This window comes from Patiria miniata, unplaced genomic scaffold, assembly GCF_015706575.1.
Source record: "Patiria miniata isolate m_02_andy unplaced genomic scaffold, ASM1570657v1 HiC_scaffold_7, whole genome shotgun sequence".
In the NCBI taxonomy this organism is placed as follows: domain Eukaryota; kingdom Metazoa; phylum Echinodermata; class Asteroidea; order Valvatida; family Asterinidae; genus Patiria; species Patiria miniata.
In genome coordinates, this window is record NW_024037074.1 from 6,832,254 (window position 1) to 6,974,980 (window position 142,727).

The 142,727-nt window shown below is 40.5% G+C and overlaps 8 protein-coding genes and 1 non-coding gene across 12 annotated transcripts; 5 read left to right on the plus strand and 4 right to left on the minus strand.

Moving 5' to 3' along the window:
• The first annotated feature begins 7,578 nt into the window (after positions 1 to 7,578).
• Positions 7,579 to 29,069, plus strand: LOC119745953 (beta,beta-carotene 15,15'-dioxygenase-like). Its single transcript, XM_038222672.1, has 8 exons — positions 7,579 to 8,009; positions 22,768 to 23,168; positions 23,364 to 23,505; positions 23,912 to 24,375; positions 24,818 to 24,929; positions 25,320 to 25,417; positions 25,703 to 25,814; positions 26,098 to 29,069. The coding sequence occupies exons 1-8, from the start codon at positions 7,919 to 7,921 to the stop codon at positions 26,244 to 26,246; spliced, it is 1,569 nt and encodes a 522-aa protein (XP_038078600.1). The 5' UTR covers positions 7,579 to 7,918; the 3' UTR covers positions 26,247 to 29,069.
• A 5,482-nt stretch (positions 29,070 to 34,551) lies between these two features.
• LOC119744538 (DNA damage-binding protein 2-like) lies at positions 34,552 to 41,992 on the minus strand. 2 transcript variants are annotated; one of them, XM_038220510.1, is made up of 11 exons: positions 41,830 to 41,992; positions 41,502 to 41,635; positions 40,963 to 41,163; positions 40,316 to 40,507; positions 39,809 to 39,957; positions 38,686 to 38,785; positions 37,384 to 37,564; positions 37,109 to 37,251; positions 36,194 to 36,358; positions 35,614 to 35,659; positions 34,552 to 35,191 (listed from the first exon to the last, which is right to left on the minus strand). In XM_038220510.1, exons 2-11 carry the CDS (start codon positions 41,625 to 41,627, stop codon positions 34,971 to 34,973), a joined length of 1,524 nt encoding a protein of 507 aa, XP_038076438.1. In that variant the 5' UTR covers positions 41,628 to 41,635; positions 41,830 to 41,992; the 3' UTR covers positions 34,552 to 34,970. The 2 variants fall into 2 exon arrangements, with proteins under 2 accessions (XP_038076438.1, XP_038076437.1); XM_038220509.1 differs by lacking the exon at positions 39,809 to 39,957 and adding an exon at positions 40,038 to 40,189 and having other exon boundaries at positions 34,553 to 35,191; positions 41,830 to 41,989.
• Positions 41,993 to 42,424: 432 nt separating this feature from the next.
• On the plus strand, positions 42,425 to 50,247 carry LOC119744539 (triosephosphate isomerase-like). Its single transcript, XM_038220511.1, has 6 exons — positions 42,425 to 42,664; positions 45,886 to 46,094; positions 46,470 to 46,602; positions 47,566 to 47,651; positions 48,844 to 48,931; positions 49,966 to 50,247. The coding sequence occupies exons 1-6, from the start codon at positions 42,550 to 42,552 to the stop codon at positions 50,082 to 50,084; spliced, it is 750 nt and encodes a 249-aa protein (XP_038076439.1). The 5' UTR covers positions 42,425 to 42,549; the 3' UTR covers positions 50,085 to 50,247.
• A 6,502-nt stretch (positions 50,248 to 56,749) lies between these two features.
• On the minus strand, positions 56,750 to 67,264 carry LOC119744541 (solute carrier family 35 member F6-like). Its single transcript, XM_038220512.1, has 8 exons — positions 66,930 to 67,264; positions 66,148 to 66,172; positions 62,913 to 63,029; positions 61,873 to 61,972; positions 60,117 to 60,288; positions 58,482 to 58,694; positions 57,985 to 58,095; positions 56,750 to 57,271 (listed from the first exon to the last, which is right to left on the minus strand). The coding sequence occupies exons 3-8, from the start codon at positions 62,987 to 62,989 to the stop codon at positions 56,754 to 56,756; spliced, it is 1,191 nt and encodes a 396-aa protein (XP_038076440.1). The 5' UTR covers positions 62,990 to 63,029; positions 66,148 to 66,172; positions 66,930 to 67,264; the 3' UTR covers positions 56,750 to 56,753.
• A 246-nt stretch (positions 67,265 to 67,510) lies between these two features.
• On the plus strand, positions 67,511 to 67,582 carry Trnap-agg. Its single transcript has one exon. It is a non-coding gene; the product is annotated as a tRNA-Pro (tRNA).
• Positions 67,583 to 70,633: 3,051 nt separating this feature from the next.
• LOC119744698 (protein RER1-like) lies at positions 70,634 to 78,359 on the minus strand. Of its 2 annotated transcripts, none has more exons than XM_038220768.1 (7): positions 78,192 to 78,359; positions 75,266 to 75,387; positions 74,694 to 74,798; positions 72,827 to 72,926; positions 72,629 to 72,707; positions 71,991 to 72,126; positions 70,634 to 71,272 (listed from the first exon to the last, which is right to left on the minus strand). In XM_038220768.1, the coding sequence occupies exons 2-7, from the start codon at positions 75,350 to 75,352 to the stop codon at positions 71,186 to 71,188; spliced, it is 594 nt and encodes a 197-aa protein (XP_038076696.1). In that variant the 5' UTR covers positions 75,353 to 75,387; positions 78,192 to 78,359; the 3' UTR covers positions 70,634 to 71,185. The 2 variants fall into 2 exon arrangements, with proteins under 2 accessions (XP_038076696.1, XP_038076695.1); XM_038220767.1 differs by having other exon boundaries at positions 72,629 to 72,710.
• Positions 78,360 to 78,546: 187 nt separating this feature from the next.
• LOC119744700 (enolase-like) lies at positions 78,547 to 92,363 on the plus strand. Of its 2 annotated transcripts, none has more exons than XM_038220771.1 (13): positions 78,547 to 78,668; positions 80,601 to 80,706; positions 81,480 to 81,634; positions 82,782 to 82,851; positions 83,125 to 83,258; positions 83,874 to 83,949; positions 85,099 to 85,188; positions 85,786 to 85,842; positions 86,685 to 86,830; positions 87,745 to 87,799; positions 88,309 to 88,510; positions 89,590 to 89,757; positions 90,280 to 92,363. In XM_038220771.1, the coding sequence occupies exons 2-13, from the start codon at positions 80,622 to 80,624 to the stop codon at positions 90,344 to 90,346; spliced, it is 1,305 nt and encodes a 434-aa protein (XP_038076699.1). In that variant the 5' UTR covers positions 78,547 to 78,668; positions 80,601 to 80,621; the 3' UTR covers positions 90,347 to 92,363. The 2 variants fall into 2 exon arrangements, with proteins under 2 accessions (XP_038076699.1, XP_038076698.1); XM_038220770.1 differs by having other exon boundaries at positions 78,547 to 78,646.
• A 158-nt stretch (positions 92,364 to 92,521) lies between these two features.
• On the minus strand, positions 92,522 to 114,668 carry LOC119744699. The gene is made up of 5 exons (XM_038220769.1): positions 113,348 to 114,668; positions 103,438 to 103,519; positions 102,989 to 103,049; positions 96,225 to 96,371; positions 92,522 to 95,841 (listed from the first exon to the last, which is right to left on the minus strand). The coding sequence occupies exons 1-5, from the start codon at positions 113,778 to 113,780 to the stop codon at positions 94,534 to 94,536; spliced, it is 2,031 nt and encodes a 676-aa protein (XP_038076697.1). The 5' UTR covers positions 113,781 to 114,668; the 3' UTR covers positions 92,522 to 94,533.
• Positions 114,669 to 127,658: 12,990 nt separating this feature from the next.
• Positions 127,659 to 135,915, plus strand: LOC119744701 (somatostatin receptor type 4-like). The gene is made up of 3 exons (XM_038220772.1): positions 127,659 to 128,032; positions 132,868 to 133,160; positions 133,788 to 135,915. The coding sequence occupies exons 1-3, from the start codon at positions 127,825 to 127,827 to the stop codon at positions 134,508 to 134,510; spliced, it is 1,224 nt and encodes a 407-aa protein (XP_038076700.1). The 5' UTR covers positions 127,659 to 127,824; the 3' UTR covers positions 134,511 to 135,915.
• The last annotated feature ends 6,812 nt before the right edge of the window (positions 135,916 to 142,727 follow it).

Genomic DNA, 142,727 nt, shown 5'->3' on the forward strand with positions numbered 1-142,727 from the left:
GACAAACCATCTGAACGAGCTGTGAACTGGTTAAAAGATCGGTTGAAATATCGATTGATTAATTTGCAAAATGAGCTAACAAACCATTTTCCGACTGACAGATATTCCCCATCCCCCGCTGCGCAACTAAAACAACCGTAGCCCCGCCCACTGCGCACTGGGCAAATGAACACGTGCTTCTCTCCAATGCCACACTGCATTTTCCTGCCGCGCGCATCATACGCGCGTGCACGCATGTCGGACTTTTGTGCACGCACGTCGAACATAAATCACGGCTGTGATTGGTCAGAACACCATGGGGCGGTGCTTACTGGATCGGTCCATTGACCTATCGCCATTTGCGAGTTAGCCACGCCCCATAGACAACCCAATCGAGTTTTTGTACACTTGTTGTTTGTCTCAGATTTTGCGCGTTCCGCGTCCATTTGTATATCATGTAATTGGACAATATTCCACAAACTGCTCAGACTCGATTCTAACGCTATTCTGCCGCGATAGGTCAATCAGCTAACCCACTTCACAACCAACCAACACACCGACCAACTGACAAGCCAATCTACCACCATCCAACGCTCCAACCAACCAACAAATGGACCATGAAGATACTGGCGTCTTGTGAACTTGAACCAAAGCCAAGCCATTGTTTTTCAAGTCCTAGCCTGTCAACAAACAGGTGCTGGCTTTCGTGACGTCATCAGCTTGCCTGTCCGACCCATTGATACATTGTCGGGATTAACAACCGGCATTGAGTGGAGCATTCCAACGATTATGCAAGCCTTAAAAACTCGTAGTTTGGCACCTTGAAAGTTTCAGCATAATAAAACAAAATCCTTCTCAATGGATAAAATAAAACAGCTTCCGGTTGGGCCCAGCAAGGTTCCCCGGATCAAAACAAACTCGTCCTTGTTTTAAGGTCGTTCAGTAACTTTTTACGCATTCGAAATTAAATAACACCAAGTCAGACGGCTGTTTCATTTAAATAAAACCACTGTGTTTACACTGTTATGGTGCATACGGCCGAGTGTAAGTGACGTAACAGTGGTATTACAAATTCGTTTCACAATAAGTATTTTGTATCGACAAGGACGGAGATCCGTTAGCAAGCCTTGGGCCAGATTTGATCTCTGAAACGGGAAAGAGGGTTAGGTTGTACGACCTTACAAATGAAAAACAACGTAAGAGCACAAAATAAGAAGCATAATGGCATCCGTTGACCAAGTATTAAAAACTTTAATGCTTTAGATCATTGCTTTAGTATGCATTTTATTCGTTTCCAATAAAAAAAACACCAATCAAAATCTAAAGGATAATGTTCAAAACCTAACCTGTTGAAGTTTCAGATCTGTGGATTTAACACTTTTCGAGAAAAAAAACAACGCACAACCTTTTGATCATGAAACACGATTTCGTGGATAGCACTCTTTATTCCAAAAAAAAATCTGTCAATTGACTGATAGTTGGAATGTTCTTGATTTCTTCTAAAATGACAGCAAGCCAGACGGAATAATTGCACGGGTGTTTAGTACCAGTACTACCTTTAATCAAAGTAAGCTTTTTGATAATAATATCGGTAGGCTATACTTTGGGGATAAATGCAAATGATCAAACGTTCCATATTTCAATTGATATGTGCATATGGGAATCTTGTTCTACACAATTACCCATGATTATTTTCTCACCAGTGGTCCTATACATAGACACCAACGGTGTTAAATTTACACCACAGCTTTTGCAGTGTAGTTAAGAAAAATTAAGTCGGGTGCATACCTTTATGTTTCCCAATACCTATGTTCCCAAATAACTATGTTCCCTAACCCTAACCCTAACCATCTAACCCTAACCCTAAGGATTTTGGGGAACATAATGTATTAGAACATTAAAGAACATTAGAACTTTAAAGGTGCACTTTGAACGGTTATGCACAACGATAGAAAAAATATATCATTAATGTTTTGTCCTTTATTTGAATTTTCATTGGATTGAGCTTACATTTCCACTATGTCATTTAATTTCAATTTTTTTTTGGAAATGTGACAGTTATGTTTGTAACATGCTAAATTTATATATCTTTTAAACCGAATCGATTTCCAAAGCACAGTTGTAGGCCTACATAAATGAAATTCAAATGAATGAATAAAACCAATTTTTTTTATCAGTTTTATCACTGGAACTATTTCTACACATACTTTCCAGTATTACGCCACTTCGTATTTTACTATCCCGCATATTAAAAATTAAAATACTAGCGGAAACGCCTAAAAAGAGAGACTGCGATTAAACACGTAGAATTTGATCAAACATTAAATAGTACTGGTATCTATAGACTGTTTGCGTTTCATTGACGGTTTCAAAGTACACAATGTTATCGTTGGTTCGTAATCAATTACTTATTTTTACCATTATTGAAAGTGTTCGCCACTGTCGTCAAAGGCATACGTAAGCAGGAATAATGGGGATGATTTTTTGTTGTAACAATGGAGGCTTTATAAAGAATTGCGTAATTATTGTAATTAAAAGAGAAAGGAAGGAAAATGATGGACTGGTTTTGCAATGTTAAGGCGTGGTGTGTTTACTTTACCGATAACCTTTAATTATTTGCCACAGTTGTGGAAAAAGGTAAATTTCCATTGCAATATCAATAACTACTATCAATAATTTGAATAAATTTGTGAGAATGTCGCCAACGCGAAATTACTTATATTTGTATAATAATATGCCGGTCGAATTTGTCTTTTGTATACCTAACAATTTCTTCCGAGTAGGAGTTTGCGTGTACTATTAACTTCCCGCGAATTTACCGGTAGGCAGTATATACTGTTTGAGATGACTCAATAATAAAGAAAACATTCATAAGTTTAGAAACTTGTCTTGTGAAGTAAACCTTTCGTACCGGGAGAAATTGATTGAATCTCAACCGGTTTTTATTAAGAAAATAACTACGCGGAGTTTGTAGTCGGAACTGCCATAGACTACTTCCTAGTCATAAAACAAACATTCTGTCATTTTATAGGAAATGCTTTACTTCGAAATGTTAGCGTGCAGTTGTTTTTAAAATCTAATCACCCACTTGTCTGTACTCTCATCTTCGTTAGCCCTTCCTTAACCAGAGCGCCAACCCCGGCCGTGTGGGCTTGAATGCCCCACCCCCGGAAAAAAACTAGCAAAAACTGTAATGAGTCTTTACGGCGAGTACAATTTCCGTTCCGCACCTGCAACGTGCTGTTTTCCTAACCCACTAAACCCGGAGAAATCGTATGTCATAAAGTTGCCTTCCCTCGGTCGATCCTCGTTAAACATAAACTTCTTGATAATGGGTCCGTCTGATGTATTTGTTGTGCTTGGCCTTGAGTCAATACACAGACACCTTCGCAGCCTGTGGGTTTTACCTCTCTATTAATAGTTACATTCAATGAATACCGTCCCAGCCGGAAGCTTTCACGTGTGTGTGTTATTTTGTTTTGTCTCTCGCGATAACGAAGTCATGTTGAAGTTTATTGAACCAGATACCAATCTTTTGATGACGTAAGGTGTGTGACGTAATTACGAACTTGGCCCATCAACGTTACGTAGGCATAAAGGGCACCAGCGTAGAAGTAACGGGGTGCCAGTCTGAATCGTACGTGTAGTGATGCCTGTACAAATTTGGCTGGAAAATCACGCATTTGCAGACTTGTGTAACCGATTCAAAAAAAAAGGGGGGAAAAAGGCTCCCTGCGTGCGAACAAAATGGCCTCATCGGATGATTTGGTAAGATTGAGACTACTCATTAATTTCCATAGCAACCGATTCGAACTGGAAGTTATTGACACAGGAACTTTTTGCCAGATTTTCTTGGTTTTCTCTGTATCTTTTCCCCCAGTGCATGTAGGCTAGAACGCCAAAGAGGTCTCTGAGAAGCATTTTAGTTTCGTCTCGTACGGAAGATATTCGATAACTCTTGATGGGGGGTGGGATGTAGGTAATAGGTATATATATTTTTTTCTGAAGCAAGACGTTTGCATTAGAATACAATTTCGACTCCATGGAAAATGTCCTGCTAACCAAAAACGAACAGTTTTTGCGAGGGGGCTTACACAAAGAGTCCAAATCCATGCCTGTAGTCTGATAACCATTCTCCCTTTTAGTCAGGCCAAATTGAAACTGATTATTTGTACTTGAGGGGCGCTGTAACAGATTGCGTGTCACGCCCAATTGCATTGACGAAAGCAGACTGTCGGATCGCCGCGAAGTTTAGTCTACCACATCTGCTCCGAGCTTTTTATAGCTTTTATAACAGCTGAACTTGAGACTTACAAAAGAAAAACCCGTCTTCAACAAATAAACGGTCGAGGCCGACCTATCCCTCCCGCCTTTCCAACCCGCCGATCGCGCGCTCCAAATCCACGGTCAACGACATCGCTTGTTCCGGGCGCGTTGGAAAAAAAACGCGGCCAACTGAAACACTGCACACATAACGGTCCTTGCTTTAGACATTGACCTATATTTCTTTACCGCACTGTTTATCTTTGCAGAAAGCCACTCTTTTCTTTGCCGTGACTTTGACCGGCGATGAGATCGGTGCGCCAAGTGGGAACGGAAGTGGCCTGTCGTAACCTAATCGTAAACCTCACCGTTCGTAGGTATTCTGTGACAGCAAGTGACAAAAGGACTTGTATTGCGAATAAAAGAATCCAGACGCCATTATGTTCCCAATCGCCACTTGGTATACGGTGTACTGACTCAGTCGTTACACAAATAAAAAGAAATCTTCAACAACCGCCATTCTTTTCTTGTTTTCCCGCCTAAAACACGATCCATCTCAGGTATAACGACTTCTTTCTTCTCGATTTTAATCATCGTCTGAACTGTTGGAAATTCAAACCAATATATAGGAGTCTCATAATGACTGCCTTGTGACTAAGCACTGTTGCACAAATCGAATCTTATTTTTAACCATTTTTGGGGGGCCGGAGGGGGGAGGGGGCTGTCACCGACCGCAGTTAAAGTTAAGATGTATGTCTGTAACTGGATTGTGCACGGCTTGAGGTCTGAAGATATTTATTCACTAAAACAAAACCGATGAATCAGACTATTAAATGCCGCGACAAATCCAAGATAACCTGCTATTTTCCCCTCCAGGCAGAGTGACGAAACTCGGATATTCGAGATTTCCGTCTTTTGGTCGAGCAAGTGGCAATCCAAATCCTCTCCAAGCTGATCCATCTGTGTTCTCTTACGCGAGAAAGAAGTAGGTTATTGAGTACAGTCATTACAACGCATGCCGGTATTGCCGGTACTTATTTAAGCGGCATCAAATCAAGAGATTATATTTGGAACCGAGTTAAGACCGATTAGCAACTTCGGAAAGAGACTTGATTTGTGTCACTCACATCTGTTACTATTTTTGGTCTTGTCTTTCCTCAAATCCTATTCAGGTTTTGGTCTCTGCCATTCTTTTCCTATCGCTGAGATTCAGATTGTATCTTTACAGGCCCAGGACCACCGATATTAATGTTTACATCAATGGGCGACATAGAAACAACTGGTCTTAGATTTACAAAGAGTTTTTTGCAGTGTGAGAGAAAAAAATGAGACTTCATAGAAGTTGAATTTGACAATTTAGGCGGCTTAGACTAACCTATACTTACCACCAAAGTTAAACTGAGCCCAAATAGACCCTATGCGTATCGGCCATCTTAGATGTAACAATCAATGCACAAAGGTTCTTTCATGCATCAGCAAAACGAAGGCATTGCCCTCTAAGATGGCTGCTGCGCAAGGTCTACAGAATAATGTTAAAACAGTAATACACCGTATAGTGTCACACACACACATTTAACTTTGTCGTTGCATTCACCCGCAATCTCTACGGCTGCGGCTCACTCTTTTACCATTGCCATATCGTCACGGCAATCTAGCCATAGGCGACAAAAACCCAAGAATTGGGATACGACTAACATTATACTTTTAATACTTTTTACCATTCACGAAGCTAAGCATTAAATAATGCAGTTTAAAACATGATTTTTGACTACAGTTAAACCAAATCAAAGGTCCCGAAGTAGAACACAGCTGATACTGCTTATCAGTGGATTACTTGAACCAATTTAGGGGAACTAGCCAAAAATTCTGGCGACACAAGTAGAAAATTCCAGCTTATACGAAAAGGGTTGGGTGTAGTAGCTTCCACGGGGTATTAGATAAAGTCTTAACCGTCCACTCAAGGGGATTGAGTGGGGTCAGATTTGGTATTGAGGAGTGGCAGGAGAGGTGGAGTTAAGATACTCTCAGGTCCTCAGCGAGCATTGAGTGATGTCTTGGTCAGTGACCGTTGTCAGTTTCAAATTTAAGCGGAGGACAACTGAACCACGCCCTCTGTAGACTCAACTTAAAGAGTCGCAGGCGCCGAATGCATGATATCATTTCAATGAAAAGCTTATCATTTGCCTTGATGGGTCTTTTGTTTATGTATTACAAAGACCGTCACTTTAATGACTTCACGGTGTTTAACACATTTTACAGGTGTCACGGCCCCGTCACGGAACTTAAATTCAAAAATGTTAAATGTTGCAAGTTTTTAAGGTAAAATTGCCTTATTATCGATCACATCAGTAATGGTAAAGTCTATGAGATAACTCTCCATCATCATTTACCAGCGGCAGCTTAAATGGCTTGGACATTGTGCTGAGGAAACCAAAAGACAATCTGGTCAGCCTCTATGCCCTCTAGCAACCTGTCCACGGGATCTGGCTTATACGGGAACGCAGTAACTTTGTTGTACCCACAATACATTGGCAGAATACTCTCGAAAGATGTAACGCTTACATCATAGTGAGGCTGCCCAAGATAGAGCAATTTGGAGAAACATGTGACTGGCTGCGCAGCCGCTTTTGCCTGTAAACGTTTCAAAAGTGGGTTAGGCTACTTCCAAGGCGTCCCATATTTGGGGTTTACATTTTCCCGCCTTGCACAGGACGTGTGTACCCTTTTCTGCAACCAAAATTGAAGGCCCTTTATCAAATTTTACAATATTAATTCGTGGTGATACTATTTTTCCACAAAGAAATAAAATTGACGGGTAGGCCTTGTAGAGACTTGTTAGTCTTTACGATCGAGCAAACGTCAATGTTTTGCCCGCGCACTCATGTTCGCTGGCCTACCTGTAAAAACAGAAGTACAACTGTTTGAAATCTGCTGGGTGCGTGATGATATCACGATGACATCACTAGGTGTGTGCAGTGGGTACTTTCCCGCGCGGACTTTGATGTTTGAAGAGAGATATATGGTGGAGGTATTCTTATGTTAGGCAATCCCTAACACTCTTGCCTTTTTGGCGGTTCTTTTTGTATTAAAGAAGAAAGAAGACAGTTTGTCGCATGCTCAATGCTGCAAGGTCATCAAACTCAGACCCGCTTGAATTGAATGGAGCAACAGAGCGATAAGCACACACAATACTCCTATTGTGATTGGATATGTACGGTACAACTCGTGCTACGGCCCACGTCTACGCACCGACGTCGGGCTCGTCAGCCAATCAGCGCGCTCTGTTCGGACCACGGGACCGCTTGTACACGCGCGTCAGACTCGTCATCATGGTGAATCACATTGTCAACTGTGTAATGCGGGGCCCGGTACGTGCATTGTCAATGCGTATAGTCTACAGCTAGCTGGGGTATCCCGCCTGGCCGGGCCGGGCTAACCCACGTGCGATCGGCTGGGTGTGTGACGAGTCACCCGTCCGTGTATAAATAGCCTCACTAACTCGTACCGGCTGTCAGTAGGCCTTGCAAGCAGCCCAACGTTAGCGCCGGCACACCACATAATCACACCACTCACCCCATCAAGATCAGCACTCCATTACCTCACACCGGCCTCATCGTGAAAACTCGTTTTCTCGTCGGATATTAGATAATATTTTTTGTAGTTTAAGTAACCCAATATGGCCGGGATGAGCGACGATCCGAACATTGCGAAACTCTTCCAATCCGTACAGAGGGAGTATCCAGATCCCGTCAAAGCAAGAGTCCAAGGTAGGCATCGGTCCTCTGTCATTATTTTAAAACTAAAAGAAATGATGTTTTTAAACAAATTATTCTTGCCCTAGCCCCTAGCTTGAAAATTAAAACTCAGAGTTCTATTTATGGTTGCATATCGATCATCAGAATTTTTAAACAGTTCTTTGTCCTCCAAATAACGGTTCTCTTCTTTAGTCCTCATGCTTTGATGGCTATAGAATTATGCATGCTTTTTGCCTCTACAGTCTAGTCTGATTGTGGATGCATTCATTGTGGCAGCATCCGGAGGGCTTACACTGCGGTTGAAAGCCACTTTCCACAAAAACACCAAACCACAAAATGGGCAAAAATCAATACAAGAACAGTTGCCCATTTTCCCCACCGTCCGCGCTTTGGACACAGTCGTAGGATTTTGTTTGTTTCTTTAAATGTCTGCCTCTCCTGAATGGAAATTGTTCATGCGGTCGCTCCCTTTGTGTTCTATGCATAAAAGAATCGTAGGTTGTGTAATTTTTTCTTTTCAGAAACTGAGGCAATTTAGCATGTTTTATGTACGTGCCGCTGCACGCCTTATGTTTCCGGCTCCAAACTTCATAAAACAACGTTTAACGACAAATTAATTTACCCACGCATAGTGCCGTATGGACGCCTACAAAATACATGGTATACATTGTTCAATGTAATGTTAGGCTCTTATTTTCTATCGGCCCTTAATTTGTGGATTTAGAATTTGTTTCAAACAGTTTCTTGAAGAATACTTTCATTTGTTGGTGGCCTACTTCGAATTGACCGTTATGTATGTAATCAATTATCAACCCGTCAAAAGCCGTGGTCATTAAATATAACTTGGAGCGTTTATCTTAGACCGGTTAACCTTGACCGCGAATAAACCATGGAACTAGGCCCCGGGCGGATTATACAAAGGCTTCATCATAATTATCCTTTGCCCTCGACCTTCTTTGGGGGAAAAAGTGATCTTGGACTTCGGTCCAAGTACAATAAAGCTAATCTATTTTAGGCATAAAGTTAACAAACACTGCTGAATCTGAAGGTTTTTTACGCGTAGCAGGTGTGCGCGTTAATTAATGACATCGAAGTGGGATAAAGCGATTGTGAAGTTTATGTGTTTTGTGGATCGATGGCATTTTTGTATGTTAAGAACTGAGCTTTGGTCGGCAGCACCTTTAGAACTTGGGTAAGGGGGAGAGCCACATTATACATTACCACATTTTGTCACGCTATTCCCAACTGGCAAACCACAGTACCTTGAAATGAAATGATAATGAGGAACGAGGATGGTTTAAATTCAAATTGTATTTTTTGAAATAAACTACAATTGTTATTTGGTTAATGCTCTTACAGATTTATAGGTATGAGAATTCATCCTAAAGACCATTATGCTATTGCGGCCATCTTGATTTTTTTAAATTTCAAATCAACGTAACCAAAGCGAGGCTGGAATGAAAAATAGTCTGGTTCCTGTTTGCACAAAAACATACAGGGAACATGACTGAAATGGTGGCAGCATGATAAAGGTCTATAAGGCTATGTAAGCTGCTTGTAGAGCTGGTCTCAGAGTACAGAACATTCTATTCAATGATTTAGAATGGCTATTCACTGAAAATCTTTTCATGTATCTGGTCTACGCAATGGGCCATATTTAGCACATTCATTGACGATACGGGGTAATCCTATATGAAAGCACTGCCCGACTCACAAGTGACAGTCAGTTAGTGGGTCTATCAGTGAATCAGACCATAGGGGGATCGATGCAAAGAGGACATTATGCTGGTCCGCTGGGAGCAGCAAAGTTACCCATGAGACTTTGTAGGTCGCTTGCCTGACCCACCGAGACTCTCCCGTGATTTATCGGGGGAGGGAGTAGATTAACCTTTTACATAACGACTGAAAGAATTCAAGGTGATGAGACCGCACAGCTGACCTTAACTAAGGTTAGACTTGGCTAACCGTCGCGCTAGTCTCGGGCGGATCTGAAACCTAGAGAAGTGAGAATTTACGACCCATGGTCGCCAAACACACGTCTCGGGGCCCCGGGAATATCACACGAAAACCACAGCAAAAACCCAAAAGAACAAGACCCCATGTTGAGATTGTAGGATTATGCACCGCGAAGCCAGGAACAGTTTGTGGGAACTATAAATTAACTCCACTCAAAAAAGCTCCAAGCAAGTATTCTTTTCGAAACTAGTGTAAATGTTAACAGGTGTTGGAACCAAAAACCTGCTCTGTGCGGCTAGCTCCTGTTATTTAACACCGTCGTACGTAGAAACGAACATGGTTGGTACCTGCTTAATGCGGACACGGATGTCCATGAGTTATAAAACAAGGACAGATGGTCACTTCCATTCAAATGTTCTGCCTCGTACTTGACACTGTTATAAAACTTACGTCAAAATTACTGTTTGCATAAAGTACACGTGCTAGGCATGCCGCATTTATATAAACATGAATTCCATAACACCCACACGGCACTGGTCCTGAAAAGCGAGGAATGCTACTTGGGTTTTGTCCAACGCGAGACTTAAAAAAGTGATGTTCCGTTAACTGAAGACTTAGAGATGCAGTTCAGTTTAAAATACATTTGAACATAATCCTGGTCATTAGTAGATGTGTAACATTCATTATTCTCATTTAGGGTTGTCAAGGTATTAAGGTGCCGATTTAAGGTTGCCGATTTAAGCCAATATTGTTATACCTGTACTGCCGCTTCAAGAGTAAGTTTTTGGATTGAGTCCAAGAATGTGATTGGTGAACTTGAACCTGACATGCCTGGGTGTGCTAGGAACACAAGTACCTGTCAAATGTCCATTCATGAAACACGTCGGTATCCAGGTGGGTTTGGTCGCCAGTAGCACCGCCCATCGGCAGAGGCCCTTAAAGGGATACTGCGTCAACTTTAGGTTGATTATTCTGGAGTATATTCAGTACAATCTTCATCACTAATAAAAGTTCTTAAACGAACACAGTTTTACCACTAATCCTTTAAACACACAGAAGCTGATATATTTAAACAGTAACTTGTTTTCCACACTAAATACAAATGCCATAAAAATGTATTATGTTTGTAGAGATTTGATATCAAAAAGTCGGTTCTACCCATTAAAGCCTCGTTTTTGGAACGATGAAACTGTATAGTATCCTTCCGGTTTTCCACGCCGACCAATCATTGATTATCCTTAAAATAAACGACTTCAAAATTTACCCATTCCGTTCTGGCTTTTTAATTTGTTTTAATTGTGTTATCGATGGGCCATACATTACCTCGACAATAATAGGATGTTGTACAAGTCGCTGTGACATTTGCTTTTACGGTGATTATTTGAACAAGTGTGTCCCGTATCGAAAAAAACCCGGTGATATTTAATGTCAGTGTACACAATCAGACAGAACTGTGTAGGCGTGTGCAATTCGATAGTGTCAATCTACTCCACGTTTTTTTGCCACGTTATCTGATTTCTATTATTCGTTCATTCATCGAAACGCGTCACGGATCTCCACTGTCAATTCATAAAGAGAGTGTCGTTAAGCTAGCCTGGGGGTTCGTCTGTTTGTTTACCAACTCAAACATTAATAAGTTGAACCTACTGAAAAATGTGTAATTTTGCCTCATTTGGAAGTGTGCTCTATGTGGTTGACCATAAGAACACCAAGTTCATTGTTAATGTCAGGGGAGGAAAGCCCCTAAAAAATTCCCCAACGTCCTTAAGATAACGATGCCCCTTTTTCATAGAAATTGAACAACGCAACCGTGTCACAAAGATAAAAGGAGGCGTGGGTGTAATCTTTTTAAAGTTGTATTGGAAGGAATCGTGCCGCTTGATATCTAAGTGATGAAGTGCAACATTTCAAGATACCGAATTGTATGGCGTGCCAATTTAGAATTCAAACGCAAAATAGCGATTTCAACAGAGATACATTGCTTAGAAATAGAAATGTCAATAGGAATAGTGATTTCTTCATTTCGTGATTAAAATGTAACGTCTGGAAATAGAGAGACAATGTCTACTATAAAATAGAGAATTCTGTATGCATGGCCCACTCCAGGATGTTAAATTTGCACGCCAATGCGTCGCCCCTGCTTTTAACCATTCGTTATGTCTCTTTACTCATACCGTATGCAGGTGTAATCCGACGCATGAATGTTAATCGGTTCTGTTGCATAGAGCTGTGCATTGAGCGTGTCGATATACGATTGCAAACGATGAGTGATCGGAATTCCGCTTAAAGTTCGATCACTCACAGACAGACTAACGATGAGACATAAAAAAGGACGTTATCTCATGCACCCCCCCCCCCAAAAAAAAGGTAGTCACAAAATTCACAATGGTTTGAAGCTCTAACTGCTCATTGGATAACAGCAAAAATCGTATATGTTTAACCACGATAACGTAAAATAATTATGTACTTTTCCGTTCCTCTTGATACTGATAGCATTAACCTCTAGTTTTATGAACTTTTGTTTCGTCCCAAACAAAAAACAACTTGCACCCCTTCGTGCCCGTCTGTACCCCCATCCAGGACAGTCATGATTTGCCCTTGAAGAAATTTCCCAAAAATCAAAGGAAAGGTAAAAAAGTTTGACTGAAATGAAGGGGTGGGAATTAGACTGAGGTTTTTCCGTGGGCGTATTGTGTAGGATCCCGCTAGGGTGATAACCAACGCAGATAAAAGTGGGAATACGCGCGTGTTCGTCCAATCAGCGTTGAGTATATAAGAGCGCACACCCTCTCAGTTCTTGTTCATTGTGTTAAAGGGACTGTCATGCCGAAGACTTTTTTTTCTTCATTTGACCGACAGCACAGTGAGCCCTCTTGCGTTTTTTCTTCCATAACACTGGATGAACTTTTGAGTTGTTTGGGGCGAAGTGGTAGTAACAAGATTGGAGTAAACTTCTAAGCATCAATTTATTGTAAATTTGCAAGTTGAGAGGAAATTTTTCCAAATCTTTAAGTTAACTTCCCTACAATCGGAACGAGAAACAATCGATCAAAATTAACAATGATGTTTTAAAAGGGCAACGCTTAGTTTGCAAATTGGTTTGATCTGTTCAGCACTTTATCGACTTTTTTGATAAAAAAAGTTCAGCTTTTACTCATCATTCCATCGGCATCACCTTTAAGAATCAAGCCGGTCTTCTGTCTCCGAACAAAAAAAAAGATGTCCAAAGCTAAGGTCTTTGCTCTCTCCCGATCCCCTGCTAGTCTCCAGCGAAATGGTGTCAGCGGGCCCGCGAGCACAGCGCCAAACGATTGGGGTCTTTCAGGTTCAATTTGACGGCAACCGGTGAAACGAGAACGCCTGGGTTTGGCGGTGGATGGAGGGCGGGTGGAGGGAACGGAGAGTTTAATCCTTACTCCTTGCTCTCTGTTTCTTCGTTTCGATTTCATTGCAGAGGTTTCTTTATGGAAAACGCACAAGTTTTGTACTATTCTTAGAATTGTTTAGAAGAGATAGTGGTTAGTGTTTGATGGAGCGCATGCTTTGGCTTTAAGGAGAAAGCACCTTGCTGAAAAAAATTGTTTTGAAACCTGTAGGCCTAAGTTACTAAGTGTAATGATTGAATTGTTTTGCACGTGTACAAAACCAAGTAAAGTGAGTTCCCACATTACAATGTCAAGTTCCCTGACGTCTACATGGGGCAACCCGTAGAATAATGTATTACTCTTTGATCTGGACGAAGTCAAAAGAAATTCACTTGGAGGTTTTGGTATGGAAAAGGTTTGGAGTTTCCCCCAGTTTTTGGCGCGATGTGTGGTCGCATTGGTGGTACAACCAGACAGGGTCCGATAACGCTACAGGGCTCCTGGTCTGATCTGGGCCATGCCTGGCCCTCGGTGCAACATGAGTCGAAAGGGATTAGCCAGGGGTATGTCGCGGCGAAGCAGCTCGTATAAAAGTATGCCAAATCCTCGGCAAAAAGGGGCTTGGTCATAAGCCAGCTCCTAAGATTCCCCAGGGAACTCCGAAGGAAACACAGAAAAAAATAGCACAATCTACAAAAACCACAAGAGGTCTGCCGCAAAAACCAGAACAAATTTGAAGTTGTTCCTTTGCGCAATCTAGCAAAATGACTGCAAGTGACCCCTAGTTGGTAAGTGAGTGTGTATATATAGACTGTGGCCTATATGCATGTACCACACGTAGGACCCAATCCCAATACCATTTGGTTCTTATGGAGTTTTGCATGCATAACGCCATTTGGGACGCGCCCACTGGGATTAATATCTGTCACATACAATTCGCGCTTTATCAGTATTGTGGGAAAAAGTGGGATCGGTTTTTTGCCTGCGGCAACGGAGGAGCCCAGGATTTTCGATAATTTTGACACTGGTGAGATTTTCGTTTATGTTGTCGAGACACAGCATAACGCAGCATTTTCTTCACACCTATAAAACACCCCTTCCGTTTTTCTCATGCATTTTGAAATGTGTGCACATCTGCGATGGAAGTTAACACACAAACGCTGCAAAGGTTTTGGCAGTTAAAACCTTGCCCCGCTGCTCAATTGAAATATACATCCGCCATTCCCAGAGCACGCCAGATTGCTGCTCGCCATTGCAACGTTGTCATTTCGGCGAGAGTTAAACTTTACGATGATATATTTCGTCGCTGAGAATTTCATAAAAGTAAAACTGATGTTGTCTGAGCCCTTTTTTTTTTTTACCACCCAGCGCGGGTTTATTGGGCGCCCGATGTGACCTTAAGATCAAACTCTCAGACGGTTGGATCCCCTTAAATCCGTTTTTTTTTTCCTCTTTGAATATTTTTATAGTTGGTTCATCACATTTTGTTTGGTGCGATTGTAATCATTTATTCCTGTAAGGGAGCTAAGGATTAATCCGACATCTGCATCAACTACCAAGACATCGAATGGCAACTTTTCTATTTGTATATTTCAGTGACAAAGTTCTTTTCGTATATTCCTTTTAGTAAAAAAATAGCACAACGAGATTACTGATGAAGGAGCAAGTATAAGAGTAATGATAAAAATGCAGTTACAAGAAAGTCCTCTCAAGTTTCTTATCAACACGACTTAAAAGTGACTTATAACGAAAACAAATTTCCCTTTCTTAAATATGAAATGATAAAATTTTCTTCGATAAAATTGCAGCGTCGAGTTGTAACGGTTTATTACCTTTTTGAGTTTCACGTTGAACTTTTCGTATGTAGGCCAACATCAAGATAGCGCCGGAAAAGTAATACCAAAATTTAGGGCGACACCCACACCACGTGGTACAGATATGAAATCAGTTTATCGATATTAAACTTCAAATAGAAGAATTCCATTGTTGACCTTTTATACTCGCCCTGCCAAGCTTCATTGCATAAAAATGTTCAGTATAACGACAAGCATAAAGAAATGTCTCCAATCCTTGTCCCACATTTTCAGATAAGTATTGAAATTCTACACTTGTATGACCTTGATTCACATCGTAATAAAAATACAACATCTGGCAGAAGTGTATTGGACGCGAGGGTGGGAGTCGCGGTTAGAATTGAGAAAACAATCAGTTTATTGCATTTTCTCTTGCTTTGAAAAGTGCATTCACTTTTCCCGACTTACGAACAATTGAAGACATTATACTTTTACGGTTTTTGCAATGTTTGTGAAGAATGAAGTGTAGAATGGACAATATTTAGAACTTGTCGATTACACCAGCAATCTTACCCTTTGCAGTACATGCTGAAAAGTCTAGCTGTATCATGAGGATGTGATTTACATTCTCGCGAGAAATGAGAAAGAAAATCCCAGGTACCAGCACGGAAAGCCCAGTTTTGATTCCCCCTTGCTAATAGTTGGCACCTCGCAGACTAGGTAGCTCCGGGGAGTGAAGAGACGCCGTCAAATTGCCCACTGATTCGGCGCAGAGTTAGGCCATTTCGCGCTCCGCGGGGAGAGATTACGAAGCAGAGAGGGGCAAAATGGACGCCGCAATTATTATGCTGTACCGCACAGGGGAAAAAAGTTTTAAAAAGTGCCTTTTTAAAACCACATTTTATCGGTTTTTGATCACGGAGTTGCTTGGCTTTAGGGCAGAATTTTAACTGCATCAACTATAAGTTATCGCTAATAAATCAGTCGCTAAGGGAATGGAACTTGATTTGACGTCATCGTGAATCGAATCACGTGATGTTTCTGGCGGTCTGGTTACAGAATTGATAATCAATCGAAGCTGTTGCTGAATTGTTGAAAATCAGATCTTGGCCCAGTCAAAGGATTTCAACGAAAGGATTAACTTTCCTTATAACTGATCAACGCATAATCCAAACTTCATGCTTAACTTCAGATATTGTAGATTGGCTGTCAGATTAATGACAAGGACAGGAATTTTAAGGAACTTAGAGGTAATCCAAATTTGGAATCTCGTATATTTCTAAGATACAGAACCTGAGGAAATAACTTAATCTTCAAGATTGTTCTTCTCTTAGTCTCTCCAATCTTCAAAAACTTTCTCAAAAAGCGAACGTGCCTGCGACAAAAATAAATCACTTCCGGTATTTGTTTTGTTTTGCTTTCTCCTTGCCTAATACCAAATTCAGTGATTTACGTGCGTATGTGCTCTGACTGAAATGACAAGGCTAGAGAGCGGCCCGTATGCCCATGCAACCTTCTATCGGCAAGGAATTGTGTATTTTGACAAAGCGTGTAAGACGGGGGGTATACAGCACAAAAGCCTTGTTGTTTAATGGCTTTTTACGCCGATGAGCTTGAGTAGGCCTAGACGATTGAAGGACGCTGGTCTTGAGGACAAACGGGCTCTCCTGCACGTTTTTGTCCTAATTTTTAGCCGCGAAGGTCCTCCCTTTTGTCCGAGGCGAAAAATTGTAAACAAATGCCTGAAGTACGCTCGGGTTACCAAATAGTTAAATCGGGCTTGAAATTTCAATAAACATTTAGTCTTTTACGATATCTCTTGTACTGTTTTAAGCGGGAGGCTTTGGTTGTACAATGACCAAATGCTTTGTGTAGTTTTGAAAATCGGTCAATAAACAGGAGAAATAGTAAATGCACATAATTGCGATGCAGAGTATGAACAAAATAACAGTCCTATTCTCACAGCTGTCACAATGGTTCTGATGACTGTGGTGACAGTATGCGGGGGAGAGGAGGAAAGACCGGTAACTGACCAATTAAGGGGCGGGGCTAAGATTTTGCGCGGGGGAAGTCGCCCGGACTGAGCATATGAAGCAAACAGGTAGGGACTTAATGGAGTAGGCCTCCATTCATCACCGAATAACCCACATGTGCAACATGAAGACCTACTTAGTCTGCGCTACAAACATTGTTTTTTCCACCAAAATGTCTGGAACTCGAAAAAAATGGAGACTTCCTTTCAGTGTCTGACCGCACGGTCATTGCGCGCAGACCTCGAAGCAAAAAAGAAGCAGGATTTTTTTGACGGACGGCGATTGTTAGAGTTCCAGTTTTGCGGTATTTTTTTGCAGTTTACCTGAGGTTTACTGTTTCCAGCGGCGACAGTTAAAAATATCATCGACAAACAATGTGGTACCGGGTTGTGTTTTCAGGCCTGGGGTATTCGAAATGCAAAACGCACTTTCTTTGATGTGGAGTTAGGCCTAGTTTTTGAATGGTTTTGGACTATACTCTCAAACACAGCTCTTGTTCCAAAAGATGGCGTGATTTTTCTGCTCCACCTCCACCCCTCTCCCAAAAAAAGAAGTCGCAGGACGTTTTTAGTTTTTCCGCCATATTGTCGGGAAAGCACAACTGTCACGAAACACGAAACTTCAATTAACCCCCCAAAATCCGCAGTCATAAAAGTCAAAGATTGAGATCTGTCGCCCACACAATCATTCACAGCCTTCTTGAAAGAACCCCTCACCCCTTCTTGACACAATTAAGGAAAGATGGAGTGGGAGACTTCAACTTCCAGGATGTATAAACTTTTAACGGCTGATTTGAAGATATAATGGTGACAATACTGCCTGATTTATAGAGGCACTTCTTTGAAAAGCTATGGCTTTTTAATTAAGATCGTCTAGATTTATTCGTAGTCCGAATTGAACCCCCCCCCCCTTCCCGCGGGCATGCGCACCGCCCGCTCGACTTTTATTTCTGTCATTGCCTGTTACAGCACCAAAAATGGTACTGAAGTTCAGACTCGACAGGCCGTGCATAATCATTCGCATCACCCATGTAGAACTGAGCTCTCAGACAAACACAAAATGTTCGAAATAGTGGGAACAGTATAACGGACCACCTTGATTGATTACATGAGAATTCAGCCTGTTTCTTCGCATTACTAGTAGCCTCAAGGTCGCCAGAGTTTTCAGTGAATTTGGAGACCTTGTTTCTTGTTCAAGTTGGCGTGAATTTGGAGACCTTGTTTCTTGTTCAAGTTGGCGTCTCAGAACCATCACTTTACGCTTGCTGTTGGATTTATAATAAGAGCAATTATTTTTTGGTGAAACGGTGAATGATTTTCTCGAAGGGAAGGAAATTACAAAATCTTGAGCTTCTTCGGCATGTCTTTTCATCTTTCTTAATTGTTCTGGCGTTGGTTCAGATGTGAACTTGTGAAGTCCAAAGTGCTCTTTTGGGTGCATATTTCAGAACGGCCAACAACGAGCCGGTTGCTGGCCGTCACTTGTCAGCAATCAATCTTCTCGTTCAGGAAGCAGACGGGGAGAAATTTCAACCCTGAGCGGTGACCTAGACCTTGCGGATTAAGTCCGCTAGTCAGCTCACGGCAGCCGTGTAGACCCAGGAATGTCTAACATTAATCTCGAAAATTCTCACATTTAACCGCGAGATTTCATGTTTTTGTAGGCCAGGCCCTATGATTGAGACTTGTCGTGAGAGTTCGCGTTCGCAGAATTGGAATGTTGACTTCCGCTGGTGATCCGTGTTTCTTGTAAAAAAGATTTAAAGTTGACTAACAGCTGACTTTGTTACATCACCGACTGCGCAATCCCTTGGCAAAGATGCATCAAAACGCGTGGGCCTAGCTTCATGGCTCCGAGAAACATTTACTATAGAATAACCTTCAATTTTAAGGTTCGCAGAATACGTGGGCAGAGAGACACACGCGATGTGCTTGTATTTTTGGCGCACTTTTCTTATATAAAGACACAGGTGATTCATGTACAACCAATCAGTGCACATGCGACGCCCTTTGTCGTACGCCGCGTGGTACCTGAAGGGCTTTTGTGCTGCCAAAAAGACCGCCCGGTGTGTATTTGTTGCGAGGTACAAAGCTGCCCCGCCGAGGTCCCACCGGCGTGGTTTCCGGCCAGGTTTGAGGGTGTACCACCCCGCGGTCCCCCGCCGCAGATTCAGGCCTTTCCCCGCTGTCCTCGCTCGACCTTCGCAAGTGTAACACTGTTCTGTGTTCGTGGGATCTATATTAAGACTGCGAAATTTGTTGGGCGTTTCGACTAATTTGGTGATCATTTTTTGGTGAACAAACGTCCTGTGAGCTATTGTGGGACCACCATATTAAGCAGGCAATTGTGAACAGTTACCAGACTTTGTTACTGATCGTCTGGTGGTCATTCATAATATTATTTTGTACTGTTGAGATTGTGTAACGTGAATCTTGCCCATTTCAGTTGGGTACCCGAAATCGCAGCGTTTCCTTTGCAAGACCAAGGCGTCATCTTGATTTTAAATATAAGTAAGTTTGTAAATGAGCAAGAGTATTAATAATCTCCCTGCAGACACCGTTTCCTTGCTTCTGAAGCACCTGTCCGGTTGCAGACAACGGTATGCATGCGACACTGAATCACGCTCTAAGTCTGTCACAGATTTTTTTTTTGTTGCTTTATCCGTTCTTCGATCGGAAGTAGGTTTTACAATTGTTCAGCCGCCTCTAAAAATCAACCAGTGGCAAAATACAATGCATTTGAGGAATTGATACACCCATCCTGTTACTGTTAGTTGAGTTAAAATTCAAGCCTTGTGTTGCTGTAATGCGGTTCTGTTAACACAAGAAAATCAGCCGTTCGCGTTAAGGAAGTGTACGATTACACAAGAAGCCTAGCGTCATCAATTTGCAACCAGGAAAACTTGAACTTGTACGGGGACTGAAAATGAGTCAAGAGCATGTTGAGCTGAGCGAATTCAAGGCCACCTCGCGCGGTGCCTGTCCGCGTTAATAGGCCCGTTGAGACCTCAGTCTGCCTAAGTCCCGTAGACGCCAGTCAGTAATAGGTTACCATGCGAGCACGCTGGGGGACGACCGGGGGACTCGGCAAGTGCTATTGACCCCTGGCAGACATCTCCCTGCCCGAGTGCCCGATTTGTCTCAGTGACGAATTTGAAATCAGTAACGCTCGGGGTGGCTCCTGTGCATGCGCGAACCGCTCGAGAGTAATTTGATCACGGGGGAAGTCTCAGCACGATACGAGGTTTAGGCGGCAGCAGACTTGTCATGGTTATGATTAAAGGATTTGTTTGGTAACGCCCCCAGTTTTTGGTTCGATTTCAATCACTTGGCTGGGGTGGGAATAGATAAGCCTGGAGTAGTTTATTTTATGAAGGGAATATTCCCCGGTTGTTTTTTTGGTGGAGTGATGTAAGGCTGGCTGATTTTAGGTTCGTGTTTAGTCAGAGTGAATCTTCCTGTGGGTCTAATTGTGCCATGTTTTATTTCCCTTATCCCACGAAAATGATATTAAGCCAATTCCGATTCATCATTTACTGTCTCATGGCCAACAAGAACTATCGGAAAGGCCCTATCGCCACATGCTGTATTTACATATTGCGCAGCATTTTCCCCACAGAGTTATCCATAATTATAAGCAGGTGAAACAGTTTTAGCAATTTATGCATTAATCCCCCCAAAGGTCCTTTAACACGGCAAAAAATTGATGGGTGACTTAGGCCTACTTTATAATATGAAGTACGGAATTACTTGTTAGTGCTAAAATCTTCGGTGTTTGCCCCTTTAAGGAAAGTGAAAACTGATATTGAAATATAACTTCACACACCCTCTTTGATGAGCGTTGGACACCAGACTTTTCACCAACCCTGGATGGGTCGACATGTGAGGTCTCCCAACCCCATCAGAAACCAGACTTGTAGAGCGATTAAGGGGTCGCGGCGTTCAGTTTTGATATTATGTGATAATCAAATGCCACTTAAGCCCCACATGGTTACTGGGTTTTTTTCTTGCCATTTTTTTCTTCTTCTCGTTTTACCGGGGATGGCGGGAGTCGGTGAGCGGAGTCTGAAACGCTATCTGAGGGGAGACGAGGGGCTTGGGAAGCGGGCTAATGAAGTTAAGGCCTCCGCTGCTGGAATCTTACAATTTGGGTCAATGCACTCGGTGTCTAGGTTCAGTTGGTGGCTTCTAATCCCAGGGCCATCTTTCTTTTTATTGCCTAAATGAAGATGCACTTTTTGGAGGGGTGGGGGTGGGGGGAATTTGCTGGCAATCACAAAAATGTTTAATTTGAATTATGGGGAGGCGTGGCGTTGAAATTAACTTTGGTTGCATGATGAATTAGTAGACGTGGTCGTTCCGGAGATTTGCGATTGAGGTTGGGGCTGACAGTGATCATAAATAACTGTTTGAGAAGGAACATTGTGGGACACATTTTAGAGGAGGGTTAAGACCAAAGTTTCTACCACAGCTTCATATTTTCCACTAAGAAAAACAACAGTCGCTTTTCTCTAAATCTTCAACCAAACAATCCAGATGTGCAAAAAACCGTTTATTGAACATGACAGCTTGGACAGACACGGACGATGACGAATGTATTCCCAAAGAAGTCTGATTAATAACGTCTTGAATTTCTCTCTCTCTTTTTGTTGGCTCCAAAAGTAGATGTTCCTGTTTGTACCAGAGTTGATAATTTCTGGCGTAGAACCATGTGACGAAGACCTTTGCATGTTGGCCTACAAAATGGCTAAAGGCCGGGTGCATTGACACACCGCGTCTATAACTCTAAGCCCCAATTCTGAGCTCAGTCACCAGGCCTATAATATAGGCCATACCCGCAGGGCTCACGGTATATAACGGACCCTTAATACCAGTCCCTAGATACGAGGGGAAAAAACAGCAAATTTAGACCCTCTTGAGCAGCTAGGGCCTATCCCTTCGGTGTCTTAATCTCCCCAAGAGTCGAGTCCAGAGGGTTTGCCTAGTCTAGTTAGGGGCACCGGCTTCGTTACCTAGTTTTGCAGAGGCAGCCGGGCCGTCTGCGCCAGACATTTTTACCGGAGGGTTTCTGGGGCTATGCACGGTGATTGTCCCCTCTCTTGGTCTTGTTGTCTGGACGGATTGATAGCTTTAACGTCTGAGGTGTAGCCCTGTCACAGTAACCCGAAAAAACAAGTTTGAAATCTGGGTGCGAGTGGCCGCCATCGGAAACGAGGTTTTCATGTCAGCTTTGGCGTTTATTAACCCACTGCAGTGAATTAATCAAATTCCCGCCAGATCTTTGAAAAGGATGTATCACTTTACGATGCATTGATTAATTGTAACATGTCGATTCAAACCTTTGTGGCTTTAATTGAAAGTCTGAGAGGTAAAAGCTATCGTCAAACATGATTGTATAGACTTGTGTTTTACTATAGTTTCAGAAGACAGACATTCCTGTTTTCTCGAAGAACATAAGTGCAATAAATTTATTTCAACAGCGTAGCCTAAACAACATTATTGTGGTCAACACCCAAGGCGAGACCAGGGTGTGAGGTTCATGTAGACGTCAATTCAATCCTTAAAAGGTTATGGAATCCCCTTCATGATATCTTTTCTATTTTACGTATTCCTCCTCGATCCAGGCAAGCTACCGGAATGGCTAGAAGGAAGCTTGATCAGGAACGGGCCCGGGCTCTTCGAGGTCGGCGAGACCTCGTACCAGCACTGGTTCGATGGCCTCTCCCTCCTCCACCGATTCAGCTTCCAGAAGGGCAAAGTCACATACCAGAACCGATTCCTCCGTAGCGACGCCTACACCAAAGCCAAGAAGTACAACAAGATCATCTACGGAGAGTTTGGTACCATGGGCATCCCGGACCCTTGCAAGAACATCCTGGAGAGGTTCGTCAGTCACTTCGTTCCCGTTAGTACTACCGATAATAACCTGATCAACTTCTACAAGATTGGAGATGAGGTATATACGTCGTCCGAGACCAACACGCCCATCAGAATCAACGTGAATGATCTAAGTACAGGACCAAAGGTGAGAAAAGATAACCAGACGTTGTAAAATGTCTTCTGAAATTTTGTATAAAATAACAGTATTTGCTTATGAATTTCATAGAGCTTGCGTTGACCAGTGCACATTTTCCTTTTACCATTTTGTCGACAGTCGTGATTTCATTTTAACCGAGACATCTTCGTTTTTCCCCCTTCACTTTTTGCGTTTTTGCTACAGATTGATTTGTTTGGCGCCTTTTGGACAATGACCGCTACTGCGCATGGGCAAGTCGATCACGATGGCACCACGTACAACGTAGGCACGTCGTACTTCACCGGGTGTAATTATAATATCATCAAGTTCAATCATAAATGTAAAGGTAAGATGGAGTTCTTAAAGTGCGCAGTTGCAAATTCTCCGCCTAAGCTCTGTCTCAAATCTTTAATATTAATGTTAATGTTATTCCACATTGAAGATGCATTTCTTTAAGTTTTGATTAAAAGTAACCATTCATAATAATGACTGATTTCCATCAATCCCGTCTAACGGGTCATGAGTTTGTGATTGGTTAAAAGGTTTTTACACAATGCATTATTCATGACCCATTTCCACCAATCCCGTCCAAAGGATGCATTTCTGATTGGTTGAAGGTTTAACACAATGCATTATTCATGACTCACTTCCGCCAATCCCGTCGAAAGGATGTATTTCTGATTGGCTACATGTCTACACATGCATGATTCATGACCTATTTCTACCAATCCCGTTTCCCCTTCCGCGCACAGAAGACCCCACCAAGTCCGCCAAGATTGTTTGCACCATCCCGGCCCGCTACAAGACCCGTCCCTCCTACTACCACAGCTTCGGTATGACGGAGAACTACTTCGTCTTCCTGGAGCAGACGCTCTTCATCAACGTTCCCAAACTGGCCACCTCTGTCCTCCGTAAGATTCCCGTGTGTCAAACCTTGGAATACGACCGTACGGACACTTCTCTCTTCCACGTCATCCGGAAGACCACGGGGGAGATTCTCCCGGTCAAATTCGCGGCTGGTCCGCTCTTCGGCATGCACATCGTCAACTCGTACGAGCAGGACGGACAGATCGTCTTTGACATCTGCTGTTTCCCTGACGACTCTCTCATCAAGAAGTTCTACCTGGAGTATCTGAGACACGGGGACCAACAAGGAAAGAGGAACTTTCCTCGTGCCCAGGTGCGGCGGTTCGTCTTGCCCATAAACGTGGACCAGGTGAGAGCTAGCGAGGTTTAAAAGCTGACGCTTGGTTCGGCCAATTTCAAATTCAGCGAGTTACATTCATACCTCCCCATGCTATAGGTCGTTAGCAATGTCGTGGTCTCCATTTTCATAATCCGTTAAAATGGCGATCGGTGAGAATCTTAAATCTTCCTGGACGTCTTCCACACGTTTGGATTGTCGCTAGAATGGAGGCAGTATAAGACTATAATAACAGATAAATCAAGATGGCGATTGCGCTGTGAAAATGATTCATTTGACTTTGTTTAGATTTGGGTTTTGTGGTTTAGTTTTACTTCCGTTCGGTTGAATTTCAAGAGTTCTAAATTGTGTTGGTTTGGCATTAAACGAAAATGATAAGGGCCGCTTCGGTTTAAAGCAAGAACCATTTTCCCCTTCAAATTATTTATAAAGGATTGTTTGCTTGTGTTTACAGAAAACAGCACCCCCTGGCGTCAACCTCGTGACCCTCCCAGACACATCAGCAACAGCAGTACTGCAAGATGATGGCGTCATCTTCTTGAAACACGAAATCATCTCTCCCATAGGTTAGTAGTCAGTCCTCTCTCTGTCTTCCACACCTGAACCAGACTAAAGTGTCCAAATATCTTAGCTATTGTCTAAGTCTTTGGCAATCACAGCTTCGTGAGAACATGCTGACAACAGGCCAACTTTATTAGGAAGTTACCATGACGTTGTATAGTGTTTCTATAAGCCCGTGACATAACTTTGCTGAGTCCACGATTTTAAGGTTCGGAGCCTGAAATTATATTTTGAAGTTATTTGGTAGAAAGTGTACAGATAAACAATACTCAAATTAAAAACCACGACTATAAGCTTACCCTTCCACCTCCAAGGAAACCAAACTCCACTTAAGACGATGTATTGTTTCTTAAAGACGCTCAACAGAACTTCCCACCTTTTTATTTCTTGTACAGGTTTTGACATGCCCAACATAAACCAACGCGTCAACGGACGACCCTACAGATACGCCTACGGAAACTGCAACAGAGAACTTGGGGAATTCGTGAACACTGTAAGTACAGTCTATTTTTAATATCTTATTAACATAATTGTAGATTTTCATAAAGATATTTATGTTTGGTCACTGATAAGTGAGGGAAAAAAAGATAGGCATTTTAAGGTACAATTTTGTTTTAGTGATATACATGTACTGGGGTAACTGAATAATGGAAAAGTCATGCTTACTAAAGATTTGAAATTGATATAGGTCTATTCTAAAAATAAGTCTCTCTTTTAGTCAGCTATAATGAAAGTTAAGACATCGGTTTCAAAATGATTTTATGTTTGCTGTTTTCAGATTGTCAAGGCAGATGTCAAAACGAGAAAGTGCGTGGTGTGGCATGAGGAGTATTGCTATCCGTCCGAACCCGTGTTCGTCGAAGCCCCGAATGCGGTCAATGAAGATGATGGTAAATATTGTTATTTTTAATTCTGAGAAACAAAGATCAACAAAACTCGAAAAAGCACTTGCTTCTTGAAAAAGCCTTTTGCGACAGTAAATCTTTTCGATTTCCATCTTTCAAGATTATCAACTTGCTTCTTTTCATTTAAAAGGCAGATTTCAGAATTTAAGTTGTTACTGCTTCTATTTCAGCCTTAATTCGTAAACTTCCTTTTTCATCCGCTGTTTGTTTCCCATTTACGGACGCATCCCATTTGAGAATTACCCTCTACTCTCTATTTCTGTTTCAGGTGTCATTCTTTCAAGTGTCCTCAATTCGCAGACGGGCAGAGCCTTCCTACTCGTCCTCGACGCCAAAAACTTAAAGGAACTCTCCCGTGCCCACCTTCCGGCTGATGTCGAATGCCCTCTATCATTCCACGGACAGTTCGTGCACTGACGAGCCCCTTTAATTACCATCTTGGTATACAGCCTCAACTGATATGATTCCATCTTCAGAGGGTCCAACTTTTCTTCTTCGTTTTTTGGTACCACTTGGCTGTCCATACGTGTTTCTATTTATCAACTTCTGACTGATGGAATGCCACGTGGTACTTTGTACAAAACAGACTACCCGAGGACAACTACTGACATTTGAATTAAGATAATTTTGAACAAAAAAACACTTTAGTTCCAAAATCATTATGACTGATTTAAGCTACTTTGTGCGAGTCTACCCAACTTCACTTGCTTAGAACATGGCAGCTAGGCAAGTTAGGTAAACATTTTTCGAAGCCGTAACATCACCCTGTCGTCTGAACAAATAGCTGCTGAAATAGGTCTACTGACCACACAAATATATGACTTTCACTGAAATAGTCGGTGTCCGCGGAGTGGACACCGGTAAGCGGCCGCGCCACTGACTTGGCTGCCGTTGGAGGCCCACCAGTCCCATACCTGCACGCTGCTCGTCACTCACGGTGGGCTTCGGACTCCAAACATTTTACCTCAACCAAACCAGGCTGTGGTTCCCTTTCCTCTTGCATACTCTCTAGTTCGGTCTAGTTCCCGTGCTCACCGTGAAAACCACCAAGATACATGACAATCATTCCAACAAAGTAGCAACCAAACTACATGTGTGTATTAATCTCGTGCATGGTACGCGGCAAATTGCTTCAAACCTGTGATTTGAAGCTGAGTATAGTTTTTTTTTCAGATTCTGCAAAACTGAAAAAAAAATACAGTGCTCTGAAGGATATTTTTTTCGGACACCTTTTTTCCATACCTCAAAAGCAATGGGTGAAACTCAATAATGTGGGAATTTCAAACGGAGGAAATAACATCAATGTTTTTTATTTGTGCTGCTTAAGAACGAAAGATAGGCCTATTGGTTATGTGCAATATTAACTTAAATTAATGATTATTTAAAAAAAGAAAAAAAACACTGCCAAAATAGAAGGATTAACTTTTAACTAGTAATTGATAAATGGCGACGTCGCTGGTGATCCGGCGATGCTATATTAGAAATGGAACGTGTTGAGCAGGGTACCAGGTTTTATGATACTTGATAAACTAGGTAGATGAGCTGTGTGGTTTCTTTCATAAGCTGTATGTGCGTTCTAATCGTGTTCCCAGAAGAAGCGGTAAATTTCAAAGGCGAGGTTCGGCATTTCATCACAGGTATCGGTCTATTTTTGGCCTCGGTACCTCGTTCAGGTGTGGTTCTCAACTAAGTTGTTTTACAGAGGCCAAGATGATATGCCGGGGGGCTTACACATTCCTTCCCATCTCAGAACTGTACCTGTTTGTCTACGAATCTCGTATTAGTCTCTCATATGATTTAAGACCTTTTGCCAAGACGGAGATATTAATTAAACAATTAATTTAAAGTACTTAAAGCATAAATTTAAGATATTTTATTCTTTGCTAGCGTCTCTTTAAGTTGCGACCAGGGTATCGAAAAGTAGTTCAATATTTGAATGATATTTTCGGTTGTGTATTCTCTATTGTCCTTATCAATATTGATAAGAAAATAGTGTTTACTGATAAGGCAAAGTTTAGAAGCACGAACAAGGCAAACTTCAGAAACTACCGGTTCATTGTCACCTTGCTGGTGGATTGTTTCTGCAAACTTTGTGGGACCTGGAAGTTGTAACGTTGACTTTCATCCAGCGTCACCAGCGAAACATTAGTGTCAAGTAGTGGGCCTATGACTGGGCCCCTGTTGGCAAAGCACAAACTTTTTCTAAGCAATAGGTGCCTACTTTTTGACTATAAGCTCTATGAATTTTTACCACTGTTTGTGTTCATTGAATGTTTTTTGGTGTCATTCCGTGTTTGATGAAATTTCCACTCCGTATATTAGTTGCAGTTATACGGAGAAAAAGATTATTTATTAGCTTTCAAAGCCATACTGCAAAATGCTCAGTGTGGTTTTCGTTAAGTATGACACTATTACTTATTAGATGCTATGCTGCAAATAGAAAACAAAAAGTTGTGACATGAATGTTTGAAATTGAATTTTGGTACATGTCTTCGAATTAATTAACTATAATGCTGCATTTATCATTATTGGTTAAACGTTAGGCGACTTCAAGTTTTCATGTCTTAACAAAAAGTATATTGTTAACCAACTGTACGTTTGTTTGCCTGTGCCTTGTATTTGCAACTCAATTGGACACGCTCGATATTTTGCCAAACTTAAGATGAAGTTATATATTATTTATGGAAATAGGTTTGTTAAAAGCTGTGATGTAGCGACATTGTATTATTAGAGCAGGTTTATTTTGTTTATTTATGAATGTAGCAACTCAAAGTTATAGAGAACTAGCCTTTTTTTGGTCTATTTAATTCGTTAGAGATATAAATAGGTAAAAAATAATACAATGTGAAGTCATTGAATGAACTTTATATCGAAATTTTCATTTTATGCAACATATATTGTTTGTTCTCTGCAAAATGCGACTGATTGTCATTGATGGTGACTTTCGATCGATAAAACTTTTTTTTAAACTCTAATGATAATTTATTCATTATTGTTTTCTGGAAGTTTATTAGAGCAAAGTTCAAGTTCAAGGCTCCGATGTACCAGGAACAGACAATGCTTAAAATCAATGTTCAATTGATAAAGGACTGAACTTTGGATATGAACGTTTAATATGGATGACAAAGCTATATTAATAAAAGGAATTGCTAACCATGCGAAAATTATCAGCGCACGAATGTCAGATTTAAAAACAAATATTGTAATTTTTCAAATTCAATTTACTTTGTAACGAAACAAAAATGACGGTGGGGAAGGAATGTCTCAAATCTCGAGATACATTTATTATTATGCATTGTAAGTATAACAGCTACGTGCCTGATACACTTGAACAATTTATAAGTAAATAATTAGAAATATGTATTTTTCTGAAATATTATCACTGCCTCGTGTGTCCAAAGTAAGAATTGGACACCTTTATTTTGTAACGATACCATCTTAGCAGTTGGACGATTTTTCTCGGATTTTGTGAAGTATTATGTTTAGGTTTTGATTCTCAAAATCGACTCTAATATGCAAAATTCGATTATACCGATGAACAAAACCGTTTGTATTCGGCAGAGTCGGCATTCGAATAGGAGTCTTGAATGTATCTTGTATATAAAAACCTTAAATTATTTATATGCTTATTTTGATGATGTGGTATCGATAATAAAATTTGTATCGAAACCGAATACTCGACCGTCGTCTGCTTCTTTGCATAAGTTCCATTACACATCGCGCCATGAGCCAAAGTTTTTTGGCATGTAGAATAATAAACGCCTGCGAGTGATTTACCGTAATAACACCTGCAGTCAATTTGAGTGTAGACAGTGACATTGCTCAAAGTCTGCAGTTTCCCCTCCTCAAAGAAAACCACAAATTTATCTTAACATCAACTTCAAGAGTTTTACTTTTTCCCACCCCAAATTCTACCGGTGTGCCGACGGCTCCCACCACTACACACTACATGTGATTAACGTCACAGACAGTTGTCAAGGCCACCCACGTGTCAAAGGTCAAGTTCAAGACGACAGAGGGCGGGGCCCGGGTAGCTATTAGATTTCAAGGTTGGGTGATGGTGTAAATCTCTTTGATTCGCAGATGGCGGGAAGATTTACGGCCTTTGTGAGTGAAATCGCCAAATTTCAGCGGCTTTTCGGCCCTAAACTTGTGTACCAGTCCTCCAAAGAAGAGTTTTTTTACACCACTTTTTTGCTCTCTTTTATTTTTTAATTCAATGCTACACTCGTACATCATTATTCTGAATGGTTGCCAATTCAAAGAAACTTGCCATGTGCAATTTTGTCTAAATTTCTAATCCATTTTCGCCCATAAACACCAAAATGGCTCTTTGTCGTTCCTCACTTTTACAAACTCCCGTGTTATTTTGACGTCAACTTCCCCATGTTTGCTTAATTGACGATTTCGCCGCACACGATTTTAGGCACAAAAAATACAAGCGAAATTATCGGGGAAAAGCCTCTTTTCTTTGCCGTGCAGATGCGTAATAACAAGCCAAATTTTGAATCAGCCACTATTTTTGTTCAGGCTTGTCTTGCATTGGCCGGTTTATCGACAGAGCACGTATCGTACGTGGTGTGTGATCAGGTTGCAGACCAGTAAATAAACTTCCATAGACCCCAATGGTAAATGCTCCCACTTCAGAAATTCGGGGAAAATACTCACAACTCTCCAAGGTGTTCGAGACACACATCAAACTAAAGCGTATTTCATCATCTTTCATTTTCTTTTAAATTTTTGTGGGGTCAACTGCTGACTTTTAGGAGAAATTTCCATCCGAAGATGATCACCCATGAAAATAGTCCTGAAGCCCATCGCCATTTTGAAAAACGATGCCTACACTCCATTGCAAAATAGAGCGCTTTAAGGGCCCTAATTTCATACAAACTTGAATGAAACTACAAGTTCATAGTCCTGTGCACGGCTTCCACCCATATTTTTTACAAACCCTCAAGTTCATGGCCCACAGCATGCTCAAGCAAATCGTGATTTGGCCGGCGTAGGCAATTTTGGACCGATTTACTGGTCTGCAAACATCATAGCGCTTAGTCTGGTGACTAACTCTTTATACACAGTCTAACTGTACCACAACGACTTACATATGCCTGGGTACGATACCAGTGAGCGCGCCATTTTGAAAGTTGACGGCACATCGTGCAATTCGCAAGAGAGTCTTCAGAAACGTGAAGGAAGTGCTCTGGTTGCAGTGTTCAGTTCTCCACTATATGGAGGAATATTAAGAACATTAATTCTTCAGACGTGATCTTCATTTTTGATAAGCACAACATCGCTTCATCCCAATGGCAAAATAAGGTAAACTTTTTAAAGGGCTATTTGGTAACAATGAATTCACAAACTATTTACTCATGGTTATCCAGGCCTGCATAACGCGTAAAGTCTATGGGGCCCAGACACAGACATATTACAAGTAGTCTTTTGGGGAAAAATGTTGCAACCTGACGCCACTCTTTGCTTCATATATCATCTCAATGAAGGTCATTCATTGCAAAAATGATGATAAGACATGAATCTCGGGGACTGGGACACATTTCCAATTTTGTTAGGAAATACTTAGAAAGTTTTCTTGACTCTCCATAGATTTTGTACACTACCACGGAAGTGGCGTCAGGTTGCAACATTTTGTTTCTGTATTTTGGCCTAATTTACGGGGATACATGTATATCAAATTTACACTCGAGAAAGTGTGGAGAGGACTAGCAGAAGTCTAGTGTCTGGTCGGCAAAAAAATCCGAACCCATGGGATAGTCCAGATGTGAGATTTTTTAGGGTGGTCACAGGGAGGGTGGGGGGGGGGGGGGTGGATTCCACAAAATGACAAAATACATGTGAGATTTATTGGGGAATGTGTAAACTATCAAACAAGCACTATGCATCCTCTTACATGAATCATGTGATGGTATTTAGAACAGCGGAATAACGGTGTGTTTGAATGCAGGTTGTTTATGGGAAGTGGGTACCGAGTTTGACTGCTGTTGCGTCAATGGGCAAACAGCTGTTCACGCGCTTTCCGATGCGTGTGGGCTTTTCTTTCTTGAGATTTTCTTCCCCAGTTGTTGGGGAGAAATCCAGGGTAGCGAAAAGGGGTAGCACAAGGGTGAGGGCGTGAACAAATTCCTAACATCGTGAATTTGCAATTTCCTAAACACATAATGAATTTTGAGATGGGCATTTTTCCGATACAGGGTTGTCTTTTTGCCGGTCCCAGCAGTGGCACACCCCCCGGGTGGGGAGGGGGGGGGCAGGTTCCCCCCCCCCCCCCCTCTGGATACGCCACTGTTTGGGAGGACTAACTACAAGCCCAGAACGTTATGTTACTTACATTGAACTGTCGACTGTCATCGGCGGAAACAATGCTCGACTTGGTCTCACTGATCTACTGGCAAAATCGGAAAGTCGGGATAGGCCTATTGACTAATTTCACGGTATCGTTCATCTCACTCTAAGCATTTGAATTTCTTTCAATACGATAAATTGTCATCTGTGAGGCCCAATACTAGAAATAATCATTAAAGAGTTAAAAGGAAGAAATCAAAATATGTTCACTCAGTACCGTACGAAATGTTCCGCTATCTCGAGATCTCATCTATCATAGAAGCACCGTGAGAAACTCGGATTCTTAAAAGTGCAACGATCCAGCTGATAAGACGGGTCGCATCATCAACTATCGATGGAACTAGAACTAAACCAGATCTTGAAGGGAACAAACATGGAAGATTGGAAAGTCGTTTCGAAACAACTTTTGCTTATCATCCTGACAGATAACTCGTTAATGCAAATACAAAAATTGGGGAAAAAAACCTGTTGAGATCCAACATCTAGGCCAAGAATAGATAAAGCTTTATCAGTCGTTCGACTGGAAAGGTATTTATAACTTGAGTCACGTCATTGCATTTCAAATATCGATATTTGACGCTCAATTCGTTCTTATCTTAATCCCTATTCATTTCCGATTGTGCTTATTTCAAGGTTAGCTGTCAGTAAAATCTGGCTAGATGATGAAACATTTCCGTCATTTCATGTCACAAAACTGAAAGGAATATATTTGGTAAAGATTCAGGACAAACTGATAAGAAGTCGGGTTGATATGCCCAGGTGCCAGCGCGTGATGTAGGCGGCTGGCCAGGTTTTAACCAATTGTTCTTCGGTTCTGCTTTTTCCCATCCACGTCTGAAATTATTACGAAACTTTTTTCTGCTATGAAAAATGACACGTACAGTAAATGATTGATGGGGTTTAGGCCCCCCCCAAAAAATATTCGGTCGCTGGTCAGACCAAAGTTCCGGAATTGACGCGGCCACGCGGCTTTTTTTCTTTTTTTTGGTTCAAGCCTGGATTGTACAGACAAGGTAGGTACTATTTTGCTTTTTTGGTGTCCTCATGTACATTGGTGTCCTCCATAATTTGCCTTGGTGCTGTCGATCATTTGCCTTGGTGCAATTTCCCATTCCTTGGTGCTCTTTGGTAAAAAAAAATTGAGGAGGTGCGGAAATAGAGGGCGCTGTTGGAGCTACCGCGGAACATTTTGGGGAAAAAAAAGATCGACGCGCATGATTAAAATCGACGCGCGCGCTGACCAGAGACCGACTTTTTTTTTTTTTTTGGCCTTACATGCATATGGTTCAGATATGGGAGCGAACGTTCACGTATAGGCCTAATAGATCAATTTTGAGTTTGAAATTCGTCGAATATACGTCAATTGTCAACCAGACGTCTTGATTGAACATAAGTGACACAAAAACGTAGTTATTTCAGCCAGTGTTCAACGTAAAGATCATCTTATTTTGTTGCCTTATTTTCAAAAGACAAACTTGCGAAAGTCATAAAAAAAGAAATTATAGGCCTATGTTGTCTCTGCGATCGGTTGAATCAAGTACACATTTTTAATGCGAGGCAATTTGGTTCATAAACAAAACTACAGAAACACCTTAAAATAGTACCTGTGAACTCGCATTGAAACACACACATACATCTGCCAGTTCATTTCTTCTGGTCCTTTGGTATTTTTGGCATTTTGCACTATTTATTTTTGTTACAAAACTACAAAAAGTCACTTTTTTTGTACTACAAGAAAATCTTTCACACTTTTTGATGAATGATAAGACATTATGGTTTCGCTTACTTTAAACGATTTAAGACTGTTTCGTATACACATTAAAAACTTGATCAATGTAGAAAAAATAAACAGTGACCTCAAAGTCACCATGTATAGGAATTATAGTTTTTGAAATCTCTTTTTTTTTTAGAATACATTTTGCATAATTGATGAACCGCAATATGCCGACATATGAAATCCATGGTTTAAAAGCACTTAACAATTTGGTCTTGGATAAGTCACTAATGGTAAAAACAGCCAATGGATTATCTGCATTCTACGATGTAGTTTATACTGAATAAAAGTTTTCTTAAAGATTTGGTGACCATTTAGGTAACTATCGGGTAGAAGCCCCAACTAAAAATAAACATGACCAAAAACTAGCAGGAACCTTCCCATTACCAAATGTCTTAAGTTTACCGAATACATTTCACTGAAACTCAGATATGTGATGCGATCAAGCTAAATGAGTCGTTTGTCGACCCTGGTCAATTTTTTTTTTTTTTTACAGATTTGAAAAGAGCAGAATCTCAGCATTACTGCTGTGGAAACCGCATGCTGGTACCATCTTTAGTTCAAAAATTATGGAAGTTGGAACACTAAGAAATGTGATGAAGTGATGTGATGAAGTGGTCCTATTTTGGCCTGAATCTCCAAATGAAAATTCCCGACAAACGACTCATTTAGCCTGATCGCATCACATATGTTGAAAATAGTTTGGGTATATCGGGATATAAAATAGTTTTTATTTACCAAAAAAAATACCAGTCAGGCTTCTTCTCTGTTTTAACATTTTGAGATGAATGCATTGGTTGCATTTAGAAATTTCAATGTCAGGTGTATTTATACCCAGTATCTGTATTAAATGTCAAATGTAGGGTCTCAAGTAATGCATACATATGAGGGGCAGGCTTGCTACGTCGTGTTCTGTTTTTTTAAGGTGACGGCTACCTGACCTAAGATCTACCGGAATAGTCAGAATCTTTTGGTCTGGGAACCAGACTAACCCCTGATCTCAGTTCTGACTATCTTTTGCCCAGTTTCCCTTTCAGTCTCTTCTTCATAGCACCGATGTCATCATCATCGTCGTTGTTTCTCCTCCTTCGTCTCCGGGGGGCTGGGCCTGGGATGCGCGGTTGGGGAGCCCTGCTGTCCTCACTGTTATCGTCATCATGATTTCTCCTCGATTTCTCGCTGAGGATTTGTTGAAGCTTGACAATATCCTTCCAGATGAGTATATTGTAACCTAAAAAAAAATATTACAATGGCAAAAGTTGAGTTTTTTGTTTAAAGTAACCGAAAATTTTTAACACCAAGAGAAATAATTTTATATTTGAATAGATAGTACATGCCAAAATTATTTCAAAATGTACTCACAGTGATACTACTGTTATATTTTTATGAATGAATGCTGTTGAAAATATTCAAATGCAGAGTTCATTTTCCTCTACTTGTAAGCAAGGTCAATAACTTCCATTGGGCAATATAGACATTTTAGATTTTTTTCCCCTGTGAGAGCAAAATGTATAATTTTTTGGGTTCCCAGGTTTAGCTTGAATCTTTGAGGGTTGAATCTTTTGAGGGTTGACAGAGTATCAACAACGACAGCACAAAGGGCATTTGGAAGATAACAAATAAAAAAATCACTTAAAAAAGAATCGTTCTTACCCATTCCTGATGCCAAACTGTCTCCGGATGGACTGAACTTATTCAGCTAGAGAGGGGAAAAAAGAAGACGAAAAGCCTGATGTAATCTTTCCAATTCATGAGGTCACTATGATCTGTTGAATGCAAACATGATTGGTTAAGATCATGTCACATGATCATTTAAACGCATATAGGATCTTTTGCTTTTCATGCATTTTGTTCGTTTCCAATAAAAACACCACTTAAAATCCAAAGAAGAATGTTCAAAACTTTACCTGTTGAAATTTCAGTTCATTACATTTGTCGAGAAACTTGTGAAAAACCATGCATAACTTTTTGATCATGAATATCATTTCGTCCACGACACTCTTTATTTCCAAAAGACAGTCAATTGACTGATCGTTGGAACTCGCCTACATTTCTTGATTTCTTCTAAATGACAGCAAGCCAGACGGAATAATTTCACGGGGTGTTTAGTACCAGTACGATCTTTAATCCAAGTGAGCTTTTTGATAATAATTCAGTGGGCTACGTTTGGGATAAATGCAAATGATCATTTACGTCTTTAAACTACACTTAATGAAAAGATTTATTCACTCACCGATGCGATTCCAGAGACACTAGGATCCAGCAACTGGCAAACCATCTCACCAGTGTTTGCGTCAAAGACATCAATGCTTCTCTTTTCCCCTTCGCGGTAACCAGGAAAGTTTTCGTCAGGGTAACGGCCTACGACCACCAGGTCATGAAGCGGATGCCATGTTGCCTACAGGAATGGCATGGAAACAGGACTGATTGAGGTCATTTCAACTGCAGTTATGGATAGTTAAATCAACGTGTCAATACCTAACCTGAAGCCAAAGTATTGCGATTTGAACATAGACATACATACAGTCTGTGTAGCTTTCCTGATGATTACGTTTTCTACTGTGTTTGAAAGAAGATTTGTTCAACGTTGGAATAATTTGGAATATGCAAGAGTGGGTTACTGCAAAGTCTTGGATACTGAAAGATTCAGGAAGGTAGTTATAGCAATATACCATTGTCATGTTGCGGCCATCTTGATTTTTTTCCCCATTCAAATCAACGGAACCAAAGCGAGGCTGGAAGGAAAAATAGTCTGGTTCCTTTTTGCACAAAAACATTATCATTCAGCACTGTTATTGGATACAGGGAACATGATTGAAATGGTGGCAGCATGATAAAGGTCTATACCATGAGTGCTAGGGCTGACCGATGACCTGACACCAGGCAACCCCTTCAGAATAAAGAAACAAAGAAAAGTTCTTTCAGAACTTAAAGCAGGACTGTTCTTATCAGAACTAAAAACTTCTTAGCAAAAGTTGATAATTAGCAGGACAAGTTCTTATCAGAACTAAACATCTACTGAGCGGCAGTATTATTACCACATGGTGTTCTCGCAAACCGAAACGATACAGAATAAAGAATGATTACAGATATCATTGGATCATCCTTTCAGATTTTAAATTTTTTTCTGCATTTTATTTTTGTTTACCTTAATAGGTGTCAAGTGCTGGAAGAATCGGTGAGGATGGGCAATGGAACGTTCCATTCTGTCCCACAGGGGTGCTGCGTAGATCCTCAGTTCTCCATTCTGGTCTGTGGTGAGTAATCTTGTACTGTCAGGGCTGAAGTATGCTGCAAAAAGAGAACACAAATTTTGCAGGGGTTTTCATTGTGTTTGATGCGTTATACTTGAACATTTGAGGATTATAATGTAAGCATCTTTCTGATCATCTTATTTGACAATTTTTGTTTGGCTTTACTTACCTGAGTTGATGGGTTTCTTGTGGTTAAGTACAAAGAGGGCGCTCTTTCGATCTGTCATCATTCTCAGATCCCAAATTTTGACTGTGTTGTCAGTGGAGGCCGTTGCTAGGAGCCAGTCACACCTGCTGTTGAATTCGCAGTGGGTGGCTTTGCTCTTGTGTAGTCTACGCGTCCACAGAGCCTGCAGAGGAAGGACAGAAGTCGGCTGCTTTGTCAATCGAAAACTTTGTATCCAGAATGCCGGTCCAGATATTCTGTGGACATCGGAGTTTCAATTTATCTCATCGAAGGTAACAAGTTGCAGAGTCATCATACATCATCAAAAGTCATCACAAGTCATCACGACTCATCACAAGTCATCACAAGTCATTACAAGTCATCACAAGTCATCACAAGTCATCACAAGTCATCACAAGTCATCACAAGTCTCACAAGTCACCACAAGTCATTACAAGTCATCACAAGTCATCACAAGTCATCACAAGTCATCACGACTCATCACAAGTCATCACAAGTAATCACAAGTCATAAAAAGTCATCACAAGTCTTTACAAGTCATCACGACTCATCACAAGTCATCACAAGTCATCACAAGTCATCACAAGTCATCACGACTCATCACAAGTCATCACAAGTCATCACAAGTCATCACAAGTCATCACAAGTCATCACAAGTCATCACAAGTCATTATAAGTCATACCAAGTTATCACAAGTCATCACAAGTCATCACAAGTCATCACAAGTACAAGTCCTCACAAGTCATCACAAGTCATCACAAGTCATCACAAGTCATAACAAGTCAGTACAAATCCATACAGTCTGAAGTGAAGTAACAAACTATTCAAATGAACTATCAAAACCGATTTCTGTTTGTCATCCCGTACACATCGACACAACCTTGACACATCGTCTTGTGCAGCTCCTAAAGAATTTCTTTACATAACATGTCTTTTTCAACTCTGTACGACGGCCCTCTTTCCATGCTTGCTCATAATTACTGACAGCTACATTAGATTTTCATATACTGCATATACTGCAACTCCTTTCCTTTTCCCAAAAGGCAGGCTCAACTTTATTTCAACAGCTTGTGGAAATTGTCTCAAGACATCTTGTAAGTCATTGCAAGTTCTACAACATTTCCTGAAATTATTTTTATCATGTCGCAAGTACCCACAAAAGAACATATAGAATGTTCGCAATTCCCTTGCTTTAATCCACAGACTCTGCAGTATAAATTAGAAACATTGTCAGCTTTAATTCAATTCACTTGTTAAACCAGACTGTTTCAAAATCATTTTACCTTTCCATCTTTTCTGTCCAGCATGGTAAGATTTCCAGAGTTATCGCCAGCTATGAGCAGATTCCGTGCATAGTTGACACTCAAGCTGCAGTACCAGTGTCTGGAAACAAGAGATGGAAAAAAGAAAACAGGGTTACTCCCAGGATTGAAGCTACCGATGAAAATTGGGATATTGCTTCAAGAATTACATGAAATAAAATAGGGCAGGAATATAAACTGTAAGCCTCTATGAGCTGGTGAGGAAATTGAGTTAACTCAATCTTATTATGTCATAAAAAAAACTTTATTGAAATTCTTTCTTGACCTTGAAAACCTTCCTTAGGAGCCTAGGCTCAATATAAGACTTTGAAAATGCCCCCCCCCCCAAAAATAAAGGGTTTATTCAGTGGCAATTACATTTCAGTGAGTATAATGAAGCAATGGCATGTGCAAGGGCTGAATCTTGTCTTAGTAATGTGGATGTTCCTTAAAACTACACAGTGTTTTAGTACTCGTACTCTGTACTCGTACTCGAGTACTACTCGAGTACTTTTTTTGGAGTACTCGTACTTGTACTCGAATGTCAAAGTACTCGTACTCAAAATGACGGTACTCGTACTCGGGCAGCAAAGTACTCGTACTCGACACGTCGAAATTGTACTTGATCTTTAAAGTACTCGTACTCGAATAGCAGTACTCGGGGGGAAAAATGTTACAGCTTACCATGGCCTTATTTTATCAATACTTTCTGTTTGAAATGGTTGATCGGCTTGTGGAGAAATTGAGATATGCCGATTTTCCTTTGAGCATGTCCGGACAAACACATTTAATAGCTAGCCGTGAGTGGGTCGGTATATCGGTCTGACTTGGCATGGGCCAATTACGCCGCATGAGCCATTTGCCATATGGCCGTTTTCTGAATTACTCGTACTCGTACTCGTACTTGTACTCGGAAGTACAAATACTCGTACTCGTACTCGTACTCGGAAGTACAAGTACTCGAACTCGGAGACCCGTTCTTGTACTCGGAAGGCAAGTACTCGTACTCGTACTCGGCAACCACTACAACACTGAAACTACATTCACAGGAAATATCTCAGGTCATGAGAATGGGTTTTATGTTCAATCCTTCGCAGCTACTTACTCCATATTATGGGTATTAAGAAAAACCTGCCGGTTGCCATCTTGGCCCAAACAGTGTCTGCAAACTGTCCCCTCATTGGACGATGTGTAGACCCCACTTGGCTCCATGAGGTCAAAGGTCATGTTGGTGATGGCTCCCCCTTTCCCAACCTGGTGAGTTTTGGTGGTCAAATAGGTTGAACAAAAAAATCTTTAGCAAAAAGTGAAAGACTAAGGATTTGTTAGCCTACCTGTAGTCATCTGTGTTCAGAAAGACGCGATGCGCATTTTGGGATTCACCGAAACACTGTCTGCTGAAGGTACCGTTGATGGAGGTGGAGTAGATGCCACTGGGGTCATCCAGGTCAAAGGTCATGGCAGTCACCGATCCACCCTTGCCTACCTGATTAGTGGTGAAAGTCATTCCATGAAACTCCATTCGAAATACAACTGAGACGCACTTTCATTTAAAGGGCAAATTTTGTCAAGTTTAAAGATTCAAGATTTTTTTTCTGATTTTTCCACTTACTCCCTTGTTGAAGTCAAACTTTGCTGCATTTTTATAGTTCCACATCACCATATCGCCACTCTTTGACGCCACCGCTAGTGTCTTTGGAAGAGTTGGGTGCCACTCGAGGGCTGTCACCCGCCGATCAAATGGACTTGCCGTGCTGTGGATCCGGAAGTTAACAAGTTGCTGAATGTAGGGCTGTACCACTGCCTGTAATAGGGTTTAGAGGTATGGTGCTGAGCAATACAATCACAAATTTTGGCTACAGATAGTCAGGACATGATTTGGTGAAGCTTTTTGATCACATCAATAAAAACTGTTATTTTAAGAAGGGTAAAGTTTTGGGCACAAGGACCATTCTGTGAGTATGAGTAAGGCCTAATTCCAAGTATTATTTTTTGGTTCTACTGATGGAATTTTTGTTACTTTTTTGTGTGTAATTTTTCGAACAAAATTTACATGTAGTATCCGGATGCCACTTTGATTGTTGTGTACAAAGTTTATGGGGAATTGTGAAAAGTATTTTGTGATAGGAAAGGTTCCTCAGTCGGAAATTCATTTTTCTTTAAATTATTTTGAATAACTGACATGCACTGAGGTTATTTATGATGAAAACATGACATCAAGATACTACATTCTACCCTAACTTTGTCAAGACTGTATACCTGCTTCAGTCTGTTGCCTTGAGAAATGCTGAGGGATGCGTGGTGCAGCCTGTGTACCATGTTACAACTGTTCAGACCGAATGGATTAACGGCCGGAATGTTTGGGGGTTTAAACCCTTCTGGCGTCTTCCAAGTGTTTTCATTGATGTCCGTGGCTGATTTCTGCAAACTTCGCTTGGTAGATGAGGCTGTTGGTTTTGGCTGGTGGGAAATTAAAATTTTCAAATAAAATTCAAAACACATAATGTGTTATCAGTTTGTTGTTGATACCGTTACCATGTTACAAAAAAAGTATAATCTATACGTAAACTACAAGGTATGCACTGAAATTGCTTTGCAATATTTCACTGGCATTTTCGTTAGCGTTGGCATTTCTAAAAATGTGGTTTACAACATTAATGATGATCCTTATAGTGTTTATTGGAATCAGTACTAAGATATGATCCTAAAAATCAAAGAAACACATCATGAAGTATAAACTTTTACGAAACAATCCTATTGTAAAAATCCATGTTTTAGAAATACAAATTTTGATCCACCTTCTCATCTGGCAATTTTTCTGTTGGCACTTTTTCATTGAAGTTCTGAGTTGAAGACAGTGCAGCTGTTCGAGACCGTAGCACACGCCTGGACAAAAGGTTCTCCTTTTGTCTTTTTTCTTTCATGATTAACACTGGGGAAAAAAGGTAGAAGGACACAAATTCAATTATTAGGAACTGAGTGTAGTTATCTAGGAAAGATTCCCACATCTGGCCATCACTGACCCTGTGCACAAACCGTATGTATTATATGAGACTGGTCTGAAAATTAAGTTAAATTAAGTTAAAAGTGAACAGACACATGACAGATAAAACATTTGCGACTTACCGTTTGTTTCTGAGTGAAATAGTTTGTTTTTATTTCAAGTTTGTATTAAAAGGAATGTCGTTGTTCATTATTTCGATGAAAATGAGAATAATCCATGCGATCGCTGGCACTAGCTGTCAATGATTGACGATGTTTTGCTTTAGTTATGTAAAACCTGCCCTGAACAAGCAGGGAATCTGGACTTCTCATGCGTTATGCACAAGCTTTTATTGATCAAAGACAGAGGTAGCTGACTAATGTTTTGCACGTTTCCCGCGGTGCCGCGAAGGTCGCACATGGATGGCGCGCGGGTTGGCATTTAAATAACCTCTGACCTACGGAAACAACGACTGTTTTAGTATGAGATATTACGATTATGCTCATTTCTCTATGAATCATGCCTGATAACATTTCTGACTTAAGGGTTGGGGAAGGTTCATACTTATTATTCACGTGAAGTTCGCAAAAAATATTTGGTGATCTTTTTTGCAATTCATATGTTCACCAAAAGTCAAATTTGAAAAAAAAACATGCATAAAAGAGTCGTGTACATGGTGCGGCTTTTAGTCTGGCACCTTGCAAAGGGGAAAATACTGTAAAAATAAGCTCACCTTGTGTTGGGTATAAGACCACATTTTCGCCGGCGTTAAACGATTACGAGTGGGACGTGACAAAAAAGGACGGCGTTTTGTGCCAAATTTGCAGAAATTTTCCAGGCCAAATCAGCTACGCAGTCCAACCATGGCAAGCGGAAGGGATTTCTTCGTCGGCGGGAACTGGAAGATGAACGGGAGCAAGAGTAGCATCAATGAAATCTTGCATTTCTTGAAAGAAGCCGAGGTCCCTGAAAATACGGGTACGTACCCCCGGCCCCCTGCGCATGAGGCTGGGGAAAAGGGCTCAAGCTGCCGGGCAGCGAGCTCGACTTGGTACGGTCAGCGCGTAGTGCAGGACTAGGGAAGTTGTTGGGGCTGCATGTAGCCTATATTTCTGGTCCGCAGAGCTAGAGGCAGAGGGAAGGTGTTGAACATTTGTTGTAGCTCGAAGGAGCTTAATAATGTTGATGTTATGTTATTTGTTTTATTTATTTAATTCATGTTAATTTGTTATTGATAATAATCGTGTGCGAATTAATTAATAGTACTTAGCTGGAGTTACCCAGCCCTGAGTTTTATCATTGGGTTGTCTATTAGGGCTGGAGCAAATTTTTCTCAAAACTTGTAGTATTTGCAAAAAAAATTTGAAAAATGTTCAATTTTGTCCCCATTACACACTAATTGCAACTGCAACTCACCCCAAACTTGCCTGGAATAACCATTACACAGGTCCTTGAAGTAAAAAACGATCCACGATGAAGATTCAGCCTCCAATTGCAGTGAAAACAGGAGGAATAACCGCTAACTTGACAACCTTGCTGGATTGGCCAGGACCGCTATTGGTTTGTGCACAAAAAAAATTGTGTACAATGAATGGCGGTCGATTACCATGCACGTACAGCTCGCTGGTACTAGGCGTTTTTGCGGTCGGTGCATGACGTGACGCGGAAGCGTAATACCCGATGACTGTTTCATGCATTAATAAGAGGTTCACTCGCATCACAGTGCGGTACTGGAACGGCAGTAACACTGCACTATGAATGCACGATAGCCGGCCAACTCGACGGTTGCCGTTCCAGTACCGCACTGTGATGCGAGTGAACCTCTTATTAATGCATGAAACAGTCATCGGGTATTACGCTTCCGCGTCACGTCATGCACCGACCGCAAAAACGCCTAGTACCAGCGAGCTGTACGTGCATGGTAATCGACCGCCATTCATTGTACACAATTTTTTTTGTGCACAAACCAATAGCGGTCCTGGCCAATCCAGCAAGGTTGTCAAGTTAGCGGTTATTCCTCCTGTTTTCACTGCAATTGGAGGCTGAATCTTCATCGTGGATCGTTTTTTACTTCAATGACCTGTGTAATGGTTATTCCAGGCAAGTTTGGGGTGAGTTGCAGTTGCAATTAGTGTGTAATGGGGACAAAATTGAACATTTTTCAAATTTTTTTTGCAAATACTACAAGTTTTGAGAAAAATTTGCTCCAGCCCTAATAGACAACCCAATGATAAAACTCAGGGCTGGGTAACTCCAGCTAAATAGTACTCATGTAATTATTAATCAGGTGAATGCTGCCTCCTAGTATTATTTGTTGACACTGGTTTGACCATAGAGCAAGGCCGTTGACGCTTGTTGATGCTAGCTGACGCGTGACGCTTGTTGTTGATGCAGTTTACTAGGGAAAAAATGTTGCAACCTGACACATCACTTCCACGATTGTGTACAAAGTCTATGGACTGTCAAAAAAATTTGTAAGTCTTTCCTAACAAAATTGGAAATGTTTCTCAGTCCCAGATTCATGTCTAATCATCATTTTGCAATAAATGGCCTTCATTGAGATGATAATATGAAGAAAAAAGTGTCGTTACAGTCCTTCTGTTTTGAGGCGTGCGATCACACCCCCACGCCATCACACGCCTAAAAGCTTCCCGAGAAGTGCGAATAATCGCACGCCTGAATCCCTCAGTACCGCACACCTCGGCATACATTTACGGAATAATTACACTTCATAATTTGTGAAAAATAAAGTATGTCGGTGAAGAGAAAACGGCTTTATTGTAAACCAAGATGAATATTATGAAAAACAATACCAGATTGTTCAGTCCCAGCTTGGACCACAGAATCACACGCCTAGAAAAATCACACGCCTAGAAAAATCACACGCCTAGAAAAATCACATGCCTAGAAAAATCACACGCCTAGAAAATTCAAGGTGTGCGTTTCTCCACATACCTGCGATTTTCAAATCAGAAGGACTGGCGTAATAGGTTGCAACATTTTGTTCCTTTACTAGGACCGCGTTTACAGTCACACTCACAGCCAAGATGATTTTTCTTAATATTAAAAAATGTAGAAAAATGATTCATTTTTGGTAGCAGCAATGTAGATACGCCGTGGCTTAATGTTATGGCACCTGTAACATGATTTTCAACTTTTGTTACAGCATTGTCTGGTTCCTTGACCCGACAATATTCAATGTCGGGATCCTTGGCTTTAGTTTTAGAACCAGACTCGACCAAATGGTTCTCAGACTTTATTTCCCTTTTTAAAAAAATCCTCCAGAGCCATGGATTACGAAGAAGAAAAAGAAGTCTACTTGAACTTCAATAAGAAGTACAATTTGATTAAAAACATAAAAGTAAATGAAACTAGGCCTATTAAGAGGAAAAAGAAAGAAAGAAAAATCACCCAGTGGGGTTTTGATCCCGGTACCTTCGGCATGCATAGTTGAGCTTTTAACCCTAAAAGGGCAGGGGGGGGGGGGATCCCCTCAACTTTTTCCTCGATAGCTTTGAACTTTTTTCTTTCGCGACCTGAGCTGTTATGACTTTATAGCCTCGAGCATCTTTTGATACCAAAAACATAAAAATCAGACCATGGGTTGCCGCGCAGCGAAAAATTTTCCCATGCGTCGTGTACACAGAGCATAATTACCATTCGTACATATGAATAATTAATTAGCCATAATTCCAAAACCCTTTGACCTACAGTCATGATATTTCTTGGGCATGTTTATGATGAGTTGCTATATGCATGTACCGAGTTTCAAAAATTTTCGTCACTTGAAGTTGATGGCCGAGATCTTAGGGCCCCCCCCCCCCTCGGCTGAGAGATGTTCAAAATAACCCGGCCCTTCTAGGGTTAACCAATCGAGCTACCAAAACACTCTGGTCGGAAGGGCGGTTATAAATGTGATAAAGATGCACAATTGTGTTTTTTTCAATGCCGTAACAACAGCAGTCGAAAATTGTGTTTCGGCTGTTGTAACGATGGCCACTACGCTTTAGATACATGTGTATTGACATTGCTTGGCACAAAATAAATTTTAAAAAACTAAAATTCTATAATTTAGGCCACATACAGAGCCGCAAAATGTCCTCGTAGATTTTATTACTTGAAGCCAAATTTTATGAACATCATCAAAATATTTCCAATACAAATACTGATAAATTATAACTCTATGATATTTTTTTCAGATGTGGTTGTTTCACCTCCCGCCGTGTACCTCAGCTACGTCCAAGAACGCCTCCCTGCAAAAATCTCAACGGCAGCTCAGAACTGCTACAAAGTGGACAAGGGCGCATTCACCGGTGAGATCAGTCCAGCCATGCTGCTTGACCTGGGGTTAAGCTGGGTCATCCTGGGTCACTCGGAGAGACGGCATGTTTTTGGAGAGAAGGATCAGGTTAGGAAAACTTTGTAACTTTTTTTTTTCCGAGATACATAAAATTAGTAGTACTGGTAACTTACATCTTTTCAATTTCGGATAGTGAATTACAGGATGTGGTTGTCGTGCTGTAAGAGTCTAAAGACAAAGAAATTGCTGCATGCTTTTTTATAATATAATTTGGAAAATAAGTTTATGAAAAAAGAAATTGTTTTTCTAGTAGCCATGTGTATGTTTCCACACCAACAAAAACATTTCCATGGACGAACATGTGACTGAATTTGAAGCTTCAGCTCTTTCAAACACTGAATACCATAAACTAAGAGTTTGGTCCAAACATATTCATGGTTTAACTTAAAACTTAATGATAAAAATAACATCTTTTTACGGCAGCTTATTGGAGAAAAGGTACAACACGCTCTGAGTAAAGGGTTAAAGGTCATCGCGTGCATCGGCGAAACCCTTGAACAAAGACAGCAAGGGCAGACTCAGGAAATTGTGTTCCATCAGACCAAGGCTATCGCAGGTACAACCTCCTCTGTGCAACTCTCCAGGGTTGTACATCAGTCAGTCACAAGTTAATCACAGATAAGGTCTCAAGTATTAAACCAGTTTGCGCCGGAGGACGTATATATACACGCAAAGGTTTTGCGGTATTCGGAACGGATGACAGATAAACACGCAGGGAGCGAGGCCGGAAATATCCGTCAGCGACCCGCTCGCAGCAAGCGAGGCCGGAAATATGAGGGTGCTGCCTGAGGGTGATGGCTTCAACCCGCCTGGCTTGAGGTTGAGTGAAAAGTAAACTTGCGCCTTGTTCCATTCATGTCAAAATAATCCTGGCGCCAACTGGTTATTTAATAATCATTGACCCCCTGTTTAACCGTTAAACAGGGGGTCAATGATGCCTTGTAACTGTTCTTTTGAATAGGCTGTCACTTTGAAATTTGAAGACTTGACTTTTGATGATTGACTTCTAACTCAGCCCTTATCTCTCATCCATTCAGTACTCGCTACTGACTTGTCACACAAGTAACCCTTTACCATTAGAAGTGAGGAATATCTCTCGAGTTGAAGCTTTTCCATAATAAGACTGTTCCAGTGTAAAACTAGAGATCAATAATAGGTCTCGTTCAAATGACGTCATTTCCTACAGACCATTCTCGTGCATCAGCATTTTGAGCATCAACTTGCATAACGCGCATCGGCTGCGTCGTATTTCGAACACATTTCGAGCAATAAGCGCGTGTTTGGAACATTTTCAACACTGCGCAATGCGTGCTTGATTGCGTAAAATACGCAGTTGCAGTTCTCCTACAGAGATGGCCGTCATTGAGCGAACCCTATTGTTTCACATGATGTGTGATCAGGTGATCCCAGCTTTAACAAATTAAAAGCATCTTTAAGTTACACAAAGACAAAACGACAAAACAAAACATGCTGTTTTGAGTATTGATGTACACTTACTTTTCCCCTATTTTCTCTCTAGATAACGTGACTGATTGGGATCAAGTAGTGATTGCATATGAGCCAGTGTGGGCCATTGGAACAGGAGTCACTGCAACTCCAGACCAGGTAACTAGAGTGTCCTGGTTTTCTTCAAACCTTTCCATTTCTATATTTTTTACCCCAGTCTTCCCTAATCCTTCAAAATCCTCTTTGCAAAATGGAGGATTCCGCAGGATTGAGGCTATATATGTCAATAATGTGTGGCTGAGTTTGCAGGATGCACTGTGTCAAGGTCTTGGGTCGGACATTGTGTTGTTTTAATCCTCAGCCGTGCATAAATTTAGGCCCAGATTATACTTTTAATCCTCCGCATTGCTCCAGGATGTCACTGGCTCTGCCTCAACATATTTTGCAGGATTGAGGCAGTCATCACCCCTCCAAGGACCACATTCAAGAAATAACGGAGGATTTTGCAGGATTTGGATTGTATTCAGTTTTTACATGGAGGTAGTTGGATTTTGCAGGATTGAGGGTGCATCCAAGCAAAATTGCAGAGCGAGTTAAGGTTAATGGTAATTTCAGTCTTGCGGTGACGTGTATGACGAACATGTATTTCGTACATCTCAAGTGTATTTTCAGGTTCTGGTGCTGAATGGTAAGGCCAAAAAAAAAAAAATATTCGGTCTCTGGTCAGACCAAAGTTCCGGAATTGACGCGGCCACGCGGCTTTTTTTTTTTTTTTTTTTGCTTTTTTTTCTTTTTCTTCAAGCTTGGATTGTACAGACAAGGTGGGGTACTATTTTTTTTTTTTAGTGTCCTCATGTACATTGGTGTCCTCCATAATTTGCCTTGGTGCTTTCGATCATTTGCCTTGGTGCAATTTCCCATTCCTTGGTGCTCTTTGGTAAAAAAAATTGGGGAGGTGCGGAAATAGAGGGCGCTGTTGGAGCTACCGCGAAACATTTTGGAAAAAAAAAAGATCGATGCGTATGATTAAAATCGACGCGCGCGCTGACCAGAGACCCACTTATTTTTTTTTTTTGGCCTAACACAGCAACTGGTGAAAATGCTAAGACGTTTTCACTGACCGACGTAATCCCTCGCTGCCCTTTATATACACGCGCTGCTCACTGCATTCTGAAATATATTTAGAACCCCATCAAGGTTTCCAAACAAGACCTTTATTACAATGCTCAGTATGCTTTCATACTTTTCCATTTTTTTTGGCAAACATGAATGCCATTTTTAAAGAATAACCAGAAAAAAGTATTGGAATTGATGGCTTGTATCTAATTTTTTTCCTTTTTAAAAAATGTAGGCACAAGAGGTGCATTTACAGCTCCGGGGTTGGCTGGCAGAAAACGTCTCTGCAGCTGTGGCTAAAAAGACGAGGATCATCTATGGAGGTCAGTACAGTTTGATAGACATTTGTGATGCGATCAAGCTATTAAATGAGTCGTTTTTCAGGAAGTTTATGTGGAGATTCAGGCCAGAATAGGGCCACTTCATCACATCACTTCATCACATCTCTTGGTGTTCCGACTTCCATAATTTCTGAACTAAAGATGGTATCAGCATGCAGTTTTCACAGCAGTAATGCCTAGATTGTGCTTTTTTGAAATCTGTAATAAATTTCTTTTTGACCACGGTCAACAAACTACTCATTCAGCTTGATCGCATCACATTTGATGTTTCTGCCAAATATTGTTGTCTTTTTAAGTCAGTTGAACCTTGACCTTAAATTTCAGGCTTTGTTACTACTTTGAAAATGGCTTGTACATGTGGTAGGGCCTATCTCAATTCATACCCGGGACGATTTGCGGACAAGATGTGGACATTGTAGCGGGTAATTATAATAATTTGGTGCTTATATAGCGCTTTACACCAGGCTCTCAAAGCGCTTCACAATACTTACCCTGTTCATCAGGCCATGAGACCAGTTTTTGCAGCAGCTAAGCATCCTGGTATCTACCTTCACAGGTAACCCGTTTATACTCCTGGATAGAGAGAGGCAATTGTAGTAAAGTGTCTTGCCCAAGAACACAAGGAACATATTCCCCATCAGGATTCGAACCCACGTACCACGGCATACGAGTCAAACACCGTAACCATTGGACCCACAGCTTTCCACGAGTTATAAGTTGCAGGATTCTGAACAACTTCCCCGCAGTCTTCCGCAATGAAGTTATCACTGAGTCAAGCAGTTGCTGATGAAAATTTCCCCGGAACATGTTCGGGACAAATGCAGAGCTTCTTCCAGACAAAGTGAATGATTCTACCCGCAACTTGTCTGGAACTCGTCCCAGGTATGAATTGAGACGGGCCTCCCATAAATACATTTATACTTTTTTCCTGCAATGTGACTGTAACTTCTGTTGAGGTTTTCATTCAAATAAATATTAATAAGTTTGAATTTTCAATATTCACCTTTGACCTGTAGGCTCTGTCAATGCTGGTAACTGCCAGGAATTGGCCACCAAGCCTGACGTGGATGGCTTTCTGGTGGGCGGGGCCTCGCTGAAACCCGATTTTGTCAAGATCATTAATGCCAGGAATTGAAGCTATAAAACAAAATGCCCACCGATTGTTGGAGCTGTGAGATGCATGTTGCGAGTGGTATTTATGTGGATAGAATCCGCAGAGCTTAGGACAAGTTATAATTGATATAGGTCTAACCTTAGTGTGATAGAAACCCATTTGGACGTTTGTGAGTGGCGCCCCCGTAAAATTGTGAGAGTTTTGAAGTAGAATCATGATATGTGTGATGGAAACATGTATTTTATTAATCACTAAAAGTTGAGCATTGGAAAGTATAAGGGCAGCCTTTTTTTATTGCTTTTGGGGAAGAGCTTTGCAGCAGTACCGGTAGGTTTGCAAGTTAACGACTACACATAATTGGAGAAGATTGAGAAAACACCATTTCCTTAACAAGCCACTTTAGTATTTCAAAACTTTCTTGACTGTGAGTGTGATATATAATTAGGCATGGATCATCCCTGCTGCCTGTCAGAATTCAAATATAAAGGGCCTGTTACATTATATGCGATCTCATAGGAGACCTTACGGCGACCAAAAATATTTTATAAATTTAACAATCGCAGCGAGGACGCAAGAAAATGACAACTTTCTGTCTCAAAGAAACTCAAGCTACGCTCATACTGTGCTCTTTCTGCGCTTACGATGCGCTCAACTCGCTCCCTATACGCCCCTGTCAAGCTCAATTACTCGATCTAGTCGCTGCGCTGTCACTGCGCTCACACTACGCTCTGCTCGCTGTTGATACGTCCTAGTAGCTCGCGTCGCGCTCTCTATTCGACCAAAATACGCTCATGTGACGTCACTTGCGCTGTATAAATACCACGACAAAACGGTCAATACACAGTCCGGTTTCAAAATTATTCTACAAGTTCATCGCAGTCGAGTTACTTTCTCATGGAGACTACATCGACTGCCTTGCGCCTATAGGCTGCCTCAATGCCACTTCAATGTTGCACGATTCACGCTCGCACAGCGCCCGAGATGCGTCATTAGGGCGCCCTGGCCAGAGCGCAGAGGTGTTGCGATTGTTTTGAGCATGTTTAAAGACCTTGGCGCTCATCGGAGACCATTAAGACCCTCTGACGCCCATCTGGTGACCTATGTAGTTGTCGCTGCGATCTAGTAGTTGTTTTTGCGCCCCAGCTATTTTTCAAGGACGCAGTGAGAGCGCATATAAGATTGCAGACAGTGTGACAGGGCCTTAATGTATGGATCAGCTTCAAATGTGACTTTGAATTATAAAAAGATGCTGTTTGCATTGATGTGAGTTGTAGCTTTTTGGCATTTTCTGATGTTCCGATAATTTACTGAAGAATTTGGTACTTGCTGCTAACGATAAAGACTCTAAACTGTCTAAAATGTGAAACCTCCGACACAGGGTTCTACAATGTTTGCTATTGGCTGATCATAATGGTTTTATTGTCCCAAATATTTTTGGTCCATTTTAAAAAGAATTATACTCAATTGGCTCAGTTCAACCATAGGTATGTAAAATGAAGGGGAAAAGACAGTTTTTACCTGAATGAAAAAGGATTTTTTTTAAGGTAATGTATTATTGTATATTTCCTTCAGCCATTGTCAGCTAATCAAGTTAAATAAAAATAGTGTTATTGTATTGTGGTGATTTTAACCAGTTTGCGCCAGAGGCCGTGTATACATGCAAAAGTTATGTGGTATTCGGAACGGATGACAGATTAACACGCAGGGAGCGAGGCCGGAAATATCTTTCAGCGACTCACTCGCAGTGAGCGAGGCCGGAAATATGAGTGTGCTGCCCGAGGGTGATGGCTTCATCCAGCCTGGCTTTAGGTCGAGTGAAAAGTAATCCCGCGCCTCGATCCGTTCTTGTCAAAATAATCCCAGCATGAACTGGTTAACAAATTTAAACTTGCCCCTTGATAGGAATGTTCACATTTTTCTTAGACAGCTGAGCAATAAATATACAAATTAAACATGTATTTTGTCTGGAACATTTCTTTTAACAACCGTACTGATGTTTTCGGCTGGCACAATTGAACTAAACATTTTGTTTGAAATAAATAGAGTCAAACTGAAATGTTAGAAACTAACATTTCTTTCTTTTTAGTGTAAATGCTATGCGTAAAAATACGCTGAAATTTATTTTATCAAATATAAAAAATTTCTCAACCAAATTAGAACTAAATTGACAAAGGTAATTTTGGTTTTCAGCGATCAAGGCATACTCCAGGTATGGTTTTACGAGTCGGGAAAAACGTTTCGAAATATTTTTATTTGCAAGGGGTTAACCTTACATTTTGTGGTCAAAAACTGACTTTTCAGTGAAAACAAAGTTATGAAAGATTTTTTTTTAAATTGCAAGGGGTTAACCTTACATTTTCAATAAATGTGGTAAAAAAACAACTTTTTAGTGAAAAATTCATTTCGAAAGATTTTGTTAAATTGCAAGGGGTTAACCTTACATTTTAAAGAAATGTGGTCAAAAACGAGTTTACTGGGTCAAAAACATATTTCGAAAGATTTGTAATTGCAAGGGGTTAACCTTACATTTTGTGGACAAAATCTGACTTATGAGTTAAAACAAAGTTTTGAAGGATATTAAAAAATTGCAAGGGGTTAACCTTACATTTTCAATAAATGTGGTCAAAAATGAGTTTACTGGGTCAAACATATTTCGAAAGATTTGTAATTCCAAGGGGTTAGCCTTACATTTCGTGGTCAAAAACTGACTTTTGAGTGAAAATAAAGTTTTGAAAGATTTATTGAAAATTGCAAGGGGTTAACCTTACACTTTGTGGTCAAAAACTGACTTTTGAGTTAAAACAAAGTTTTGAAGGATATTGAAAAATTGCAAGGGGTTAACCTTACATTTTCAATAAACGTGGTAAAAACAGCTTTTTGTGAAAAATTTATTTTGAAAGATTTTGTTAAAATTGCAAGGGGTTAACCTTACATTTTGTGGTTCAAAAACTGACTTTTGAGTTAAAACAAAGTTTTTAAGGATATTGAAAAATTACAAGGGGTTAACCTTACATTTTCATACAAATGTGGTCAAAAACAACTTTTTTGTGAAAAGTTCATTTCGAAAGATTTTGTTAAAATTGCAAGGGGTTAACCTTACATTTTGCGGTCAAAAAATTACTTTTGAGTTGAAACAAACTTTTCAAAGATTTTGTAAGAATTGCAAGGGATTAACCTTACATTTTTAATAAATGTGGTGAAAACAACTTTTTTGGTCAAAAATAAATTTCACAAGATTTTTAATTGCAAGGGGTTAACATAACAGTTGTGGCCAAAAACTTATTTTGAGTGAAAACAAAGTTTTCAAAGATTTAAAAAAAAAATTGCAAGGGGTTAGTTTACATTTTAAATAAATGTGTTAAAAAATGACTTTTTAGTCAAAAGTAAATTTTGAAAGAATTGTTTAAAATGCAAGGGGTTAACCTTACATTTTAAATAAATGTGGTGAAAATAACTTCCATGAGTCCTAAAAATATTGCTAAAGATTTGTAATTGCAAGGGGTTAATCCTACATTTTAAATAAATGTGGTAAAATATCCAGTCAAATACAGAAATGTTTACACTGAGCCTTTATGGTAAGTGTCTACATATTTATTTAAAAAAAAAAAAGAATGAAAAACACAAATAATGTCTACAGAAGACCATTTCCAGTAGAACTATGATGGCAAAGAGTGATTGTGCTTGGCTGTATATAAAAATAGAGTTTACTTGTGTTTGTTTATTATTTTTTTTAAATGGATCTTTACACACGACTAAATTTTTAAAAATTGATAAAATATAACATACATGTACATGTAAGTGCTTTTGGGAAGACAAATTTAATTTGACCCTTTTTTTGGAAAGTCATGTTCTAAAAACCGACATGCAAACAAATGATTGTTTCAACCAACTCGTTTAAAAGTTTTCTTTCCAATGTAAACAATCTTTTACAATGGAAAAAGTAGTGCAAAATAGACATACATTATAAAAGATATAGTTCTACATCAAATTCAGTTAAAAAGTGATATTTGTTAAACAAAATGTGAAAATTGAATCAAATTATTTGTGAAACTTGCACAAAATACTACCTGACCTTTGACATAATACCCTATCAGAATACAGACGGAGCTCTTTTGGATAAAAGGATAGAAACAATGAACAGAGGTCGAGAAAACAATTACCATCGACAAAAAAAGTGACACCTGACAATAAAATGTCGCAACTTTACGATAAAGTAACGTCACAGTCATGTGTGTATGTGCTTAATGTTTTTTTTGCTTTGAATATTCAAATAGGCTAAAAGCTACTCGATATATTCCGTTGATGATGGAATAGCTATTCTGAATCAGTTAAATGGAATTGGTCTAAGACCAACTTTACTAGACCTACCCTGTCTGATATTTAACAATTGTTGACTGCTGTGATGTAGGATATGACGTTTTAACACCCGAGAGGTACATAGTATAAACCCAGGTGAAGCCGAGGGTGCTGTGCGCCCGAGGGGATAAAAAACAGCATATTAGGCCATCAGCCTGGGGGTTTGGTCAGTATCAAATCAGGGCATAAATGATAATAGTGCGCATGCGCAAGGTATACCGCCCCTAGAGTGGTAACAAGCATTTTGATGGACGTTTTGAAAAAAAGGGCTGCCACCGCTGCAATGCTATCACATATTTTCCAATTCTGGAGGTGTATACCTTGCCAAAAATCGCTATGACGTTTTTCCCCTCATTTGATACCGGTGGCCAAAATTTTGGACCGAGGCTGATGGCCTATATCCCACATCACAGTAGTCAACAATTGTTTTGTCATATCGTGCCAATAACTCAAAAAGATAAATGGTTGTGACTTACTTTGTGCAAAATACATAAAACCTGTGTAATACCCTTGGACAAATCAGATTAAAAAGTACATTTACTCAAAATAAAGGTGAACTTATAAATGCGATTTACAGAAGGAAATCTATTGAATTTTAAAAACAAATCTGAGTAAATATGAACATAAGTTTACATTAATCGCCTTTAAAAAAAAACTAAGCATAAAATAGTACTGAACTATTCCTAGAAAAAGAAAGCAAAACTAACCCTGGAGACAAAATGTTGTTTAAAAGTTACACCAAAAGAACTGGTTCCCGGCAAGAGTAAGTGGCAGACTGAGGATTTGAAATACCTTGTCTCCATAGCTACCACATGATTAGTATACACGCCAACGGTCTTGTCAGCAACGAACATTGAAAACGATACCAAATGAAACATTTCAGCGTTGTAATCACAAGACGATCACAAGTAAGGTCACAAGTCAGTTTAGGCCCAAAAAAAAAGTCTCCGGTTTCTGGTATGCGCGCGTGTCGCCGTAGCCATGCGCGTCGGCAAAATGAAAAAGTTTTTTTTTCAATGAAAGATGATATCTCAAAACCGCCAAACTCACTGATTTGACTGGAATCCTGCTGCTGCTGCACAATTTTAACGTGTTTTTAGATTGGGTTATGGTCGAGAATAAGCTTTATGTGGCCTCTCTGGACTCCCATATATTTGCACTAAGTTTAGTCGGGCACCATTTGCAATCATCAGCCGACATTTGAAGCAAAAAAATCAGTTAAAAAAACCCCAAAAAAAACGCGTCGCCGCACCACTTTTTGGGCAAGCTCCATACCCGAAACCGGAGGCTTTTGTTTTTTTGGCATTACTAGTCACAGAGGATGAACAATGACACAGCCTTGCCTCAAATTGTACAACAGAGGGTCTAGAATCCAAAATGTAGGGCGTCACTCTTCGTGCTCATATAGGTCTCGCAAAGACGGCCATCTCTGTAGGAGAACTTCAACTACGTATTTTATGCAATCAAGCACGCATGAAAATGTTCCAAATATGTGTGCTTGTTGCTCAAAACGTGTTCGAAATACGACGCAGTCGATGCGCGTTATGCAAGTTCACGCTCATAATGCCGATGCACGTGGATGGTCTGTAGGAAATGACGTCATTTGACAGCGACCTATTAGTTCTGATCAAGGTATGTGTCCTCCTCCCCCCCCCCCATTCTTGAAAAGCAATTGACGCCCTTGGTAAAAGCTCATAGACTGGATTACTTGAGACCGACTTAATTACAACTCTGAAAATTGGGGTTTAGCACCCCCGGCCAACCCCTTCTTGTACACATTGTACATCTAACTGGACAGAAACATATAACCGTTTTGAACAATGAAATGGAATGAATTTCAGATTGACTGGTGTAGGCAGTGGGTGCAGTGTTAACCCTTTTCCCCCTCTCCCCATTGAAGAGGGAGTGACAACATCCAAAGCCATGCTTGGAAAACTAAAAATGACGTAAACCAACAGCAAAAGCTTGCAGAACCCGAAAGTTAAAATGTGTATGTTTTTACAGAATCACCAAGCAACACGTGACAAATGAACACATCTACTGCCCTGTGCTGCCCCCCTCCCCCAACTTGCACTTTCCAAAATATTGGTCGTGTCTGAAACAAGTATCCAGAGTTTATACAGCTATGTCTTTTGCCAACATGTTCCCATGTAATTGAATTGGGAGAAGACCTACACAAGCACTCTAGAAAAAAAAACGTTCGGACAAGGCCTACTTCTGGGCTAAATATTTCATTACTTTTAGCAGGGCAAAGCATGACACCTGAACATTTTCTAGCTATGTTCAAGCTAGCAGGTGATTTTGGTTCCTATTCCCAAACAAACTTTTGGATACTTAATTAATTGGCTCATACTTATCTGCCCTTTTATCATCATAACTATTGGTGCTGTAGTTGATATCATCCTCCGCGATCAAGGGCTCACGTAGGTCGCGATCCTCCGTCGGCAAGGGACGCAGGACGTTGAATCGCCGTAGCAACGGCGCAAAGATCGCATCGTTGTAGATGAAAGTGCCGATGATAAGGAAGGAGAACCCCAAGAGTTCCTGCCAATGGAAGGTCTCCCAGTGGGCGATGAGAGAGACCGCCCAGATGACCATGGTCCGGAGACTGTCCAGGACCATCCGCGTGGTGGCGCTCATCTGCTTCGTTACGCTGATCCCTGAGAAGTTGAAGAACGCGATGGAGATGATGGTACCCAGCGTACCCACCAGAATGATGCGGTTGTTGGCAATCTGCAGGAAGGCATCGATGGCGTTGTCCAGGGCGTCGTCCGGTAGCTTACTGAATTGCCCGGCGTCGATGAAATAGAACGGAATCAGCAGGAGGGAGAGAACGCAGAAGCCAAAGAAACCTGCCAAAAAATAGGAATGCAACAAAAAGACAGTGCTCAAACCTCATTACTACTTTCATTGCCAAATATTTAACTCATAGTTGTTTTCCGGCACATGATTTCACAAAGTGCTGTGACGCTTCATAACTCCGCTGCATTGAGTGACAAGTCACAACGCATTTCACAAAAATGCATTTCGCAAAACTTCAGACGTGTTGTCGCTTGGTCATTACAACATACGATGAGTCTTTTCTGAACCAGTTTTAGGGTTTTATTACATAAACGAGACCATAATCATGAGAAAATGTGTGCAAAATTATTAATGGAATATGCATTAATGTTACTGTGGGGTAATTCCATAAATTCGGACGTACATGTCAGACACTTTAATGAGCTGCTGTTGGAAAAGTGAATGTGATACATCACTAGTAATGTGACATCTAATGAGTAGAAAACAATGACAGACCAAACTAAGGTACCACCACCTTAACGACCTTGTACATGTACATCATGCGGTCGGACATACATTGGATTTTACAGAATTGCCCAATGATGTACTTTGAAAATTGCTGTTAATTTTCAAAAAATTTCAAAAAAATTTCAAAAAAATGTCAATCCAAGCATGTCTTCATTTTTTACCACAATTTAGATCTGCCATTTTGATTTACGTTTTAAAAACTTTTCAAGAGAAGATTTGACATCTCTCTGCTGAAGATCAGACAAGTATTCCTTACCCTCCCAGCCCACAGCTTGCAGGGCAGGAATCTTATGCTTGTACAGGAACGCCTCCTCGACAACCATCTGAGTGGCTGTGATAATCTGTGCCATGATGATCAACAAATCACCTGCAAAAAAAGAAGACAAAAAAGTACTGAATTTTTTGGTAAATTTATCAGCACCCGTATTTTTTGTGACAGTTGAGGCATTACTTTCACCCCTGACCAAGGCTACTGATAGCACAGTGACGAGAGTTTCTTGGGTCTTTCAAAACTTTCACGAGGTCAACATAACGTATTAGTAGTGCATGAAGTACTAAACAATCCTATAAACACGTACATGCACTGGCCTGGTTCAGTTTGATTGATCTGCTAACTGTAAGTATGATTGAGAGGACAGCCCAAGACAGACAGACAGACAGTCAGCCCGACAGAAGGACAGACAGACAGACAGACATATCGACAACTTGACCAACACACACATGCTCCCAGTGTGTCTTAAGATTTCAGCTCACCTGTAATAATGCTGTTGGCGCCCATGGTACCCGACTTCATTTCAGTTAAGTCTGACGTGCCAACCAATACGAGCCCCACCAGAATGGAAAACATGCCCAGCCAATGGTGGAAGACCAGTTTACGTTTGAGAAACGCAACGGAGAGTAGACCAGTGAAGATGACCACAGCCCCACGCAGCATTTGGAAACTGGAGGCATATGTCAACGCAAGACCTGTCAGGAATGCCAGACAATGTTTAAAGGGAATATACATCATTAGCTTTTGCTGTAATTTTCAGAAATGGATGGAATGGGGGATTGGAAATATATAGCAAATATAGTTACACTGACTTTTTTGAGGTTTTGGGTTCGAAAATGCTATAAAAACCAAGAAAAACAATCATTTTCCTGTAGTCTGGTTCCCTGACTCCATATAAGAAGAAACAGAGCAGTTTACATACATTGGGGAATTGTAAGGTCAGGGAACCAGTCTAGCTGGCTTGTACCCGTTCATAGGTGTGTAATCAATTGCAAACAAATGCGATGGTCAACTGGGGCCAGTATTTGAAAAAAGCCAGTTTTTTCCAACGCTGGTCGGCCGACCAGCGTTGGAAATTGATACAAAAATACCACTTTTCTTGAAAATGACAGTATACCAGGTGCCATGATTTTACAGGATGCTTTACACTGTCATTCACCAACAGTCCAGCAAGGTATTTCAAAATGATTTGGTAGTTTTATTTTTTGATGTTTGCAAATGTTGTATTTTCCCTTTAATCAAAAGACAAGTTATTTATTAAGGGAATAAAATATGTGCTTGGCTGGTATTAAACAAGAACGTTTAGGCCCGGCTAGGAGCCTGCACACGGCAAGGGCAATTATCGGTGACCAGCTCCTAGCCAGTTTTAAATGTACTTGTTTAATACCAGCAAAGCACATATTTATTCCCATTCATAAATCCCTTACGGTCAAAAAAGTCAAAACCAGTCCAATATTATAAATTTCCAACGATTTTGTTCAAAATAGTTACTTCACGTTTTGTGAAACGCCCCTCTAGCTATGTGCGAGTAGTACAACAAATCTCCTTATATGGAAATTGGCGCACGCGTGGCACGCACTGCGCGATGTGGCGCAGTACGCAGCTGTGTCCGTGTAGTGTGAATTTAGGACTACGAAATATGGACTCATTGGTAGTATTGCGCATGCGTAAGTGAAGATAATTAGCTGTGTGATTGGTCACAAACCTAAGGGGTTCAACCAATAAAAAAGTAAAGGGGACCAAATTTCGTGTGACACCGCAAAAAGTGTTTTAAACCAGACGATGTTTTATCAACCCTTTAAAACCAGCCAGATGGCGGGCTCTCAACCAGGAAAGGGTAATTAGATATTTATGAATCATTTTAAAATTAATTCCCAGGCCGAATAAAAGGGTAACCTCCTAAAAATTATCCAGGTAGGTTGGCAGAAAAATAATTGCATTTTTTTTGTAACTTGTTAATGTTTGTCGGCCGATCTTATACACTTACTTTATTTTCACTATAGGATAGGCCTAACTTTAATGATGTTCTATGTAACACTGTTCAATTATTTAATCAACCAATAACACAATTCGTGAAAGGTCAATCTTCACTGTTATAGTTGTCTTTTACTGCTTACCAATGTACATGAGAGATGTAGCGCACATGTCGCACATCGCAGGAGGAAGCAATAGAAAGGGACTGAACGTCTGCGGGCCGAAATCTTTGTCTGTCTTCTTGTACTTGTTGTAGAAGAACACTATCTTGAACAGTAACAGACACGACAGCTCACCCAGAAACATACAGGCTGCCTAAAAGGGGGATTGAGCAAAAAGCAAACACAGTTTTGAGTAATAAAATTTTGATTAATTTGTAAATGGACAGCTCTACATGCTTATAAAATTTGAAAAGGACAAGATAATGACTCCTTCTTCAGTTCAAACAAAAGTTTTATTTCTCTTCTTTACAAGAAATATCTATTATTGTTTCTTCGGTTTAGACTTAACAACTGGATCCTAATAGTGTGGTCTGACTATTCTGTTGGGGGGGGGGGGGAGTACATTTATTGTCCAATCAGTTCTTATTTTGCAAACAAAAGAGGACTGCAGTATGTTATTCCTTGGAACATTTATTTAAAGTATTTTCAAAACTGATTTTGATTGGCCAATTTATCTGTTGCTGTAGTCGGATGATTTTTCAACACTACATGATTGCATTGGTGTGTGTAGGCAAATAGACATTCCGATTCTAGGACTGAACAAACCGTACAAATCAAACAAAGGTCAAGTACAATGCTCCACAATTGACTTGTTGACCTTTCATGGTCATTTCCGACCTGTTCTATCAAAGTGAGGATTACCGGTATGTGGCTTGTTAGTCTTACTCTTAGTGCATTGTTAATACATTTTGAGAGCACTCAATTTGAAATAGGTCTGGCATTTGAATTTTGTATTACAATTTTAACACTCGTTAACTGAACAGAATAATGCAGAGCAACACGACAGGTTGTGAGATGAGATATGTTTTCCCCCTTTTGTTTACCAAACAATTTTGAAATTGAAACAGATTTTTTTTTTTTAAATTGTAACCTTTGAGGAGAATAAATTAACCAAATTGGAAATAGAAATGTTATTAAAATTCTGCTTTTCATGTGTTTTGTTGCAGATGTGCAATTTTGCTCTCCCACTTGAAAACTCTGTGGAATAAACTTTGAGATTCAATTTTAATCCTCATTTTGATGGAGCAGGTGCCAAATGTAAACATCTACGTTATCAGATAATATGAAGGACCATGTCATACCAGGTTTTTTTTATGGATTAATGGTCAAGATCACAGGGATAGAAAGGTCAACGGATTCGTTCACTTTATGGTTTCATTTAGTTTTCTTCTAACATGAACCTTCTGTGCCAAGTTGTTCTTTCAGTCAAAATCAATCAAGTGACTGCCTTTAACAGTTACTAGAGCTCCCAGCCTACATAAAGCAGGATTGACTGGCTGTGACTGTTTTAACTTGATGTTTTGACGGTGGGTGATTGATAAGCTACCACTTGTCGGCTTTTATCTGTTGAGTAAACTTGACCAGTCACAGAGCTCGCTTGAAAAATGATCTGACTGTTGGTGACTAGCTTGTGTAAAAGGCATGACAGGGGACGAGGATACATTTTTCGACTGTCTGTGACTGTTCAAATAGCAGGAGGCTTAGGGTTCCTGCTAAAATATACTGTCCAAAAATGCTCAGGTGAATACAAGCTGAAATGACCCAGTGCAAGCTACATCAACAGACAACACCTGCGCAATGTATACAAAGGCTATGCACCAAATAAATTGTTTGTTAAAATCAACTAAATTCTACAGTAATCTTTGATACATAAAATTCATTTTCTTTATAAACTTACTTGAAAGAATGGATGATAGAACATATGCCCTGTTTTACATCGGGGATCAACGTAATCGCTATACTTGGGGTCTCCCTCAGCGCACTGTATATCAGCCCACCTGGAACAGACAGTAAATATAGATTAGATTTGATTAGACTTGGGTTTGCAGGAAATCAACAATTCGGTATTAAAACAGTTATGAGGGTTCCAAAATTATAGTCCCAAAATAAATGTCCCAAATTTGAAGTTAACATATGCAGTACAAGAAAATGACTGGTACACAAAAACAACCAGTTCAACACTTTGTCCGACTGAGATTTTGGCAAATTTAGATTTTGGCAAATTTATTTTGGGTGAGAAAAGTTTAGGGTGTGAAAAGTTAGCTTGATTGTTAATTTGGTTTTTTTTCTGGGAGTCAGTCTGCCTGCATGAAATTGCAACACAAAAAAACTTGGAGCGTTTATTTCCTGTTGTGTTTTATTTGATATTTAACACTCAATTTTTTTTCAGCCAAATTGGTTCAATGAAATGCCGCCATAACGAACATCCCTTTTTGCTCCTGAAATAGTAAATTATAGGGCCTAATGCCCAATCACTACAATGAACGATCACTATTATGAACATTTTTTATGGACCCCATCGTGTTCATTATAGTGGCGTTAAAAAAGAATGTTGCATCCTGACGCCACTTTTTTCATCAAATATTATCTCAATAGAGGTCAGTGATTGCAAAAGGTTGAAAAGACATGAATCTGAGACCAAGAAACATTTCCAATTTTGTTAGAAAATACTTTGAAAATGCACTTGACTCTCCATAGACTTTGTACACAATCAAAGAAGTGGCGTCTGGATACTACCTTCTTTCCGTGGAGTTCTACTAATTGTTAGTTGCTTACTGGAAGAAACTGATCATAAGTTTGCAGAGTAAGGCCGTGTTTGAATGACTCGGCTATGACTAGCTGACACACACGTCTATGGGAAGTGGCTGCAACAACTTCCATAGGTGCGTGTGTAATGGCAAGCCGTAGTCAAGTAATTGGCACCGCCTGAGGACTTACTTGGTACTGAGTGTGTTGATCGAGCCAGTGACCAACATCATCCCAGCCAAAAAGAATTGATACGTAGTCCAACCCATGGTGATAGATGTCTTGAACCTTCTTGCTCCTAGTCTCAATCTGCAAGGAATAAAAGACCAGTGTCATATTCATCAAGTAAAAAGCTGTTGCAAACTGCCTTACTGACTGGCTGGCCTGAAACTAGTGAAAGATACAAATCTTAAATGAGTCTTCAGTCTAGGCAAGATCTTCCTCAAAAGCAGAAGTTTCTTAGTCTTTTTAACCGTCTTTTTATCCAGTAGCAAGTAGGAAGATCTGATCTGTGATTCTGTCCTAGATGTTTTTTAGAACTACAAAACACATTTGCATTTAACACATGATGTATGAACACTGATGACAGCCACCTACATTAAAGCAGTGATGTAGTGCCTTGATGCTGGGCCTTGGCCTTAAGGCTGGATTTTAGGGCCTTGGCCTTGGCCTCGAGGCTTGAGGGCAAAAGCCTTGGCCTTGGCCTTGGCCTTGAGGGTTCAGGGCCTTGCAATTTCGAGTCAAGGCTCTTCAAGGCCCATAGATTTTTGTATTTTCCAGATAAATATGTTCGAAATTTGCTGTTAACATTTTAATCGTATTACCATGGAGGAGGGAAGCACCCTATAGATTTGTGTGTTGGGCGCACTTCCACTTTTGTAGCATCACATTTTGTTTCCATTGTAGTAGATTTGCTGCAAAAATATTCCGTACACTTGTGGGGCTAATGAGATGATCACTTTAATTGCATATAACTAAGGAACAGATCTGATTGGTTGTATTATGTCTCCCTGATAAGTGCTAAAGATTTGAATGTATCTGTTTTAGATAATGCTGATATTTCTGATCATGTTGGGCCAGCAAATAAAAATTTCCCAAATCAGTTTCTTGGATCCCCTTTTGTTACACTTGGGAGAATTGTGTGTCAATATAGAAGTAAATCATTATTTTGTTTAGTTAAACCATATTGAAGACCTGAACTTATACTTTAATAGATACAGTGCAGTCATAAAACGGTGTATGCCTATGCGAGCATGTTGATTGCAATTAAAGAAATGTTGTTCTTCGTAACGAGCAATTCGTGATGATAAGGGCGGATCCAGGGGGGCCAAAAGGGGCCATGCCCTCCCCCCCCCCAAAAAAAACGAAACCATTTTTTTTTATAAAGGCAGGCAATGAGTACACCACCATCTTTTCCTCAAAAAACATCGGTTAAAATGGTCAGAAATTGCCTCAAATCGCACCACAGAGCATCTCGAATTCAAAAATTTTTTCGTGTCACTCATGTGACTATAATTAGTTCTATATCAGTGTTCATTTCATAAAACAGGGCCTTGGCCTTGGCCTTGAGGGTTAAGCCTTGGCCTTGGCCTCGAGGCTTGAGGGTCAAAGCCTTGGCCTTGGCCTTGGCCTTGAGGGTCAAAGCCTTGGCCTTGGCCTTGGCCTTGAGGGTCAAAGCCTTTGCTCCAACACTGCATTAAAGGGAATGTACAACATTTGCTTTTGCTGCAATTTTCAGAAATAAATGGATTTGGAGGATTAGTACGCTATAGCAAATATTGTTAAACTGACTTGTTTCACGTTTTGGGGTTGTAGATGCTGGAAAAACCAAGAAAACCAATTATGTTCTTGTAGTCTGGTTCCCTGACTCCACTTAAGATGAACTTCCAATTTATAGACTTTGGTGAATTGTAAGTTCAGAGAATCAGTCTAGCTGGTTTGTACCCCTTCACAGGTGTAATCAACTGCAAAGAAAATGCAGAATAACTATATAAAAAAATAGGAGCAGTTTTTTTTTAAAAGCCAGTTTTCTCCAACGCTGGTCGGCCAACCAGCGTTGGGAAAAATACAGTTTTTCTTGAAAATGTCAGCACACCAGGAGCCACGATTTTGCAGGATGCTTCAGACTGTCATTCCTTAACAATCCAGTAAGGTATTTCGTGATAATTTGATAATTTCATTTTTTGATGTTTGCAAATGTTGTATCTTCCCTTCAACGTTCACTTCTAGAATTGTAAGGTTTTTACAAACCTTACAGAAAGACCAATTGAAGTTGCTGTTGCAGAAAATTCTCAATTTTTTCCGACCTCCAAACTCTCCTGTCCCGAAATGTTTGGCCTCAATATTTCACAAGTATTATCTTGATGTATATTGGTACCTCTAGGGCGGGTTGAAATCCCTCAAATGTCAAACAAAAATGTGAAATTAACCAGAATTTCGTTCACCAGGATCATTGGAGTCTCGCACTTGGCCATCTCTCATCGTTTACTGTCAACTGAGCCACTGAGGGCGCTTTGATTCTCTTGACCAACTACAGCGTGGCTTTCATTCCGAGAAAGTCTCCGTGCCTTGCACAATGAAATTTGACATTTGAGGGATTTCAACCCACCCTAGAGGTACTAATCCACAACAAGATAATACTTGTGAAATATTGAGGCCAAACATTTCGGGACAGGAGAGTTTGGAGGTCGGAATAAATTGAGAATTTTCTGCTACAGCAACTTCAATTGGTCTTTCTGTAGTGTAAGGTTTGTAAAAAAACCTTACAGTTCTGGAAGTAATTAAGGTTCAGCAGGTGATAATTTTAAACAAGTCTCTTTGTCTTAAGTTAAAGAAAGAATAAAAAGCCCTAAAATGTTGGGTGAAATGATTGGCAGATCAGGTCCTTATCCTATTCCTCGTGAGATCACAATTAGGCTATTTTATTTGGCAGATAAAATACAAGCATGACTAGTAAAACATTAAAATGTGCATTAAAATCAAGCACTTTGGACACAATGAAAACAAGCCAAAAAAACTTCATAAACTTACTGCAGCTAGTATGAAAACTCCTAGCCCCACTAGTGTGGCCGCGGTATGCTGCGCTCCCTAGGTTCAGCGCAGCATACCGCGGCTACACTAGTGGGGCTAGAAAACTCCCAAAACTCCCAGTGACTGTGTACAGCGAGGTTCACTTTTTCAAGTTATTGAATGGATTCATTAAAATTGACCATAGGCTAATAATATAGTCTTACTAGACTAGTTCAAGTTTTTATAAGTTTTTAACACGACTAAAACTTAAACTTTTCATTAAAGTATTTCTGACAAAAATGGTACAACTATTTTGTTTTTGGGTTGCACTAGGAAAGGGTACCATATAGACTCTGGACACATCAGAGCAAGGAACAGAGCTAGCTCTTTACATGGAGTAGAATTAGAGGGTACGTACCACAGACACCAAGAACTAGTCAAGAATGTCAGACAAGTCGACCGTTGAGACAACTCGACTCGGGACAAGTCGACCGTTGAGACAACTCGACCATTGAGACAGGTCGACCGTTGAGACAACTCGACTCAGGACAACTCGACCGTTGAGACTGCTCGACTTAATGGAAATGAATACACGTGGAGCAGAAAAAGTTGCACAAATCTATGGCAAGACCGATCACGGGTGCGGCGTGGGCATACTCGATGTACAGAGGGCGTCGCGTCGGGCTGGTGCGCCCCGCCCGCCCGCGAGGACCGGCCCGGGCACGGCACGCGGGCACGTCGACCGGCGCGGCAAATGGGCGCACAGGGCTGGCAAAAACGATGTCACCGTGCACGGTACGGACAAGTTGACCGGCAAATGGGCGCACAGGCCCGGCAAAAACGATGCCACCGTGCACGGTACGGCCACGTTGACCGGGGATGCGCGCACGTGGCCTTGAAAAAAAACGAACGATGTGCACGGACAATCACGCTGCGCTATATCGGCTCTGTTATATGCAAAAATAAAAACTCATGTGTCATCACTCCCAAATGGCGATCAGCCGCCGTCAAAATCCCCGGTACTATCCCCGAAACTAGGCCCAAAACATGCGAGGCGACTTGTCTCAACGGTCGACTTGTCTTTCCATTTATCGCACATACGGTCGAGTTGTCTCAACGGTCGAGTTGTCTCAACGGTCGACTTGTCCCGAGTCGAGTTGTCTCAATGGTCGACTTGTCTGACCCCCCTAGTCAAGCTTAGTTGCTAGAGTTGCCTTGATCGTGGTGCGCACGTACACGACGTGTGTGGACGGATGTGGACAGGCGTTGGGAAAGTCAACTCAAGTCGGTCTACGAAATCGTTGCGTTAATGGTACGTTTCCAGTTTGCTTGAAGCCGTGTACCGAAGACCAAATCAGACTAGGTAGGGTCGGGCTTTTCCAGTCACTTCACTGCCACTCTGTCGTCATTTGTTCGGAAGAACAATGGGACGTGGTTTCAGTTTATAACATTGTTTATCTGTTTATGACAGCTGCGATTGCCACATTCATCATGCCATGCATGCTGTCATGTGGCAACTTCCTTGACTCAGCCGGATCATGTGACACAGTATCACGTGATCAGAAAGTGGGCAAATTCCCTGGTTCCCGGCAGCACAGCTGCACAAAAAGGACTAGTTTGTTCTCAGATATCATTAAGAAAATCAGTTTTGTTCAAATTAATATTTCAACTTAAAAAACCCCAGATGTTTGGGAATATTAAACAGATTCTGAATGTGTCCATTCTGCCAACAACTCATTTCTATTGTATATATTGATTACAATTTCACTCTGAACTCAACTGGCTTGTTGGTCTAGTGGCATGATTCTCGCTTAGGGTGCGAGAGGTCCCGGGTTCAATTCCCGGACAAGCCCTGTTTATTTTTTTTTAAATTATTTTTCCCCTCTACTCCTGCTCTATTTGTTATCTCCTAACTCTTTTGCTCGAATTTTGTCATTACTTCATATGTAACTTTTTCAACTTTTGATATAAGTTTGTTATTTTCCTCACTCATAAATATAAAAAAAGTACAACAAATCAGAAAACACAAATCCTATTTCGGAGATCTGGAGTTTGTTGTTTGCGAAACTATGGTATGTTTTCAAAATGACCATTATCTGGGCAGTGTCCCTTAATATCTTTCAATTTAACAACACACTTTAGGGATGTACTTATTTCATACACTTAATTCTTGTATCATGTTGATCAATTTTTGTTTTCAAGTGACAGCAAGATGGGGGTGGGGGATGTTGAATTAAGCTAGGCTATGGCCTCTTTTGGGAAGGCGTGGAGCTGTAATAATCCACAAGTGTTTGAAAAAACAATTCCAAGGGGGGGGGGGAACAAATTCCATGTATTCATCACGTGTTGTGATATATCTTTCCCTGTAAATTTGCAATCAGTGAAAGTACAATGAAGATACATAAAAAGAGATGGATACTTCAATTGCATGTTTTTTAATGAAATTTTCGCGTTCTTTTCTACATACATCTTTTGAATAATTTTTACTTATAAAACTTTAAAGTACCCCCCTTCCTAATCACAAAAATACATCAACATTAAATTTGAAGTCCAACAAAAATTCAATTAATTTCCATACAATTGAGGTGGTGATTATTTCAATGTCAATAACACATGTACTTATGAAAGTCCTCTTTTGACAGAAGTAATTCCTGTTCAGAAGCTTTCATGAGAGATTTTAATCAATTTGGTCTTCAGGATGAAACATATGACACAAGTGCGTAACTTCAATGTTACTGCATCTGTAACTATACAGTATCCGTCATCGACTTAACAAGTACGATACAACGGTACGGTACTACGCTTGTACGGAATCCTTGGAACTTCTCTTGGGAAGCCTCAAGCCCGGTTCATACTTCACGCGAATGCTAAGCGAATTCGACGTCATGAAACATTCGCTGCGAAATTTGCCCGAGTTGAAATATGTTCAACTTTTACGAATTTGCAGCGCGAATACTTCCCATGACGTCACAAGTTCGCGTTCGCTTTCGCGCAGAGTATGAACCGGGCTTTAGCCTGACATAATCGGTCCTCTTTAAAGAGAATATACAACATTTGTAAACATCATAAAACAAAACTATCAATTTATTATGAAATACCTTATTGGACTGTTAGTGAAATGACAGTCTAAAGCATCCTGTAAAATCATGGCACCTGACCTGGTGTGCTGTCAGTTTCAAGAAAAAGTGGTAATTTAGTATCAATTTCCAACGCTGGTTGGCCAACCAGTTTTGAAAAAAACCTGGCTTTTTTCAAATACTGCCCCCAATTTACCATATCCAGCTATACTACCCCCCCCCCCCAAATCCATCAATATCTGAAAATTAAAGCAAAAGCAAATGTTGTATATTCCCTTTAAGAGGGTGTTTTTATGAATCAGATTTGATTTGTTTCTGATTTATACAATGCTCTTTGAACATGAGGGTGAGTTTACTTTGTGCATACTTTGTGTTTTACTTTGTGATATGCGACATTTCCAACACCAGTCATGGCACATCTTTTACCCACAAAACCATCCCACCTCAACCCAACCCCCCAAAATACACAATTTATTTTTACAAACTTTTATAAGAAAAACAAAAAACAAACAAAAGACTAACAGCATGAATTAAATGGAAAAGAGTAATCATCCTCACTTTAGGTTCTAAGTGGCAATACAGAAGTGCAGTTAGAAAAGAAAAATTGTCAGGAAAAGTTTTGTGATAAGATTTCTGTGGAAAGACGGCTTATTTTTTAGTGTCCAATAAAAAATGTAAATGTAAAAGTTTCCAAACATTTTGGAAAAACTTCTCACAGAAATTGCCTTGTTCTGCTTTACAGACAGCAGAATGATTCGGTAAGCTGTCTGAAACAGAAAGGTTTACAGAATATACAAGAATCTATCAAAAATCTGATTTTATTGGAATTTTTTTTGATATTTCGTTCTCCATTACCGAGTGTTTTACAAGTATATACATCAGCAACTGTAACAGGACAATACAACCAAATAACTAAATACAAGAAATTTCAACATAATCCAGGAATAAATAGTCATTATTTGCAGCGTTGCTTTAGAACTGATGAAATGTCTTCAGAATCTTAAGGCTCAGGCATTTTGATACAGAACAATGGGAAGTTTTTTAAGTGAAACATAAAATTAAAGCAGATATCAGTGGCTGATTCGGGGGGGGGGGGGGGGGGGGGGGGGGGGGGGGGGGGGCGGAGGGGGGCGCCTGCTCCCTGGCAGTGACCAAAAATGTTCTCAAATAAGGCCATTTTTCACTTGAGAGAGCCCTTCCACCCCCTCTCCCTGCACACCCTCTGTCCCCTGGCAGTAACCTCTCTGGATCGACCCTTGGAAATATAATTATTGTTAGTACAGAGCCAGGTGTTTATATTAAAGGAAATTTTAGCTACAGAATCCAACTTGTTTGATGGTGAGCACTAGTGACAGCGTCATTTAATGATGATAAAGGCATTATACAGGGTGAGTAAAAAAAACCGAAACCCAAATGTCGGGACTATTGTTTTAGTGAAGTTCTGCATGTAGCACTTTCAAAATCTAGGATATGAAAGCCCAATTCATAAGCTTTCTTTTAGTACAAGAATCATTTAAATCACTCGTGTACTTTTCAAGTTACGGAATTTTAAACACAACCATCAGGTGTTCTTTCAGCAAAACGAAAACAAACTACATAGGGATGTATTTTCGTTTTGCTGAAAGAACGCACATTTTTTTTGTGATCCGTGGACAGAACTTTAAAACGGTGGCTGTGTTTAAAATTCCGTAACTTGAAAAGTACATGAGTGATTTAAATGATTCTTGTACTAAAAGAAAGCTTATGAATCAGGCTTTCACATCCTGGATTTTGAAAGTGCTACATGCAGAACTTCACTAAAACAATAGTCCTGACATTTTGGTTTCGTTTTTTTTTACTCACCCTGTAGACAGTGAATCTGAAAAGATGCACCTTATAATCCGTGATCCCCATGAACATATCTGTAGAAATTGACTCATTTTTGTTTTTTTCCTTTTTTTTAAAAACCACGATGGCCAGAGGTGGCCAGAAGTGGCCAGAAGTGGCCAGAGGTGGCCAGAAGTACAAAGCTTATCTAGCACCACCACTTCTGACCTTCCGCTCTCATGAAAACACAATTTAATTTTATTTTTCAATCGGTTTTTACATTTAGGATCCAAAGCTATGAAGGCAGCAGTTTAAGTATGCTGTTCTGTACAATATTTCTTTTCACTTAAAAAAAATTGCCTGAATTAGAAAAACCCATGGGCACACGGCATTGTACATCAATAACGGGTAGTCACTTAAAAGTCTCGCGACGGATGGACTCTATTGTTTCAGAAACACGCTGCAAATGCTTTCTTCGCTGCGCATGAATTTACCACGATACATTAACTTCTAAGAAATGAAAAAACAACATCTAATGAACCTCTGAAGAACTGACAAGTGCTACTAGGAGTTTTAGCGAATGACATCACCCGAATCCTCCTTGCCGCGATATTTAGCCTTGCCGTGGCTCCACGGAAGATACCTGTACTTGACCATATGCTGTACAAAAATAAAATTAAATATTGAGAAAATGAATACAAATTTAAAATTCTCATAATTAATGAAAGCAGTCTGATAAGAGCATCTGAACTCTTGGGCCGGACCTTGTGTTGTTTTTGCTCAGCTATGCATAAATATAGGCCTGGATTATGCTTGAAATCCTCCGTACTGCTCCAGGATGTCACTGGCCAAGCCTCAACATATTGACAGTCACTGCTGCAGGATTTAGGCAGTGGTCACCCCTCCACGGACCATATTTAAGAAATAATGGAAGAATTTGCAGGATTGAGGCTATATGCTTTTTTTCCATGGGGCCAATCGGAGGATTTTGGAGGATTTTGGAAGATTGACGCTACATCCTAGCAAAAAGGCCTAGAGAGTTAGGGTTAATTCTGTAAAATTAAGACGATTACTTCCTTTTGAAGAAGCTTAATAAGTTTCTGTTTGACGGTCGATAAATGTTTGGGGTAAAATCCACAGACTTTTTTATTATCCCTTTTGTGTGTGTGTGTGTGTGGGGGGGGGGGGGGGGGGGGGTGAACAAGTTGTGTGGGGGGGGGGGAAACAAGTTGTGAGTGGCATTGCTTCACTTAACTGCGACTTGCTACAAACAAAACTGAGGTGAAGCTGCATGAATACAAGCAAGTGTGTGTAATACTGAATGAGAAAATCATTCTCTTCCTCGGATGAGAGAGTTGTCCCTTGTGCAAAACCATACCTTAATTTGTCGCTTCATGGTTAGACTGAAGAGGATGATGAAGTACATGACCAGAATAGGCCAGAAGACTGGAACATCAAATACATCAAAGAACGTGCAAAACATGGCCACCAGCACAGCTTTCGTGGCGGACAACCTGCAGCAGGAGTAAACACGCTATTAATGTAATATAAAATTTGTTTGACAATTCTTTAAAACTATTTTCATTCCAATAGTGGACTGCCATTTTGCATGGAGCTTGTTCAGAAGTAGGACTTCATCTAATCTTTTCACAGTCTCAATAAAGCCCTAATGTAAATTTTGAAAGAGGTTGTGGAATGCTCAAAGACATTTCCGTCATTTTTCGGGTATATGTAGCCTAAGGTGTGATGAAATAAAAACGACTATTGTGTCTGTCATGAAATGAGTACAAAAGGTACTTTTGAGAGCTGTTTTTTCAGGTCCTGTTTCGACCCAAACGTGCAATTTGTGTAAAAGTTGTCGTTGGGGGCAGCAAACAAAACATAGTAAATCTTGACGTAATAAACAGTTCATCACACCTTAGGCTACACATACCCGAAAAATGACGGAAATGTCTTCGAGCATTCCACAACCTCTTTAAAATAAATATTTCATAAATGTTCTCAGTTTTAACTTACCAAAATTTAAACTCGGGTAATCTTCTGATGAACGGCCTGAATTCTTCGTTTGACTTTGTGGGTAATGCAGGGCCATCATCTTCTTGAAGGAAAAAAAGGAAAATAAACTTGTTTCTTCAAGAAAGGAAACACACACAGTGCAATAAAGTTTTAAGTTTAAAAGATGAGATCAGAATAACCACATGATTGTGTAATTACCTGAGTCGTCTGTCAGTGCTGGATCGATCTTTGGCGACAAGAAAGCAATGAAGAGGTTGAGATGGTATATGCCTAGTGCATAGGTGACTATATACCAACCCTGTGTGAAACAAAAAAATGTAACAAACAATTAAAATTTGCTACAATTGAAAGCTTCTTCCATGCCTTTTCAACAAATTCTCCAAACCTGTCAACACACGTGTGCAGTTTTTTTTTATGGGGGTGAAGGGGCTCGTCAGTTCATAACACGATGTCGAAAACTAGTTTGAAATACAATATTGTCAATTATGTCAGTTATATCTGCTTAAAGGGAAAATACAACATTTGCAAACATCAAAAAATAAAACTACCAAATCATTTTGAAATACCTTGCTGGACTGTTAGTGAATGACAGTGTAAAGCATCCTGTAAAATCATGGCACCTGGTATACTGTCATTTTCAAGAAAAGTGGGTTTTTTGTATCAATTTCCAACGCTGATCGGCCGATCAGCGTTGGAAAAAAACTGGCTTTTTTTTTCAAATACTGGCCCAAATTGACCATCGCACTTGTTTGCAATCGATTACAAACCTATGAACGGGTACGAGCCAGCTAGACTGGTTCCCTGACCTTACAATTCCCCAATGTATGTAAACTGCTCTGTTTCTTCTTATATGGAGTTAGGGAACCAGACTACAGGAAATGATTGTTTTTCTTGGTTTTTATAGCATTTTCGAACCCAAAACCTCAAAAAAGTCAGTGTAACTATATTTGCTATATATTTCCAACCCCCAAATTCCATCCATTTCTGAAAATTACAGCAAAAGCAAATGATGTATATTCCCTTTAAACTAGCTAAATGTAATTCACAAATTATATTCAAACCCGCCGACTAGAGACTCTTCCATAGCAGTGGAAAGTTGACCTAACTCTTCTTCTGACATCAAATCGTTCAGTTCTCCTTTGTCTCACTGCCAAGGTTGTGTGTCTTTCTTGCCAATGGCATTCACGCAATGTCAGTGGCATACAGTATTTTTTAATGAAGGTACCAAAACAGAGGTGCTTTACAAGTGCCTCATAGATTTACAAGGGACGCCTCTCACACAAAGACAGAAAGAGAGGAATGATCGGACACCTCATGACGTTGACTCGTTTGTACAAGTTTAACTAACCCTAACCTTCCCAAATCCTCCAAATCCTCTTGCAAAATGGAGGATTTTGCAGGATTGAGGCTATATGGTAAAAAGTGTGGCTGATTTTGGAGGATGCACTGTGTCAAGGTCTTGGGCTGGACCTTGTGTTGTTTTATGCTCAGCCGCGCATAAATTTAGGCCTAGATTATACTTGAAATCCTTCACACTGCTCCAGGATGTCACTGGCTCTGCCTTAACATATTGACAGTGATTGCCGGAGGATTTTGCAGGATTGAGGCAGTAGTCACCCCTCCAAGGACCACATTCAAGAAAAAAACGGATGACTTTGCAGGATTGAGGCTGTATGCAATGTTTCCATGGAGAAAGTTTGAGGATTTTAGAGGAATGAGGTTACATCCTAGCAAAAATGTATAGGGAGTTACGGTTAAGAGACTAAAGTATAGCTTTGGGGAAAAATAAAATTTAGGCCAAAAAAAATAATAGTTCTGCTTCCGGTTTCCCTACCTACCCTATTCTGACAGCCCCTACCCTAATTTTTTTATTGGAAAAATGAGGAAAAAAACACCCAAAACCATCAATTTCTACCTTTTACCCTTGACTACACGCAGACACCCCCATATGATCGTACACACAAAAAATTGGTAAAAAAAAAAAAAAATTCCCTTCCTACCTACCCTATTTTCGAATGCCATGTAATCGGAAGCAGAACTATTTTTTTTGGCCTTAACAACTGACCTGGAGTATCAGAACTCTGAGGACGTAGAGCAATAACAGGACGACCGTCCCAGACCATCGGACAACAGGATGAGGTACTGACTTGTCCAACAAGATTTGGTATCTCTGCAATGGGAAATGATTGAAAAATCCGTCAGGTTGATTGGGCCATCTTTACCTTCAAGATTGTTAGCGAACATTCTTTTGAAAAAAACCCCACAAGGTTCTGAGTAGTTTACAAGCTAAGAACAATTTCTCAATTCAAAAGAGTTCCCTGCAATGTTTTGCATCCGAGATTGAAGAAATTAAGAGATCACTATGGACAAAATGTGTAGAAACAGACATTAGGTACCAAATGATTCCTCTGACTTACACAGTAACAAAGATGAGGAGAGTTAATCAATTTGTCACTTGTATCCTGTTGCAGTTAGCAAGAACAGACCTATAGGCAGATTGGCTTTAGGATTTTTTACCTGATGGATTATGTTACATTGCAATGGCTTCCCACTTTGACAAGTGCTGCATTCTGACAGGTGTTTAGCAGGATTCCTAGCCAAAATTATCTGGAGGTAGCGAGAGCACTAACTACTTACCATGCCGATACCTCTGAAGAATCTGACTATGATCCCTGGCTGGCTCGGAACTGAGTCACCAGGAACGTTGTTTGGTGTCCCATCCATGAAGAAAAACTGTGTGATCGGACCAACTGAGGGGACTGCAATGTTACAAAATCAAACGATGAAATAGAGTCAAAAAGTACCACCGAGATGGAATACACGCAATAAGGTTGTGAATCCAAGTGCATGACATTGGCAGTTTGCCATGGAGAGTTCATTTTTCCCAGTGCATTGTGGGAGATGGTTGACAAATTATTAGTTTTTCCGGTGAGTAGTTTGGTAAGCATATGATTTGAGTATATGGGGGGGGGGGGGGGGGGGGAGGAAGGCCCTGTACACCATGTTACACTAGGGGGCGCTCTTCAGGATATCAATATGTATACTTGCGCTTACATCGGCACAATTGCAGAATACCCCGCCACTCGATCTATCCACCTCGTAGCCGGCTACGACGTCACGGTTGGTTGACCTCAATAAACATTCTCAGCGCTACTTGTACGTACTATGCGTCATGCTCCATTGCACTCCCACTTCGTAACCGCGTAGCTGCCAACAGGGTAGTTGGTTTGGACTTAGAATTTTTTCAGCAAGTCCCATTCCTTTTGTGTTGCTTCGTTCTCAGGCATATTCAAGGGGACTCCCACTCCGTATCCGCGTAGCCGCCAACAGGGTGGTTGGTTTGGACTTAGAATTTTTTCCAGCAACTCCCATTCCTTTTGTGTTGCTTCGTTCTCAAATAATGGACCCCCACTCAGTATCCGCGTAGCTGGCATGGACTTGAATTGTTTCTTTTTCAGTGATTCCAACCTCGTAGCCAGAGAATTTAGGGGTGTATTTCCGAGTGGCAGGGTATTCTGCAATTACTCCCTTACATCAAAACAGCTCAAGCTTTTTGGTACTTTGTTTCTCCACTTTTCAGTGCTATTATAAAGCATTTTTGTTGTTGGGATGTTAACAAAAATACCTGGAAATCCGCTTTTTTTTTATAATAATGAAAAAGTGTGGGGGGATGATGCAATAGCCCATTCCCCCTTGTCAAAAAGTGTGGGGATATATACCCTCACACCCCCCCCCCTTCCCCCTCCCCCCTCCACATTATGCTTACATTTCTCCATTAAACATTTAATTAATTTAAGGCAGTGTATATTTTGCCGGAGACGGCAAACCTTTAGTAAACGTTAGTTTGCCGGATATGCACTGAACATGCGCAGTTACTGTTTTTTTGTACTTAAACATTTTCCGGTGACAAGTTTTAGTCTGGCTCCATGCCAAAATTATCGTTGTTACCTCGTATTCACAAGATGGGATTCAGACCATTTTATAATTTCGGACTTTATTTCCCTTTTTAAAAAAATCCTCCAGAGCCACAAATCTGAAAAAGAAAATGTAATACTCTGCAAAAAATGTTTGAGACATGTTAAAATAATTATAAGAAGAATATTCTCATTTATTTGGGGATGAGAAAAAAAACTTTAAAATGTGGTGCGGTCGGAATCGAACGCGAGTCATCCCGCATACAAGAGCCTTTGCTTAACCATTACACCAAACGTGCTACACAACTTTTGGTGGGAATTTAATACATCTTATAATTCAGCCCTATTTTAAAGAGTACAGCGCCCTCTGTTGATATGGATTGCCGCCGGCAAACCTTTAGTAATCGTTAGTTTGCCGTCATTACCTCCGGCAAAATATCCACTATCTTAATTTAACATGTGAGAATAATCTAGCTCTACTGAGTGGAGCGTTGAATTACGGGTACCCCTCCATACAAACGCTCCACCGATTTGCCATACTTTGGTAGCACCATACACGGTCGTCATGACGGTATGCATTTTGTGCATGCCCTCGCGAGGACAAGGCCCAAAAAAACTGATAAAGAAAATACAAATGAGGAAGACAGTAACCCTGGATAGATCCACACATTCATGACATTCCATATGACCCCTCAAATTGTTTCAAACAACCGGTAATTTTGAAAAAAGAACAAAATAGTCTGAACTTACCGCTCACAATTAAATGTGTCTGCCGAGTTGCACAGTCTATTTCACTGACATGACTGATGCATAATTCATTGCGCGCGTGTGTGACGTCACTATTGAAGAAAAACAAGTCGCGCTTACTCAATAGCTGTTTTATGTAGTCATATGTGCCCCGCGCCGTCTGACTGTGGGTTTTTGGTGCGGGGCACATATCAGTACATGAAACAGTCATTGATTAAGCGCGACTTGTTTTTCTTCAATAGTGACGTCACACACGCGCGCAATGAATTATGCATCAGTCATGTCTGTGAAATAGACTGTGCAACTCGGCAGACACATTTAATTGTGAGCGGTAAGTTCAGACTATTTTGTTCTTTTTTCAAAATTACCGGTTGTTTGAAACAATTTGAGGGGTCATATGGAATGTCATGAATGTGTGGATCTATCCAGGGTTACTGTCTTCCTCATTTGTATTTTCTTTATCAGTTTTTTTGGGCCTTGTCCTCGCGAGGGCATGCACAAAATGCATACCGTCATGACGACCGTGTATGGTGCTACCAAAGTATGGCAAATCGGTGGAGCGTTTGTATGGAGGGGTACCCGTAATTCAACGCTCCACTCAGTAGAGCTAAGAATAATCAACAATCATTAAACTAAAATAATGTGATTCATTGTAAATGTATTATTTGTGGAATGTGGAGACTGTAAATAGTGTGATAAGGAGTTTCAGGAGTTTATATGACAATTTTTTTTGCCCAGTCATTTTGACAAGCCACATAGTCATAGAGGGCGTTCTTTCCCCGTACGCAGACTGTCATGACTGTACAGCGCCTGTAGCTGTATACGAAAGTTAAACCGGCCGGCCCACGGTCTACAACGCCAATACCGACAATTTCCATGAAAAGGAAACATTTTGAACATACCTATAATATCAGATCGATGTGAAATATTCCGATATACTTCCGTTATATGTTCTCACTTTTAAAAAGTAAAAGAAAGTCACAAAAAAACTTATAAGATGTTGGAATTCTCCGATGTTCATCCAGTTCCACGTCGTGCTTTGCTCTTGAGCTCGTTCCACAAGATAATGTTGTTAATGTAAAGAATCAAATAATTATTAATTGTAATTGCATTAAATGTAAAATAAAATTATTACAGCTTATTTCTGATTTTATTTATGGTTACCTATTGTTTTCATTAAAAATTGTGGTTAACTGTATTTCATCTTATCAATAATTTTATATAACGTAATAATGAATATTGTAGGTCAAAGTTGAAAAGTTGTGACCTGCCGGTTTCTTGGGCCTGGCTCGGATGATCTGTGCGGTAGACTGTGGTGAAATAACTCGCATTCTTTCCCCGTTTTCTGCAATCTGAGGTAAATAAAGCTTCATCAACAAGTAATTATCTGTACATTAAAGCTTGTTCATAATACTGTTTCAAAATGGCAGCTCTTTGTTGTCATTTAATAAGAAATATTAAGGGTAAACTTGCAGCACCGGGGTCGATTTTTTTAATGATCATTTCAATGGGATGTGCTACCGGTACCCGTACGTACGGACTCACAGTGTAGTGGCGGACGTGTCAGATTGCGTGCGTACGTGCAGCTCGCCGAGGTTTTGCGGGCGGAAATTATGCGCTTAATACTGGTTCAATTTTTGGAACGCAAGGAGCGAAATTAACATAACAAGCCAAATTACGTCTGAGCAGTTTATCCACTTAACATTTATTTTCTGTTCGATTAACTTGGAAATTAATTGTGAAATTGTGTTGTAGGGCCTATTGACTTGTATTTTGTTCAGTGAATGAATTGAATTGAATTGAAGGAGTCCAATCCAACCGACCAATATTATGCACCCCTTTCATCCCCCACTAACCTAGTCCGAGTAACTTGGACCCAACTTATCGCCTTTTTTAACATTTGGACATGGTCTGGTGATACTGATAGTCGCCAGACCATGTCCAAATGTTAAAAAAGGCGATAAGTTGGGTCCAAACAAGTTACTCGGACTACCACTAACCTAACCAGCTTCATTTTCCAGAAATGCAAGAATGAAAAATACAGTGCACAGGAGAAAAAAAGTCAGGAAAACATTTAATTTCTAATATTAAAAAAAATATGATTTAATTTAAAGTTTTGAAGTGATTATATTTGGGTAAAAATCATATGCTAAATTGGGTACATTCTTTGAAAATTTCAGGGATTTTATTAGTGAAAACCTAAACATCCAAATACACTTGATGCCATTGTTTTCTACCCACAGAAGATTGTTTTGGGGGTATTGTTTTTTGAGCCCAAACGAGTACCCATTTTACAGGGACCATTTTGTGGGCGTGGCATCTATTTGGAAAACAATGGCGAAATAAGCCCAAAATGCGAGTCATTTATTCAGACTTTTTGCAGTAGATGAAAAAGTTGAGTTGAGAATTACATGTTGAAACAAAATTTAGGACAAATTTTCTCTTTAAGGGGCGTGGACACCTTTCATAATTTGGGGGTGGGGAAAACAGAAATGAGTAAATTTTTTGAGTAAACAAACAAATTTTGTGTCAATTTCAGTTATCAAATGAACATATAGCAGTTTGAGATACGTTTACAGTGTATAGTAGAATAAACTTTTATTTTGCTTATTTCAGACCCCAAAACCCACCTGAATTTGGCCTTTCATGAGAAGTCACTCTTTCCTACCACTTTTGGACATTTTAGTTTTATGCCTAAAAACAAAGACATACCCGCTAAAATTTCATGGAAATATTAACAAGCTTTATAGGTTTGCTTATTTAATGTCGTAAAAAAAATGGAAAGTTGGGTTAGATTGTTGTTGTTTGTTCATATTTAAGGTGTGCCTCCTTTTTAGGAAAAAAACTGTGACACGCCCCCAAAGGGGAACAAAAGGTTTTTGATTTGACAGCTAGATTTTCTGTTTACACCTTTTGTCCCCCCCCCCCCACTTTTTTAAGATGTGGCCCCACCCCCGACAGAGGCACAATTCTGGAATTATATCATTCTCATCAAGTAGCACTTGGGTGAGCTGTCCAAATACGAAAAAAAGAAAAGTGAAATTATCGGAATAGTTTTTTGCAGATTTCATAATGTCATGGCCCCACCCATAAAAGGTTTTTCAAAAATGGCATCAAGTGGTTTTGAACTTGTTGAGGCATCCATAAGTGATCCTGAGCGTTTCAAAGAGTGTACCCAAAACTGCACACCCACAAGCCCTCTGACTAACTGCCATATAGTTTTCTTGCAGAAATATATCCGATAATTATTTGCCTTGGTATTATAAAACCATTTTCCTAAGTATGCCAAATTCAATGTGTTTTTTGCACAGATCCGGTCCCAGTGAAACACCATGCCGATTACCAAGATTTACGCTCGTCAAATCTTCGACAGCCGGGGCAACCCAACTGTGGAAGTTGATCTGACAACGGAGAAGGGTAATAACATTCAATCCCTGGGGATATGAATTACGTACGGAATGAGAAAGATAGAATAAAAAGGTTGTTAAGGACATTCTAGATAGAAGGAAGGGGTCGGTTGTAGAGTTTCTGTTGAGGCCATTCAGTTGTATACACTACCAGAAAAGTTCAATTTTACAATTAGCATTATTTCCTTGTTATTTAGGCTTTGAGGGAGGTAGTGAGAGACAATACGTCCTTTGCGTTGCAGTCTTCTTTGGGGTGTGTGCTATGGTTCCTTAGGGATAAGAACCTGTTATTATTATACTGAAGTAGACCCCTTTATACATGTATTACTGAATTAGGCCAAGTAAAAAAAACACACCAGTTGATCGTCCGGGTTTTCCTAAAACGAGGAGGATGAGGGTAATTTTTTTTAATTGAAAAATGGGCCAAAGTAGCCATATTTTATAGCTTACACGATATGTTCCTTAAAAAGGAGGAGGCCCTTTCTATTTGATAGTTCTGGGTAGTTGTCTACAAGTTGATGACTACAAAACCTTCTTAATTAAAGTGCTTATTGAACATTAGTAAAGCTACTATGCATTAACTTCTGAAACAACCTTAGAAAAAAATGTTATGCCTGAAATTAAAAAAATTAAAAAAGAATGACGCAGCCTCAAAAAAGGCCTTAAGGTAACAAAAATGGCTGCAAGATGTACAAATCTATATCATTGATTATATCATTGATTTAAATGAATTTGACACATGTGTAACCATTAAAAAAAAACCAAAAATGATGTGATTTCTAGGAGTTTTCCGGGCAGCTGTGCCAAGCGGGGCTTCTACTGGAATCTACGAGGCCTTGGAGCTCCGAGATAAAGACCCGAAGAAATACCTGGGCAAGGGAGTGGAGAAAGCGATTGCCAATGTCAATGAGATCATCGGGCCAGCTCTGATCTCAAAGGTAAACCTGCCAGAGTTGGGCCTAGTAAAAGAATAAACCAGTCTCTCCTCCATGCCTGGTTCCCTTTTCCCACATGCTTCCTTTGTTTTGTTTTTAGTCATACATTTGCAATTTATTGTGCAAATTTTGTCAATATATTGTCTTTTTATTTGTTTCCAACAACAATTGCAGCTATTAGAGAGGGTGACGGCTCCTTTGGACACAATTTTGTGTCAGCCAAAGAGTCGAGAAAATGGATGAATCCATCCGCCATCTTTGAAAATCCACCATCTTGGGGGAAAAATAAGGGGCCGCCTCCTTCATTTTTTCAGATTAACAATTTCTTTTTTACTCAGCCTTATAAATCAAATCACAAATCAATCAAAAATAAATCAAGAGTCAAATCACAAGTCACTCACAAGTTGATCACAAATCAATCACAAGAGAAATCACAAATCAATCCCAAGCCTAGTCATAAGTAGTCTATGTAATAGACCATGGCAATCTATAATTTTGAAGAGATTCGCTGATTAATTATGCAAGACAACCACATCTTCACCTCTAGATTTTGACCAATCAGCGGGCGCATTCTATGTCGGGTCTTCGGTCATTCACCCGTTGTCCCGTCTAGACATGGATAAAAAAAAAAACCGCTAGACACAGCAACAAAGCCTATGGTCACGCGCTCTGTATTATGTTACTCGCCACGCGCCCGGCTGTTGTTGTATTACAAAACACTGCATTCGAATTGACCAATCACAGTTTTAGTCCTGATTTGGGAATGAAATGACATCACGATTTTAGTAAAGTCGACTCCCATTGGCTGGTGCGCGGCTTGCATATATCTGCATGTTTAGACATATCAGACGTTATTCAAGAGACCTGGCTTCGTGGATAACGGGTGATACTCGGACTAAGTCGTAAGTAGCATGGCATGAACAGTGCCTTTGTCACAGTTTATTGGAGTAGCTTTTGACTTGACTTCGGACCGGCAGGCTTGTGATGATGAACTCGTCCTCATTTTTCGTTTTTTTTAGAAAATTTTAATGCTGAAGATACACAATAGTTCCGAGAATATTATGGATATTTCTGAGCAGTGTCTAGATATTTCAAGTATTTGAGATCATTATTTTAGGGGTTTCAATTTCCATATTTTATTTATTTTCAGAATCCGGATGTCACCAAACAAGCCGAGGTTGATAAGATGATGCTGGATCTGGATGGCACTGAAAACAAATGTGAGTAGAAATATTTGCTGATAGTACAAGTCATAACCAGAATTTTCTGAAACGATGTCTGAAAAGTTTTGAGCAGCTGCAAAGTGCAAAATTTGGTTTAGACTGATATGGCCAATAGTCAACTGTAACTTCACCCAGATTTTGAAGGACGTTAAAGGATTAGGATTAAAAAGGAATCACTTTCTGCTGTCCATAACAATCCTTCAACTTTCAACTCTCCAACTCCAAGACATTTTGTTAACTGGTAACTTGTTTTCCCTGGTGTCCTTCCAGCCAAGCTTGGAGCTAATGCCATCCTGGGTGTATCTCTCGCTGTCTGCAAGGCTGGGGCCGCACACTCTGGTGTGCCTCTCTATCAGTGGATCGCAAAACTGGCTGGCAATGATAAGGTCGTTCTCCCAGTTCCGGTAAGACAGGTGGAATTCTGTACTATTTATAGGAATTTGCATCAGGGAAATGTCAATTGGATATTGAGTTTTGCCCTTCGCAGACATATTTCTTACCAGCCGGCCAACCCCGGCAAACTTGGTGGTCGAGTGGTAAGATGTCTGCACTTGCAAGCAAGAGGTCGTGGGTTCGAGTCTTACCCGAGTAAGCTTGTGAAGTTTTTTGCAAGTCCTCGGACAACACTGAGTATGATGGGCAAAACCCAACATTGAGTATGGAATTCTGTTGTGAGTTTCTGCACCGAAATACAAGTATTTTATTGTTCATGATGAAGTTTTCTTGTGTTGGGTTTAACATCAGATTTTGAATTGGCAGGTCGTTCTAGCAGGATTTTGGTTGACTAGTTTAAACATCTGACCTAGAAAGCAAGTGGCAAGGGGTTCGAGTCCCACCGACGAAGTCTTGCAAATTTAATAATAGGAAATGCGTTAATGGCTATATTCCTGAAAAGAGTAGAAACTCTTTGTTGAGTAGTTTATAAGAATATTGAAAGGAGAGTACTAAGTTTTAAGATACGAAAGTGTGCCGAATAATAGATTACAATTTTTTTTCTTTGATTTTTTTTTCTCATCTAGGCTTTCAATGTGATTAACGGAGGCAGCCATGCTGGCAATAAACTGGCTATGCAGGAGTTTATGTTGCTCCCTACAGGTTGGTGTTCTGTTATGATTTATGTCACTTGTGGACCGGGCAGTGCTATCATATAGGATGTCCTGTAACATCCACTATACTAGTTTATATAACTGACATACAGATCCTTGTCATTTGATTGGTTGAACGCACATCACGTGACATTCATTGTTGCTCCCATTCACGCCGGGGCTCAAATAGTCCCATCCGCCCATGGTGTATGGGATTTACTATTCAACAGTTAGGATCATCCTTGTGCCATGGCGCGATATTTGTGTGCAAATGCATGCTGGTGTGAGCGTTGCGCGTAGTGCATATTGTTACACAAGAGCCAGCAGCTACAGAGTTGGGTTCAAACATTTCATGAAGGGGTGGTTCGGAAGAGAGAAATGCATTTCCCACCAATTTTATATTGAAATTGAAGTTCATTTTAACTGTAAATCAAATGACAAGGATCTATATGTCAGTTATATAAAACAAATATTGATGAGTGGCTTTAAATTGTGAAATTGGAGGAATATTATCGCTCGGTAAAATCTGGACTTTTCCAGTTCACTCGTCCCCAGATTTTACCTTGCGATAATATTCCTCCCATTCCACTCTGAGCCACTCAATATTTGTATAGCAGACCATCAGCATGAAAAGACTTGCAGTGAATAGCCATTTTGTTTCTAGTACCCACTCATAAAATACCAGGTCTGTTTCACAAGGTAATCTTGTTCATCCTTTATCCAAATCTAACTCAGGAAAACGTAAACTTGCGTCTCGTGGAGTTAATTTATTCAATGACCTCTCTGCGATACTTAAACATCCTTTGCCTCCCACTCTTGCCAGCTCTACAAGAACCTAATAGATTAATATTTTATGGTACATGTACATGTATGTCTTGTTTTTGTCTTTTTACTGCCAATGTACATGTAACAACCGTGATTAACCTTGTCTCATTTTACTGTTCATTAATCTTCTTAATTATATCTTTGTAATGTTTTTATTGCTTGTTCTATTTTTATACTATTGTATGTTTGTCGTTACTGCTGGGCACCTTTGAAAACTAAAAGGTCTTCCAGGATATACAATAAATAAATAAATAAATAAATTCTGAATCAATTGAATAGACTTTTGTGCACTCTGGGACCAGCTCTCCTAGGCTTACCTTATATTGTTTTGTAGGTGCGAGTTCCTTCAAGGATGCCATGCGAATCGGCGCAGAGATCTATCAGAACCTCAAGGCTGTCATCAAGAAGAAATACGGACAGGACGGTGAGCTTGAGAAGTTTGGGACAACTTCATCTGCTACAGACCATTATCATGTTGCAGCCATTGGATTTTTTTTCCCATTCAAATCAATGTAACCAAAGCGAGGCTGGAAGGAAAAATAGTCTGGTTCCTTTTTGCAGAAAAAAAGTGTCATTCAGTACTGTTATCGGATACAGGGAACATGACTGAAATGGTGGCGGCATGATAAGGGTCTATAGGCCTGTCTGGGATAAGTTGCAGGATCTTGAACAACGTTCCCGCAATCTTCCCACAGTGCAGTCATTAGCATTGTTTACAAAATGATAACTTCATTGCAGGAAGATTCAAGGAAAGTTGTTCAGAATATTGCAACTACTACCTGATACCTGTTGCAGATGAAATTGTCCACACCCTATCCGGGATATTTTATTAGATAACTCCTAACAAGTCCGCACATTAACATCTCATTTATGTCATTTTCATTTGAAAAAGAACAAGTTAAGTAAATGCTGTCTGTACAGGCGGGCCTACTGTTCTCATTAGAAATTTCCGTCATTACTTATTGGTCAAAATTGTATGGTCACCTTGATTTATAAGTTTTTTTAACTTGTTGTTTTATAGCAACCAATGTCGGTGACGAAGGAGGGTTTGCTCCAAATATTCAGGACAACCGTGAAGGTTTGTACTCCAAATTTTTGTTGCACTTTTGGAATTGTGTATTGAAATTAATGAGCCGAGTATATAGCTATTTATCTGTGTACTTTGAGTTTCTAAAAACTACAAAAGCAGGAACATTCCTCTGGGACTACCAGCTGTTTAACACGTTAGTGTCTGTACTGTGCCCCAAACCGCCCCAAACTGCCCTGCCTGTTACTTCTTATACTGCCCAAAACTGCCCCGGCACTGTTGGTTTTACTGGTTTCATCAAGGAGTAACTACAGTGTAATACAGTTTAATACAGTGTAACACAAGTGCGCTAATGTGTTAAGGAACACAAGTGTGTAATGTGTTAACCCCTTGACGCCGGTATTGTGCGGCCACGGACAGCTGCACATTGGGTGGAATGTGAACGTGCAGGCATTCAGTCATTGTCTATGAATGGATGCGGCTATGCAGCAGGAATGCGGCAATAGCAGTGCCCCGGCTTATCAGCTTTTGTTCGAGCTGCGTCTAGAGCCGTCAGCCAGCGTTAAGGGGTTAATATGGAACACATGTTGTTCCTAGTTGGAACAGGCTGGAGAGAATTTTCCATACTGATAGATTTGCCTATGCACTCATGTGTTATCTCCGGAACACCTTGTTCCAAATTGGAAACATGCCAGAAACAGGCATAAGTCTGATAATGATTCCTTGTTAGCCCCCCTGGAACTGCAAGCCTTGGGTCTCGGGTTCAAGTCCCATTATCAGGGTTCCCACAGAACTATTAAAATGAAATTCCACAACTTTTCCACAACTTTCCATGATAGCTTTAAATTCCGAAATTGTTCCATTACGTACAATCTCTATTTGATTCTCATCAGGTCTTGAGCTGTTGAAGATAGCTATTGAGCAAGCAGGTTACACTGATAAGGTCCAGATCGGCATGGACGTTGCTGCATCGGAATTCTACCGTGACGGGAAGTATGACTTGGACTTTAAGAGCCCCAGCCCGGATCCAAGCAAATTGGTGAGTGAACTGTTAAATATCTTTCAAACAAAAGGAGAAAATAAGTTTAAAATATTTGAAACCTTTCTGGAATGTAGTATATTTCGTCGCGTCAGTGCAACGAAGGGCAAGTTCGCGCAAGGACTATAGTTAACCATTGGTCGACTAACGCTTGCCCGAACTCTGTATAGTCGACGATGGTTAACTACGCTAGTCGACTATTTGGAACCAACCTACTGGGGTTGGTTGCTTCGCTGGTAGCCATAGCCGCGCGCGTTCATAACGTACAGCAGGGAGCCAGGATCCAGACGTTTTGCAATGACATTTTGACCAGCGTTTGACTAGAGACGTTCGCACTTTGCTATTAGTGCGCAGGCGTAAGGTACGTCACAAATCAACCACTAGTCGACTAATGGTCCTTGCCCGAACTTGGCCAAGGTCGTAACTCCATTCTGCAACAAAGTTGTATCTCTCGCAAATACGCTCCATGCAACAAAGTCGTATCTCGCGTGAATACGCTCCATGCAACAAGGTCGTATCTCCACGTCCATTGACTTTTGTGTACATCCAAGTTATTAAGTGAGAAACGACCTTCTGACATTCTGAAACTCGCGTTTCACGTACGGCCCATTTTAGGAGATACGTTGTTGCACAGACACAACGATTTCTTTGTTTTTTTGCACTAGTAAGCAAGAGGTTGTGGGTTCGAGTCCCACTCGAGTAAGGTTGTGATTTCTTTTCTCACAAGGTGTCTTACAGTGCTTATAAAATTACATGGCTGCAGAGCAAAAGAGAGTATGCCTGAAATGAGACTAATAAAATCCATCAGTGCATCAAATATTGATCAATAACGAATGATTTATTGAATCATTACATTGATTATCAATGTGGCATATCCCTGATTTCTGGTTTTTTTATTCCTTCTTTTCCCACAGTTGACCGGTGCTAAGCTGTCGGAAATGTACCGTGATTTCATTCAGAACTACCCAGGTAAGATGGTAGCTTGTGATATTGGCCTGTTTTGCTTACCAAGTGAAATTACGGTGTTTTTGATTGGACAGTTGTCTATCAAATAGTTACATACCCTGTTTTGATTGGACAGTTTTGTCTATGCACCCTCTTGATTGGCTCGTTGTGGCCATGATCAAGTGGATATGCCCTGTTTTGATTGGACAGTTTTGTCAACCAAACAATGTTTGGTCTCTTTTGATTGGATAGTTGTGTCTATCAAGACATTTTGCTGTTTTGTGATAGGACTGTTGTGATAAGTTATTTTGCTCTTATTTTGATTGGACAGTTGAGTCTAGTTACTTATTCTCCTCTATTTTAAGTGGAAAGTTGTGTCTATCAATTTCTTTTTCTCTGTTTTGATTGGACAATTGTATCAATTCTTTTTGCTGTGTTTTGATTGGCCAGTTGTGTCTAACAATAATTGTTTACTGTGTTTTGATTGGCCAGTTGTTCCTATTAAACATTATTCCTGTGTTTTGATTGGCTAGTTGTATCTATTGAGGACTGTCATGACCAGGATGACTGGGAGTCTTGGTCAGCATTTACCGGCTCCACAAACATCCAGATCGTCGGCGATGACTTGACGGTCACCAACCCCAAGCGAATCAAGGTAGCCATCGAGAAGAAGGCCTGTAACTGCCTGCTGCTGAAAGTCAACCAGATCGGATCAGTGACCGAGTCCATTGAAGCGTAAGTCAGAGACAATTTGTAATGGCTATGGCTGCCAGTTACATACGAGTCTATGGGACTTTGATTCAGCCGCTTGCATAGCAGTGGCCAGCAGTGGCTAAGTAATATGGATACTACCTAAAGGCCGTTTCGTACTTCATGCTAACGCAAAGCGAATTTGACGTCAGGATGTGTTCAACTTTCGCGAATTCGCAGCGCGAAAACTTGCCATGAAGTAACAATTTGGCGTTTGCGTTCACCTTCACCCAGAGTATGAGACAGCCTTAGCCTTGCTGCTTGTACTTGTCTGACACATGACGATTATTCTGTCAAGGGTGCGTAGGTCTGTGTTTTGTTTCCAAGTGTCATGTTTTGTTCTGGACACAGTTCTATCAACGTTGGACAGCTAGTACATAATGTTATGTGATTAACCAGATTGTGTCGGCGGCCGTGTTAACATGCACTAGCTGTATTTATTTACAGGCACGGCTTACAGTTTAAAACGTCAAGCGTGCTACGACTCGCCTCCAGTTGACGTCTAAACATGCTGATCCCTCGTGTCTTTTGTACACACACACACACACACACACACATACTTGTTTCACATGACTAGTGTGGACTTTCCATTGCTTTCGTGTAGTTAAGAAAAACCAGTGAAAAAACTCATTTTTCTCAAACTGTGAAAACTCTTTCAACCCAATTTTTTTTCTATGATTCCCTTTAGTGTTTCTCTTCATTCTGCTACAGATAAACCTAACCCAAAAATGCCTCTAAACCTGTTTTCCAGAAATGGGGAAACACTGTGTGGACGTGGGGCAAGTCCACACAACGTCGGTGCTACCTACATTATGTGGACGTCTTTTGTTCGGAAGTCCACACTGCGTATGTAAGACAAACTCACCCACACACACACACACACACACAAGTGAAGTCTGTGAAGGTGGACCGTGTGCTGATCTTGAATTGGCCGCTGTGCACGGCCTATTGTTCTACAATTTACGCTCCGAGGCTGCTCTTGATAATGCTAGAAGCCAGTCATGGTTTGAGGCTTAAGGAAACAGGACAAATCATTCTTAAATTATATTGCCTGTTGTTTACAGGTGTAAGTTGGCCCAGTCTAATGGATGGGGTGTGATGGTCAGCCATCGCAGCGGCGAGACTGAAGACACCTTTATTGCTGATCTTGTGGTGGGGCTGTGCACCGGCCAGATAAAGACCGGTGCCCCATGCCGCTCCGAACGCCTGGCCAAATACAACCAGATACTACGGTGAGTTTTTTGGCATCTTTTACCCAATCCAACTTTAAGTGACCCAGGCAAGCTCTGAGCGACAGATCTATAAACACGTGTCAATAACAAGATAAAAGTTGAATTCATCAGATGAATATTATTTTTCATCATGTTTTAGTTCCCTGACCAGCCTTCATGTCAAGAATTCAGGAATTCATAATCCTCCATCTAATCCTGTTTAGTCTGTCAATTTTCTCCATTTTTAGAAAACAAAAATTGAATTTAGTCCTCAGACTTCAGTGTAATTGTCGAGGTTTGCCCTGATATTCTGATTAACCAGAAAGGCTGAAGACACTTGAAATGTCATTCCTCCTACTTTTAGCTTAATACCTGTATCCAAAATTGATGGACTTTTGATTGCGATACTGTTAAAATCTTGCTTTAGTGTCTTAAAAGCAACTTGATTTTCATTTCAATGTGACATTTTGCAGAAATTTGTGTCAGCATGTGTCAGCATGTGATTCAACTATGGTACTTACGATTGCTTGATTGTCTTTGTAGGATTGAAGAGGAACTTGGAGCCAATGCTGTGTACGCTGGTGTGAAATTCAGGCACCCTCTGAAGTAGGAACCCCCCTCCTGGAGGAATGGTTCGGTCCAGAATGAACAGAGATTGGCTATATTTACATAGTAGTTGGGTCAAACCACTAAGGTGAGATAGGGAGTAGAAATTATCAGATCCCACCCTAAAGATATATTATGAATGAATTATAAGGAAGTGTTTGTCTTCTTACTTGGACTTTTCACTTGGCAGCCATTTTGTCTGGTTCCATGAATCTAGATCACCTAAAGTTGGGTAGTTTCCCGGAACGGCACCAGATCATATTTGATCATGGGTACCTATCGGTATTTGAGAATCATGGCAGGCAAAAATGCAGCAATGCGAAATTCCATGTGTTGTGATGTGCAGTACCCAATGGTGATATTGTTAGACTGTCACTGTACAAACTCTTGAGGGCGCCAGATTGCGTTTGTGAATTACATGCACTCCTATGGAAGCCGCTGGCTTATGGCTGCAGCCACTTTCCATAGACTCGTGTGTTATTTCTAGCCGTAGCCATGTGATTTTAGATACGGCCGAAGCCCCATAAGTACTGGACTTCCTCCCTATTGTGAGCCACGCAGTTATTTCAGACAAAATTTCCCAAAATTTCCCCTGAAACTTACAGGATAACTAGACGTCTACAAGTACGGAATACAATTGTTCCTGGTTATTAACCAAGTAATTAGTTTCCCGAGAAAATGTGGGAGAAAAAAAGGTTTAGATTTCAAATTTGGCAGCACAACTTTTCAGGAATTTTAGCATGCATCGCTTTGTGGCTTACAATACTGAGGAAGACGCATATATGGGTCCGAGCAGACAGTACTCCTTTCGGTAGTGAACGTTTTGTAGTCTTTCAGCTGTATTTGCATGGCATAAAATCATACTTCTCACTTTAATGGATATTCCAAATTTGTTTGTGGTGTGTTTAGGCTTAGTCTGCCTCCTTTCCCATTTCTAACTTTAAAAAGTGAGGTAGATAGGTTGCTAGACTGATAAAAAATTAGTAAACGCCCTGCCACCTCAAGAAAAATACAGTAAAGTTGTGAATGCCAAAAGTTGGACAGTCAAGGAATTTTACTTGAAATGTCAAAAGAAATGTTTGAAGGTTGATTTTTTTTCAGCAACTTGGGAACCTGGCCAAAGCCACAAAACTCCCCAAGTGAATGACTTTTGGTTACATGATGAAACTGTTAGAGAATTTATGTTTCTATTGCGTGAAAAAAAAATAAATATATTTTAAGGATGTTAAAAGTCTCTCCAAATATATACAGTTGCAGTATTTTCAAGTGAAATACAAGTGCACATCCAACTTGACGGTAAGTCAGTTGATCAGAGGTGAAGTTTGGGTTAGTACAGTTTACTTTTGAAGTGACGTTTAGAACAGCTGCTAGAGTATTAGTGGAATTTTGAGTCGGGGTGATGTAAATCAAATTAGGTTTTGCCCTTCACCGACGTACTAGAAAGCAGGAGGTCGTGGGTTCGAGTCCCACCGAGTGATATTTTCCAACTTTCACTCGGGAGGTAACACACTGAGTATACAGTGTTTGTACGTCGGTGAAGGGCAAAACCTAATTTGAATATTAGTGGAATTGAACCTTTTTTCGCTGTCAGTCAAAAGGAATACAAACAAAAAGACTTGAAGATGGAATGAAGTAGTTTTCAAAAAGTAAAATAAAATGGAAAAAAAAAAACAACTGCAAAATGTGAGTAAACTGAACTATTTTGCTTTAGTTAATAGAATTAAGGACTAGAACGGTTGGAGAATGCCACATAGATCTTGTCATAGTGATTAGTCTGAGTTTATTTTCTGATGACTAGTTCTGCAAAATTTCTCTGCAATATCTGCATATTTCAAGTTCCTATTCTGCCGTGATGTGGTGTAAGATATAAGCATGCATAAACTGTTTGTAGTATTTTATTAAATTGTGAATTGAACAAAAGATAATGATTTGTTCTTTTTTAAAAACTTTCTAATCAACTGCTCCTATGCTTAGCATAAAGGTTTTGGATAGTTCAATAAAAACATCTCTATAGTATATCATGTTGGTAGTAACTCAGTATTTTTGATTTTGTGTCTGGATGGTTCCTAGACTTAGAAGTCTTTAAAAACATTCTTGGGAATTGGAAGAAAAAGTGTGAAAAAAAGTAACAGTGAAAAATGTTTAAAAGAAAATTAACCGCACCAAGCTTAACACAATGAATGATTGATCACTTTTAATTTTAATTTTTTGATGATGGAAAGAAATTACAGAATTGAAAAATAGTTCAAGTGGAAAGAGTAAATCGCTTATAAATACCAAATAATTATACTAATTTAAAGGACACTTTCAATTGTTCCACATAATTTTGTACAGGAGGCAAAAGTATGTACAAATTTCCAACAAACGTGACCCGGGAATTTTAAATACAGTGCAAGCAAGATCAATGGTTAAAAAATAAATTTCTGTGTGGAATTAACAATACACGTATAACAATGACGAAATGTATAAATAACAGTCTAGGCACTTCAAACTGTAACAGGCAACCAAATATAAGGCTTATCACCACATTTTTGTTGATTTTTGAACATATTTTCTTCCTTCAAAATGCCCAAATAAGTCAAGTTTTGCAACCATTTTTATTCTTCGTTAGCAATTTTCAACCGATTTTGGACTGTTTAGACAGACTTGTGTACTTGCACAGATACAAAAACCACTTTCGTTCAGGTATGTGTAATTATTGACAGTAAAAATACAAATTTTAGTAGTTGTTAGCAAAAACACCATTTTTTGGCTCATTCCGTGCCAAAGTGCGTGCTGTAATTCCGCAAAGTGCAAAGTTAACCAGAAATTTGCAAAAATATAAGTCGTGAAAAAAAAACAATCGCCAAATTTATATGCAATGTGCGTATCGAAATGAACAAAACGTGATTAGTTAATACAAATTTGGGTCATTATTAATGAGAGACCAATTTTTTTTTTATAGTTGCCAATCCTAAGGAATGATTTTGGAAAGTACTTCGCATTTTTATAACCTGTCATAGCACGCTGGAAAAGTGTGAACTCGGAAGACGGTCAGAGCATACTGACCGGAACATCGAGTTCATACCTCTGGTTCTTTTCAGAACCATTCTCTTAGTTGAGAAATTTTTCCCACATGGTGTCTCCGCAAACTTTTCATTCATTATTATCTCCACCATGCAAAACCTCAAATCTTACTTCTCAGAAACTTAGTTTCCAATTCAGTTCAAGATTAATTGAACTAAAGTTTCTCTCATCTATGATTTGCATTCTGTTGACAATTTAAGCACCTACAAAACAATTGATCTCCCATGGTCTAGTGATAAAAATAAAATTCCAGAGAAAATAAATAAAAGCTCCACCTTGACTACCTCTCCAATGTCCGGGAAGAAAACAGCACAGGAATTTTCAAGTAGGATTCGAAATTCTATCCTTATTTCTGGGTCAAACGTCTTCTGTTGGTCCTCACGGGAGCAGGGCTCATTCCAAATGAAGCCGGACTGGAGAAAAACAAATCCACTTCATCTAATATTCACCAGGTAGATTACAGATCAGGGGCTTCTGATAGGAAGCTCCCGTTTGTAAGTCAGTTTCAACGTGAGAGAGGATTTTGCCTTCAAGGCGTCTTCATTCTGCATTTTTATCGTGGGTTCACGCAACCTTTTTCTTAAAGTAAATTTCTTTAACAGAAGTTGATTGGTTCTTAGAACCACAAACCAGACGAAATTTGTACTGGGAAGCTGCCAGCGAAATTTCATCAATACTTCTACAACCAATCCTACTTATGTCGTCCAACAAGAAAAAGAAATTAGGCCTATGAAACCAATATTCCATTGAAATTTACAGGAATTGGCAAACAGGTTGACTAGTTAACTAGTCAATTTTTTTTTATAACTATAGTTGTAAAAAAAAATTCTATCATAATTATCTTGTTTATCAGTGTGGAATGCATCTTTGCATTTTCGTAAGCTCTAATGGCTTTTACCACGTATATCTGAGGAATTTTGGTACCTTCATAAACTGTAACTCATCATTTTTGGTATGAGCTTTCTGAATCCGAAATACTCTGCAGAAACCCAATGTAAATTAGAACTTGCCAGCTAGGCTCTACTTTCTTCAATTCTGAAGAAAATCTTCACAAATTTTGAAGAATCTAGAATGATTAGGGTTAATACTTTAACTGATTGTGATCTTGGTTTCAAAGGTGTTTGGTTATAAAGAAGTTGTACTTGTAGCAGTCTCCATATCTATGACACACTGTGTCTTGTGTGGGCCCATTTCTTCAAGCTCCTCTGCCATGTAGATGGGTCCGATGAAATCAATCCCAGCATTCTCTCTCGGCTTGGCAACAAGGCTCCCTGCATTGTCATAATCCCACCGAACCATTGGTTTCACATTGTCACTGTCGCCTGTCTGTGTGCCCAAACTTCGGTGCTTCACAAAGCGTTTGACACGTTTCTGGTGAGCGTAGTCCTGAATCCCTGTTTTATGCTGTGGTGATATGAGGTCGCAACTTTTATACATTGTAGTTTCGCAGCTTAGACTCTTTGGCAGAATACGGTTGACGTAGCTGTTCCTTCGTGGCGCAGGGCCAAAGTCGCTTTGTGTTGATGCGTAATCATACGCACTACATTCACTACTTGGGTATCTCGGCGTAATGGCTTGGTAAGGCATACCATAGGGGGCGCCATACATGTCGTGGTATGGATTCCGATTCGGTTGTCGGTGATGCGGAAAGCACTGTGGGTATTGAGTGGGGAAAGATGGGACACTATAACGGGACTGTCTCATGTTCATGATGTTGTTGCGACAGACCTTAGGGTGGGGAAGTCCATCATTGTCGGATGCGACCGAACCGGATCTGTTCAGGTTGAGATTTGACGTCTCGTCAACGCTTGCCATGAATAAGGTTGGTTCGATGCTACCGAGCCTTGGTAGCATCCTCTCGTGTCCTGCAGCAACACTCATCCCATCAGCCAAAGCTCGGCCTTCCTCCAAAGATGCCATGGCTCTGAGACGCAAGCTATCCTGCGAGATGAAACTCTCAACGTACCCAGAATCCTTGGAGTCATTCCGCTGGCTGGACCGCATCCCAAAGTAGTGGTTGAGCTTGAAGCGCCTCCTAGCATCACTGAGGCTCTCCGTCTCTGAGCTCTCGATGAAGTTGCCCTTCTCCACGGAACCGTCTTCGGAGTCAGATGCATTGTGGGTCATGGCATCCAGGTTGCTGCGATGCACCTCGGCGTCAATCTTCATCCTCAATGGAGGACAGGTCTCCTCGCTGAGCATTGAAACCTCGGTCGTCATCTCTTCAGCGGATGAGATGACAGGGTTGTCGTACGCATGCTCCTCCGCGTCACAACTCTTGCCTCCCATTATAAGACCCGTCCTGGATGAGACGTCACTCTTGGTGCGATCGCGAGCCATGCCTAGAGGGGGTGGGGCGATAGGGATGTAGGTGCCTGCATCCAGCAGGGCGTCCAAGGTTCGATTCCTATCCATGTCCTTTCCAATCGGAATCTGTAGATACGAAATGTGATGGCAAGATGTTTAAGTTCAATCGAATGCTTTCAGAATCAAATTCAGAATTGAAGAGAAGAAGTTAGGTCAATTATTTCAGGCTTCAACTGACATGAGGCTGATGCTTTTTGAATTGTCTTACTCTGGAGCATGGATTATATTCTCAGGCCCTCTTACTAGTTCTAGCACCATTCGTTCTGGCTAGCATTTTTTTCTCCTCCTTTTTCAGGAACGTTTTTTGCCCCCCCCCCCCAGCGGATGTCTGTGCCCACGTGTAGCCCCCCCCCCCTCAAAATCTTGAATTGAATTGAACAAAAATAAATACTATTTGCCGTCAGCACCCCCTTAAAAAGGTTAACCCAAGTTATGGCCACTGAATGTACCTCAGGTATCTTGGCCCTGGATTGTAAGGAGGGGCTGTGGCTACGTCTTAAGGGTCGCTTGTTGGTCCTCCTGGTGCTGGAGTTGGAGTCTGTACACATCTTGATTGTCACTCGCTTTACTGGCGGCTTGCTGTCACCATTTCCAGCCTGCGAGACAAAACGAGAACATGAAATTATTAGTCATTTCCCTTTTGTAAGAAACCGCCAAATATGCTGCTATATTGTTATAATAGACCTTTCTACGCTTGGTTGGCAAACTGCACATTTTGCCAACCGCGGGTTGCAAAACTATGGAAGGTCCAACATAACACTGCGAAAATGAAGAAAAGTTATTAAAGATAAGCAAATTATTATTTGATTGTTGGAAATACAACATTGTCAACAAACCTACAAAATAATTCCTACACATACCTCTTAACTATGTATTGATGGCGTTATGAGGACTTTTTTTTGGAAAAATATGTTGCCATCCACGGCTTCAATTTATGCGCTTGCGACAGCCCATATAAAATGGCGCCAATGTTTACAAACAAAAAAAAGGTCTGTAGAGTTGAGTTACCCTATCTTTCAACCAAGTATGTTTTTCAACAATAATTACGTCAGTTACTTTTTGGATAGCTGCAAATGATGGACTGTAGCTTTAAGTTACTTTCAGTGGTATGTTTCTAGTCTTTGGGAAAAGTGGACGTGGCCTGCTCAAAAGGACAAGCCTAACCGTGACGATTCACAGGTTAGGTTGAGTTGAGACAGTAAAGTCTCAACTCAATTAGCTTTGATAATATAACAGCCAAGTTCATTTGAAACAGTTTTATTTGATTCAGTTCAGTCCATTATTAAGGAGAAGTTATCAAGAAGACAAAAATTAAACAAATTTATCACAGGCCCCTATATTATTTTTAAATTAAAATGAAATCTAACTGCAGCATCGGATCGCACTATCGTGACTTGCTTAACAACTGATTTCGCGAAACGTCCACGCGGTTCGCAAAATTTACAACCAATGATGAGAACACCGACATGGAATGCTTGTAACTTTCTTTCTGAGAACAGTTTAATTGCACTGAAGACGATTCGCTTCACGGTTTGCGTCACATTTCGCCGAATCTGAGTTCGTGTGTTTACATTTCTTTAATGGCCACTCAAAAACACCCCATACGATTAGCAGAAAGAAAACGGAAAAGCGTAGCACGTTTTAATTGTTTTGTTTAGCTGTACGGTCAGAAACTGCACTGGGGAATTATTGACACATTGATTAAGGTTTTGGTTGTAACCAGAAAAAGGAGGCTCGCGTGCGATGACAGACAACATTTCTTCATTAGCAGAGGGGCCGTCGGGAATTACTTTGTGATTAAAAAAGACGGGGCGACCTTGCTTTGGGAGAAATACACACAAACCATTGAAAGAGCGCGGGAAAAAAAGGAGAACACTGCCGAGTTCCAGCAGTTCGATAACACGAGACCCACTCAGCTGTCATGGCAACTCCCGCTTAAAAATGAGAGTAAAGAATTTTGATGACAGGGAACGCGGGAGAAACGGGTTGGATGTCGTCCGACTTGTGAGTGATGATTAGGTCCCGGGCTGGGCGTGATCATGGCTCCATGGCGTGATGGATCACAGACAAAACCACTCTATAATCATATGGGTGGGTCAGGGGTGCCATGTTTAGGGTAAGACGCAGGTTAGTATTGTACCTGTCCAAAATGGCCGCCCAAAATTGATGAGCCTTAGGCGGCGTCTGAATTAACTAGTGCCGAAGTTTCCGGGTTATATTTATACACGATAACTAAATTATGACAAGCTTGAGTCTGGATTCCATAAAAAATAAAAAATCCTTCGATAAAATCTGCCAAGGGAAAAACAAGAAGAAAACAACTCTTCAATATAAACACGACCAGGCATTCGATTATCGTCGTTCTCAGGAAACAACTCATTTCCCTTTTTTTCAACAACGGGCACAATTTCATTTTGTAAACTCTCACGAGAGAAGGCCACTCAGGTTGTCATAGGAACACAATCGTTATTGCTCAATTATGTCACTATTTTAAAAAAAATTTCGGCCAACGGTTTTTATAGCCAATTATAAACCACTACCTCCCGTTCTTGGCTCCATTATTAAACCCGCGGGAAATGATGTTATTGAGCAGATTGGAATTTTCTTTACTGACAAATTCAATCTCAAAGATGACAAGGCTGGTCAAAGGTTTTGTAGACCAACAGAGAAATAAGAAAAAACGTCGTTGTATTAGAAAAAATAATAATCATCTCTCTAGCCTCAGTATTTTCAAGACGATTCTCACAACTTTATCATTAAATTTTCAAGACAACAATCATGATTCGATGTCCGATGTGTCAGATAGGAGCAAGGGAGTGTCCCTAGTCATTTGGGTTGTCATGGTAACAGGAGATAAGCAATCGCCTGTGGAGCCGCACAGATCCGGACAAACTACTTCAACCCCGTCCTGACGGATCGACCAAATCCCAACCATGCGCGTACCGACCTACTTGCTTCCCGGCAACCCACTATTGTTTTTCTTCAGGATATATTTTAGTATATCCCCGCGCTGCAAGACTTTTAATGCGTATGGAATCAACACGTCTGCATAGTGTGATATAACACAGAGAGAGGCCGAGGTAATAGTTAATAACTATTGCCCTATACATCAGAGAGACCGCTAATGCATCGGGTGAAGAGTTCTGGATCAGAGAGAACTGTTGCCATTAAAAATGACATGTTAAGAGGGAATTTAGAAGGGAAAAAAGGTGAACACACCTCGCCTATAATACGTAATGTCCACTTAGCCTTTACTTGATACACGGTGAATGGTTACGTCGGTTTTGTTATTGCTGTCATAAAACGTGTAATAGAAAATATGGTTTATTACACCAAGTGTCTGATGTGGCCTTATTCCACCAAGGAGCAATAACATGGAGAGAAAAAATACGAGAGAAAATATGCAAGACAAGGCAAGTCTGGTAAAGCTGGTCCCAGTGTGCACAAAATACTATTCAACTGTCCTATCGCCGTTTGCGAGTTAGCCACGCCCCTTACACAACCCTATGGAATTTTTGTACACTAGTTTTGTTTGTCTCAGATTGTGCGCATTCCGCGTCCATTTGTATACATATCATGTAATTGGACAATATCTCACAAGCTGCGTTGACGCTATTCTAACGCGATTCTACCGCGATAGGTTAATTGATACAGAATGGCCCACATAACAGTACTCACTCACACGATTAGGTTACAGACATTATTCTCGAGGAAGCCATTTTTGATCGTGTTCCCTGAATGTATTTTATAAATTGTAGACTGTTGAATGGGATGGTGCCAGACTTCCAAGCCTAACTTTAAATTTTATTTCAAAGGCGGTTTAAAAGATTAGGGAATGTTTATCACAAATTTCAAATTATTCATCAGAGCAGACTGGTATTATTTCTAATTAACTTTACTTCATTGGTTTCATTTCTTCGCAAGCGTCAAAAACGAAGAGTTTACCTCGCTTTCAATTTAATATGGTTGACTCGTGAAAAATACCTATTCAGCATTACCTGGCTCTCCTCACCAGCCAACAACTAGGCTAAAGTCACAAGTGACAACCAGTCAGTGAATCCGTCGGGGAGTCAGTCAGTGAGATAGGTATGACTACATGCATGGCTGGCCCCCAGCTCGGGAGTCGGGACCAGTATAAACTGAGAAATTCAACACACATTGTTGTCTTGTCAGGGTGCATACCTATGTTCTCAATACCGATGTTCCCTAATACCGATGTTCCCCGAAATCCATACCCTATAACCCTAGCCCTAGCCCTTGCCCTTGCCCTTACCCTAACCCTAACCCTAACCCTCATGCTAAGGATTTCGGGGAACATCGGTATTGGGGAACATCGGGTAGACCCCGTCTTGTCATAGACCGTATGCGTTCAGGCAGAGTTAGAGGCACTGTGTGTTTATCGTTCGGATAGGCATGAGTAAACCTTCCGTGCATTCATTGTTACTGAATTGAGATAACAAAAGAATACCCTCCGAGACACCTGCAACTGCATAAGGTCTATTAGTGTTGCATGGATCTTTACTTAAGCCCTCTTTTGATTTCGTGTACCGTTAATTTTTTTTTTTTTACACTGGGACGTTTTCTGCTATAGACCATTATCATGTTGCAGCCATTAGATTTTTTTCCCATTCAAATCAATGTAACCAAAGCGAGGCTGGAGGGAAAATGGTCTGGTTCCTTTTTGCACAAAAACATTATCATTCATTACTGTTATTGGATACAGGGAACATGACTAAAATGGTGGAAGCATGATATAGGCCTATAGGGGTTGGGCTTTCGTGGCCGCTTCGTGTAAGCTGTCTCGTAACAGAAGAATCGAACCTCAGGGACTTGCCCCAGGGACTTACCCCACCCAGCCAACAACAATAATTCGTCTCCACTGAAGGAAATTTACGATGCAGGAGAAACAGTGTTTATGAAAAGCAAGAAGCTATGACTCGATCCCAAGGTCTGTGCAATTTCACAGCGAGATGGAACAACATCAGCGGAAATTACACAACGGGTTACATAAAATTGATAGCAGGCAGTCCCTTGGGTGTCAAAAATGATGCAGCATTATCGGATTACCGAACGCGGACTGGGCACAGAGAGTGGTGCTGGTACAAAGGTGATTTATGGTTTTTAATTAGGAGCCGGGGTTATGCAAAATGTCGCCATGGCGATCGGTTATATGGTCTGATCGAGACATTGGTTTGGGCCGTGATTCTGAGCGATGGGAACCCGCCATATTGAGGGAACATTTTCTTGCCGTAACACTTTTGATGACATTAGTCAAACATGACGTGATTCTCAAGGCAGTGGCGTGAAAATTCAGGCAGATTATACATAATTATTACATATCAGATGAACGATACTTACATTGTCTTTTATGTTATTCTGCCCCCAAAAAAATGGTTTTATTATTCTCTTCAGATGGCTTTCAACACTGAAAAATTGCCTGGGTTAATTGTACCCAAGCCAGGGTGAAAACTGCAACTACCCAAACATTGGGTTGTCCATACCCAATTGTTTGGGTTGGAATTTCTGTTAATTTAACCAAAACTTGAGGTCATACAAGACCAAACCACAAGTTTTGGTTGAATTTAACAGAAATTCTAATCCAAACAATTGGGTAAAGGGCAACCCAATGTTTGGGTATTTGCATTTTTCACTCTTGCTTGGGTCAAATTAACTCTAGGTAATTTTTCGTTAAGGATAGCCCGTCACACTGAAAGCGAACGATCAGCACCATTACATCATTGAGTGATCAGTGTCTACTTTTTGGTGGGGGGGGGGGAGCTGGTTGGTTTATATTTGATCGCATCTTCTCTTCTCCTTGCCAATTTAGTAATACGACTGTCTACAAAAGATGTAATGTCAAAGCCCAAGGACATCATAATCATCACCCAGTAAATCCTCTTCAGTATTCGGAAAAAGATTGTTTGGTAAGCAACAGCTATGCCCAAATGACGAAATAGCTGAAATAAATTATTTTAAATGAAATTTAGCAGATTATCGGCGACATGTCTCCCTATTCATAATTTATACGTTTTTTGTGATTTCTAAATTTCTGGTTTTCTCTGCTACATTGGAAAGGTTCTTCAACCTTTGAACATTGACAATTAACTTGTCCAAAATAAATTTCAATAAATTGCTGTGAACAGTTCTCTTTCGTTTCGCTCTTAATTTAATTTTACTGCCTTATGGATAGGCTCCATTAGAAACTCAAACCAATTCCTGTAGTTCTCCCTGAAAGCCATCATATATCATCTGTAGAATGTTTTGATTAGTCTGCTGACGTCAGAATGACGTCAATGAAACCACGACCGGATATAATGACTGGTTTCCAGGGTACCGTAATAACAACGAATGGTGAATAAATGAGAGCCATGGGACATTATCTGGTTTACAGTGGACAAACTAGAAAACACCTTACACAAAAAGAAACCTGCACGACCAGTTGTTGACAGTGCTATCAGCATTTGCTGCCCGAACGATTTTATCGCCTTCACACGAAGTAAGGTTAAGACACTATGTTCTACTCGGTGATGTAAAGGTTCAGTATCATGGATGCGTGGAAACCCATTACCCTAACAACACCTATGGAGGTCATGTGCACCTGCACAGGCGCCCTAGCACGAACGATGAACACCTAGAATTAATAGTCTAACCCGTATATTTTTTTTTTGGGGGGGGGGAGACTTGAAAATTGGAGTAAAGATGGAATTGGCACTAACACCCTTTCAGATAATAGTAACGGTATAATGGGGAAAAAGTAATTTTATTCGAGTCGGGAGGAAACACACATGGAAATTTCAAATGGTTCTTCGTCCTCAAAAAGTATCGCTGAAACGTATGCATAATATTATGGCGTTGTTGGCCACAAAATCGTTTACAGCGTACTATCGATCTAATGTCGTGACGTCACATATGTAGTGGCATTCAGCCCATGCCTGCGCACTAAATGCAATAAATGCATACGCTGACTGCGCTGCCACGTAATCTGACGTAAGACGAAGCCATTGTGACCTCATAAAAATTGCAATGTAGGTATACACCTTAGCCTCAACATAAAGATACTCAGTGCTTTTTAAGGCCACAGGGATCAGTACATATGGCGCGAGCCCCTAGGTACTATCAAAGGCTCCAGGCACCTTTACTTGGACATAAATGTCACGGTTTGCGTAAATTAAATATGACTGCACTATTATTTATCATCTCGAAATGCTCTTACCGCATTTTTCCTCTTTTTCTTCACGATTTCCAACTCTAATCGTCTCTTCTTGATTCTACTTCTGCAAAGAGGACAGATGTTTTTATGAGATAATATATAATTCATATTTCGCTTGAACTGTGATGGTGAAAACATGTCAGAACTTGTACACGCGAATGCTTGCATCCAATAATTGTTGATGGATAAGGCTGATGGCTAAGGCAATAATTGCTGGAGGCTAGGTGCAGGCCCGTCGCTAAGGGGGGGGGGGGGGAGGGGGGGGGGCAGGGGGCCGGCTGCAACTGTTGAGCAACTGCCCCCCCCCCATAAGCGTACAAAAGACCTACAATTGTGGGTTTTTTCTTGTGGTTTCCCCGGGCGGCTGGCGACGGTCCTGGTTAGGTGTCATTTTTGACTTAAGCATTTTTGACTTACTTCTTGAAATGAGAAATCGATATAGGTCAGCTTACCTGATGCGGAGTGATATCGCTGTGATTGCAAAGCAACCGATGACAATCGACAGCGTGATTATGAGGCCCAACTTGAATTTATCTGTGCAATAAAAAACAAATTGTAACCATTCAGACAATCATCCATAGCATGCAAAAACGGGACGTGACATATCTGAAGAGGGCGTGGTACATCCGGAGAGGGCGTGGCGCATCTCTCTAAAAAAAGAAACAATTAATTCAAATTGTAAAACACGAAACAGAGCATGGCAAATTCAAAGAGGGCGTGGCACATACGGAGAGGGCGTGGCTGCATGATCCCTGTACTTGCATGCTAATTAGCTGAGACAAAAAGTCTCAGCATAGAGAAACGTCCCTCTTGATGTCTCGCATATGCCACGCCCTAGCATCACAGTGTCCTTAGTAACCAGCTCAGATAGTGTGACGTCAACGCCAAATAACAAAAATCAATTTCCTTCACCAATTTGAAATGACAAACCACGCGAAGTAAACAGAAGAGATCATTAAATTGGCTGCATGCTTCTCTATAATTTGATCTGAAGTAAAAAGATAAGGTTTCACAATCTGGGCTAAACATGACGGTTGTTATACGTCATATCGATAATTGGTCAATATTAGCTGCACGTCTCGGAGTGCATTAAGGCCAGCCGTCTTTGTTCCAATATTTGTTCCATTATTTCTGTCAACACATTTGCTATTTAACAAATTAAAAGTTCCTGTGTTTCTTAGTAGGTTGCGTTCGTCCCTTGAATGCTAATAGAACCGTGAACCTGAATGAAAGTTGGTGGATTATGTCATGACGTCACTTCGGGAACGGACTTCAAATCGTCAGATAGTGTCTTTAAGATAATCACCAGTTCCCCTCTTCATCAACGTGACAGATCTGATAAGTCTGACAAGATGCTACGGCACGGCACGAAAACCAAACAAACGAGGTATACCAGTGTCTTGGGACTGCGGCCAGGAATTCATTTTGCTCATTTCCAATGTGATTGACTGTGGGCCCTTCAGCGTCCCCCGTGCAATGGCTGTGTTTCTAGGCAAGATTGCTTGTCGTAAGGCCTGCAGAGGTTCGGTAGACGTGTTCTGTGTGCATTATGGCTGATGCCATGTTCAACTGTTATTCTCTTTTTTCAGTCATGCCTGCGGTGGTAGATTTAGATGTAGACTTAATGTGTCCAAGTCTCTGCACCAGAGGGAGTTGGATCTTTCAAAATAACTGCGTGTGCATAGTGACGTAGAGGCTTTCTGAGCATTGAATGCTTGGCCTGAGAGTAGTGCACTTCTGCGGCCACTCAGGTAAAATCTTCCGCAGGCTACTTGGAATGAAATGGTTTCTGCTTTTACCGAGGGTGGCAGGGTACGACCCAGAATATGTCATCATGGACCTATTATCCATTTGGCCACTTGTCCCTTGTCAACCCTAAGTGTCATTTGGTGTCACCTGTACCATTACAACGTGCCCAACAGACTTCCAAATACTATCGTTATGCCCATCTTATCGGAGTCTTATATAGCGCACGTATCTACCAACAATTAGGTACTCAAGGCGCTGGAGATATGTCTATTATTAAAGAAAGGTAAATAAAGTTTATGAGAAATATGAGACCCATTATGTAGCACCTTATAAGGGTTTACAAGGTGCTGCGGCGCATATTGCAGCCACTGCCAGAAACACCGGGGCAAACCCCTTCTCTTAGCGATAAGTGTTACTGGGTTCTTTAACGTGCATTACACAACACACGGGACCTACGGCTTTACGTCCCATCCGAAGGACGAAGCAATAATGGTAAAGTGCCTTGCTCAAGAGCACAAGCACCATGTTCCCACGGTCAGGATTCGAACCCATGTACCACGGCACACGAGTCAAACACCGTAACCATTGGACCACAGCACCCCACAGCTATCTTTTGATAGCAGAAACACAACCAAGTGTAACTGACGTCACTCACTGCAGCCAATTATTTTTCTGTACCTAAAATTGGGGCGCCTTCAGGTCTCTTGAAGCCATGTTCTGTCAAAATATCCCGGATCTTCCCAAATGACAATTTCATTGGTAGTATTTCTTTTCCAAATCGTTTTTGAAATAAACATTTCCAATACAATGATACAATGATCTAGTATAGTCACCTAATTCTCTCTGAAGAATGTGGGCCTTATTCACCAGTTGGCCATTTTTGTTGAGTTCCCTGAACATGTATCATTAATTCTTAACTGTTGAATGGGATGGCGCCAGACTATATTTGCAGGCATAAGGCCAAAAAAAAGTCTCCGGTTTCTGGTATGGAGCTTGCCCCAAAAGTGGTGCGGCAACGCGGCTTTTTTTTTTTTACCTGGTTTTTTTTTTTTCTTCAAATGTCGGCTGATGACTGCAAATGGTGCCCGACTAAACTTAGTGCAAATATATGGGAGTCCAGAGAAGCCACATAAATCTTATTCTCGATCATAACCCCATCTAAAAACACGTTAAAATTGTGCAGCAGCAGAATTCCAGTCAAACCAGTGAGTTTGGCGGTTTTGAAACATCATCTTGTATTGAAACAAAACTTTTTCATTTTGCCGACGCGCATGGCTACGGCGACGCGCGCGCGTACCAGAAACCGGAGACTTTTTTTTTGGCCTAATGCAGCCTTTTAAAAAAAATTTTTTTTACTGTCATTCCTTTTTAGAATCTGGCATTAAACATTAAGGAATGTTTTAAGTACAAATTTGAATTATTCATTTAAGCAGACTGGAATAAATTAGTAATTAAGTTGCTTTCATTTCTCTACACAAGTTCCAAAAATGAAGATTTCACCTCACTCTCAACATGGCCGGTTCGTGAATAAGGCCCATTATGATATAAACCTGAAGGAATATCAAACTCAACTCTGTGCTCTAAATGTTCATCAATCTCTATGCCACGTCTTGTTCCCACTGTGACCACTTTCAAAGCTGGCACTTGCTCATTACGGCCACTATCCACTAACCAACCTGTGTATTGTGGCCATTGGTTCGCCCTGCCTCATGGATATTCTATTTTCTTTAAAGAATTGATATCACTACCATGCAAAAGAAACGGCAACAAACATGTCATTATTTTGTTTGCAAAATCATTTAGCCTTTTCCGTAAGCAATCAGTCTCTGAAGTGAATATTTTTAGCCGCTTTCTACTAAAATTAGGCCTTTTTGAAGGATTACCCCCACAATCAATTATGATTAATTAAACTGACGACTTTCCAAACGTGCCCACGCCTAGCCAACTTGACAAATATTGAGAAACTACTTCACCTAGTTTAGCCGGCAAATGTGACCTTTTTGAGATTCGACTTTGGTATTTTCCAGCACACTTAGAACAGGATGTCACATTGAGAGATTTGTGAGTTGCATACTAGGTGGCGAGTGAGACACAGTATAATGCAGAGTTCGTTAATGAGTATCTACTCGAGTGTGTAAACTCGAAAGTCATCGAAGCCAGCTGCAGTCGCGTTTTATTGAAAGCAACATATCAGTGTCTCGAGTCAAATGAATCAATACGCAGATAATTTGTTTTAAAATCAATTCCTGGCTGTTCTTAAACCTAGAAACAAGTTCCAATCATACAACGTGTATACATTCATTAAGCAGACTAATTGAAAGTGGTCCAGTCCGGATCACAGAAGGATGTAAATAATAAAAATTGCCCCTACGAGGGCGCTGTATGGAAGTTGTCTGCGGATGTTGTTGGCCAATCAAAGCGCAGTTGCCCAAAATGGAAACAAATGTCATGGGCACTTTTACCGCGATTATGTTCCTCAAGTTTTCCGTATTTGTCACTATCAGCTCTTTACTTGCCTCAGTTTTTTGTTTGCTAAATGGGTACATTACTGTGTCTACTTGAAGGCAAACCCAATTAACTTTTTTTCTGCTTTATAACCCTCAGGTTTATTTTGCTGTATCACTCACTATGTGTCAGCTGCCATTTTGCGTGCAATCAATATGGCTGCCGTGTGTGTTCACCAATTCCTTAACATTGAGGGCTCGCTTTAAATGAGGCAAATGTACCTGACAATTTCACGCCTTTTAGATGCAAGATAGGAATGGATGGCTTTCATGAAGGACATCAAAATAACGGATGTAGTTGGGTTCCATTCATGTACATGTATGGAACGCAAACCGGTTCAAAATTTATCAAGAACTGAAAATACTTTTTTTTTAACCTCAAGGGAGAAAACAGGTACCCAATACAGTGCGAGGCATTGCCAGGCATTGCCAAAAAATTCTGTTATAAGCAGAATATCTACACTGCAAAAACTGAGGTGTTAAATTTACACCATTGGTATCTATATAGGACCATCTGGTGTTACATTTTACTGGTGTTGTCCTATATAGATACCGAATGGTGTTAAATTAACACTGCAGTTTTTGCAGTGTATCTTCACCTGGCGTTATTAATGCGAAACGACCGCGCGCTGTAGATGTAAGTAATTCCAATGTACACAGCCGCTGGCAACCGTGCTAAAAATGTCACGTTTTGGTTTATTAATCTTCAGTGGAAGACATCACTCGAGTTCGACGGGGCGTGCTGGGCTCAACCAAGCGTAAAACCCTTAAAATCACCCGGGAAATTAATAGACAAAGTGCCGACTGATTTACGCCAGTCTTGATATCGGTAAACGCTGATTTGTGAGACCGAGTGGCAATGGGGCATCTTGCGAGGCGAAGACAAGCAAGAGATAACTCACGTCTGAAGTTTGGATTGAGGAGACGATAAAGTTTCTTCACTCTTAAAACGGCATGGTAAGAATACTGCCTTGTTTCTCTAGTTCACGAGAACTGACTGAAAATCTACTCGCTGCTAAAAAAAACACGCGCCAATCGATAAGCTTTCAACTAGATTGTCATTAAGAGTATAATCCCGGTATAATAAAACTTCTAGCTAGTTTTAGTAGGCATATTATAATAGAACAAGTTTATATGACTGATGTTCATAGTTGCGACCGGCTGATTGTAAATGCCTAGTTTGGTTTGATGGTTACTAGAGAAGTTGAGTTGGATGATTACCATGCTAGCGTGTCAACAGTTTGAATTTAATATAGGCATACTTTGATATTTCGGCGATTGCGCACCTAACCAAATACGTGATGGGGTTTGTCGTGTGTAATGCCATATGCCGGTACCCTTTTCAGAAAGTACATTTTTTTTTAAGGAGGGTAATTATCGTTATCTTGACAAAGTAATGAGCATTTTTGACCATAAACCATTAAATCTCACATAAATCCTAATGGTCACATTCGACAAATTTGTGAGAAACAAAACAATTGCCGTCTAATTTACCACGCAATGAGAGTCGTAAAACATGTACGGAATATCATGTAAGATTTATGGTTTTGCATTAGGGCAAATCGGCGCCCATTTCCCCCATCTTTTCGAGGAGAGGAAAGCACTTTCACGGAACATTTTCCCTCGCATGTACCGGCTCATAAATTTGAATCAAGCTTGTACCATGTCATTTTACAGAACTGCCAGTACATAATGGCTGCACCATCATTAGCTGGAGCGCTAGCGCCGCATTCAATGCAGCAACGAGCATGACAACCGGTAATTCCCCAAACACGAATCGGTAGTTTCTTCAAATCGAAAATCACTCTAATTTTGTCCCCCATGTCAAACCTGACATAAAGATTCAGGGAATAATCTCTCTAGGAAAGTTTCACTGCAATACATAGAAAACAATTGATATGAAACGAAATCGAGTTAAATGTATTTCTGGGATGGGAACCAAAGAAACTAGATCGTTAAGACGAATCCCATGCAAGCTTTCCTTAAAAAACAGAAAGGAGTCACGTTTCTGAGGACGCTGCTCGAGGAAATTATCCCCAGGCATGTACGGGCACAAGCTTACACCATTAAGGTTCCAAGCAAGCAGCGGCGCGCTTTTAATCTGCTGCACTTAATCATCGCATATTAGATTTTCTAAGACAGATGGGCGGTTGATTTCTCTTTCTGCGGTCTCTCAAATGACACGCGTTGCGGGCGTTTTTATCGGGCTTTTATCGGAGAAATGATGCGGCTGTTTTTTTTTTAGCAGAAATCGACCCAAATGTCACTGCTGTTTATTCAACCCGTTCTTGACTTTTTGTTCGCATTTTCCGCTGTTTTTGAAAGTAAAACATTGATGCAGCACTAGTTTAGGTTAGCCTCTAAACAAAACAAGCGAATCTTTCAAGTGGTTTAATTTATTGAAGTCCTTTCCCCCCATATTTTGTGGACATTTCCCAGGAGACTTTTCTGCCCAGGACGAGGACCTTACCCGGCCATTATCCACTAGACCTTTCAATGCTATCGCGACTCTTGCGTCATCGTGACGTCACTGCGAGCAAAAAAGCATGCATAATGGAGGTTTCAGTTCGGCTCGCGAAATGTCACGCTTGTAAATGATCGGCTTGAATAATGAAAGCATGGCGCATTTTTATGTCCCAATGGAAAACTCAAAGTGAAGATGTCTTCACACAGGCGTGTGTATGAAGGACAGTCGTGGGGCGATTGGAGGCCTATAAAACAGGTTGATTAGCCGAGGTGTTAGACAAATTGACGCCCCGAGAAGGTTAACAGAGCGGCTGCGGCTAATTGAAAATGTGAACCAACGACAGGTTGGTGACTTGTATTATAAAGACATCTTCTGATTGGAAAGACTTTGCCCCAGGTGTTTGTGGAGATGTCTGTCGGCCATGGGGAGTGACCCAAGTTCCCATCGGATCACATCGTGTCGCATATTAATCATACTGTAATAACATTGTGAATAACATTGTGTGTGACGAGCAGCCACGGGCAAACATACACGAGTGTGAAACATTGCCTAAATCACCAAGAGTCCAAGATGGCGCTATAAGCCTCAGTATAGGGCGTTCATATACAGTGGGTTGAACAAGAGGCTTTTCAAACACGCAAATAAACAGAGCTTTTCTAGATAGAGAGCTCTTAGTGATCAACAATAATATGGAAGAATCCCACGAAAGAAGTCTTAGGCACAACAGTGTTATTATGCAGTAGAAAGACCATACTCCTCCTTTTGATATATCACTGAGCCTGACATCTTAGTCATGCATATAATGTGGGAGAATGTGAATTGTTCTTTTGATTTTTTTCAAATTCTAAGAGGCCTGTGGGAAAAAGGTAGCTCTGCCGCTTTATGACTCATTTTGTTGGATTGAGTCACGATAATTTTCACCTTTACACGCCGGGATCTTGTACTTTTATCTCGCCTCTGATTACCCACAACAAAGCCAGAAAAATCACCTAATCATCCATCGCTGTGAAGCAAAATTATTAAGCAAATCTTTTAGCCGATGATTCGATGATCCATGCTGCAGCGTGATGCGAACAACATTTGAGAAACAAACAAGCAAAGATAACGAAAAAAACAACAATATTGCGACCAAACCAAGGACATGAAATCACGCCGGAGGCGATGCGAGTGAAGGTTAGCCAGGGCGGTGAACAATTGACTGAAACTGCTGCCCACCTTTAAAAGCTGAGTCAATATTTATCATCGAATCGACTAAAAGGGGTACGTTGAGCGGTGGGGATGAGAAGCTAATGTTCATCAAATTTTGCTGTTTTGGGTTTAGAGTCTGTGTGCACAAGCTACAAACATCAAACAAGGAGAATATACTTTGCAACCATTATGGTTGTTCAGAAAAGTGTTCTCGTATTTCAATTTTGTTTTAAGAAAAAGTATATTTTAATAAAATAACTGAATAATCGTGATAAAATTGCAGGTTGAAAAAACGAGCATACATAAGCCGTTGATATAAAAGCCTGACACGACCAGTCGGACTTATCCAAAACGTCGGCTTGAGAATGAAACTATTTATGAACTTCGAGACCTATCAAATTTGTACTTTTGGGGGAAAACGCAGGATACAAGCGCAGAACTAAGTTCAGGAACAAAATTTGGCAAAGTAATATAAAAAAGCTGTTTAATTAAACACGCTACCGGCTAAGAACAATGCTGGATCTATTATTGGTAATGGTACAACCATTCTTTCATTTAACGGCGGTGATGCAACAGCTGCGTTGAATGTACTTTTCGCGTTAATATTTTACCGCCAAAACGTGTTCGCCTTTTATTGTTACAAAAAAGGGAGCAATTCGGCTGTTGCAAAAAAAGCAGAATCGTTTGAGATAAATCGACTGAATTTGAGCAGTTCATTCATTTCTGGTTTCACAACTGGGGTATATGCTGATAATGTTCACAGCGCTGTTACAGTATTTGGGGTGTTAATATTTTACTGAGACTTTTATGTCAAACCGGGATAAGATTGATTGGGGAACATGACCACACGAGTCGATCATCAGGCAGGAAGGACAAATAAAAGCCTTTTACGCACGGATAGCTTTGAAATGGTGATAAAACTATTTTTATGGAATAGATATCTCAGGAAAGGAAGACAGTATAGAAAGGTATACGTGATACGTAGAGCAATACCCATAAAAACGCATTGGGCAGGAAACAAAGGCTGGTTAGAATATATACACTGCAAAAACTGTAATGTTAATTTAACACCATTCGGTATCTATATAGAGCAACACCAGTAAAATTTAACACCAGATAGTCCTATATAGATACCAATGGTGTAAATTTAACACTGCAGTTTTTGCAGTGTACGGGCAGATCTGAAATGGAAATAAAACTATTAATACATGAAAATTAGGAAAAGAAGAAACTATAGACAAGTAGTTACTAGACCAGGTAGGCCTACACCAAAATGAAGATCTCGGGAAATAACTACGATCAATTGACATTTTATACTGCAAATGTGGTGTTACGGGTAACACAAATGACGTCATTTTTCCCCTGGAACCGATCAATACAGATTTATCACAGTATTAATTTTTACACTGCAGTGTTAATTTTACACCGAAGTGCCTGCATTGTAAAAGTACCGCGCAATAAACTATTTGTGGACATTTGAACCTCATACACTGCAAGAACTGGTGTTTAGCAATTATACATTCTTCTAAACACTTTCTTGTCATCACTTTGTAAACACGTTTAGCGTTGAGCAATTTAACATTGATGTTTAGGAATTGGACACGTAACGTTTAGCCTCTAAACATGTTTACAAAGTGAAGGCAAGATAATTGTGTTTAATTGCTAAACACAATTTTGGAGCGAAGGTTTGTCTTGATGACGACTGGCGAAAAATGTTGATTATTCAGAAGACGGTACCAATAGACCTTATGCATTAAGGAGGGGTCAGAGGGCGATGGTTGTGTATAGCTTGGAAAGGTATGAGTAAACCTTTTGTGCACTTATTGTTGTTGATTAAAATAACAAAGGCACCCTCTGAGTCACATGCAGCGCAAAAAGGTCTATTTCATTTAGCTGTAGTGAACAAGGAAATTTGCAATGTACAATAATATTTGCGTAAAAAAGGTCATCAGCCAAAATGTCACGGAATGTCATGCGGATTTTTTTTTCAGAACAATTTGTTGAGAGGTATTTGGACACAGAAGAATCTCAGTGTGTTGTATTTCATTGTATTTCAATGATGCTCTGCCATCTTACATTAAAAAGACAATGACAGACGTGCCGTGCAGATTTACATAAACATGCGAATGCCGTATTAACAACAATGTCAGACAACAGAAACATAGAGTTATCAATTGTTACAAAAAATTGAAACATTTTCGAAATACAAATTTATCAGGGAAAATTATGCAGGAACTTGAAAAAAACCAGCTGAATGGTTATCGCAGCCATCCATTCACAATAGGAATCCAAACAAAATTATTCATTTCAGAAATTCAAAGATCATCAAGATTATTATCAAACGACAATTTACACGTCACTTGCAAAGGTAAGAGTTGTTGATATCATTTTGTTAAGACATTAATCTCGTTACCAAACAAATTGTGAGTTGGCACAAACATGAGGGCTAGTTACCGTAAGGCGAAAACGAGGCTTGTGTCGTGGTGGAAGCTCCATTTTCGGTAATAATCTCAGAAACCGTTGCCGTGACGACGGAAGAAGCAATGATGGAACTCCCGCCAAACTCCTGCTGGTCGGTGAAGTTGTCGTCTGCTCGCGGTTTGTACAGCGGCGTGGAGGCGGGAAAATCCGACGGGTCTTGGAAAGTGTCGGTCGTCATGAAGGGAGTCGACGTGTCGGTCCAGCCTTTGTCGAACTGAGAATCAGTGTCGACACTAGGAGCTGTCGATGTCGGTGGTAGAGTGTGGATTCCTCCGGTGGATGATAAGAGAGTACTGGTTGTTGTCACTGTCTGAATGTCCGACTGTTCTGGAGGTGTTGGTGTCGATGTCTCAAGATCATTTGCGAGTGTAGCTGATACAGGAAGTCGTGTCCACGTTCCCGCCATTTCTACTTCAAGTCTTACAGAAGCAAATTAACCTCCAGGTCGAGTGAGGAAGACATAATCATTTACTTACATGCATTAACAGATTGATCCACCGCAGATGTAAGTAATAGACCATTAAGGTAGGCATACTAGACCCTTTGAGGTTCGTCATTTTCAAAGAAATCACAACGGGCGACGATGAAGAGTGAATTTTATGTAGCAATTAGCCTGGCATCATCCGATGTATTAGGCCAGGGATTGTTAATAACTCGTCTGTCTTCGTTTAACTTCACCGATGCACGAGAGGCAACGCACGTACGCGTGAGCCGGGGCTTTAGTGTCCTACGTGCCGAGATCGGGCCCGGGATGCGAAGTCCAGAACTGTCCCCATAACGCCCTAAACAGAAACTCTAGAATGATAACGAGTTTTTATAAGGCAATCTTGAGCGTACTATCCCGTCCTGGGGATATCTTTAAACACGTGTTCAACATGACGAAGTGGATCGGGTTGGACCGAACTGGGCATCGAGATCGCCCGTCCGAAGAGCTGAGACTGTCTGATCGTTGTAGTACGGACAAGGCGTGCATGCGCTGTATGATCAGACCCCGTACCGTATGCTGCTAGTTTGCGTGTTGCGCGGTGATGTTTACAAAATAATGCTCAGCGCCGGGGCTGCACGTGTGATGCCCGTACATGCCGTACGTGATCTATTGATGACGGTTCGTCGCGCGCAGATACAGCCTTAGCTTAGCTGCATCTTGGCGACATCATTTGACATCTCTGATTCTCAGCAGCCTCCAAGAACCTCGAAATTGTGGGTGTGGTCTGTGGTATGGCCACACCCCTTCAGCTTAAACCAAAATCATGGTTGAGACATTTTTAACAAATTCAACATCATTTTGTATTCTGTTACCACGCCGAGTGCGCGTAATCAAAGCATTACAAATGAAGCAGGGAAGATGTAACGGGACACGGTATAAGATGGAGGAAACGAGTCTTGGAGAATCCGGCGTCTTGTGTTACATATTAAGATTGGAGCAGACGTACTTGAGAAAACTGAGGTGTTTGCAAATGATGTGGTTGTGCCTGAGGTTGTGGGGCGGGAAGGGACTTTATGAAAAAGGTTAACGATTACGGTGAAGATAGTGGAGAACGAGGGAGATGGAGGCAAGAAATAAAAGTTGGGGATGGAAAGAAAATGGACAAGAAAAGGGTGAAATGAATAAAGGGGGTGTGGTGACAAGATGGTACTGATGATGTGATGTATTCGTGGTGATGGAAATGGTGGTGAGTGGTGATGGTGAGGGGTGATGCTTGTGGGTGAGTTGCAATGGCGGATCTACGAAGGGGTATAAATCTTATACCCCCTTGGTCCGCAAGAAACAGGAAAATCAGGCAGAAAAACATGACTGCTAAACCCACCTTGAGCCAAAGCTAGATCGCCCCTGGTCGTGGTGATGGAAATGGTGAAGGTTGTGGTGAGATGGTGATTTTGGCGAGGATGAAGACAATGACGATTATAAGAATGAGGAAGAAATGTGTAACAGTATGGGAGTAGCCTGGTTAATGTGTTGCAGCCAATCGTTGTCAGAAGAACATTGTATTTACAGTTAACTAACACAGCATACATTGAACTGAAGTTGAATATAAACACGACATTGGACATCTTTATTAAATTAAAATAAATTGTGCGCAATATATACAAAACAAGTCCAGCAAATGAACTCCGTCCAAATCTCACGAAGCAATAACGTGTACTTTATTTTTAGTTTCTTAGATGAAATGAAACCACTTCTCATCCTGCCGTGTCCTTAATGAGGAGAAAGCAAAGATTAGTACGCCAGAGGCGACCAGAGAACTCATTAACCATCCTCTGGGGTCTTAGAGAAAAGATTGATTGGAAACTTAAGACGTTAACAACACGGTCCAACCTCTACAAACAGGAAAAGTGTGGGACGAGGGCCATGCAGCTGGGACGCTAATTATAAACCCTACAGATATTACAATCTAAATTCGTTCCACGATGACGCATATCCGTATAGTAATTAATTTGACTGGCTTGACCATTATTTTGAGGAGAACGGATTAATTTATTTCACGGTTATAAAAGGTAAGCCGTTCAGTCGCAGTGTGATGGCAACACTTTAAACACAAACGAGCAATTCTCTATGCAAAACTGCGGTGTCAGTATAACACCGCTGTTATATAATTAGGATCGCTGGTGTAAAGCTTTACATCTATGGTCCTATAGGTACCACCGGTGTTCAATAGTTGCAGTTGGAAAATCAAAGCAACAACTGAGGCGGGATAGAAATAGACTAAGTAAACAGGATAAACAGATGATCATACAGCATTGAAGACGAAAGCTTGAGAAAATAGGCAAAAACTGCAAAGTCTAAGACAAAAGTTTGCCAATTAGGAGAAAGCTATTTTAAAAGTGCGAAGAAAAACGGAAGTGGAAGTAAATGCAAGCAGAAAGTAAAAACAAGCACGGATGGTGATACAAGAACCACATGTTATTTAGACACGGGACAAGTAGAAGTCGAGGCTAGAGACTTCGGTAAATATGTAAGGCGAAGGTGATGAAAAAAACTGGAGACAAACCCCAAGGTTTCAGCTTGGGAGATCTCCAATTCAGCTGGTGCTGCTAGTTGCTGGTCATGAGCCGAGGCTGCATTATTTGTTTATGTCCCCGTGGTTCAAATCCAACGGCAAATCCTGGACCCCTGGATAACGTCATCTATTTCCCCGGGACAGTCTCCAGAAATCCCCCAGATACTGCACAGTTTTGTTTGAACGGACAAAAAAAAAAAAAAATCGATGTTTAAAGGAGCTGCATTGCGGTGCGAAATGATCTGCCATCTGATGCATGACCTCTTAGATTTGCATATGACCTGTATGCAAATGAAGCACGCCGAATATCACATCTTACAATGTATCAAACATCTCAGCACAGAACTGTGGCCTGACGGTAATGAAGACAGCACAAGAAAATCATCAGTTTTAGCACATTTACACAATCTGAACATCGTGAGTTGAATACGTCATTTGCATTTGACCTGAATATGCAAATTAGATATGCAGATTATCACACCCTTTAATGTATACATGTACATCCACGACCTCCCAGCAAAAGAAATCAGGATAATAAAGACTGTTACACCACCAAAAGAAAATCGTTAGCATATGAAACTGAGAAGATGTCTTTAAATTTCTGAGTTGTATGGCCGGAAGTTCCAACTCTATCTCCACCCATCACAGGCCGTCAGCCAAGGTAGAGACCCTATGCAGGATTGCGTATTCAGCAGCCATGCAGGCTACCGTGCCCAGGGTCTCTGTAATAGCAAAGCTCTGCGACCTTTTGAATGCTTTTGCCGGTAGCACACTTCATTATACAAGACAAGCCCCCTGCAGGAACCATATGCGGTCAAAAAAGGTTCTAGGACCAAGGGATGGCCGATGAACTCCGAGGTCTGAAAAAGGCAGTGTTCTGATCGCTGCTTGTTTGTTGCTTACACAAGGAACTAAAAACTGCGTGCTGCAATTTTATTGGCTGAAAGGCATATCGAGCTTTGATTGGTCAGACTTTGATGGAAATGGCTCCTAGTTGTGATTGGCCAAACTCTAGACTGGTTCCTAATCCATCCAGCATCGGTTCTAACGTCGAATGTAGGGAGGGGATACCAGTCAAGATCAAACTCCTGACGCCATCCCGATTGGTCCAACTATGAATTTGTACTCCGGTTCGACCAATTGCTGACATGATTATGAGTACTTTGTACTTAAAAATGTGGTAAGTCTACTCTGATTTGGTCTACTGATTGACGTCTGTATTTAGATATGGTCAGCTTTCAAAATTATTGTTATCCGATTGGTCCATAGATTTTCCTGTATGCACGATGCACATTTACAAATTTGGCCTTCAGACGACTATCGACCAAAATCTAAGAAATCACCCAAATAAAACGCGTTCATTATTTAAGAAGGTATCCTCTCCTGAGAGATGCACCATACTTGAATATAATGAAAGAACAATATACAAGCAAAAAGTCAATATAAGATGAATAAATCTCTATAGCAACGAGGGAATTTTGACAAGCTAGCCTGAGGCGGCATTATTGTATCTTCAAAAACAATTTTTCCAAGAGCACTATACATGTCTTCCACGAAAGCCTTCTATTGATTGATATTTCTTTCTTCTTCTTCTTTTTTTGCCAAAGGGAGGATTAATCATAGTTAACAAACTCTTTGAAATGCGAGCTCTTTGTTGCGCTGTTACCTCGACAACGGGAAAGTACAATCTTGCGAGTTCGGGATTTGTCCAGAATGAGATCAAGGAAAGATGATATTGGGGGCATGCTGGTGCATGATATCTGTCAATTAACAGGTTGATTGATTGCTGAGACTTTCCCGTCCTTTCTCGCCGACTCGGCTCAGATTAAGGTTACAATCTCTCGATATGACATGGTCGATGAGAATGATATTGATCACATTGATTAATCGGGTACATGTGGGCACCGGGCATACATGTACATCTTTGCTTCATTTTGTTCAGTTTTATTCATGAGCTTAGGCACCGAAGGGGGGGGGGGTATTATGACATTACGAAGGTCTGGCCAAGTCAGAGTTTCTGTCAAGCGCCTTTGAAGAGAGCGAGTGGGTATAAACTTTGGTGAAATGTTAAGTTCTCATCAGATATAATGGAAAGAATCCACTGAAAAAAACTTGATGAAAACGTTGCAGAGAACAAATTGTATCCAATATGGCCGCCAAATCCAATATGGTTGCTGTCACAAAAATAAACAACAAAATTCAAAACATGACGCTTGTGTAACGATTTGTGAGAGTTGAAAGATCTCTCAGATAGTTCCCGTTTCTTTTTCTCATCATGCAGCTCCATTATCGCGAGATTTAGAGGACGAGTTTGAATGATTATCAAGCACTTTTATTCAGCCGTTGAGGGCGCTGTGATTTCAAATGAATAGTTTGACCATACGCACATGCATGAAACCTCACATAAACGCCAAAAATAAATCTCGCGTATTCATATCTCTTTCCCCCGTGATCCATGCATTAACCATTATAACAAGAGGACACGGGACACAACCTTAGAAGCCAGACCTACTGAGGGTTGCCGAGGCAACGATTTCAACAGTACCGCGCGCCTCGTGACGTCACGCAGACCGCGCGCTCTGATGTCATTCTGGTCAAGAGAAACAAGCTAACAGTATCTTGAGTGAGGCTCGCGCGAGACGTCAGCTAGGTAAATGCCAAATCCATTATGAGCACTGCTTGCATGTTTAACTGAGCTTGAGAAGGGGGAAACCGTTCATAATGTGTTAAAGGTAAGGGCAAGGGACACCATTTTCCATCGGTTTTTGCCGATTGAAGAAACAACAATACAAGAAGTCTGAAGCAGGTTATTAATTTAACTTCAGCTCAGTAGATATCGTACTTTTTGAGAAAACTGTGAAATACATCTTTATTTTTCTCGACGCAAAGCATTGATTTCTGTTGACAACGCGTTGGTTTAGTCCTAACCATTGCAGGGTAATGAAAGTAAATACCTTTTTTTTCAAAAAAAAAAAATGACGGCCACTAGGCGCAACGATTTCACAGGATGTTTGATCTTTACAATCAAGTAGGATATTACATGATATCTGGAGAGTTTCATTTTTAAATGCTTGCAAATTGGTATGCATTACATGTAAGCCACGGCTCAGCCAATATTAGGGTGTGTAGACTAGACCTTTATAATTGACTCACGCAAAAACCGTGAATAAAGGGCAACATTGTGTTACGCTCGGCTCATAAGTTATGTGGTCACTGAAAAACATTCGCTGTAAAGTTCTAGAATTATAGAAATATTTCAGCTTTCAGATTGTAGATTCACCAGAATTTATTGAAAGCCCACTTTGGAAGCATTGCTAGAACTTCAATTTCGAGGGGAAAATTAAGAATCATGAAAATCAGAAAATTTAAAAATGAAAGCAAGATAAATGAAGAGAAAATGAAAAAAAAAGGGTTGTCGGCTCACTGTAGAATATTATAATTCTATCTGGTGAGGGTTGTTTGTTCATTTTAGGGACAAACGAGGTTCCTTTCGTTAATTTACAATCCTAAGATTATAACACCAAACTTTAATTTTAGTTCTCGCGTTTGTAATCAAGTAGACGTTTTTGTTGGAGCACATTTAAAATGATTCTATGTGCCTATTTCTGTTCGCGAGCATTTTACAATGACATAGACTGATCACATCTGGGTCGACGTACCCTGTAAAGTACGCTCTTACATGACTCAAGCCAATCCATGTGAAGCATTGTCAAATGTCAATGCCTAAACATGGTGCACTTGAAGATAAGCCATCGAGGATATTGGTCTATTAGCACGCTGCAAAAACCATCTCTCCAACAACAGCGTTTCTTCTGGCAATAATAAGCTGTGGCGAAAATCATATGGAAAAGACTCTTTTTTATAATACAGTATCTGACTTTTTCGTACCTTGTGTTCACCCAGACGCCAACCAGACGCCGACCAATCACATAAACCGTAAGATAAGATTCATCTACCAATCACACCACACGTTATATCAGTCTATTCCCTCAGTGGCGGCACCAAGTCTCGAGGGAAATCTGTGTATCAACGGGAAACGGCGTGATTACAAAATGAACTGCGCGTGTTCATGGCTGATTGGGCGCTCAGAAAGCGGACTAAACATGTTGATATTAAACAAATTGTTCAGATGAGGCAATGTACTATTTCATCAATGTATCAGGAGTATAGTCAATTTAACCAATGTTATTCAGAGAGTCTTGAGGAAATTTTTTGACATTTTTTTTATCAGTTTGTACAGGGAAAAAAACAAGAACTATATCATGTGATGCAGGCCTATTACTCAAGACGTTATGAAGTTAATAATGAAATTCTGTGAAATAAAATCTTTAGCAATACAAAATAATGCAGTAAACAACGACATTGTTCGCATTTTTTGGGGTTCTAAATAACCTACAGTTTTGCTTTTGTTAATTAATAAGCATCGCTATATCTATACTGAGTGTTCTTTGATATAATTTGATGTACATGGCCACTGTTTCATATTTAAACAAAGGTAATATTAATCACATTACAAGGAGAATGCGTGTTGTCCATTTACTTTAATGGACTGGCATTAAAGTATAATGGATTCGCTTCTGTCGTCAATTAGTATATTCTTTTCGTAAAAGGTGCAGTAATTGTAAAGAGGTAATGTACATCAGACACATCCAAGGCTAATAGTTGCAAAGTGATGTGAAAAACGGATGTGTCCTGAAAGGATTTGAAGTGAACCAGTACCTCTATAAGACTGTACTTTCTTCTCATTATGTCTTCTCTTTACAGTTGTATTTCTTCTGGCTTTCGAGCTACAGTGCCTAGGACACTTTTGAGTCGTAATCCTTGGTTTCATTAACAGAAAGAAATAAATAAAAAACGCAAGCAAACCGCAAGCTCGATCCTACACATTTGTCAAGCCAGAACACTGTTTTGGAAAAAAAATTATTTTGTCAATTTAGCGCTTACCCGTTTCTACACGCATGTACCACCTAATGGTATCGTTATAGAGCGCCCTCTATCACCCAAGCGTGACCAAATGGAAATATCGGTCTTGGGGAGCGTTTCGGCTTTGATATCAAAAACCCTACAGCAATTATGCGACATAAACTCAATTTGGATGCAAGATTGCAAACCGCCAGATTAAAACTCCCGAGTTTATTACCCGGCCGAGGAAGGTCACCGAGCGACGCCAGAATCTCCCGCCGTTAATTAGGCGCAAGCTACGGCACCCTGGATAGGCCGAGCCACGCTCGTTGAGACCGAGGATGGAGATTACCACCCGACGATGAAATTAGCTTGTGACAGCTGCGCTAATCAGGGAGACTCTGCCGTGTAATGATGGATTACGTCTTGAAAAATCTATTACTCTCGCAACAAATTTTCTATCTTTTAAAACTTTGGATCCTTGAGTTGTAACTTCGGGGATGAATTATCCCTCAATGTTATCGAAAAACAATAAAATAATTTGTACACACAAGGGTCGCACACAATTATTAGCCATCATGAGTCGTCTATTTTCAAATGAACGCAAGCTATCCAAATGAGCTGAGACAAATCAAAGCATTCCTTTGTGTCATTGTTCATCCCCTGTCACGTGTGAGTCGTGTGACATAACTGGTGATTCGGCTTATGATTGAATTGTGATTTGACTTACGAGTGACTTCACGACACCCACTGAATTAATATTACAACAGTACGTGAAATTGTGCACTACAGTCGGGGCAACAACAGCAAAAAGTTGGGAAAACCATGCCAATAGATGGCGCTGTTAATGGTTGAAGCACGCACCTCTATAAGGTTGCAGACCAGTAAATAAACTTCCATAGACCCCAATGGTAAATGCTCCCACTTCAGAAATTCGGGAAAAATACTCACAACTCACCAAAGGTGTTTGAGACACACATCAAATTAAAGCTTATTTCATCATATTTCATTTTCTTTTCAATTTTTGGGGGGTCAACTGATGACTTTTAGGAGAAATTTCCATCCGAAGATGATCACCCCTGAAATAGTCCTGAAGCCCATCGCCATTTTGAACAACGATGCCTACACTCCATTACAAAAATAGTGCGCTTTAAGGGCCCCAATTTCATCCAAATTGAACGGAACTACAAGTTCACAGTCCTGTGCACGGCTTCCACCTATATATTTTTTTTTTTACAAACCCTCAAGTTCATGGCCCACAGCATGCTCAAATACTGAAGATTTTGAGGGCATGCAAATCGTGATTCGGCCGGCGTAGGCAATTTCGGACCGATTTACTGGTCTGCAACCCTACAAGCAAGTTCGGGCGAGGATCGACTAACTTCGCTCGAACGAAGGATTGTCGGACTACTGTAGTTCGTCGATTTGGAACTGGGCCACAGGACACAGTTGCATCACTGGTTACCAATAACCGCGCGCATCATAAAACAAAGCAGTCAGGACCAAGAAGTTTTGTGATGACGTTTTGACCATCGTTTTACTAAAGGCGTTCGCAAGTTGCTATCAGTGCGCAGGCGTAAGTTTACGTCACGAATCAACCACTAGTCGACTAATGGGCCTTATTCACGAGTCGAACATATTGAATTGAAAGTGAGGTAAAAATGTAATTTTTTTTAACCTGGAAAGAGAAATGAAAGCAAGCTAATTTAATTCCAGTCTGCTTCAATAAATAATTTAAAATGTGTAATTAAACATTCAAGCTAGATTAAAAAAATGAAAGTAAAATAAGGCTGCATTATGCCTGCATAAATAGTCTGGCGCCATCCCATTCAACAGTTAACAATTAATGAAATGGCCAACTCGTGCATAAGGCCCATGGTCCTCGCTCGAACTGGTTCCCTATGAGTGTGTAACATTAACGAAGTAGTGATAACACAATTGGCTATGTATGTTAAATTGTTTTCGAGGCTGGCGCTGTGGTCAGGGGCGGATCCGGCTTTGGCTCAAGTGGGAGGGGTTAACGGTCAAGGGGTTTAAGAAGACGTGTTTCTGCATGATATTTTCTATATTTTGCGGCCCGGAAGGGGGGGGGGGGTGTAGACAGCCTAAGCCTCCCCCGATCCGCCACTGGTGGTGATTCAACCTCCCAGAAATTATGTGGTCTGGGGTTCGATTCCAAACCAACAAGTGATTAGGTTTTCAACCCCTATGGTATTCAACTTTGCTTCTGTCCCCCTTATTATTCATCTCTTGATAGTTGATTTTATTTCAACGTAGGCCATACTTCGCCGATTTTTCTTCGGCCGTTGAGAATTACAGCATAAATTTAAAACGTATGTCCGTGTGTTGTTATGTAAGTTAAGTACTTGAGGAAAAAAGGAAGATTAGGCCAAAAAAAAATATTCGGTCTCTGGTCAGACCAAAGTTCCGGAATTGACGCGGCGATGCGGCTTTTTTTTTTTTTCCCCCTTTTTGTTTTCTTCAAGCTTGGATTGTACAGACAAGGTGGGGTACTATTTAGCTTTTTGGTGTCCTCATGTACATTGGTGTCCTCCATAATTTGCCTCGGTGCTCTCGATCATTTGCCTTGGCGTAATTTCCCATTCCTTGGTGCTCTTTGGTAAAAAAAAAATTGAGGAGGTGCGGCAATAGAGGGCGCTGTTGGAGCTACCGCGGAACATTTTGGAAAAAAAAAGATTGACGCGCATGATTAAAATCGACGCGCGCGCTGACCAGAGACCGACTTATTTTTTTTTTTGGCCTTAAAAGGAAAGTATAATTCCTAAAAAAAAATACACACAGCATGAAACTGAAGCCTTAATTTCTCTTTCAATTACGTCAAAGAAACGTGCCCGATGAATATTGGACAGACAGGTCAGAGGAAAAGAAACGGGAGTGGTTGAGGTGGCTAACCCTGCCCTCAACTGACCAAAGTTATTTATTTTCAAGACATAATGGACAAAATCAAATATTTCCTGAAGTTCCTTGAATAATATCACCACTCATTATTGCAAATGTTGCTTTGCAATGACAGCAACGCCTCACCCATCCCCCTTCGGAATGGTCCACGGCGCAGCTTTCACATTTTCGATTTCAATTATGAAACTGATATCTGAATGTTTAACGTTCGGACAACAGATTTCTGTTTCGTATTTCAGGGAAAAGTATATAAACTCCACGCCAACTACTTTATCGTGTGACTTGTGGAAGACAGACCTCAATCTAAAACACATTCAAACCAGAGACAAGTGCCTACGAGTTTCAACAGTTCGGCATTTTGTTACTGACGGCTGTCATCATGGCAAACTTCTCGATTGCTAATGTGTACTTCTGTTTAGGAACAAGTTGCGATTTTATACAGCATCCACAGACAACCCAGTCAATTTTGTACAATATTGTGAAGGTCATGGCACCGCTGGGCCTGTTGGTCAATGCAGTTTACCTGTACGTGTTTGAACGTGTTCGATCCATGCGCACTCCAGTCAACATCTACTTCGCCAATGCCTCTATAGCAGACGGTACTTATCTAACGACAACACTGATCTATGTAGTTTCAGACACCAGGATCTCAGGCGTCTTTAAGACCTACCTCGCTCCTTGTCTAGTCTTGACAGCCATCTTAGCTTCTCCCTGTTTCCTGACAGCTGCAGCCTTCAGGAGATTCCTGGCCGTCCGCTGGCCGCTGGCGTATAAGATCAGAGCCGGTACATCTCAAGTCTTCGTGGTATCAGCGGGGATTTGGATGGCAGCATCATCAGTGGGGCTTGCTCGGGTTGTGATCGTGGGTAGTGAACGGGTCTTTCTTGTCTTTGTTGTCATCTTTGAAGTGATCGCGCTATTGCTTGTTACCTGTCTGTATCTTTGGCTGGCCAGGCGACTCTTTCAGAAATCGTCTGCCGCATCCGTGACTCACCGGTGGCGGGTTAATCGGGTGGTTTTCCTGCTGCTTCTCACGACCGGCGCTCATATCGTTCTCAACATCATGCGGCCCGCCAGCACCATCTTCTTGTTGATCCTGTCTGGTTCCTACCCCTCCAAAGCTTGGGAGTTCCTCCTCGACATACACCTCACTGCAGCCGCCATGTCAGTGATCCGATGCTCTCTGAACCCCCTAGTGAACAGCGCCCTCAATCTGCCCAGCCTTCGTAAGGCCTTCCAGGAGGCGTTTTGCATCGTGCGTCTGGCGCGTTGTTGCCATGGGAAACGAGAGGCGGACCAGGTGGATGAGATTGAGATGCAAAACCTCAGCAACAGGGCAACGTACGCATCGCAGACACGCTCGTTCAGTTTTTCTTGACTAGCGTGATGGACAAAATTAGCAAGACTGTGATTGCCTGGTCGAGCAAAGCTAGACCAGAAAGGCTATGTTTTCGGCCGTACTCAAGTGACTCACTCACTCGGGGAGTCAGTCAGTCAGTCAGTCAGTCAGTCAAATAACAACAGACTGGCCCTCTGAATCGAGCAAAAACAGTATCCTGCAGAGAAAGCATGCACAGTCTGTGACAATATGAAAATTTGTACCACGCACATAGAGATCGAGAACTACATGAGTGCCCATCAGCTTCTTCCTGATCAGATAGAGACATCTCAACAAGATATTAACTTAAACCTTTAATTTCATCAAACAACTTCTTTGATAAACGCTGACCGCTTGATTGGCAGAGAAACCATTAGGACGCAAGTAATGTAAATATAACCGTGTTCAGGAGAGGAAAAGTCATCTTTCAATTTCTGGCTCAGAATCTTAGACTCTTGGAACTGAATTTTTCTATAAAATGCATTTTTCTTTACGGTACACTTTGTCCAGAGTTACACATTTTGTGTAAGTCGCAAATGCGCCTGTGAACAGATATAATATTGCCACAGACGCAACGAACATTTACACAGAAATAGCTCTTTTTCAGCCTAAATCATGTGTTAAATTTAATCACAATGTCGGTATATATATGTAGAACATGGCAAGCACTGTAAAAGCAGCACTAAAGGTGACAGGATAGTGATATCGAAACAAAGCGGGATTAAAACTACAGACGTCACAGAAACATTTCCCTCTGAAACCAACCTGATCGCTTCAACTATTTTTAGCTGGTAAAACCGAAAGCTAGTACATGTTTAGTTTTAAAAAAAAAGACAATCGAACGCGACTGATAATGAAATCCCTTGCATGCTGATTTTTATGGAGTATGCATCCAAAACACCTGGAAAAGTCAGCCTGTTTATTTGAAAAGTTGGGTTTTATCATTTCAAAAAAGGAAACTTTTTCAGAACATGGAGAGTTTATTATTGATGTGAATGATTATCGAACTGCATTTTGGTGAAACTTGAATTATCTATAAGTTGAAGCCATGAAACTCAAGTTTTGAAACAAGGGTACAGCATGAAATGAAATAAAAGAAGAAATTTGCCATTTAGTTAATTATTTTTTTTTTTTATTTACACGAATAGTGCAACACCGGTCAGTGACTTTTAGTTTGTGTGCGTTTTTCGATAGAAAGGACAAATGAACCCCAGAAATACTTCAAGCTAAAATGAAAATAACTCATCGGTACGACCGCCAATGAGTTTTCATTTCAATGGGATTAATCAGTTATTCACGAAAGACCACGGGCGTCTTTTAATCCCAAAGGATTAGTAAAATGGCAAAAGTTCTTCATCAAGAAGACGATTGAAGAATTAAATAATCCCCCCCCCGTCTGGAAAATTAATGAAAACGATCCACCTTTACTACGAAATTCAAATCAGCAAAATTGGATAAAAAGCCACTGTCAACCCGAAGGTTTAAATTAGCTTAATATTCAATACTCGGGGGAAAAATACGATGTGCTAAAAAAAACTTGATGGAAAAATATATAAAAGGATTGCTTTTCGCACAAATTCGCAGTACATCGAAATGATTTGATAAACAATCTTGTAATCATTGTGTGAATGGATGCAAGGGGGATTCAAACGAAATAACTTCGTTTACAAACTTCTGCTTCAAGCAGAATATTTTCTCGGAGTCCTTTGGGAAACAAACGTTCAGTTGGATTATCTATTCAATTTTTTTTTCAAGACTCAATTAATTTTGAGAATAACTTTCAAAGTTTATACATGCCTTGAAATCAGCTGAACAACCTGTACAGCAAACTGGGAAAACCTTTTTTTTCTCCGATCCTGATGACTCAGCTTTTACCTTGATTTGCTTAAAACGAGCGACGCATTCTCAGCATCAGGACTGTACTTTCTGTTCAGAAATGTCTTTTTTGATGTTTCCTTTGAGACGTTTTGCAACAAAATACAGTACTTGAAAACAAACAAACAATCGCGACTTAATCATTGATATTCCTTGACGAATCAGCGACGAGAATTATCCACTTCAAGCCAGTCACGTGAGGGACAAGTAAATACATGTACAAACAAGAAGCTGAGTAAAGATGTCTCAGAAACGTCGCATCTGATCTTTCGAGTTTCATACAAAAAGACACGGACGGAAGCCCGACCGACAGTTGCCAGAAGCTCCGAAAGAATCCGCAGTTTTCTTGATCTGTTAGTTCACAAGACCCGCTATCCATGGAGAACTCCTCGGACTACGACTCGGAGTCTGAGGTTCCACCGGGCCAAGCTGGAAGTGACGGGTACAAACCAGGCTACGAGGTACCCCTCCTGACCGTGGTTTGCCTGCTAGGCTTCACCGGTAACTTCATGGTCTGGATGGTTTACAGCAAGCCCAAGTATAGAAAGTCCAACGCTGCAATCTATATACTCAGTTTGGCTGCAGGTAAGTGTGAATTATTACAACAGACTTCATTACGCTAAGCACGCGTTTTAGTTTTTTCCAGAGTAAATCATATCAGTTGCAGATAAGCAGCCACATTCTTGTAAGTTATTTTGTTCGGAAAAGGTAAACTTTGTAACACAACTCTCGACATTTCCCCATCGAGAATTTAATCCAATAAAATTAATGTACCATGTGATTTTATTTTTTTATTTTTCCGTGCCAAACCTTTATGAATTTTTAGACGGACTTTCAGACACAGCTTTCACGAAAATCAGGTTTTCGTTCCCGCACAATGTCAAATTTTCGACGTGGTTTACCGAAGGTTTCCCCCTTCATTGACCGGGTATAGAACACCGCGCTCACAAAATGGACGTAGGCAAAGGATATTTATGGCCATAATTACAAAACAATTTTGTCCGATTGAGCTAAAACCTTGCACATGTGTTGAGCACGGAAGTTTCTCTTAGCATAATAAATTTAGAAAAGAGTGTCTTTGTGAGATCAGAAAGATTCCGCTCCCTCCCGGTTGCAAGTTCCCCCAAGAAAAATAACCGGCTCCGAGAGGGCTAACAGTTTGATAAAACGCTCAGTATTTGTAAGTCGGGGCGATAGTTTGATTAACATAAAAACAATCATGGACCATTTATTTTATATATTAATTATAATTATTTAGTTTAAATCTTTACACATTAAATTAAAAGTTGAACAGTGGGTATCGCGGAAATACTTAAGTAAAAACTGTCATCAAACGATTTGCATATTCAGACACCTGAGAACAATTAAAGTAAGATTAAAATCATGGAAAAAATACATAATTGTACACTGCAAAAGTCGAAAAAGCGAAGTAAAGCGTTGGGGCTCGCTAAGTGGGGGGGGGGGGGGGGGGGGGGGGGGGGGGGGGGGGGGGGGGGGGGGGGAGCGCTAGCCCCCCGGAAAAGTTCACATTAAAAAATCAAAGGGGGGGGGGGGAGAAAAAGAAAAAAGAAAAGGAATAGGAAAGATTGGAAGTAAATATGCCGCTGTTAATTTAATGTATATTTAGCAGTAGAAACTACCAAAAGGAGCCTAAAACGAGTTTTTGTGTACGCATTTAAACGTTTATGAACAACGCCTCCAGGCGTGAAATCATGACCCCTCTTTCCCCCCCCCACCCCTCCCCCGGCTTTTTTGAGTAGTTCCGCAGCCGGTGACTTTTTCAACGATTTTGATTAGTGCTTTGCCCCCCTCCAGAAAAAAAATCATGGCGCCCACGATTAATACTTTTTTCCTATAGCTTACTCATTCTGAGAGCAATAGTGAAGTAGAAAAATCTTCTTCTCTTGTGCATTTGCAAATGTTTGAAGTTCGTTTCATTATGAAAGGGGGACGGGACAAGAAGAAACTGTGGCTAAATAATACATCTTGAAAGAAGTGACTTGCGTCATGCTTTAACCCTTAAAGGGCCGGGTTATTTTGACCATCTCTCAGCCGGGGGAATTCCGCCCCCCCCCCCCCTAAGATCTCGGCCATCGAGTGACAAAAATTTTGAAACATGGTACATGCATAGAACAACTATTCATGAACATACCCAAGAAATTTCACGACTATAGATCCAAGGGTTTTTGAATTATGGCTAATTAATTATTCATATGTACTAATGGTAATTCTGCTCTGTGTACACGACGAATATAGGAAAATTCAGTTTTCACGACGCGTAGCGCCGGAAAATTTATATATTTTTTGGTCCAATTTTTTATATTTTTGGTATCGAAAGATGCGCAAGGCTCAAGGCTAAAGAGTCACAACAGCTCGGGTCGCGAAAAAATTTTTTTCAAGGCTATCGCGGAAAAAGTCGAGGGGGGCGGGGGCGAATTCCGCCCGGCCCTTTTAGGGTTAATCTACTTAACTATAGTGTACCTAACAACAATCAATTCTAGTGATAGTCCAATACCCTTGGACGACAACAATTGCAGTACGGCCAAAGATAGTTTCTTCACAAGATACTTTCCTCCGGACTTTTATCTTTTCTTCTAGCGCCACCATTGGACACACGGGTTTGATAAATCAAGTGTCTTTAACTATTGCTCTTCAAGAAAGATCAACAAACTCCGGCTCTGTATTGGTTGCTCTCAATCACTAGCACACGTTGCACGTAATACAATAATACTCGCGCATTTTTCCAGGACAATACAATCGAGACATGTCTAATTTTGTTCACGACGAGCACTTGCCAGCTGGGTAAAGTGCCCTCCTAGGGCAATCAAATGAAGACAAGTGCAGGTTGAACTTTTTTCCTTCAAATTAAACCAAATTACTGAATTCCAACGAAATCGTCATTTTCTCAGTGATGGCAAGAACCACGGAAGGAAAATTAGACGATGAATTCGCGACACAACTATGTTATCTGCGTGAACCAACAACAATCGTCTCGGTGACAATTTAATAACAGACACGTTACTCAATGATCTGTTTGTCGTTCAACTAAAATACAAAGGAACGGCGGAGTTCTCGGAAATCACATCGAGAAAAAAATAGCTGTGAACACAAAGACGCATGTTTTCGTATAAAATTTCAGAGTCACCTTTTCAGCAAAGGAAAAGTAAATTTTGTTCTGATTCATTTGTGGCAACATTTTGTGCACATTGTCAACACAACCCGTTAATTTGATAAACAAGTCTCCGTTTTGGACGCCTTACACAACCAAGGTCAGACTGAACAAAACTAACAAAGAACACCATCAAACTTTGCTGGGAACTGTGAAAATTGCGAAACTTAATTTGACTTTTGTCCTTGTCTAAAATAGAAAAACACGTTACTGGGTCATGTTATGTTTGTTCATGTTTTGCTTTTTTGTATAGTGTTGTATTCTGTCATATTTTGCTGGCAATTTACGAAGATTGCGAAACTTGTTCTCACTATGTTTGTTTCATGTCTGGAGTACAAAACTCTTCACCTGCGTAAACTTTGTAAGTTGTGCCTCATTTTTATGCTGTTTTTTTCATAGATTTTGTCTACTTCCCTTTTAATTTGTTCACTTTAAAAAAACACTGTCAAGTCTTATGGGAAACTTAGATTGCTTGAGATTAGGTATTGTGAATGGATGAAATATCTTGGAAAAAGTCTATTGGCTACCTCATCATTTAAAGTAGACATGAAGCAAGACTAGTCAGTGAATATGTCATTTACTATTCCCCCATAATATAACCTTTGCTGGTCTGTGAGGGGCCTATATATGGTTGCAGACCAGTAAATCGGTCCGAAATTGCCTACGCCGGCCAAATTACGATTTGCATGCCCTCAAAATCTTCAGTATTTGAGCATACTGTGGGCCATGAACTGGAGGGTTTGTAAAAAATATGGGTGGAAGCCGTGCACAGGACTGTGAGCTTGTAGTTCCATTCAATTGAATGAGATTGGGGCCCTAAAAGCGCTCTATTTTGCAATGGAGTGTAGGCATCGTTTTTCAAAATGGCGATGGGCTTCAGGACTATTTAAGGGTGATCATCTTCGGATGGAAATTTCTCCTAAAAGTCATCAGTTGACCCCCCGTAAATTGAAAAGAAAATGAAAGATGATGAAATAAGCTTTAATTTGATGTGTGTCTCGAACACCTTGGAGAGTTGTGAGTATTTCCCCGAATTTCTGAAGTGGGAGCATTTATCATTGGGGTCAATGGAAGTTTATTTACTGGTCTGGAACCCTATAGTCATCTTAGTACCTGACTGACTCAGTCACTGTCACTGATGAATAAGACTTGCTTAAGTGACAGGTTGGCCCAAAAGTTTCAAATGGGATAACCACGTAACACCCAGGCCCGGATTAAGCGTTTCGTAGGCCCTAGGCACCTGTGTTCCGTAGGCCCTACTTTACTCCGCCCTAGTCACCGGCACCAAATCAATGTTGATGCTATTAATGTACAAAATCAAGCCAGGATAAAATGGTATCAGGGTGACCGTAAGAGCCAAATTCTGCTAAATGCACATCAAAAATCTGTCAGATTTATCAAAAATCTGCCAAGTTCCCCAGAATTACTCAAAATAAACACTGAAAATCACATGCAGATTGGTACTTTTGCCATAATTAAGGTTCAAATTAAAACAATCTATAGTCTCATAAAGATGTTGTGAAATTATCGCGTAACTTTCCGGCAAAACACGGATCCGGCCACGACGAAGTCCGTTACCCAGTGAACCTCAGCACCTAGACCAGCCAACCTGTCCCTTAATGCAAGGGTTTGTTTGAAAGGATTGAAGCTTTCTTAAACAAATGTACAATTTTGTGTTCAAATTTGCTGTTTTTCTGTCAAATAACCATTTTGCAGAATTCTGCCAGAAATCTGCCCAAAAAATCCATTCTGTCAAATTTTCTGTCAAACTCGTTTTTTTAACAAAAATTCTGTCAAAGTTAACCGAAAATCGGCTAAAACGGTCACCCTGAGTGGTATATGTCCTAGCTCTAAGCCAGCTGGCAACAAGGGCGTCAATCGCTTCTCAAAAGTGGGGTCCTTACTTTGGCGATCGTGTACAAACATTATGGGAGATCTTCTTAAAAAGACCAAACAAAAGAGGGACAATAGGGGGTCCCCGATTGCAAGAAAATACACACTTGTGTGTGTGGGTCGGTCTATTTATTTGTTTTATGGCACACTGTGGTATTTTCGTAGACCCAAAATTTTTCGTAGGCCCCGATTTTTTTGTAGGCCCTAGGCACAGTGCCCACTGTGCCTATTGGGCAATCCGGGCCTGGTAACACCAATAAACCCCGTCCATTTTGTAGGCTACATACATGAAAATATTTGGTGAGCTCTGTGAAGAGGTTCACTAAGCTTGCATTGTCTTGTTTCTTTGTTTTCTCAGGGGATATATTGGCTCTCGTCGTGGTCATTTTCCACATCACGGAGTTTTTCCCAGTCACGTGGTCCGTTTTGTGGGCTCACGATTGGCAGTGCGCCCTCCATCGGTTCTTTCGATTCGTGGGCTTCAACAACACCGTGTTGACCATGACGGCCATCGCAGTGGACCGTTACTACGCAGTGCGCCACCCTGTGGCCTTCAAGATCAGATTCACCGTCAAGAGAACGAGGATCGTGGTGTGCGGACTGTGGCTGCTGACCCTGGTCGTGTCTGCGCCATTTGCTTTTATGTTTCGGGTAATTCGCAGTTTAGGAAAGTTAACTTATGTACATTCGCACACATTTATAAGCAACAATCCTCAAGTATTTTGTTTGAAGCGAGCTCTACTATAAGTGTGAATGTTATTTTTTTTCTGTTTTCGGGCAAATACGAATTGCCAGTAGAGTGTGTGTAAAATAAAATGCATCCCAAGTGCAGGACCAGTTTTTGAATGACATTTTGCATGTAGCGCTTTCTAGGATAAGAAAGAACACTTACTTTAAGGGTATGAAAGAACACCTACTTTTTTGTGATCCGTGGACAGAACTTTAAAACAGTGTTTGTGTTTAAAATTCCGTAACTTAAAAAAGTACATGAGTGGTTTGAATGATTCTTGTACTAAAAGAAAGCTTAATGACTGGGCTTTCATATCCTAACTTTTGAAAGGGCTACAGGCAAAACTTCATTCAAAATTGGTCAAAAATTGGGATGCGTTTGTTTTTACTCACCCGGTAAATGACGCGTTTAAAACATTAATACTTTAAACCTAAAATAACAACAGAGCTAAGACCACTTCGCTAAAATAATTACAGTTCCACAAAATCCTTTACCTTAATTAAAAGATGAACTTTCTCAATAAACGTACCTTTGTCTTTTCACTTCAGAGCATTTCCCGCGGAGGTGGCGGGGCCCAGACGTACCCAGGGAAGCTGTCCTTCGCCTGCAAACTCGTTCTCAGCTCCTACGGTGATTGGTTCGTCACCTTCAAGCCAATCTACCTCAACGGTGTCTTGTTCTACCTCCCTGTGGTTGTTACGGCAACGCTGTACGTCATCATAGTCCTACACGTGTGGAGAAACAACAAGTTCGTCAGTTCTCAGATGGGCCGTTCTCCCTACCGCAACTCTCACTGGAAGACCGCCAAGACGCTTCTGACGGTGTTCGTGGTGTATGTTGCGTGCTACATCCTCTTCGTCTCTTATAATTTACTCGCGCCTTTCGCGCCGGGCTTGCTTTCCCCGCAGATCAAAAATGTCGGCCTGCTGCTACCCTACGTGAATAGCTGCATGAACCCCATGGTGTACTCGTTTACCAACGCAAGTTTTCGCAAAACATGCTGGGAGACTTTCTGCTGCGAGGCGTTGGTGGCGCGCTGTTGCTCGGGCGCAAATGATAAGGTGAGAAGCGGGAAAGAGTCTGAAACTTGCAGCAGCGTCGCTGAAAGGATTAAAGCCGACCGACCCCCAATGCCAACCCAGATCAGAGTGGCAGTCATTCCAGCAGATAGTCTCCTTTCAGTTGACAAGGCGTCCCAAACAGGTGACATAAGGATGCACGATACGAAAGCAGACTATCTCGCTGGTCAAGAGCTCGCCACAAACATTTAACTTTCGATCAGTACGCCTACCCATACCACTGCGTATTTAAATAGTGTGACCACATACTATTTTGTTTCGTAAGCAACCCAAATCATAACAGCTCTGAAAAAGTTAGCCTATGTAGGTTAAAGACAGGTGAGCAGGTTGTGTTCCTCTCATTGAGCTCAGTAGGTTCAACTTAATCATAATTGAGAATCAGTTAATTAAAAAAAAACAGGTCTCATGTGAAAAAAAACTACAGTGGAAATGAAAATAAGGTGAATAAAAACAAATGTTACATAATTTTCAAGTGCTGCACGATGTTCTGTTAATCTTCATGTTATTATTTTGACCAATAACGAACGCACTCGATCGCTATAACCAAACGAGTACAGTTTACACGACTCGTCATGAAATGTTTCGACACACGATGAAAACACAGGTGAAACCACCCACACTCAAATTTGTATCATGGGGACATGGCTTTGTTCTCGTGTACAAAATGGTAAGAGGGTCGAACCTGATTTAAAAAAAATGCTCCTAATTTAACAAGAATCAATGGCTGAAATTTTTTTTTTTTTTTATAAGAGTATGCACGAATAAGGTGTAAACTGGCCAGAATATAATGCATATAGAAACCGAATTAGGTTTAAATTCATAGATTGCATTAACTGTTTCCATATTTTTCGTCAACTGATGCCACTAAATTTGAGGTAGCTAGAGGAGGTACATGTAGCCTCCAAAACGGATCCATTTAAAAGAAAAGAAAAAAAAGGTCAATAGCATGATTGTGGATGCATAACAGCGCAGTTTGACACTCTGTACTTACGTTGCGATGGCAACAACATCCCTATCAATAGACCTTGGTAATTGGAACAGCGCAATATATTAACTGAACAAGCCCGTCTTTTGAGCATCTTTTTTCGAGCTGTTAAACACGAAGCTCTGTAAAAACATGGTCTTTATGGGTTCAACGGGGTTTGACAAATGCGACATCCTGTACATAGGGGTATATACAGTTTTCATTTGCTATTTCTGAAATTTGAGAAAATGTCACAGAGTGTGCAAGGTGCAGTTGAAATTTATGATCGCTGCATTTTCTTTGATATAAAGGTTAGGTTAAGTTGTGCAAAGAACTGTACTATCCGCAATGAGTACCTCCCACTAATGCTTAGCCATGCATTCAACTTGCACATTAATGTTCTTCGTGAAGAACCGGAGCACGTATTTTGTCATTTATGTTTTACATTTTTAAATTGTTACATATGTATTTTAATTGTCACTTAAAAGCAGTCCTCGCGTTCAAACTGCAAGCCTCACACCACTTTTGTCAATTGTCGTCTTTGCCTTTGCCTTATCATTAATGGCTAACGAGCTGCACAAGAAAAAGGCACGACTTCGTTTTAAAAAAAGGTCACTTGTTCATAAAAACGGCACTTGTTAAAAAAGGGCACTCCTTACAAAATACTGGTGGGGGGGGTGAGCGCTGGTGAAAAAATGGCATTTGAATGGAAAAGGGCAGTCTCTACAAAATATTGGGGGGGGGGGGTGTTTTAGTAAATACCCCCCTTACCCCCCCCCCCCCCCCCCCCCCCCCCCCCGCTGGCTACGCCTATACTCACCATATACCTACATTAATCTCTTCAATACCACCGTTCTACCTGGTATACTTCACTATTGGTACAATATAAGGAAAGAATTCCATACCTGGCGACAATTGACACCCTGTGCACAAACCCTTTGAGACTGGTCTGAAAACATTGTATGTTTCCTCAGTAAAAGCTTCGATATTTTCCCTGCTAAATTTGACTGTTTTGGACACGTGATCACTTTCTGATGGCTGATAGGTCATTGCCGTAAAATTGGTGATGTCCATATATGGAATGTTTCCCAATATAAAATAAATAGTAAGTAAAGGAATATTGTGTTAAAATGATTTCATTTTGTCCAAATATCATAATGTAGGACACCTCTAAGGATTACATTTAGTCGTTCAGCTTTCAGTTATTTGGTTTTTGAAAAGTACACTGTGTTTTGGGGACTGAGGTAATAAACGAACGGTGCATATTTATGAGCATTGAACAACAACACGTCTATATTTTTCTGTAAAATTTCGCTGTACTTTTTGTAACTTCCAGAAAAAATGAGTTGAAAAAACTTTTGACAAGGACAGATACGAGAAACATGTCTTGAGTCAAGGGGGGGGGGGGGTCGGAAATAAAGAGGTTTCGCTGTCATCTTCCGCAGAGAAAAACTATTGCATAATGCGAAAAATAATTCAGCGCTCTTTGTAAAAAATCGTCGTCCGTGCGTGGAATGTGCACGGGTTCATGTAGTGAATATTTCTTAGGAACTTAATTTGTGCTACTTTCTGATCCTCTTAAATGCACGAAAAAGACACTATTTATAAAAGGTGTTTTCTGTTGAAATTGTCAAACAAAAAATTGCACATCGAAAACTTTTGTGAAAAAAGTTTGCTAATTGGCTTACTGCCATGAACTGACACAACAACGAATCACTAAAGAAAAGAAAGTTTACAACAGCAAAGAATCAACAATTCTGGCAACATTTTGTGCACAAACCCATTGCAACACTGAACATTGAGGTGTCTGCCTGGTATATGACAACACACTTTTGCTCATGAATATGGAAATTTGCATTAGCATTAAAACCAAAAGCAACCAAAATACCCTTGAAAACAGCAAAATGAAAATGGAAAATAAGGTATAATGGGATACCGAGGTGCATTTTCAAGGACTGCAATAAAAAAAATCCATTTCATTGGGCCCTTAAAGAAATCGTGACAGTTGTCGCGCATAACAGCATAACAGTCAGTTAAAGGGAATGTACAACATTTGCAAACATCGAAAAATAAAACTACCAAGTTTTTACGAAATACCTTACTAGGATGTTGGTAAATGACAGTCTCAAGCATTTTGTAAAATTATGGCACCTCAGGTTGTGAAGTCATTTTCAAGAAAATTGTATTTTTGTGTATATTTCCAACGGTGGTCGGCCGACCAGTGTTGGAAAAACCTAACTATTTTTCAACTACTGCTCCAAATTTCCATTTTTTCAGTCCAAATTTTCTTTGCTATTGGTTACATGTTTCATGAACGGGTGCAGGCCAGCTAGACTGGTTCCCGTGCCTTACAATTTTCCATCATTTATAAATTGATCCACTTTATCTTTTGTGGAGTCAGGGAACCAGACTACTTAAACATTTTTGTTTTTCTTAGTTTTTCCAACCTTTTCGAACACAAAACTTCAAAAATGTCAGTGTAACAATATTTGATCTATATATACTAACCCCTCAAATAGTTCATTTCTGAAAATTACATCAAAAACCAATGATGTACATTCCCTTTAACCCGCACACTATTATTCAGCTACGCGAAAATTATTGGCCCAATTGAAACAAAGTATAGACAAGGAAAAACACAGAAATGGTCGGGGAGGGGTGGAAATGTCCTTCGTGTTGCGAATCCCAAAGCTATAATTTTGTGGATGACTTTGGCACTCGACAGCACATTTCGTGAGCTTTTGATGCGATTGAATTAAGTCACTGGTTATCAAGTTAAGAAACATCTGCACCGTCTTGTAGGGGGCATTCCGATACTTTTCTAGGTTACCAAGGTCATCAATTTGGTTAAAAGGATGAACCTTTTTCTAAAAGTGTCACAGAGGTCAACTATAATGGAATTGTTTAATGCAGGGGAATACGCCCAATGCGTGATATCAAAAGTAGCCAATTGATTGTTCTGATGACCACAACAGATCGATGAATAATTCACAAGTCGACCTTGACGTGAAATGACACCCGCGCTGGGAGAACACCCGTTTCATATTTCATATAGTTCCACTAACAAGCAGATTCATTGGGTGAAATTTGATCATTGTAATCGCTTTTTCACCGAGCAAGTCAGGTTAATGTCTTCGGGGTAATCCAGGGTAGCAGAAAGGAAGATCTGAGAGCAAACAAGACAATTGCTAAGGTAAGGGCAGTATAGCTGGTTGCAGAGCATACACTCACAATAAGTCTCTCAGTGCATCTGGTGTGTACAATTAGCTGGATTTAGCCAACTATTAGGTAATCCTTTACAATAAAACTGCCCGGCTGTCGGCACAAGCCAACAAACGGTCAAAGACGAGACACTAAGGGGAGTGAGCCAGTGAGCCAGTCAGTGGACAGTCAGTCAGGAACTTGAGAGTAAAAAAAATGAAAGCAATGAATAAAAGTTCGTTACTAACAAACATCAGCCTCGTCTGATGAATACATTATTATTCGTGATTAACACATATATTGCATAATATTTAAAGCTATCACATTAAAAAAAAAATGAAAGTGAGGCTTGGCATGCCTGAAATCATAAAATAGTCTGGCACGACATGTTCAACAGTTTACAATTTGTACAATAGATTAAAGGAACACGATCGAAAATGGCGTCTTCGTGCATATGGTATGATGGGGGCAGGCACCCCAACCACAGCATACGGCCAATGACAAATGCAGTTTTAAAGATTCTCGTTACCTATTGCATGATGATCAATAAATGACTTTGTTTAAAATTGTGCCATTTCTTCAATTTAAGTTACATGTGTTTTGCTACATATGCCAGGTTTCAATGTAGCCAGGATCTGCAATATATGTAACCTATTTGCCAATGAGGAAGCCACTGTTTGACCACACTAAGCTTTGCATATGTTTGCATAAATTAGTTTTAGAACTTGTATAAACCTCAATCTTTAGCTTGTTTTACGTACATGTATGAAAATATATAGAAGCCCATTTGGAATGTCACGTCTGGAACGATAATGAGGTATGCACCATACTAAGACTGATCTTATGTATTTATTTTTTTTTACCTGTCGGATTAGTATAGGTTTTCCCGGACAATTTCAGAAAATGTGTACAAGAATCTGTAAAAGAAGCTTTCGTTTTCTTGCGAAATGGAATGAACTTTCCAAATCTCTGTTTCTATTTAACAAATGATGATTCTATTTCCATGAAGGTGCATTCAGTCGTACAAACTCAGCGTACGATTTCCCGAATATGCACTGAATTTGGTATATTGACATTTCATTTTAGCGCGAAATCAAAGGCACATCCGCAATCCTGTATTCCTTTTAATTTATCATTATCAATCTGTTTCGCTAAATGTGCAGCCAATTTCCGGCGCAGTGTTATTTAACGTATGCCTGATCAAGCTTTGGAATTCATTTATGTGTTCAAAAAAGCAATATATGAGGAATGTTTGAGTGAATGATTGACTTTGGATATTCATGATGATTGAGCTAAACCAAGTGGTGTAGTCTTTCAAAACATACCACCCATTGTAATAAATCCTATATACAAACCAATGAATGCAATCGTTATTTTTTTGCTCAGCATTTTCCACAATCGCATCATATAACCAAGCAATAGAACTGATAAAATGAGACAGAACTTTAAAAAATACAGAAAGACATTAAAATACAATTGAGACAATGAAACAACAACAAATTCCCCCGTATCCCATGTAACGTGACACGTGATGTTTCCCTTTACCGTCCCAATAATATGCTTACAAGATTATTTTGATTGATTTTATTTTGGTAAGATTTATATCTTTTGAACATTTCATTTGCCCATTTTCATTTTGTCAAACCGAAAGCCTAATCACGTATCTGAAATGCTTTAAATAGAAACGCTATGCACATTCGTTTATTTGAATGATGCAAAATTAAATCGAATGCTAGTTATTGCGAAATTGAAACCCGGATATACGTTGTTCTCAAAATCAGCGCCAAATTGAAATTATGTTTTGCAAATTCAAATGCACATTTTCCAAAATTGTCTGGGAAAACCTATAGTAATATTTAATAATAATGTAATATTCCTCAATTATTCGGTGCACATGGCGTCTAGACTTGATGACAAGTCGTTAGACTGTCGCATATTTGTCCGTCGGCGCCGTGGCGCTGTGTATTTGTGTCTATTAAGCGATTAAGTCAACGAATACAACTTGGGGTCGAGGAAAGATGGACCGTCCCCGCGCGTTTGTGCAAGTGAACCCTGGAAGGGAATGAGGGCGTGACTAACGAACAGAACGGGACATAAACCAACTTGAATCTAAGTCTATATGGCGTCCGGTAATTGGTTAACTAGAACATATGCTCATGACAAAGTGAAAATATTTAAGATCAAACCAAAAAAATGCTGTAAACAGTGTAAAAGCCTTTAAGGTCTGCGTTATACATTGAAGAATAACCCATTTATTGTGGCCTTTAAATGGAACTTCCATTTTGATTTTCGTTGTATTTAGTATGGATTTAATTTGGAATGGATTAAGTTGTTTTTGAAATGTTTTACCGATTTATTTCATGTACAAAGATAATAAAAAATAATTAAATCAAAACTAATTAAATCAAGTGCTTGCTTTCTTACAAAGAATCTTGCGAAGAGGAAAAGAATGCAATTAAGAGGGAGCACAAAACACCATCATTGAAATAGGATTTATTGTCCATTTGTGTCCGATCCGAAGATATATTCGAACGGCTTAATACCTGCAGACTCGCACCATAATCTAATTTGTTTGCACTTTGGTTTTCCCTATTGGTTAATGGTTATTCCGACGGTAGTACGTCTCTTTTTGTGAGCTCTTTCTATCTAAAAGCGACATGAATTGGCGAAGAAAAGCCCACATAATTTAAGAATTTTAATTCTTGCACAAAGAGAGTTAGTGCTTTGTTGCTTTGTTTATCACGTGATCAATTTAAGAGGAAAATTTGCAGCTGTGCGGGACGTACTATAGGAAGGTTGTAGGCAATAAAGAATCCCCGAAGATTTGAAATTTCAGATGTCTTATGAACTACCGTTTTCGTGGGGTTTTTTTCCGACTCCATTTTAATTAAAAAGTGTCTTATTGTCTTCATTTTTTCCGGTATCCCAAGTCGATATTACAAGTCAATGTTGTCACGCCTTGCATAGCCAAGTAATTCAAATTGATCGTAACAATAAAACCAGCCGTGTATCGTTTTAGTACTTGTTTTAGTCGCTCACATGACATGTGAAGATAAGGTTTAGTGGGTAGCCAGTGGAACGACTAGGGTCAAACTTGGGGGGGGGGAGGGGAGGCGCAGATCCGGGGGAGGGGTCAACCCCCCTGCTCTGTCAAAAAAAAACCCAAAACATAGATATTCATGAAAAAAATGCGGACCCCCCCCCTGCTCTGACATGATTTTCGGAGGCCAAGTGTGCGGAGAAAAAAAACCCTGTCTACATTTCAGATTTTTTTTGCCGATGAAACCCCCCCCCCCTGCGAAAATTCCTGGATCCGCCCCTGGGGGGGGGGGGGGCCGCCGGGATGCATTTCTTTTCAAGGGGGCACTAAAGGCAAAGGAAACGTATTATTTCAACAGTGCAGTCTAGTATGTTTTTACTTCAAAATTCTCCACGGGGGTGTCAACTCAGAGGGAGGGGGAGGAAGATGTGTAGAGTGTATAGGAACACTGCATGGGGGTACCCCCTCTATCTCAAATCGTGCAAGGTAGAAATTGTCTATGGAATATCCTCTTGCACAGCAAGGGCTATATGACATGCGAGCAGATTCGGTGATTATTTATTACGCGCAACAACATTGACCATTCAGCGGGGCGCCTTCTATCGGGGCTTCGGTAACCAGTTATTATATTACAAAAAACATGGCAGCCAAATTGACCAATCAACAGTTCAGTCCAACTTTCTGATCGAAATGACGTCACAATTTCTAAAGTCGACTCAGATTGGCCGGCATGCTGGGTCGCATAAAATGTGCATTGCTCACGTAATTATATCAGACGTTTGTTAATAGACAACGGGTGACACTCAGGCTAATTTTAAAAGGTTCTCTCCTAAATGAGAAGTTGTGATCCGTTTTCATTTTGTTGTCAGAGGATCTGCGAAATATCAAATCTAAAAAAGAATCCTGCCGTGACTGTAAACTGTCTATATATATAGATAAGCCGTGATATTTGCACAATTTAGGTGTCGGAAGTAATAACCCGCTTCGTCATGTAATGATGCATACACATAGTCTGTTGTTTGCATATACATGTAGTTCTCACAATGCAGTCACACCCTATCTACAATAAGCATTTCCATCGAAGCTTCAGAGCGATGGGTCAGGTGTATCGGTCAAGATAATTACTTTATGACCGTTCAAGGTAAATATTTCAACTATAGTTCGTCAATATTTGATGAAGAGTGCACTTTCTGTTCATTTCGTT

Coding starts and splice junctions, on each gene's coding strand:
- LOC119745953 (XM_038222672.1), top strand. CDS start 7,919: ATGGCCGGGATGAGCGACGATCCGAACATTGCGAAACTCTTCCAATCC. Junction 23,169..23,363: donor ATCTAAGTACAGGACCAAAG/GTGAGAAAAGAT, acceptor TTTTTGCTACAG/ATTGATTTGTTTGGCGCCTT. Junction 25,418..25,702: donor TTGGGGAATTCGTGAACACT/GTAAGTACAGTC, acceptor TGCTGTTTTCAG/ATTGTCAAGGCAGATGTCAA.
- LOC119744539 (XM_038220511.1), top strand. CDS start 42,550: ATGGCAAGCGGAAGGGATTTCTTCGTCGGCGGGAACTGGAAGATGAAC. Junction 46,603..47,565: donor TCAGACCAAGGCTATCGCAG/GTACAACCTCCT, acceptor TTTTCTCTCTAG/ATAACGTGACTGATTGGGAT. Junction 47,652..48,843: donor TCACTGCAACTCCAGACCAG/GTAACTAGAGTG, acceptor TAAAAAATGTAG/GCACAAGAGGTGCATTTACA.
- LOC119744538 (XM_038220509.1), bottom strand. CDS start 41,627: ATGAAAGAAAAAAGACAAAAGGAGAACCTTTTGTCCAGGCGTGTGCTA. Junction 40,508..40,962: donor AAGGCAACAGACTGAAGCAG/GTATACAGTCTT, acceptor ACCCTATTACAG/GCAGTGGTACAGCCCTACAT. Junction 40,190..40,315: donor AGTTTGACTTCAACAAGGGA/GTAAGTGGAAAA, acceptor ACCACTAATCAG/GTAGGCAAGGGTGGATCGGT.
- LOC119744700 (XM_038220771.1), top strand. CDS start 80,622: ATGCCGATTACCAAGATTTACGCTCGTCAAATCTTCGACAGCCGGGGC. Junction 81,635..82,781: donor GGCCAGCTCTGATCTCAAAG/GTAAACCTGCCA, acceptor ATTTATTTTCAG/AATCCGGATGTCACCAAACA. Junction 89,758..90,279: donor AAATACAACCAGATACTACG/GTGAGTTTTTTG, acceptor TTGTCTTTGTAG/GATTGAAGAGGAACTTGGAG.
- LOC119744698 (XM_038220767.1), bottom strand. CDS start 75,352: ATGGATGGGACACCAAACAACGTTCCTGGTGACTCAGTTCCGAGCCAG. Junction 74,799..75,265: donor TCTTCAGAGGTATCGGCATG/GTAAGTAGTTAG, acceptor TTCCCATTGCAG/AGATACCAAATCTTGTTGGA. Junction 72,127..72,628: donor TTACCCGAGTTTAAATTTTG/GTAAGTTAAAAC, acceptor CTCCTGCTGCAG/GTTGTCCGCCACGAAAGCTG.
- LOC119744699 (XM_038220769.1), bottom strand. CDS start 113,780: ATGGCGGGAACGTGGACACGACTTCCTGTATCAGCTACACTCGCAAAT. Junction 103,050..103,437: donor GCGATATCACTCCGCATCAG/GTAAGCTGACCT, acceptor TCCTCTTTGCAG/AAGTAGAATCAAGAAGAGAC. Junction 95,842..96,224: donor CCAGGGCCAAGATACCTGAG/GTACATTCAGTG, acceptor TCGTATCTACAG/ATTCCGATTGGAAAGGACAT.
- LOC119744541 (XM_038220512.1), bottom strand. CDS start 62,989: ATGGGTTGGACTACGTATCAATTCTTTTTGGCTGGGATGATGTTGGTC. Junction 60,289..61,872: donor TCTATCATCCATTCTTTCAA/GTAAGTTTATAA, acceptor TCCCCCTTTTAG/GCAGCCTGTATGTTTCTGGG. Junction 57,272..57,984: donor GCAAGCTGTGGGCTGGGAGG/GTAAGGAATACT, acceptor ATTTTTTGGCAG/GTTTCTTTGGCTTCTGCGTT.
- LOC119744701 (XM_038220772.1), top strand. CDS start 127,825: ATGGAGAACTCCTCGGACTACGACTCGGAGTCTGAGGTTCCACCGGGC. Junction 128,033..132,867: donor TATACTCAGTTTGGCTGCAG/GTAAGTGTGAAT, acceptor TTGTTTTCTCAG/GGGATATATTGGCTCTCGTC. Junction 133,161..133,787: donor CATTTGCTTTTATGTTTCGG/GTAATTCGCAGT, acceptor TTTTCACTTCAG/AGCATTTCCCGCGGAGGTGG.